This window comes from Bos indicus x Bos taurus, chromosome 11 (genome assembly GCF_003369695.1).
Source record: "Bos indicus x Bos taurus breed Angus x Brahman F1 hybrid chromosome 11, Bos_hybrid_MaternalHap_v2.0, whole genome shotgun sequence".
Taxonomy (NCBI): domain Eukaryota; kingdom Metazoa; phylum Chordata; class Mammalia; order Artiodactyla; family Bovidae; genus Bos; species Bos indicus x Bos taurus.
The window spans coordinates 10,062,646-10,194,888 of record NC_040086.1 but is presented as its reverse complement, the minus strand read 5'-3'; the positions used below and the strand labels follow the sequence as shown (position 1 = coordinate 10,194,888).

General features: G+C 49.5%; 12 protein-coding genes and 1 long non-coding RNA gene across 36 annotated transcripts; 5 read left to right on the top strand and 8 right to left on the bottom strand.

Moving 5' to 3' along the window:
- Positions 1-1,651: 1,651 nt before the first annotated feature.
- Positions 1,652-31,706, bottom strand: DCTN1 (dynactin subunit 1). Of its 15 annotated transcripts, none has more exons than XM_027554837.1 (32): positions 31,419-31,684; positions 18,637-18,882; positions 18,279-18,357; positions 18,047-18,081; positions 17,316-17,336; positions 14,979-14,996; positions 13,586-13,606; positions 12,127-12,318; positions 11,583-11,780; positions 11,233-11,437; positions 11,079-11,157; positions 10,821-10,980; positions 10,607-10,711; positions 10,238-10,429; positions 10,031-10,147; positions 9,633-9,785; positions 8,878-9,038; positions 8,604-8,772; positions 8,275-8,343; positions 7,980-8,042; positions 7,720-7,869; positions 7,396-7,557; positions 7,177-7,308; positions 6,844-6,969; positions 6,473-6,615; positions 6,034-6,200; positions 4,066-4,080; positions 3,740-3,873; positions 3,453-3,645; positions 3,148-3,227; positions 2,531-2,620; positions 1,652-2,131 (listed from the first exon to the last, which is right to left on the bottom strand). In XM_027554837.1, exons 2-32 carry the CDS (start codon positions 18,862-18,864, stop codon positions 1,994-1,996), a joined length of 3,795 nt encoding a protein of 1,264 aa, XP_027410638.1. In that variant the 5' UTR covers positions 18,865-18,882; positions 31,419-31,684; the 3' UTR covers positions 1,652-1,993. The 15 variants fall into 15 exon arrangements, with proteins under 15 accessions (XP_027410638.1, XP_027410633.1, XP_027410640.1 ...); XM_027554832.1 differs by lacking the exon at positions 31,419-31,684 and adding an exon at positions 20,519-20,828; XM_027554839.1 differs by lacking the exon at positions 14,979-14,996 and having other exon boundaries at positions 31,419-31,698.
- A 19,140-nt stretch (positions 31,707-50,846) lies between these two features.
- LOC113901022 (retinol dehydrogenase 12-like) lies at positions 50,847-57,871 on the bottom strand. The gene is made up of 6 exons (XM_027554828.1): positions 57,601-57,871; positions 57,192-57,431; positions 56,606-56,695; positions 52,756-52,944; positions 52,172-52,278; positions 50,847-52,053 (listed from the first exon to the last, which is right to left on the bottom strand). The coding sequence occupies exons 1-6, from the start codon at positions 57,776-57,778 to the stop codon at positions 51,865-51,867; spliced, it is 993 nt and encodes a 330-aa protein (XP_027410629.1). The 5' UTR covers positions 57,779-57,871; the 3' UTR covers positions 50,847-51,864.
- Positions 57,872-58,412: 541 nt separating this feature from the next.
- On the bottom strand, positions 58,413-64,310 carry C11H2orf81 (chromosome 11 C2orf81 homolog). The gene is made up of 4 exons (XM_027554817.1): positions 64,179-64,310; positions 60,234-60,455; positions 59,927-60,148; positions 58,413-59,836 (listed from the first exon to the last, which is right to left on the bottom strand). Exons 1-4 carry the CDS (start codon positions 64,194-64,196, stop codon positions 58,478-58,480), a joined length of 1,821 nt encoding a protein of 606 aa, XP_027410618.1. The 5' UTR covers positions 64,197-64,310; the 3' UTR covers positions 58,413-58,477.
- Positions 64,311-64,366: 56 nt separating this feature from the next.
- WDR54 (WD repeat domain 54) lies at positions 64,367-68,253 on the top strand. Of its 2 annotated transcripts, none has more exons than XM_027554826.1 (10): positions 64,367-64,454; positions 64,775-65,062; positions 65,230-65,292; positions 65,822-65,888; positions 65,977-66,030; positions 66,355-66,482; positions 67,359-67,459; positions 67,559-67,721; positions 67,915-67,989; positions 68,065-68,253. In XM_027554826.1, the coding sequence occupies exons 2-10, from the start codon at positions 64,841-64,843 to the stop codon at positions 68,194-68,196; spliced, it is 1,005 nt and encodes a 334-aa protein (XP_027410627.1). In that variant the 5' UTR covers positions 64,367-64,454; positions 64,775-64,840; the 3' UTR covers positions 68,197-68,253. The 2 variants fall into 2 exon arrangements, with proteins under 2 accessions (XP_027410627.1, XP_027410628.1); XM_027554827.1 differs by having other exon boundaries at positions 64,382-64,454; positions 64,840-65,062.
- Positions 68,254-68,373: 120 nt separating this feature from the next.
- Positions 68,374-99,377, bottom strand: RTKN (rhotekin). 6 transcript variants are annotated; one of them, XM_027554820.1, is made up of 13 exons: positions 82,456-82,475; positions 80,417-80,842; positions 75,114-75,313; positions 73,043-73,104; positions 72,892-72,945; positions 72,676-72,793; positions 72,256-72,465; positions 71,424-71,518; positions 71,124-71,314; positions 70,843-70,971; positions 69,975-70,143; positions 69,653-69,757; positions 68,374-69,074 (listed from the first exon to the last, which is right to left on the bottom strand). In XM_027554820.1, the coding sequence occupies exons 2-13, from the start codon at positions 80,486-80,488 to the stop codon at positions 68,740-68,742; spliced, it is 1,740 nt and encodes a 579-aa protein (XP_027410621.1). In that variant the 5' UTR covers positions 80,489-80,842; positions 82,456-82,475; the 3' UTR covers positions 68,374-68,739. The 6 variants fall into 6 exon arrangements, with proteins under 6 accessions (XP_027410621.1, XP_027410620.1, XP_027410625.1 ...); XM_027554819.1 differs by lacking the exon at positions 82,456-82,475 and adding an exon at positions 81,198-81,380; XM_027554823.1 differs by lacking the exon at positions 82,456-82,475 and adding an exon at positions 81,198-81,402 and having other exon boundaries at positions 68,381-69,074; positions 71,208-71,314.
- On the top strand, positions 82,256-85,170 carry LOC113901024. The gene is made up of 2 exons (XR_003513290.1): positions 82,256-82,338; positions 83,281-85,170. It is a non-coding gene; the product is annotated as an uncharacterized LOC113901024 (long non-coding RNA).
- Positions 96,387-99,158, top strand: INO80B (INO80 complex subunit B). Its single transcript, XM_027554825.1, has 5 exons — positions 96,387-96,498; positions 96,714-96,906; positions 97,128-97,246; positions 97,417-97,586; positions 98,531-99,158. The coding sequence occupies exons 1-5, from the start codon at positions 96,390-96,392 to the stop codon at positions 99,059-99,061; spliced, it is 1,122 nt and encodes a 373-aa protein (XP_027410626.1). The 5' UTR covers positions 96,387-96,389; the 3' UTR covers positions 99,062-99,158.
- A 47-nt stretch (positions 99,378-99,424) lies between the features above and the next one.
- Positions 99,425-102,085, top strand: WBP1 (WW domain binding protein 1). Of its 2 annotated transcripts, XM_027554829.1 has the most exons (5): positions 99,537-99,897; positions 100,226-100,327; positions 100,853-100,955; positions 101,075-101,251; positions 101,420-102,085. In XM_027554829.1, the coding sequence occupies exons 1-5, from the start codon at positions 99,829-99,831 to the stop codon at positions 101,878-101,880; spliced, it is 912 nt and encodes a 303-aa protein (XP_027410630.1). In that variant the 5' UTR covers positions 99,537-99,828; the 3' UTR covers positions 101,881-102,085. The 2 variants fall into 2 exon arrangements, with proteins under 2 accessions (XP_027410632.1, XP_027410630.1); XM_027554831.1 differs by lacking the exon at positions 100,226-100,327 and having other exon boundaries at positions 99,425-99,897.
- A 178-nt stretch (positions 102,086-102,263) lies between these two features.
- On the bottom strand, positions 102,264-106,028 carry MOGS (mannosyl-oligosaccharide glucosidase). The gene is made up of 4 exons (XM_027554815.1): positions 105,522-106,028; positions 105,113-105,339; positions 104,453-104,649; positions 102,264-104,217 (listed from the first exon to the last, which is right to left on the bottom strand). The coding sequence occupies exons 1-4, from the start codon at positions 105,871-105,873 to the stop codon at positions 102,474-102,476; spliced, it is 2,520 nt and encodes an 839-aa protein (XP_027410616.1). The 5' UTR covers positions 105,874-106,028; the 3' UTR covers positions 102,264-102,473.
- A 1,796-nt stretch (positions 106,029-107,824) lies between these two features.
- On the bottom strand, positions 107,825-111,787 carry MRPL53 (mitochondrial ribosomal protein L53). Its single transcript, XM_027554814.1, has 3 exons — positions 110,784-111,787; positions 110,574-110,686; positions 107,825-110,485 (listed from the first exon to the last, which is right to left on the bottom strand). Exons 1-3 carry the CDS (start codon positions 110,873-110,875, stop codon positions 110,352-110,354), a joined length of 339 nt encoding a protein of 112 aa, XP_027410615.1. The 5' UTR covers positions 110,876-111,787; the 3' UTR covers positions 107,825-110,351.
- Positions 111,717-118,539, bottom strand: CCDC142 (coiled-coil domain containing 142). Of its 3 annotated transcripts, none has more exons than XM_027554811.1 (9): positions 117,070-118,539; positions 116,685-116,771; positions 116,457-116,606; positions 116,189-116,319; positions 116,006-116,119; positions 113,035-113,149; positions 112,641-112,818; positions 112,317-112,516; positions 111,717-112,186 (listed from the first exon to the last, which is right to left on the bottom strand). In XM_027554811.1, the coding sequence occupies exons 1-9, from the start codon at positions 118,118-118,120 to the stop codon at positions 111,930-111,932; spliced, it is 2,283 nt and encodes a 760-aa protein (XP_027410612.1). In that variant the 5' UTR covers positions 118,121-118,539; the 3' UTR covers positions 111,717-111,929. The 3 variants fall into 3 exon arrangements, with proteins under 3 accessions (XP_027410612.1, XP_027410613.1, XP_027410614.1); XM_027554812.1 differs by having other exon boundaries at positions 116,006-116,107; XM_027554813.1 differs by lacking the exon at positions 116,685-116,771.
- TTC31 (tetratricopeptide repeat domain 31) lies at positions 118,119-127,298 on the top strand. The gene is given in 12 exon segments (XM_027554376.1): positions 118,119-118,229; positions 118,534-118,701; positions 119,970-120,064; positions 123,319-123,433; positions 123,869-123,931; positions 124,039-124,111; positions 124,219-124,429; positions 124,738-124,790; positions 124,869-124,959; positions 125,361-125,448; positions 125,450-125,500; positions 125,599-127,298. Coding segments are annotated over 12 exon segments (1,467 nt in total). The 3' UTR covers positions 125,947-127,298.
- A 2,568-nt stretch (positions 127,299-129,866) lies between these two features.
- Positions 129,867-131,837, bottom strand: LBX2 (ladybird homeobox 2). The gene is made up of 2 exons (XM_027554388.1): positions 131,528-131,837; positions 129,867-130,462 (listed from the first exon to the last, which is right to left on the bottom strand). The coding sequence occupies exons 1-2, from the start codon at positions 131,730-131,732 to the stop codon at positions 130,077-130,079; spliced, it is 591 nt and encodes a 196-aa protein (XP_027410189.1). The 5' UTR covers positions 131,733-131,837; the 3' UTR covers positions 129,867-130,076.
- Between the last annotated feature and the right edge of the window lie 406 nt (positions 131,838-132,243).

Genomic DNA, 132,243 nt, shown 5'->3' with positions numbered 1-132,243 from the left:
CAGGACACGGAGATGATTTCCATTTTAGACAGGTACACACAGGCGACCGAATGAATGTGTGGCATTCTGAGAGCAGTGACGGTGAGAAACCGCCTCCAAGGAAAAAGGACAGAATGAAAAAGACCTGCCCTCTTCTTGTGCTCCCAGGAGTTGCCTAGTCTTGGCCCTTGGAATCTTAACCACCCAGGGGAAGGCAGGTCAGCCAATTAGGTAGACAGGACAGGAACACAATCCAATCCCAGGGGAAAAGAGTGTGGTCTGCAATTTCCTCAGCACTAGAGCAGCTCAGTGTGAAGAGGTGAGGTAAAAACTCCGTGGTATCAAAACACAAAGCCACCCTTTTCAACCACTTCTAGAAGAATTAAAAAACCCTAAGGTATCCCTTGTATATAAAGAATTATACTCGATGCATCTCGAATGGTACCAGCTATGTGTAATCGTTGACAGTACTGAGGAAAGTCACACAAATCACTTTCTCTTGAACCCAGTTTAAAGAAACTAAGGTACAGAGCAGGCATCAAACACCATATTCCACTGACCTTCCCAGAGGGTGCGCCCCTGGGGACCTGCCCACCTGGAGCACCCCCGTCCCGTCTGATCCTTTCCCACAAGGCAGAGGATGTGACACAGCTGGAGCTGCTCCTGAGCACCAAGGGCGGCTCCATCCATCTGGATCAGAGACCTCCGGCAGCCTGGGCAGGATGTCTCCAAGGAGGGAATAGAGTGGGAGGGAATTCCCTGGCAGTCCAACAGCTAGGGGGCTGTGCTCCCACTACAGGGAGTGCAGGTGTGCAGCACAGCCAAAAAAAAGAGTATCAAGAAACTGAGCTAAACTGGGGCTAGGCTCTAAAACGCCGAGGCACTGCTCACTGGCCTAATGGGCCCCAAATCTGAGCCAGAGCCCATGTGTGCTAAGTCTCTTCAGTCCGACTCTGTAAAACTCTACGGACTGTAGCCTGCCAGGCTCCTCTGTCCATGGGGATTCTCCAGGCAAGAACACTGGAGTGGGGAGCCATGCCCTCCTCCAGGGCATCTTCCTGACACAGGGATCGAACCCATGTCTCTTACATCTCCTGCATTGGCATGTGGGTTCTTTACCACTAGCACCACCTAAGCCAAAGCCCAGAAATGTGCGAACTTTTTCAAAGGAACTCCCCAGGTGATCTTAATTTGTAGTGGGCCTTGGGAGCAGCTTTAGTAATGTCTATCCTTTCTTACCAGTCTATGACTTTGGCCTTCCGTTGCTTAGTAAATATTCCCTCTGAGAGGCCTCAGATCTTACAGGGAGACTGCCAGCGCCTCAGAAAGTTGGCTGGAGTGGCAATCATACCATTAGCCAAGCTCCAAACACTGCTGGCCTGAAGAGCAGTGAAAGATCCAGAGAACAGAGGCAGGGCTTCAGAGATGACAACACTCCCCACCCTCCTAACTCCATTAAATGAACTCAGGAGCCAAGCCCTTGGTTGAGCCCTTTCCCCCTGCTCAGAGAAACTTAACTGCACACAAATTTGAGGGACAGAGCATTCCACTGGTCACGAAAGAGGGAGATCTTCAAATTTGGCACAGCCAGAGCCTTCTCAGCATCCCTTCTCCTCCACTCCTGCTGAGTCAAGTGGCCCGATTCCCACTCCCAACATCACACAGACAACACTGAAGCAGAAGTGGCTTTAATCAAGGAGTGAAGTCCTCAGTTGGAGAGACCTCATTCAACCTTTGGTTGTGGGCTCTCAACCTACCTACCCGCTAGAGCCCCTGAAGCTCCTCAGGAAGAAGGGAGCAAATGAACAGCGAACTCTGGCAGAGGCCAGGGAAGGGAAACAGGGGAACCCAGGTCAAGGGGCCAGGGCAGGGCGCTGAAGGTGGGCGTGGAGCCGAGTGGGGCAGGAACAGCTTACACACGCAGTTCTCCCGGGGGGCTGCCCAGTGGCTAGGCATCAGGAGAAGCAGCTCCAGGAGGGCTGCGGGCAGGAGCGGGCAGTGAGGGAAGGAGCATTTAGGAGATGAGGCGGTCGTGCAGCTGGTGCAGCTGCTCCTGGGTGAGCACCAGCCGGTGTCGCTGCCCGAGGCCAGCCGCGCACGAGAAGGTCACTTTGCCCATGTACACAGTGTCGTCCTGCTGCTCTTCCTTGGCCTGGGAATCGGGAAGGGACAGAGGCCGCCAGGTCAGGGGCTCACTTGAGCTGTGTGCCACTGACAAGGTCCCAGAGTACCGAGACCCTGGGAGACGGGGGCTTTGAGGCTCCTAGACGACAATGACCACACTTTCCAAATCAGAATTGAGGCACACAGCCTGACAAGGGAGTTTTGAGTCTCTCCTGGTGTCAGAATCACAGACGATGTTTAACTGCTAAAATATTGGAATTTCGGAAAGCACTGCAAGCACTGTTAAGTGACTTGCAAGTTAAGACTTGGCCAGATGACTCAAGGTCGTTGGACCTGAGACCCCCAAAAGCCTCTTCAAATTCTGGAGGAGAGGGCAAGGCCTCATCTGAGCCTTCACTGCCCACCCCCCCCCCATGCTCCCTCTTACCCTGAGGAAGGCTGATGAAGGGAAGGTGGCAAAGTCAGTGGGGACCGTGGCTCCAGGGCGCTGAGATACAGTCTCCTTAAGGACCTCATCCTGGCAGATAGGGGGACAGGAGTCATTTAGGGGACCCTCCACAGGTTAGCCCAGTATCTCCCTGGCTTCACAGGAATACTAATACCAAGGACAGGGACCCGGTTCTCTTTTATCACCATACCTTTGCTCTCAACTCCAATCCCATCCCTACCCAACATCCTTACTTTATAGATACTTAACCTTCAGGGTTCATCTCAGATTCTGTAACTTCTGGGAAGCCATTCTCAACCATTCTACTCTGCGGTGATCTCAGCTCTGACAGAGAGCTGCGCTACACTGAAGATGATGCTAGCTCACCCCAATTTGTGGTACGAATCTCTTTTCTATTGAGGGAATCTGTTTGGGAGTGAACTCCCAAGACAGGAACCCCGTCTTCCCTCCCACCTCCTTTGCAACGTGTCACCTAGTTCAGGGCTGGACCCCTAGCAACCCTGGGGGTCCTGGTGGAAATGGCCATGCTAGGGCCTCCAGCACAGAATGCTCTGAAGTGCGCACTCCTGGGTGAGGAAAAGCAGGTCTAAACTAACCTTGAGCTTCTCAATGGTGTCACTTAGGGACTTGAGCTGAGCCACCTGCTCCAGGAGCTGGGCCGACGGGCTCTTGGCAGCTGTGGGGAGAGAAGGCTAGTGAGGCCTGCCAAGGCGCAGGCAGGCAGCTTGACTAGTGACCCTTCATCCAGTCCAGCTTCCTGCCTCAAGCAAACTGAACACTGAGACCAAAGAACAGGGCTAGGAAGAGCCTCTCTGGTGTGGGAAGTGCCTAGGCAGGGACTGCATCCCTGAGGCAAGGGGAGGGGCTGTGGTTTTCATCTCAGGAGTGGGTAGGTCCGTACCAGGGTTGGAGCGAGTGATGTCCACTACATGTGTGCATGCGCTCAACTGATTCAACGTCTCCAGCAGCTGGTTGGTCTTACGATACAGCGCTCCAGCAGCAAGCTCGCTGCCAGGGCCCTCGTGGGGCGGGAGAGAGAGTTTGGCCACGTGCAGAGGGGGCAGGGCTGCTAAGGATGCCTTCATCTGGGCTCCCTGTGAGCGAAGTGGGAAGAAGAGTGGTGGTAAGAAGTGCCGGACAGCCCTACCGTCTATCAGCGGCAAGGTACCCTCTCTGTGACCTCCTCACCTTGAGGGTGCTGTTCTCGTGCTGGAGCTGGGAGATGTGCAGCCTCATGGCAGAGATCTGCTGAAGCAGCAGTGGTGAGTCCTTCACCAGCCCGGGGCCTGGCACAGACCCCGGAGCCTGTCCAGGGGCACCTCCTACGGGGACCACAACAAATGTCATGAGCCCAGGTGGGAAGGGTTGAAGGTGGGTTCCATTCCTACCCGTCCCCCTTCCTTATCCGCTGCTACCTCCAGTCTTGATTGCTCCCAAGGGGGTGGTCTCGCCCTGCTCCCCCAGCCCCAATTCCCACCAACCCTGTTAACCCCCCCAGCAGGTTGGCTCTCTACCTCGCTGTTGCTCTTCTGCGCTCAGGACAGCCCATGGGGGAGCAGGAAAAGAGGAGAGAGGAATTAGATGGTATGGTGGTGAGGGGGACACACCAGAAGAATCCTGGTCACGCAGGAAGACATTTTTCCTCATCACCATACCTTCTCTAACAAAATCCTGTCTTTGCGATCGGGGAAAGAGGAAATACATGTGAAAGAAAGATAGAAAAGGGCAGTCAGGCCACGATACAAGCTGCAACACGTGAGGAAGATGGCAGCGGCAGTGTGCGTTGGAGCAAACACTTGAGGCACGAGGCTGTTCCTGCCTCCCCGCCCTACACTCCATCTCCCAGAAGGGCAGACGGACCGCTCCTGAGACCCTGACACGTCTGCACCCTTAGTCCTCCCCACCGGCAGAACTTAACTGAGCATGAAGACACGTACCCATTTCTTCAGGTTCCCCATTGCGCTAAGACAAAAGTCACCCTTTTTTGGGGCAAAGTTCCAGAAATTAAAAACCGGTCTTTGGGGCTTCCCTGGTGGCTCAGTGACAAAGAATCCACCTGCCAATGCAGGAGACATGGGTTTGATCCCTGGTCCGGGAAGATCCCACATGCTGCAGAGCAGCTAAGCCTGTGAGCCACAACAACTGGTCTGTGCTCTGGAGCCTGCGAAATGCAACTACTGAGCCCATGTGTTGCAACCACTGAAGCCCTTGTGCCCTAGAGCCCAGGCTGCACAACAGAAGCCACTGCAGTGAGAAGCCTGTGCACTGTGACGCAAAGAAGCTCCCACTCACTAGAGAGAGTCTGTGCAGCGACAAAGACCCAGCACAGCTGAAAATTAAGTCAGTAAAATTATTAAAAAAAAAAAAAAAGAACCAGTATTTGTTTAAAGAGCCTATGCTAGGATGCCCTTGGTGGTCCAGTGGTTGAGAATCCGCCTTCCAATGCAGGAAACGCATGTTTAATTCCTTGTCAAAGAACAGAGATCCCGCATGCTGCAAGGCTACTGAACCTACACATCGCAACTAGAGGAGCCTGTCCCTGCACAAGACCCAGTGCAACTGAAAAAAGAAAAAAAAAAAAAAAAAGCCTATGCTAAAACAACACAATATGGTAATTCTGTCCCCTCCCAAGGAACACGGAAGCATCTGACTCACAGGAGTCTAAAGACAAGAAGATACTTGGTCACCTTCCAGAGTCAAGCAGCACCAGTGATGGGGGCTTTGACGAGGACAAGACCCTAGGTGAGGCCAACTGACAAGACAAGCACAGAGGGGAGTTCTAGAGATCCTGCAGGTTTAATTCCACTTCAAGGAGTTTGTCTTCTGGAGGTGAGAAAGGGAAGTAAGAAACTAGAGAGTGAACAAAAAACATACTACATGGTAGATGAGAATCAAGATAGCAGTGGCCACCTCCTTGTCAGGAAACTGGGGAGACGAGGCCTGGAAGCCAGAAAAACTCCAGGTAAGGAGCCCTGACCACACTATGAGAGCAGGCAAAGGTCAGAACATAAGCCCCAAGTGGAACTGGGAGAATTCAGCACTGGAAGAGAGGACCACACTATAGGGTGAAGTGACGTGAACGCTGGAGAAATGCAGTGCCCCCGCAGAGCACCAGGCACCACTGGATCCCACAGCAGATGCCCTGGTCTGCTGCAGGCTGATGACCTCCTGGAATACAGGGTGGGGACAGAAAGGCCAGACGGCAGACCCAGGAGGGAGAGCTACTGGAATTCTGAGTTTCACTGACATCTTGGTGAGGCCCCACTGCCCCACCTTGGCCAAAGGAACTCTGCACACATCTTCAGAAGAACTAAAAACTTGGTGAAAGTTGCTACAGAGTGAAACCGGGCAAGCATGTTCCTGGCTGAACATCCAGCTGTGGGCGGTGGGGCGCGGGGGAGAAAAGTCAAACGGAGACCAAGGACAGGAGTGGGGACATTCAATCTCCTCTGGGCTGGTGCTGCCTGCTCCATGGCACTCACCCCCAGCAATGCCAGAGACCAGGGTGGCAATACCCGAGGGAGGGGGCCCCCGGAGCCCCTCAATCGTGCGCTTGGACTGGCTGTTCAATCGCTGCTTTAACTCTGCCTTCTCTGCCTCCAGCTGGTCGATGTCAGCCTGAAGTGCATCCATGGTCTCCTCAAACTCTCTGTGAAAGAGAACCTGGGCTTGGGCAGTGTCCCCTCCCCAACGGCCCCGCCCCCCTTTCTCTGTCCCGACAGGTTCTGAGGGCAGCCCTGCTGGCCAGGAGCCAGGGGCAGAAGAGGCTCAGATTGGGGTGAGACAGTGGTGCTGTCAGCTGGGAAGGAGATGGCCTCTGTCCCCCTGGGGAGGCTCACTCCCAGAGGGCCTGGGTTAGGAGGCAGGGAGCTGCTCGCAGGAGGGAGCGTGGAGTGAACAGGGGCGGGGGAGGTGCCTGACTTCTCCTTCTTCCGCAGCAGCGTCTGGGTCTCCTCCAGCCGAGTCTGGACTTTCTCAATGCGCTCATCTGCATCCTTGGCAGCACTGTCCAGCTTCTTCTCCAGGAGGCTCAGCCGCACATTGGCCTCACTGAGCTCTTCCCCCTGGACAAGGATGGAGCGTGTCCAGTCTTACACTTCCCATGACCGCCCCTAACCCAAGACCTGGGACAGACCATGAGATAGCAAGCTCCCACAAGAACGCCCACTGATCACAGGTGCCACTGCTTCCCCTCAGTCCTCAACCCCTCTCAGTCACAATCAACACTCACTGCCTCCCTGTGCCCCTGCTATTTCCTGGCCTTTCAGATCCTGAGCCTCCCCTATTCTCACCTTGATCTTCAGTGACTTCTTCAGCTCTTTAATAACTGTCTCTCGATCCTCAAGCTTCAAACCCAGGCCTTCAGCATCCGTGATCTCTGCACGAAGAGCCGCAGCTCGCAGCTCAACTGGGGGAGGCTAAGGGGCAGAGTGAGGGGCAGAGGGCAAGGTTATCAAGGCTCTCCTTTCAGAGGAATCCAGTCAAACAGAAAATCTTCCTCCTTGCCTTTTAAGCAAGAGGAAGGTGCTCCCCAAATTCCTGCCTCCCAGCCCTCCCACAGTGAGCAGCAGCTCCCAAGTCCTGCTCCTCCTGGCTCCTGCAGTTCCCTCCAAGGAACGACCCACCTTGCTAGGGGGCCGCTCGGCATCGTACTCTCCCTCCTGCATGGCTGTGGCCAACTTGTTCATAGTGCTGATGAGGAGGCTGCATGACTGGCGCAGACACTCATAGGGGTTGCTGGAGGGGGTCCCGTAGATCTGCAGGTGTCAACAGCAGTAGTGAAAACCCCACACTGGCCACCTGACTCTCCCATCACCACCTTCTGCCCAGCCAAGCCAGCTCACCTGCTCGCTTGCTTTGAAAGCCAGCTCCTCCAGGGCAGCCACAGGCAGTCCCTCGTTCTCTGCCAGTGGGGCAATGAGCTGGGCAGCAGCTGCTGCCACCTCCTGCAGCACCGCCACCACCCACGTCAAGTGTTTTCTGCAGTCGAGGAGTGTGTCAGATACCTGTGCAATGGGCGAGTCAGGAGCCCACTCTGGGCTCAACGCCACAGCGCCCAGCTACCTCAGAACCATTCCTGTCCCCCGACCAGATCTAGATCGCAACATGCTGCGCCCCTCCTGGTTCTGCTCACAGTTTCCTTCCCGTCCCCCTTCACAGCCCTAAACCTGTGGTCCAAAAGCCAGTGCAGCCGGGATCCCAGGCGCATCCGTCCCTGGCATCCGCCGCCGGATCTTCTTGCAGAACTGGCGGGTATCACTGCACGAAGTTTCCAGGTCCCGTAGCAGGAGGGCAATATCTGAAGCCTCCTGCCCACCCTACTCAGAACAGGAGACAGACGGGAAGCCAAGTCAGAATTAGGGCTGGGGGCAAGAAGGTGGGGACTCTGAAGGAAGAGGAACTCCAACAGATCTGGTTGCGCTCTCACCTGCAAGAAGGCCCGTAGCCGTCCCACCTCCACACTCATGCAGTCCAGGGCACTCTGGGTAAACTGTGAAGACAGAAGCAGGTGGCTGTCAGCCTCCAACGGGGCCCTTCTGCCCCATTAACGTCTCTAAAGAAGTCTCCCTCCTTGGCTGACCCCATCCATCAGTGAGCTCTCTGGCTTCCCTGACCTGGCCTTAGTGACCCTGTTCCTTATGTGACACCCTTTGTGGGTGTGATCTGATGTCTATCATTTCCAATCTCTACAAGGGGCTCAACCATTGGCCCAAACACCTCACCTTAATGTGGTCAGCCAGCTGCATGGTACTGTCCTCAGGTTGTTCAGCAAGGTGGATGCTGTATAGATGCTGAGGAGGGATGGCAAATGAACAGTCTTTAGGCCTTGGAAGAACGAAGCATGCTTCCCAAACTGCAGTTTGAGCCCCAGTGATCAAGGGACTCCAGAGGTATGAAAGAATCCAAAACCCTCAAGGAACTGGATCCTAAGGTGAGTTCATCTAAGAGTTTCACGCCTTCAGCCTGGGACATACAACCCTGGCTACACTGGAAACATCCCCAGAAGAAACCCTCGCTCCTCCTGTGCTAAGCCTCAATTCTCGCCCCAGACCTGGTAGTACTTGATGGCCTTGGTGAGAGGCTCTACGTTGACAGTCTCATCCAGCTGGTCCTTGTGCAGCAGCTCAATGAGGAAGTCCAAGGAGCGTTCGTGGGCACTCATCTCAGGGTAGAGGCTGCCCACCTTCTTATACACGTCCACACTGCACTGAGAGAGGGCACTGGAGACCAGAGAAGGGCCCTGTGAGGCCAGAGTCTACAAGGAAACCTCAGTTCCAGCCAATCTAGGACCCACGGCCCTGCCATGGAGGTCAGGGATCACTTACTGCTCGTAACGATGAAGTGTGGCCTGCAGCAAACTCAGTGAATACACCAGCCCAGCAGCAAAGCTGAGCTGCTCCCCTGCAGCACCGCGAAGTCCTGGCCGCTCTGAACAGCTCTCACTTAGTTCAAACTTTTCCTGGGCCTGCTTCCGGATTAGCTCTGCCTGTGGGAAGAAGCACCAGAGACATGGGGCTCAGAGCAGAGGATGGAGAACACAGACTCAGGAGTACAGAGAGCTGAGCAACTGCGGAGGGCATGAAGACACGGGAGAGAAGGCAGAAACAGCTCTTAGATGGGCAGGGAGTCACACATGGACAAAGGGTGATGTGACTGCTGGTACTGACGGAGATTCGGGTGCGGGCTGACAGGGCAGCAGGACCAGTGGGACCAGCTCCTGCCCACCTTAAAGCTGCTGCTGCTGCCTTTCCAACTAGAGTGTGATCCTGACAGTTATCCCCCACGAACTCCAGTCATCTTCGGGTCTCACCTCAAATGTTACTCCTTCAGTAATAGCCCACTGTCTCCATCAGCTTCCCAGCTGTGCTCTCTCCCAGACACTACCTCCGCTTCACAAGCTGCATCTCCCCTTCATAAAACGCCATCTGTGACATACATCTGTCTGTGATTCTGCGTCCCTGTACTACGTCATAAACCCTGAGAGCAGGACAACGACTGCCACCTCTGCTTGGTGCCCCCAATGCCTGGCTCACAGCAAGCTCAGCAGCCCCCTGCTGGGAATGTGGCTGACAGACCGTACCTTGCAAATGAGTCGAGGCATGAGCAGCAGCACCAGGACGCAGTCATGGTCCCCACCTGGCCGAAGGAAACTGTCAGGCATGAAGGCTGTCAACAGGGACATGTGCCGGTTGGCCTGGGCCACCTCCATCTGCCTCAATTCCATCTCAATTGCCTGTGAGCGAGACAGGGGAGTGGGTTCTCAGCTAGGCTGTGGAGAACCTCCTAACCTCCATCCCACGTTCCAATGTGTCTCCTGCTTCTAGGGCAGGCCCGGCCAGGAGTCTTCCAAACCACCACACAAAGCACTCCCAACTCCAGGAACCCGAAGGTCAGAACCCCGCAGCAGATCAGCCCATGGCCTCACCCAGGCTGGGGTCTCCAACACCCACCCCTCTCCAGCTCACCCACTTTCCTGACCTTAGCATGAGCCTTAGTCTCGGCAAACTTGATCTTGAAGTCAAAAGTCTCTGGAGGTGGCTGCTGCTGCCTCTCCACGGATGCTTCCTGCTGGTTTGTCAGTGCCCGATTCACATCCTGGGAGCAAGGATGGGCAACAAGACACAGCTGAGTCACGGGGGAAGCCCTGGGGCGATTGTGGGCAGAGAGCAGTGGGTGTGCAGGCACCTGCAGGTGGGCAGTCAGCTGGCGGTACTTCTTGATGGTCTGCTGATAGTCTGCGACTGTCTCCTGGGCCGCTTCCACACGCTTCTGGGCATCCCGCACCTGGGCACCTGCCATATCTAGCTGCTCCCGCAGCTCCAGTTCTGTCTCACGTGCATTCTCCTGCAGTTCATCGTTCATTTCATTTATTGCTTCCTGGGAGACAAGGTAGTTGGGGCAAAGAAAAGTCAGAGTCAGGGTAGAAGGCCAGGGTGGGTTCACTCACTACACACCCTACCCAAAGATCAGGGATCACGTCAATCCTTCTCATGGCAAGTCTCTTCCCAAGACCCTCCATCAGGGTTATAAGTCAGCAGTCTGCTCTTCTCTTACCAAGTCCCCCACTGTCTCCTTCAGTTTGCGCACTTTCTCTTCCAGATCCAGGTTCCGGTCTGTCAGTGTCTCTACCATCTCCTCAGCCCCCAGAGCAGCATCTACCTGTGTTAGACAGCGCAAACAAGGAGAAGGATTGAAAGGTGCCAAGACAGAGGAGACATCGGAAGGCGAGCATCGCAGTGCTCTGGGCAAGGGCTTGGGCTGCTCAGACCTGCTCCTTGAGCTCATCAATGGTGCGCTCTGCCTGGCTCAGCTCCTCCTGCAGACGCTCCCGCTGTTGCCTCACAACTTCCAGCTCTTGGTTCTTCTTTTCCATGAGCTTCTGGAGTTTCACGTGCTCCTGCTTCTCTGAGGAAGAAAGATCCCGCATTCTGTGGGAAAATGGCAAGAGAGAAGAAGAAAGACCAGGTATCAAGAGTCACTCACGGATTTGGAGACAGGAGAGTGAGCCTGGCAATGAGGACCCTACCTCACTAGGGCATCCTTCAAGCGGGCATTCTGCTCCTCAAGCTGCTTGAGCTGATAACTGGACGCGGCACCATCTGAGCCTGGGGAAGACCATTCATACTTTCAGTCAGGGGTCTAACCCCATCATTTGGCCCTGGCAGCTCCTGGCCCCTTACCCTTCTCTTCAATCTCAGCTTTGAGGATTTCCAAGTCGGTAGTGAGCTCTTCCACACGCTCCCTCAGCACCTCGGCCTCCTGCTGTAGGGACTCAGCCCGCTCTTCGGCCATCTCCTTGTCCAGAGTGGCCATCTCGATGGCATCAGCAGTGTCAGCCATCTCCTCCATGTAGCGTTCCTTTGCCTCTAGGGCCTCCTTGGCTTCCTGAAGAGAAGTGACGGTTGGGGGTACGATCACAGAGATGCCTCACGTACCCCTTTTCACAGGATAGTCCAGGCTCCAGTTCCAGCTTCCAGCACTTCCTTGGGCCCCTTGCCTCCCCAGACACCCTCTTCATCCCAAGTCCTACCTTCCGAGCCTCCTTGAGGCGCCGCTGCAGGTCTGCCTGCTGCTCCTGCATTTTGCTTTTCCATTCCTGCACCTGCTCCAGCTGGATCTTGTGTTTCTCCAGCTCTTTTAGTTTTGCCTTGTCTTCTGCACGTTTCAGCCGTAGGGTCTCCAGTTTCTCCTCCAGGTCCCGCACCTGGGCCCTCAGCCCCTCCTCTTCCTGCAAAGGAGAGACCCTTCAGTCCGTGCACAGCCTCCCCACTTTTCCCCATCAAGACTGAGCTGGAGAGGAAGGACAGCAATGTGTGCAGAAATCATTCCAGGTCCAGGGCCAAAGCAAGTGGCATACAAATATCTGTGAAGAGCCCAATCCCTATGGGGGAAGTGTGGAAGGGCAGAGAGGAAAGGGTGGCTTAGCCAGTAATGGGATACTTATATGCTGGGACCCCACCCTTCTAATCCAAGGTTCTGGGTCTCCCTCAACCCGGGGAAACTTCTAAGAGCCTGTCAGGGGTCACAGGCCCCTTTGTGTCTTGGTTCTTCTTTGCTCCAACCCCAGATCTTACCTTAGAGGGGGAAGGAAGTGGGAGTGCTGCTCCAGGAGAGGTGAGGGCCGGCGTGGGGATGATGGGCGCTGCCAGCGGAGTCTGAGCTGGGGTGCTGGGCTCACTGCTGCTCAGCTCACCTGCTGATGCTGAGCCAGAGGGGCCCAGGGAACCACTGGCCCCGGCTACCCCAGTGCTGGCCGGGCGGGTGGGCTATTCCGAGAGCGCAGGAGCAGACCAGAAAAAGTGTAGGGGACAGGGGTGGTAAAAGAGTGAGACAGAATACGAGCATGCGGTGAAGGAAGTGACAGAGGAGGAGAAAGGCAAAGAGTATCACAGGACAGTGAGAACAGAGAAACAGTATGGGCAGAGGGAAAGTGCCACAGTCAGAGGCAGTGACAAAGGGCCGGCGGGATTTGGGTCGGGGGGTGGCGGGAGAGGGAGGGATGGAGAAAGACATAAGGTTACAAGACTCCTCCCTTGGCACTGACCCCACATTCCTCCAAGGTCTAGCACCACCCTGATAGGGCAGAAGCCCGCACTCCCTTGACCATTCCTTTTGTGACCCACTTGTAATCATTGTAGCAATTTCTTAATACTCCCAGTGCTACTGTTGCTCTGGGCCTGTACCCACCTCCCCCAGAGGGAACAAGCGCCTCAGTGTCATTCCCAGAGAGAAAGAACAGACTGATCTCTAATTTTCACGTTCCCAGAGAAGGCTGGGCTAAAACTGGGGGTCCTGGGCTCTACACTTTGATAAACCCTCAAGCTCATCCTCCTCCCCCTGGTCTATTTCAGGGGATCCTTCAAGTAAAAGGGCCAGGGTGAAAGTCGTAATCCTTGGCTCTCCTCTGAAACAAGGTCCGTACCGCCAACCCATCTGTCACCTCCCTCCTCCAAGACAGAGGGGCTCTAATCAGGTGACAGTACCGGGTCCCTGTGGAGCTGAGGTGCTAGAGCAGACGGCCTGCCCAGTGCTCCTCCCTGGAGCACCGAGCCCTGAAGGCCTCCCAGTGGGCTGACACCCAGAGACCACACGCTATCCATGGACGCCCCCACCCGAGGGGGCCTTTCACAGACACACCCACCTCCGTAGCCCCTGACATTCCAAGTTCTTTTTCACATTTCCTCTAATTCCCCACCCCTTCCCCAACAACACACACACACACCCCCCACAAAAGCCAGTCAAAAGCAGCTGGAAGATGCCCTTCTTCAAGAAAGTCTGCCTTGGCTAAGCACAACCACTCTCGTTTCTCTTCTACACTCAAGCTACTGGCTCAGACATGCTCCTAAGAGCTGGAAGGCACCTTCCCAGGAGGGGCCGGTCCTTACCCTCAGCACCCTCACTCCCCTGAAGAGAACCCGGGACACACTGTGACCAACTTACACTTGCTCATACAAAAGGCCACATACATGCACATGCCTAAGGTATCTGTGTCCACTCAGCAGTGGCTGGTACAGAGGCCTGTTTTTTCCTCACCTTGGGCCGCCGAGTTGTAGTCTGGACAGGCAACAGGAGCCAGAGGAGGAGTAGTCAGGAAAGAAAGGATGACAGCAGAAAGACAGACAGCAGAAGGGACAGCAATGAGAGCAGAAGCAGCAGACACGAGGCTGCAGTCAGCAGCCCACCCCTCCTCCCTGACCCGGCCCCATGCCCTCCTTCCCGTGAGTCACCTTGATCCTGCTCCAGGAGCTCAGAACTCCTATTTCCCACTGGTTCCTTCTCCCACTTTTATCCTACCCTGGAAATTCTGTCCCCGTCTCCCAGGCTGAGCCACAGGAGACCAAAGCCAGCAGCTAGTAGAGAGGGTCTCCAGAGACCAGAGAGGAGTCCTCTCACAGCCACCTCTCCCACTCCAGCCCAGAGCCCCGCCCATCCACCACTCCCAAGGACTTTCCCAGGTCAGCCCCTTCCTTTGAGTGCTAGATTCCATACAGGACTCCTGAGAAATATCACGTGACAAGAATGATGATACAAGCCTAGAAGTGAGTGAAACCAGCTAGGGGAGATCAGGTCCCCAAGGGAGCACAGTGCGGCCACACGCCCCACCCCCACCCTCTTCCCCAGGACCAGTTCCTGCAGCAGTCCCCATCCCCAGGGCAGAGGGCTCAGGTGTCACGACCATGAATATTGCATTAGCCAGAAGCCCAGAGATCAGCAAAGTGACCCCACCCGACTGCAAGAAAGGAGGTGGGGGTGGGCAGCAGCACAGGGAAACTACTGCCCTACACCAGATCGGAGACCAACCACCCCGCACTATCGCAAAGCGATAAACACGTGATTAACTCCAACTCCCAAACAGTATCCTTGATACCCAGGGTCTCAGAGCTCTGGCAAACACAAGATCTGGCCTGGGCCCTTCTAGGCCTCCCAAGGAGACCAACCCCCACGTCTACTACCCTGGGCTAAGCCTCCATAACTGTGTCACAAACTGTTCTAGAGAAAGCCCCTGACACAGACCCCAGTCGGGGAGGGATGCTAGTATTACAACCAAGTGTCATTCTAGCAAAGGTCGAGTGAGGTAGGCTTGCTAGAGGCACAAAGACATCTGGACCTGCTTCCCTAGATTCTCTCCTAGGAAACACATCCAGAGCCAGTTTGCAGCAAAAGCTGCCTGAAGCTCAAGCTGGTGAGGCCACTGGGTACAAGGCCCAAAACACAGATTCAGAGCCAAGAGCAGGAAGGCTAGGGAGCAAACGCCCAGGGTGTGGGGCATGGCAGTGACACACACTCTCCCTGCCCCCCGCCTTCATCCCCATCCTCGTCCCCCAACCAGACAGAGCAAGTCAGTCAGCCCCCACCCCCACCCCAGCAGCCTGCTGCCACCATCACGCTGGCAGCCTGGCAGCAGGACCAGAGCAAGCAAGAGTACCTTTCGGGCTGTCGGTGCCTGTCTCATCATTGCAGAAAACCAAAGAAAGCCAGGAGAGGAAAGAGAAGGAAGGACAGAGGAGGATGGACACACACAGGAAGGACAGGCCAAGGGAGGGAGGGAAAGAGACCGAACAGAGGGAAAGGCGGCGGAGACAGGAGATTAGTGTATCAAATCCCAACAATGCAGCCGCAGCTCCCCAGCCCGGCAGCTCCCCAGCTGGCCAACGGCTGCAGCTCAGATGCGGAAGCCCCCGCCGGTGCACGGTGGGGATGGCCAGGCTCCGGCAGGCACCCGAGAGGCACTCGGGAGGCCCCCGGCCTAGTTCGCCAGCTTAGGCTGACGGCAGCCTCAGTGGCCGCCGCACCAGCTCCACCTGACGTCATGCACCCACCCTCCTCTGCTCCACGAGGGGTGGAGCCACTGCTCCTCAGTCACCTAGCAACCACCAGCTCTGATGGCTCCTCCTCCTTCTCCTCCTCCTGACTGGACAAAGTCCTCTGCTAAACCCACCCTGCTTCCTTCTCCAAAGAACAGGTCCTGGCTGGCTCCTCCCTCTCCCACATCCCCAAGGATTTGCTCAAAGAAATTGGGCTGGGGGTTCGTCCCATTTCTGTGATGACAGCTCTGGAACCAGGGTATCACTGGACAGGGACATGGGACCTCACTGCTTCATCAGGCCTCTCTCATACTCACACCCCCCTCAGTCTACAACCCCATCAACTCTGCTTCTGTCTCTTATACACACAGATGATATCCTGCTGGTGGCTCATCAGGCGCACACACCCAGTACTCCTGCATCGGCTCTGCGGGGCACACTAAGAAACCCAGAGAACATTCCATCTGGGCAGTAGCAGCTCTAATGACAGCATCTGGCTCCTTTCCCAACTCTCCCTGGGTTGTGGGCAGGTTAGAGCCTGTCTCTAAAGAGCTTCCAGAAAGGACTGGGCACCTTGCAGAGACATCTGGGTCCTCTCTCCCACCCTGCCCCTCAAAGTTCCTTCTTTTGTTCTGGTGCTAGCTCCCTGTTTCCTGTGTTAAGTGATGTGCTGTGAGAGAGCCACTGGAGAGAAAGAACTAGGGAAGGACTTGACAACTTGACTGACACTCTGCACCATAAGCCAAGGGGGCGCTGTACCCTGGCGCAGGCAGCCTAGGCTAGGCTTTGCCACATTTCTCTAGTCAGCCGCCAAAAATACCCAGATCTGGGCATGGCTCACATCCCACCCATGGTCGGATCAGACTGCAGCCAGAACCCCTCCATAGACAGTAGACTGCAGGTCCATGCTCTTCTCTATTTGGGGTCTAATGCAAGATGGGAGCCCCAACCAGGAGCCAATAATCAAGGGAAGAAGCCAAGTTCCTGGAATGGGTCCAGTATCCTTTAGAGAATTATCTTCCTTCTTACACCCCAACTCCCTCCAAAGCCAGGACCCCCAAGCAAGTACCATTATGTCATCTCTTCCAAGGCAAGACTCCAAAGTGAGGACCCACCACCAACCAGAAATCAAAATAGAGAAGTTTTACTCTCTCCTCCCACTGCCCCAGTCTAACAGCTCTCCATGCAGAGTCAGAAGGTCCTGACACAGATGGATAACAAGGAAATCACAGAACTTCATCACACAGCACAGCACATACAGGTCAGACAGGCACATGCAGGTCAGAGACGGCTTGGGCACAGCCCAAAGGCATGAACTGGTGTGGGGAAGTGGTCATGGCAGCAACTTCAGACTGAAAGAGTCTCAGGGGTGGCAGCCCCACTCCAGTGATGGCTGATGGAAGGTGTGGGAGGTAGGCCCCGGGCACACCACCAGAGGAAGGAAGAGGCAGGGAAAAAAGGACAGAGCAGAGCAAAGGTGCGCATTCATGGCCACACCACCCAGAGGCAGGCCCCACTCAGGCTTCCAACTGCTCTTCCTGCGCTCAGTTCCCTGACTCCCACCTACTTAGCTAACCTCACCTCCACACCCTCCGTCTCTCCTGCCACTGACCCTAAGCTCAGGCTAAGTGAGAATGCACTGTAACCCAGTCAATGCTCTTTTCCATGCTGCTGCTATTTACAGTCAAATGCTTAGTCTCTGACTAGAAGTCCCGAGGCGATGGGCAGGGGTGTGAGGAGGAGTGAGGATCGTCCCTAACGCAATCTGGGCCTGGACACTGAGCCTGATATCCTCGCACCCCTCAAAGGAACTCTGAAAGCCAAGGCTGCCATTTCCTCTGGCCATCCCAGCCCCAAGGTCACACATACATGCATGTAGCAGCCCACGGACATGCAGGATAGCTGGGCAGGGGGCTCATGGCCCTCACCCACCCAGGCACAAATAGTAAACACACCACCTTCTTAGGCTTCAGTCCCCGCTGCATGAGGAGGTGGAAAGGGCAGAGTTAGAGAACAGAGTTAAACAACACACTGTGCTAGCCGGTCAGACATCTTGGGTGTAGGTATTAAGACCCACAGGCAAACACCGGTATGGGAGGAGCAGGTCACTGTCAAGGCCCGGGTGAGATGAGCCTCCCTCAAGATCCACTTCCAGGAGGTCCACACCCTGCCCAGAGGAGCTGGAGAGTCGGGAGCCCCTCCTCACACACCCTGTGCAGAGCAGCGGAGGGGAGCTGCGGTGGGCCCTCTACATACAACCTGAAAAGGCGGCAGAGGGCCCAGCTCCTTCCCACTTACTTGTGAACCAGAGAGCACCTTCCTCCTCCAGTTTTTACCTTACCCCTACCCTATATCCATCAGATGTCGGCAGCCGCGGGCACCAACAGGTAGGAAGTTGGCAGCAACACTACTAGGGGCAGCCGGTCCTCCCTTCCCCCAGCCTCAGTTCCAACGGAGCCAGAACTTCCGGGCATGGGTAGCTTTGCCCTGCTAGCGCCTTTACACCTACAGCAGCAACGCATACCCAGGAAGTTTCCTCCTCAGAGAGGATGGAGCCTGGAAAGGCCAACTCAGTTCACTGCCTCGGGCGGAAGCAGCAGGCGAGTAAGACCTAGTGTGGGCCTCCCTCCTCTCTTTTTCTTTTCCCCCTTTCCTCCATTACTCCCCACTCCTATCCCTGACTACTTACCAGTTTGCTGGTCTTTGGATTTGAGTCAGCTCCCTCTAGAATGCAAACAGAAACAAAGCGTGTGTTTGTGTAGAGGGATAGGAGCAGAGAACGTCATGGCAGGGTAAGCAAGACGTAACAACAGAATACGGTGGTGACAGAAAATCTCAGGATCCACTGCGGCCCCTTGTTCTGGGGAGAAGTCCTGGGGACTCCTGCGTGTGAGGAGGCAACTTAAGTGGGTGGTTGTTACCTCTTCTGAGGACCTTTGAGGCAGAGGAATCAGGTGTCTCTGGTGAAGTAGTATCCGCTCCATCTTCAAATACCTGGATCTGAGGCCACAGAATAGACTCAATATAGCTAGATCAAGGCTGGATGTAATATGGGCCCCTCTTCAGGCCCTAAGCAAGCCTAGAGTACAGGGCCGATTCCCTAAGGATAGCTCTCGATCTTCCCTCCCTCGTTACCTCCCACTCTCCCAACCAGAGACTCAGGCTCATGCCCAGGAAAAGAGAACACCAACACACCAGCTGCACATGCAACAGAGCATGTACACACACACACACACACACACACACACACACACACACACAGGAGCAGGAAGTGAGTACCTGGGATTGGCGCACAAAGATGCCGTGTCCTTCATCGCAAGTGAAATACTTCCTGCCTTGGACGGTTCCATCATTCTTGCCTTTTGCTTCATCCAGGATCACACCTACCCATTTGCCAGTAGCAAAGAGTGTGGCTCCAACATAGGCCACGGTGCCACGGTGGCCTTTTCCAATCACCTCCACACGGGAGCCCACTCGCAGGGGCCGGGCACTTGCCTCAGCACTCATTCTGCTGCCACTAGGAGTCTGAAAGACACGTGCAAACATACATAGGTAAAAGCCTCAGGTTAAGGGTGTCATCCTAATACAAAAGAGAGGCCCTGATCAGGATCCTGGCCTAAAAAAGGACCAGAAGTCACTTCCCTGAACCCCATTCTCAAATTAAAGTGCTCCCCACCAACACTTACCAAATTTCTTTTGGAAAAATGTCAGTATTATGTTCTAAAACTTCTTCAAATTCCCCTGGAATCTGCCAGAATTTTTAAGAGTTTATATTTAACTTTAATAAATCAGAATTCATTGATAGATCTGTGAATGTCAGTCCACATGGCTACTTTCTCAGGAGCACTGTCCACTAGGAGGGGAATGAAGCTCAAGCAAGTAACTCAGTTTACAGCGGTTCCCCACAACCCAGTGCCTGACACAGAAGTCGGAGCTGGGAAGACAGGTGAGCCAGTGAGTGTTCCCACAGACTCCTGGCCCCCTCCCTACTTCTGCTTGTCCTCCCTGAGGTTCACTCGGCTCTCTCAGACCTCTCCCTTTCAGTGGCACGCAACTGTGCCTCCTTCACGACCTGGCCTCCCCCCGCCCCACCATGATGCCTCGAGATGCCTCACCAAGTCCATTCAACCATTTAACTCCCTTCTTCCAGGCCTCAGCCCTGGCCAATCAACTCTATCTATAAGCTCTGCAGATCCTTCACTCGTGCTATCTTGCTACAAATAAATAAATATACAAAGACCAGGCCAATCTGGTATCTCAGATTTGTCCTGCAAACTGTCCCCCGACTCTGCCCAGTGGCCCAAATGAATGGACAAGCCAAGGGAATAGACTAAACATTGTCCTTGGGAAGCTCTCAGCTTCTGCATACTCGTGATGACAAGACAACATGAAATTAGGTCCCAAATAGGCCCATGGCTTACAAGAAAATCACACCTAAGCCATTTTTAGCAACAGCAGCTCCATGAACCAGGGGCCTTGCAGCAGAGAATGAGGCATGAAGAAGTGACAGCATGGACCTGAAGACCTCACAGGGCTCCCTTCTGATGCCCCCGCTTGGCTTCATAAGGAAGCTCTGCCAGAGCCAGTCTCTCCCCAACTCTCTTCCCCAAAGAACTCATCCCAGAAGGCGAGGATGCCATTCCCAGGGGCTCTGAGAGGCCAAATCATACCTGGGACAGTTGAGTGACTCTCATGGACCTGACAATAAAGGGAGGTAACAGGCACATCAGGGCCGGCCCCAAAGTCAGAGACTGTCACCACCGTCCTAACCCTAATAAACCTCAGGACCAGGTGGACACAACAGTGGCTACAGAGCCCATCTGAGCCAGAGAGCAAGAAAGTGAGTGACAATCAAGCAGCTCTAAAGAAAGGCGTCATTGAAAGGCCATTCCAACCCACCAACCCATTTGAAATCCCCAGCACAGTGTGCCCCTCAGGAACCTCTGGCCTGAGGTTCAGCTAGAGTCAAAGGTCAGGCCTCACCAGTACCCACAAAGGGCCCAACTCTGGGAAGGGACGCCTATGCGGTCTACCCCCATCAGGGCTGTGAGTGGCCCCGGCCGGGTCCAGCTTTGTCTCCCAGCCCCCACAGCACTGTCCACAGGCACCCAGGCCTTCTCCAGCAGCCCTCCCATGGCCATCCCAGATCAGGGCCACTTACCCGGCTGTACACGTGCCTCTTGCTCTGGGCCATGTTGCTCCCTCGGCCTCCACCCCCTCCCCCAGCTGACCAAAGACAGAGAGAAAAGGCAGAAACCTAGGCAGGAGGGCTAGGGCTCCAGGCCCTCATGGACAAACACAGAAGCCGGCAGGCGTGGCCCTCCCCTGTCCATGGACCTCACTGGGTGGCCTACTGGGGTAGGGGAGGGAACGGAGAAAGGGGCTGAGGAGCAAGTCCCCTCTGCTGCTGGAGGATTCCTGAACCCAGAGACACCGAACCCCGCTTGCCAGCTGATGAGTCTCACTCTGCGCTAGTGCTGCTCTAGACTTGTCAGGAGCCGAGCTAGCCTCTGGGTCCTAGTGCCCCCCTGCTGCACCTGGGCCAGTCCAGACAGACAGAGAAGGAGCGACGCGGGCCCACGCCACAGACTCTCAACACTCACCTGTAGAGGGCACTGTCCTATGCTGGGAGCACAGCCCTGATGACTCTCCTGGTCAGCATCCCCTCACCATCTCTGCCACCCGCCCACCCCCGCGATGTTAGAGGGCAGCGGACCTGCCAGCATCAAGTGACACTTCCAAACAATCAGCCTCCCAGGGCTTCCTCCCAGCCAGAAGAAGGGTCTCTCACCCTCTTTCTGATGCTCTTCCTTCTCCCTCCCCTTTCTAAACTTGGGAGTCAGGTTCAAACCCACGTGATCAGGGTTTAAATTTCCATCTCACCCTGGGCCAGAGCAGCCAGGCCCCATGCCCAATACTTAGCAAAGGAAGAGCAGCAATAGAGACAACTCCACACACACACACACACACACACACACACACACACAGAGCAAAGCAAGCCAAGTACTCCAGCTTCCCCCAAACTGGCAAAGGTTGCCATGCCCCTAAGTAGCCAACAAAATTGTCCTAGGGTCTGACCTATGGCTCCACCAGGTCAGTATAGACATAGATCCCCTGGGCTGAGGGCTACCTGTCTTGTCCACACTGGGCTTCACTGGCTGAACAGGGTCTTCCTCCATTCCACCCTTTCTAAGGAAAACCACATAGCCTAATAGAATGACAGCCAACAACCAGATATAGGGCCCCCAAAACACCTCTCCACATCTCCAATGCTGGTCAGACCCCCTAGGAAACCATTTCTCTCCTCTCCTGCAACATATCCATGCTGCCCCTTCCTTTCCCTATTTACCATTACGCAGGGCCACACAGCTCCTTGCAAACTGGACTTCTGCATGTTCAGAGCACCTTACAGTCTACAGAGCACCTTAAAAAAACAGTCGTTAGTACTATGGTTAAGAGTACCAGTTCTAGACTCAGACTGCTTACATTCAATTCATGGCTTCACTATTTGATAGCTACAAAAACTTGGTCCAGCTGCTTAACATCTTTGAGCCTCAATCTGCTCATTTGTCAACTGTGAGCAAAGAACATCTCAGAGCTGCTGTGAGGACTAGCTGAGACAATCCATGTATAACATTTAGGACAGCGCCTGGTATTCAATGAGTACTCAACAAAAGTTAGCTAATAACAAAAGTTATCATCAAATCTGGACATCAAAATAACCCCACAGAGAGGCAGGCTAGGAACAACGCTGACAAGAAACTGGGGCTTGCAGAACTGAGTAACTTCTCTGAAGTTACACAGAAGACAAGGAGAGGAGCCAAAACTAGAGCCAAAGCCTGAATCAGAACCCTGTGCACTTTTACTCTCTGTTACCACACTTAGTTCTAGGCCTCCAAAAAAACATGTTCTTCCTCCGGACCACATTATCTTCCAAGATTCAAAAGAGCACACGTCTAAGGATATCACAGAGCTCTCCAGCAACACAAGTATATACAGTCATAGCATACTGAAAAGCAGAGACATTACTTTGCCAACAAAGGTCCATCGAGTCAAGGCTATGGTTTTTCCTGTGGTCATGTATGGATGTGAGAGTTGGACTGTGAAGAAAGCTGAGAGCCAAAGAATTGATGCTTTTGAACTGTGGTGTTGGAGAAGACTCTTGAGAGTCCCTTGGACTGCAAGGAGATCCAACCAGTCCATTCTAAAGGAGATCAGCCCTGGGTGTTCTTTGGAAGGAATGATGCTAAAGCTGAAACTCCAGTACTTTGGCCACCTCATGCGAAGAGTTGACTCATTGGAAAAGACTGATGCTGGGAGGGATTGCGTGCAGGAGGAGAAGGGGACGACAGAGGATGAGATGGCTGGATGGCATCACTGACTCAATGGACGTGAGTCTGAGTGAACTCCAGGAGTTGGTGAGGGACAGGGAGGCCTGGCGTGCTGCGATTCATGGGGTCGCAAAGAGTCGGACACGACTGAGCGGCTGAACTGAACTGAATTTCTTGGATGCTGTTTCTTCTATAAAGTAAGACCATCACCTGGCATATCTACATTAATATTCAAATAAGATAAAGCATATAAAAGTACTCTATAAAAAGTGCAGAAGCTGTACAGGTCTTAAAATGTCTAGGCAATACATATTATAAGGAACTACAGAGAGGAGCAAGGTGAGCTAGAAAGAAAAGGGGTACTTGATTATGCCTTATATGAGGTTTTCTTGTGGGGGGGGGGTGTGGAAAGGAAAGGCCTACAAACATAATTTGTGACTACAGTATGAATAGACAAAGAATAATTCTGCTTGAGTGGGGAAAATTAAAGATGCCTAGCTTGGCTGAAGTAAAGAATTCTAAATGAGTTCTCCTATCATACTGTAAGCCTGTTAAAGCAGACTCCACAACTTTTTCTCTTTATGATTCCATCAACTCTTGGCACAGGGTGTCAAACATTTTGAATGAACTAACACTGATGTTGAGATGTATTAGAAGGTAAATATGGATAGATTCAGGGAGTTTAACAACAGGTAGAGATAGATGAATTGGATCCAATAGCAACAGGAAGCCAGACTCTTCCTGAGCAGGAGACTGGCATAGTGAAAACTATTTTAGGAACATCAAACAGGTGGTGGACAGAGGGATGGAGTTGAGGCATAGCAACTTGATACAGACAGGGATGACAGCAAGGACACTACCGGCAATAATGAGCAAGGCTTGGAGGGGGTCTGAACTGGGCTCAAAAGAGAAAAAGAAAGGGAAGAAGAAATGGACCGATTCAGAGACACCACCAAAAAAAAAAAAACAACCCTGAGAAGGACCTACGATAGATCAAACATGGGGAAAGCAGCAGCAGGCCTGTCTGGGCTCTGGAGATGGACAGATCTGGATACAGCTTTGGTTCTCCCATTTCCTCACCGGTATGACTCTAGCTAACATATTTTCAGAGCCCTCGTTACCTTATCTGAAAAAGGGGGGAAATAATACTTATCTCACAGGGATGCTGTGAACATTAACTAAGACAGAAGTAAAGCATTTAGCACAGCGCTTAGCACAGAACACGTGCTCAACAAATTGTAGACGCTGTTTTCGTCATCACTGAGAGGGCACATCAATGACAACTGCACACAGTAGGAACTCAGGTGTTGCACGAATAAGTGGGTGCAGAGATGAGTGCATGGCCAAGTAAAGGGATGAAGAAACCTGGGGTTTCTCAAGCAGGAGCAACGAGAATGATGATAACAGAGTTGGGAAGGGAAACCGAACATGTTAAGAGAGAGGAAATAAGTCACAAGGCCTTCTCAGGGGCAAATTTAACTGTGACCACTAACACATGAATTTCACGATCTCCTTCCAACACGAACCTGTGATGACGACAACACGGATTCCATTATTTCCATTTTACAAGTCTCAAAAGTCAAACAACTCATCTAAGTCTCATAGCCAGTGGGGCACATTTGACTAGCTGGAAATGGCAATCCACTCCAGTATTCTTGCCTGGGAAATCCCACGGACAGAGAAGCCTGGCAGCTACAGTTCATGGGGTCGCAGAGAGTCAGACACGACTGGAGCAGCTAAACAACAACAACAGGTAGGTGATCCTTCAACAGCATCTTTGAGACCCATCCCAAGTCACACAGAACACTTCTAAGTTAGGTGTTACCTCAACCAGAAAACAGATACTCCCTGGATTTCTAATCCATTTTTCTTCCCAATGACATTAAAAATTGCTAAAAAGTCTAGGAAAACGGGAAGAAACAAGTGACACAAATCTAAGTCTGATAAACAGGTTACCAGTGGACTTGGTGAACATTTCAGAAATGACAGGAAAAGAAGTAGATGATTGGGAATTAAGGAGGAACTGGTAAGGAGGAAAAGTGTCTTTGGCACCCAGTCTGCACCATTTCCACCTTGCTTTTTACTGGTATACCAGAATCCTTTGAGCCCCTGACCTCTTCTTGTCTCACCTTACCAAACCTTGATCCTGGGCTAACCCAATCGTTTGCTTTCTCTGATTCCACCTGTGGAGGTCTGAAATTCAGGCAGTCTGACAGCAGGGTCCACACACTTGCATCAGGCACTGGGTATTTTGATTTGGTTGCAAAGAGATAAAATGAAACATAAAGGTAATCAGCAAGATACAGATTTTCTTAAAACTAGGGTGCAGTTGTACATCTCTAAGGGGAGGGATACGTGTGGATATAAGTCCCTCAGGAGTCAGGAAAGGAGATGGGAACAGAAGCTTGGGGACTGGAAGCTCGGAAGGCTGGATTCCTGATATACCCGGAAAGAAGATACACGGAGCCTTTTGTTCCTGCCTTGCAAATCTCACAGACAGGACCTAGACCCTAAACAGACTTTTTTTTTAACCTCTCCAAGCTCTTCATTTATTCCCAGAAATTTCTGTAGCCCACTCCCAAACTGAAAACAGGTCTACTCCCTCCCAGGATATTCCCCTCTAGGAATATCCAGTGACCGCCAGACCACTTCCAAAGGGCCCAGACCTCCAGCAAGGAAAGCTACACAATACGCCTCACTTATCCTCAAGAAAGGTGCTTTTGCAGCAAGGCAACAGGCACTTGAGTCCAGCCCTGTATTTGAGAACCACAACCCTCCCAGAGCTAGTGGGAGTCCTAGTTAACAGACTGCTGCTTCCTCCCCTCGATCAACCAACAAGTCCCTGGCACTAGGACCCTGAGGACGGGGAACTCTGAGCCTGCGCTGTAGAGAGAGAGATGCACCATTTCACAACTTCAGCAAAACCCAAAGCAGCCAGCAAAGCCACAGCCACCTCGGCTATGCTTGGCTCTGCCTTTTGGGCAGCTCACCAGCCACTCCCCAGAAGCAGAGCATTCTGTCCTTTCTCTGTTTAAACCCACGTCATCAACTGATCATAACGGAAATCAATCCCCTCAAGTCACCAAGCAAAGGCGTATCCATGGCAACCTCAAGAGGAAGGACACAGAAATGATGCTCCAGTGGCTGCAGCAGGAAAAGGTAAGTCCATTCTCTTCCATCCATGCCATCTCATCATTCTCCTCTTTCACTCAAGTCAGGTGTGCACCTTACCGACAAATTCTATCACACCAATGGGGAAACATCAAAATTGAGTGTTAATAATGCATGTTATTATGAAAGGTTATAGATCTGCCTAGTTCCATAACTGGCAGAAAAAAATTTTTTCTCTGGTTGAGACAAGATCTCTTTTCTTATTCACCATCTCAAGTGACACAGCGTCAGCCTGCAATACGTAACAAATCATTACAGTCACTTGTCCTTCTAGTCAGGCTGCTGGGAAGTCACATAAGGATTTCAGAATTCCATATGTAGTTGCAAAAAGATAGCAGCAACCCTGACCCCACCACCCTGCCCACCCATCCACTATCATACCCACAGACTGCCCTGGTAAAGCTCCCTCCTTATCAGCCCTAAACTCCAGCCCCTTATGACCAGAAACTGGGACTTGGGAGCAAATTTCTGCCTTTCTCTGATGCCTCAGAGAAGGAATGCCATTTCTGCAGAAACAAGAGATTCATCAAACATAAATACTACTGTTCCATGCCTCAATTTCTTCTTTTGTAAAACACAGGTAATAACAATACTTTTCTAACAGGGCTGAAAAGCACTTATAAGAGTGCCTGGGATGACACATTCAATAAATGCCAGCCATAATTATTACAAAGAAGAGGAAAGAGAGACCTCAGTGCAGGATTCAAGTTCAGAAGTATGCCATGTTCTTGGAGCGATCTTGAGTCTGCTCTCTTTCCCTTTCCTCTCTGGACAGTTGTTTAAGCCTTCCCTTGCCACTCTCAAGTCCGTGTTCCTATCTGAGCCCACACCAGAGCCCCTCCCCCAACAGATAACCTTGCTGAGAAAGGAGACAGACCCTATTTGCAAATTTAGATGTGTCCATCATTGCCTCTTTCTTCCTACATTCTTTCCCTTTCTTCAGTCATTCCTCTTCAAAAGAAATGATGTCTTCTTTTCAGACAACCCTCCACCCTCCTCTGCGATCATCTTTTCCTTTGCGCCTTCAAATGTGACCTCTCATTGGATAGCCCACGCTCAAGACTTCTAGAAAAACCTGACGCTTGTCTCTGCTACTCCTCCACAAGCTGCCACCATCTTCCTTCCTTCCTTGCCAAACTACTCAGAGCACATCCTCCTTATCCTCACTTTCCATCCACTCTTCAATTGACTTGGCTCCTGTCCTTATGACTCCACTAAAGCTGCTCACACTAAAAAAAAAAATGAGTCCTGGTAACCACAATCTCTTAACTGCCCAATCTCCACGTACATTTTCCAAGCTCATCCTACTCGACCTCCCTGTAGCAACAGACGCTGCTGATTTTCTTCCTGCAACTTTTTCCTCTGTAGCTCCCTGGACAACATTCTCTCTTACCTTGCCCACTAAGCCTTGTCATTTCCTCTGTCACCTTCAGCCTTCTGTAAGCATGACTGGGATCATCCATTCCAACAGCATCATCCACCACCCCAAGACACAAACTCTCTTCTGAACTCCAGACCCACATTTCCACCTATCTGTTAAGGGCCACAGACCCCCAAATTCAACATGACCCAAAACACATGGAATCTTCCCCCAGCAAATGTTCCTCTTCTATATTCTCCTTTTTACTGGTACCACCATCCATCCAGAATAGAAAACTGAGTCATCCTGGACAATTCCCTCTCTTGTTCTCAATTAATTAGTCCTTACATCAGGGAATCTCTGTCTCTACAATCTCTGATTCCTCCCCTTCTTCCCATTCACACTAATCCTTAATTCAGCCTGAAGCCAAGCCCAGGTTGTTACAAGATTCTCCTGATGTTCCTTATCCAGATCCTCCCCTTTCAGTCTATTTCCACAATTAGCTTCCCAAAATATAACCACATCACCTCCCTGCCTGAAAACCTCCAGAGACTTCCCTCCCACAAAACTGCAGGCCATTAAAAACCTGGCCTCATTACGAATCTAATCTCATCAATCACCCCTTCTTTGATCCCCAAATCCTCTTAGAAACTTGGATCCACCTATCTTGAAATGAAGAAGTGAAGTGAAGTCATTCAGTCGTGTCCAACTCTTTGCGACCCCGTGGACTGTAGCCCACCAGGCTCTTCCATCCATGGGATTCTCCAGGCAAGAATACTGGAGTGGGTTGCCATTTCTTCCTCCAGGGGATCTTCCCGACCCAGGGATCGAACCCAGGTCTCCCACATTGCAGGCAGATGCTTTAATAACCTCTGAGCCACCAGGGAAGCTTCCTTACAATACTGTCGTCCTTATCCCATCATGAATTCCTCCAGGGCAAAGTTTTTATTCATCTCAATTATCCTAAGCACTGAACAGAGAAGATACTCAATGTTGAACAGAAGCCTGTACCAACATCAGGCTCTAGGGATATAAGTTGGCTCTGATAGGTTTCCCAGAGACACCATGGGGGAAATACAACATACACCCCAGCAAAGGTAGCTCTTTCTTCTCCAGTTAGGAGCCTAAGAAACTAAAACTGCGGGCACAGCTCCAGTTCCTATGGAATTCAGCAGTGGCAATAAATCTCAATTTCATATGCTTCTAAGGTAAAAGGACAAGAGAAAGAAAGACCTCTAGGCTCTAGAGGACGTGTAGATCTGGGAAAATAGCTTCAGTAAGGTTTTAGGAATGACAAGGCTCCAGTCTCTGTTTCCTTGAAACCCTCAGTGGATACGTCAGAGCTTAGGGAGGTCAGACTGGATAACCAATTTGTCAGCCAAGTACAACCAGTACGAGCTGGAACTTCGAAAGAAAAATTATATAAAACCACATCCAGAGACTTCAGGATGGCAAGGACCCTAAGATAGACTTGAATCAGTCAACTGCTCAGCACTTACCTTCTCAGGGGACACTGAATACCCAGTTCTCATTTCCCTTGGCATGGGACAGATAACCAAAGCCCCCACACACCACCTGGTATCTGTAGACAGGCCAAAGCTAGGAATCCTCTACAATGCCTTCTGACCTATAACTCCAAAGAGCTACTAACAATATCAGGTCTGTCAGAGTACAAGCTATGGCAGCTGTCAGTCATGTACTATGATTTTCCCACCCATTTTGACTCTTCCCTAACAACTTCTTTTCCTCTGCACTCTCGTTCAGTCAGGCCCAACTTATCAATTCTTTCTCAGTATTGTCTTTTGCATTCTTCCTTTCTCCTCTGTTACCACTGTCATCACTTTGGTCTGCCATGTAATAGCTTTGAAAATTAAGACAAATCGTTTACCCACTTTGGTGCCTCATCTATAAAACAGGGTCACAGCTACTCTGCCTACCTCACAGGAAAGGCTGTCTGTGAAAAGTTCTGTAAAGTGTTACATAAATAGAAGGCATTACTATTATCATCATCCTAGGCCATCTTTACTGGTATGGGAAGCCTGTCTGGCTCCCTGCCTCTCTCTTTCCTCATTTCCAACCACATTATACACTACGGGAAAACCACTACACACTGTAAAATATTGCTTTGCCCCAAATCTTTCAGTGACATAACATTTCCTACTTGAGTCAAACCATTCTGGATCTGACGTATCTCGGCACCACTATCAAATGCTTAGGATGCTTCCCCTGGTTTTGCAAGCCCCACTCGTCCTTCAAAGTCCTGCTACAACTCCACTACCCTCCACACAGGAGGACAAGATTTAAGAGACAGAAATCTGAAACAATGCCAGGGAAGAATAAAGGACAATTCAGTTTGGGGAAAACATGGTAGAAACACTGTCTTAAACATCTCACACTTTAAGAGGCTGTGCCACACAGCTTGTGGGATCTTAGTTCCCTGAGCAGGAATTGAATCTGACCCTTGGCAGTGAAAGAACTGTCCTAACCACTGGACTGCCAGGGAATTCCCAAGACTCATCTTTTAAAGAGGAATTATATTTTTTATGTCTCTGATTCTAAAAGATAAGCTAGGATCAACAAGATGGAAGTTATAGAGAGGTATTTTAGCAACATGAAAAACTTCCATATTGAGCTATTTCGTGATGAAATGGGATGCCTTACATTCAGTAAATTCCCCATTACTAGAAATGTTCAAGCCCAAACTGGCCACTGGGCAAGAATATTTTAGAAGGAATTCAACTATCACAAGATCTGAAAGAAACAGTTGCGCTCTTCCAGTCCAGTCTCCTATTTTACAGGCCTGGACAGGAGGAGAGATTATTCAAGGCAGCACAGCTTGTTCTGGAGGGCAAGGAATAGAACATGGTCTCTTTCAACCCAGAGACCCACACCCTTGTGCTCAAAGTGTATGTGGTCCACGGACCACCAGCATCACCTAAGAACTTGTTTAAAATGTAGAACCAACCAAAGCATGTACTTTAACAAGACCCCTAGGTGTATGCACCATTCAAGTTCGAAAAGCACTGACCTAAACTCCCCCTTCCAAATCTTGAGTTTCCAATTCTGAAACTCCATTTTCCAAATTGTCTTATATGCTCAAGAGGTAATACCCAAGAAAAACAGTATTTTCCACTCAAATTTGGGAAACTCCATACTATACTTCCAGTGGGAAATTCTTGGTAAAAATACTATTAGCATATTGAAAGCTGAAGTTTCTAAATATGCACGTGCTGCATGCTAAGTTCCTTTAGTTAAGTCAGACTCTTTTGTGACCCCACGGACTACAGACTGCCAGACTCCTCTGTCCATCCGATTCTCCAGGCAAGAATACTGGAGTGGGTTGCCACGCCCTCCTCCACAGGATCTTCCCCACCCAAGGATAGAACCTGTCTCCACCGTTGGCACGGGAGTTCTTTACCACTAGCGCCACCTGGGAAGAGAAAACTTGAACCATGAAGTTTCTAAACATATTTGAGCACAAAAAGCCTTTTGGGAACATTTGTCATTTACTACTATCGTTAACATCCCCGTGCCTTGGGCCTCGGCCGTAGTCTAGGTAAAGGACGTCAACCTTCACCTCATTGTTCCCTGACCCTCAGTGCCTTAAGCATACTGGATTGGCAAGGGGTCAGGATGAGCTTGCTGGTCTCCACACTGTAACAAAAGAGGGTACATTTCTAAATCACCGCCTCTTGAAAAACAGCGGAGCTCCTCATCTGTGTGATTTAGTTTGGGGATGCGCATCATGACTGCTCAAGAGTCACCCTGCCAGTGAAGGCGGACCCCAGGAATGGCAGACAGACACACCAAAAGCATATCGGCCTCCAGCTTTAGTCCTCTTTTTTCTTTTTTCTGTTTGACACAACTTTTCAGCCATGTGCCCCACTGGAAACCTGTAGCTTGGAATAGGTTCAGGAGTGCCTTGCACGTTCCCAGGAAAGGAGGGGAACCCCTGCAGTTCCGGAAGAACTGGGAGACGCAATCACTCTGACCCCGCCAGCCTAAGAGCTCAGACGGGTCAGACCAGGCCAGACCCAGGCGGGTGCCCACCCCCACCGCGGCCCACCCCTGCCGACCCCTGCCCGGCACACCGGGCTCCCGGCCGCGCCCCAGGCGAGCGCCGAGCCCCCAGAACACAGCCAAGAGCCTTGCGAACACGGCGGAGGAGGAGGCAGTTGCCATGGTCGCCGCCTCCGTACCTGTACTGTCAGGGGCTCCGCGCCCGGCTCCGGGCCCCACTGGCGACCGACGCCCAAGCCTTAGCGGGGTCCCACCCCGCCCGCACGGGCTGCCCGCCGTGCCGCCAGACCCCTGTAGGCCCACTCCAGGACCTCTAGTCTCTGAGGCCCAGAGGTGTTCTGGGTCGGGGGGAACACGCTACTCTTCCCCGAAGACCAGCCCGGGTTAAACCCTGCGAGCTGAGCGCAGCCGGGGAGACTTCGATCAGGCACAAAGCCGGACACCTGGAGCGAAATTTGCGCGTGCGTACTGTACGGGAAGCCGATTAGGACCACGGGGGAGAGGCGCGCGGTGGCCAGCGCCCTCTGCCGGCAGAGGGTAGACAACATAGAGAAGGCCTGGACGACTCTTGCTTTGGTCAAAGTTCCCCCAGAAACTCGCTACGCTTTTCCGTGCTAGGCTATTAATTAAAACAGTAGTGGTAAATATAAAATAATGAAAATGTACATAATGAACTCCGGTAGTTTTTAATTTAAAAAACACTTGGGCCGGGGTTGCCGCAGCTGCCGGGCACTTCAGCTTCGCGAAGGCTTGCAGGCATCTGGCGCGCTCGCGCCCAGCGGTCACGGCTCCCCAGACTAGTCCGATCCGACAAGGTGGCGCAGAAGAAAGAGCCCAAGAGGACATCTGCGAGATTGTCATCTAAATCGGCTCCTGCAAAAGTGGGAACGAAGCTGAAGAAGGCGGCAGGAAAGGATAAATCGTCAGACAAAAAAGTCAAACAAAGGGAACAACGGGGAAACAGGCCGAAGAGGCTAACCAAGAGACTAAAAGGAGAGCCCAGCCTTTGATGAAGCAGAAGAAGCCAAGTCTGATTAATATCACACCCTATCCTATCAGTGGTCCGTCTCCCTTCTTGTACAATCCAGACGATTATTTTTATCAACTATTTTGTAAACTCAAGTTTTTTGACAGCTCTAAAAACATTTTTTTAAAAAGAAAGAATCCTCTCTCATTCCACTTTTTAAGTGTAAGTGCTTTTTTTTTTTTTTTTTTTTAAGAGGTGAAATCATTTGCTGGTTATTTTTTGGTTCAACCAGAAAATAGTGGGATATTGAATATGGGGGGGTTTGATTGTCAGGGGGGTCAATAACATTCCATAAATTGAGGTGAGCTTTTATACTCTATAATATAAAGCAGACTAAAATGGCAGTTCGGAGTCAGTTGTGCATTCAATGTCTTGGATACTATTACTTCTCTTCCTGTTTTTGGTACAATTGTATCCTACAACAAACCACTGCTTGATCTTGGCTCTCCTGGTCAGAATTTTGTGCCCTGTAGCATCTTTAGCAGTGGTGGTCCAGTTCTCCTAGTAACATTGTTAATGTGCTGTGAACGATTGAAATTTTGAGTATGTAGTATGACATTAAATTGTGACTGGTGGAACTTCCTATATTGTACTGGATATCCTGTTAAGGAAAATTTGCCTCCAAATGTAAGCTGAAAAGTTCTAGGAAAACTGTTCAGAAAAGAATCAAAACTACATTATTTTTTTAGATTTTTGGTACAAATGTTAAGAATTATATACAAATTGAAATTTCTGTGTACTGATACTCAAAACAACCAATAAAATCTCAGTTATAAAAAAAGAAAACGTTGGAAAGTACAAATTCCCTGACCTAATGAACCCACTTCTAATTATGCCAAAGAAATAAAAAAAAAAATAGAACAAGTGTTCAGACATAGTTGTACAAGGATGTTGGAAGAGTCAGGATCTGATAGAGAATGAGTTCAAATTCTGTTTACCCATTGTCTCAGTCCTTGAGTTGTTTACTTAACGTCTCCCAACCTCTATTTCGTCTTTCGTAAAATGAGAATGTCAAGAATAGAAAGAGCCTGAAGTGTAACTTATTGCAATATTATGTTTGTCTCAGTTAATCTCAGATTGAAAAACAGCCTGAAAAATCCACACAACTGTTGGTGGGGTGGAAGTGGGGGTGGTAAATGGTAGAAAGGATGAATCTCTCCACTACTGCCCCTCTTTTTCCCATTTCATCGGCTAAGTATTTCTGGAGAGGACTCTTGAGAGTCTCTTGGACAGTATGGAGATCAAACCAGTCAATTCAAAAGAAAATCAACCCTGAATATTCATTGGAAGGACTGATGCTAAAGCTGAAGCTCCAATACTTTGGCCACCTGATTCGAAGAGCTGAGTCATTGGAAAAGTCCCTGATGCTGGAAAAGATTGAAGGCAGGAGGAGAAGGGGGTGGTAGAGGATGAGATGGTTGGATGGCATCATCAACTCAGTGGACATGAGTTTCAGCAAACTCCAGGAGATGGTGAAGGACAGGAAGCCTGGTGTGCTGCTGTCCATGGAGTCACAAGGAGTCAGACACGAATGAGCAGCAAGTATTTCTTGTTATTATTCTAGATAGATAATGTACTAGTGTGATTCAAAAATCAGAACAATATTAAAAGTGTGCACTGAGAAACCTCACTGCAACCCCTCTCCCTATCCACTCCTTCCTCCTTGCACACTGTAGTTAACCCTTGGTGTCAGTTTCTCACTCAGCAAATTGCTCAGCAAGTTGCTCGGTTTCTTACTCCTCCCACTTCTTATCCACAAAATAGCATACTATATACACTTGTACCTTACTTCTTCACTTAACAATATATCCTGGAAACCTTTCTAAATCAGTAAATAGAGATCTTCCTCATTCATTTTTTGAGATGCATAGTACTCTGTTGCATGGAAACATAATTTGTTAACCATCCTCTTCTAGTGGGATACCAGTTTTTGCTATTGCAAATGATGCTACAATGAATCACCTTGTACATATGACATTCCATATGTGAGCAGGTTTATCTGTAGGATACATCTGTGCCAAATACTAAGTGTATCTATAATTTTAGTAGAAATGGTCTTTATACCCTGCAGGTAAAGAGAAATGGTATAAAATATAAATTTAAAGGCTTTTAAAGGCTCAGTGTACATGTATTTTTTACTGTGGTAAAACATACATGAAATTTACCATTTTAACTATTTTTAAGTGTACAGTTCAGTGGCACTAAGTACATTTACCTTATTTTGCAACTATCTCCAGTATCCATCTCTAGAATTTTTTCATCTTTCCATATGGAAACTGTATCCATTAGACACTAATTCCCCTTTCTCCCCTCACCCTAGTCTCTGGTAACAAGCATTCTACTTTCTATCTCTATAAATTTGACTTTTCTAAGTACTCCATATAAATAGAATCATACAATATTTTTCCTTTTGTGTCTGGCTTATGTCTTCAAAATTTGTTTATGTTGTAGTATGTGTCATCATTTCTTTCCCTTTTAAGCTGAAAAACATTCATTACATACGTGTGTGTGTGTGTGTGTGTGTATATATATATACACATATATATACACACACCACATTTTGTTTATCCATTCACCTGTAATGGATTTGATGGATTAGGGAGCTGTTTCTAGCTTTTGGCTATTGTAAATAAGCACCTTTAAAAAAAAAAAAAAAGTACATACTTCATTGAAGAAGGAAATGGCAACCCACTCCAGTATTCTTGCCTGGAGAATCCCAGGGACGGGGGAGCCTGGTGGGCTTCCGCCTATGGGGTCGCACAGAGTCAGACACAACTGAAGTGACTTAGCAGCAGCAGCACATACCTCATTTATCCCATCCCCAAGATCCTTACCCAAAGTAACTTGATGCCATGTTTTGTTTTTGGTTGCAGAGTCAGCCTCTGAAATTGCAAGCATTTTAGATGTAAAGAGCAACTTTGTATACACACTGTTCTAAACCTTTTTTTTTTTTTAATTGAAGTATAGTTGATTTACAATGTTATATTTCTGGTGTATGGCAAAGTGATTCAGATATATGTATATATACATATATAGATATCCTTTTTCAAATTCTTTTCTATTGTAGGTTAATATAAGATATTAAATATAGTTCCCTGTGCTGAACCTTGTTTTTATCTCCATGAGACACTACATTTTGGAGGTTTTCCGTATTAATACATCTTGATCTGCTTTGAATTTGTTTTAAAATATATTTTTTTAATTTGAACTGGAGCCATCTCTCTGAGTGCTTTAACAACCTTTAACAGATATGCTGAGTTTTCATGTGAAGATGCCAAGCCTTGGTTAGAAGCGGGGTAGTGATACAAGAAAGACCCAAATCCTTTTCAACATAATGAAAAGGGGTCTGAAGACACAACGTACAAACAGGAGACATATTGTTTCTTTTATATTGAATTAGACTGAGTCGTCTTCAAAGAAAATTAATACTGTCTCTGTCTTACATGTTTTTTTACAGGTGCCAACCTGAGGCCTTGTCTGGTAGGGACCGTGAACAAGACTCCAAAGACCCTAAAACTCCAATTTGTATGACTAGAGCCCATCCTTCCAATCCCTGATATTGAACAGAGAAGAACATCTGCGTTCATTTGGGTAGACTTCTAGGCACTTCAGAAAATGGGGAGGAACCAAGAGGGAAAAAAACTCCCCTTGAAAAAAGTTCAAAGGACTCATTTGAAAAGACCTGACACTGGGAAAGATTGAAGGCAGGAGGAGAAGGAGACGACAGAGGATCAGATGGTTGGATGGCATCACCAACTCAATGGACATGAGTTTGAGTAAACTCTGGAAGTTGGTGCTGGACAGGGAGGCCTGGCGTGCTGTGGTCCATGGGGTCGCAAAGAGTCGGATATGACTGAGCGACTGAACTGAACTAAAAAAGGAATGCTGTTTCCAGGAGGGAGGAAGTGGTTTTTCAGGCTGAGACATGGAGAAGGGATTAGATAAAGGCAGAGAGCAAATCAAAGGTGGCAAAGTCAGGTATGGCGGAGGACACATGCAGAGAAGAGAAGCATCTACATTAGTTATACTGCGGCTGCTGCTGCTAAGTCGTGTCAGTTGTGTCCAACTCTGTGTGACCCCACCAGGCTCCGCCGTCCCTGGGATTCTCCAGGCAAGAACACTGGAGTGGGTTGCCATGTCCTTCTCCAATGCATGAACATGAAAAGTGAAAGTGAAGTCGCTCAGTTGTGTCCAACTCTTTGCGACCCCATGGACTGCAGCCCACCAGGCTCCTCCGTCCATGGGATTTTCCAGGCAAGAGTACTGGAGTGGTGGAGCTGTCCAAAAGAAATAAAATGTAAATTTTAAAATTGTCTTTAATTGATAAATATTCTAATAACTTTTAAAATTTTCTGGCCGCTCTGGGTCTCCGTTGCTGTGCATGTGGGCTTTTTCTCTAGTTGCAGTGAGTGGGAGCTACTCTCTAGTTGCAACGAGCAGTCTTCTCATTGTGGTGGCTTCTCTCGTTGTAGAGTATAGTCTCAAGGGTGCATAGGCTTCAGTAGTTGTAGAACATGGGCTCAGCAGTTGGCAGCTCCCAGGCTCTAGAGCACAGGCTCAATAGCTGTGGCACATGGGCTGAGTTGTTCCGCAGCATGTGGGATCTTCACAGATCAGGGATCCAACCGGTGTCTCCTGCATTGGCACGCAGATTTTTTACCACTGAGCTACCAGGGAAGCCCCACTAATAACTTTTTAACAATTTGGGGAGTGGGGGACTTCCCTGGTGATCCAGTGGTTAAGACTCCATGCTTCCACTACAGGAGATACAGCAATCAGAAAAGAAAAAGAAATAAAAGGAATTCAGATTAGAAAGAAAGAAGTGAATGACATGATACTATACATAGAAAATCCTAAGGTAGCCACCAGAAAACTACTAGAACTCATCCATGAATTTGGTTAAGTTGCAGGATACAAAATTAATATGCAGAAATCTGTTGCATTTCTATACACTAACAATGAAATATCAAAAAGAAATATTAAGGAAACAATCTCATTTACCATTGCATCAAAAAGAATAAAATACTTAAGTATAAACCTACCTAAGGAGGCAAAAGACTTCTACTCAAAATAGTGTAAGATGCTGATGAAAGAAATTGAAGAGGATACAAACAGATGAATTGAAGATACAAATCATGTTCTTGGACTGGAAGAAGCAGTACTGTTAAAATGACCATACTACCGAAGTCAATCTATAGATTCAATGCAATCACTATCAAATTACCAATGGCATTTTTCACAAAACCAGAACAAAAAAAATTTTTTTTAATTTATATAGAAACACAAAAGACCCTGAATAGCCAAAACAATCTTGAGAAAGAATGGAACTGGAGGAATCACACACCCTGACCTCAGACTATACTGCAAAATGACAGTAATCAAAACAGTGTGGTACCGGCACAAAAACAGAAATATAGATCAATGGTGCAGGCCCAGAAATGAGCCCACACACTTACTGTCAATTAATTTACAACAAAGGAGGCAAGAATATAAGATGGAGAAAAGAGAGTCTCTTCAATAAGTGGTGCTGGGGAACCTGGACCACTACATGTAAAAGCATGAAATGAGAACATTCTCTAATAACACATATAAAATAAACTCAAAATGGATTAAAGACATAAATGTAGGGAGTTCCTTGGTAGCCTAGTGATTAGGATTTTGGGCTTTCACGGAACTGAGATCCTGCAAGAGGTGTGACCAAATAGAAAGACCTAGATGCAAGACTGAATACTATAAAACTCCTAGAGGGAAACACAAGCAGAACACTCTTTGGCATAAATTGCAACAGATTTTTTTGGGATACGTCTCCTAGTAATGGGTAATGAAAACAAAAGCAAAAGTAAACAAGTGATACCTAATTAAAAGCTTTTGCACAGCAAAGGAAAACATAAATAAAACAAAAAGACAACCTACAGAATGGGAGACAATATTTGTAACCAACAAGGAATTAATTTCCAAAATATATAAATAGCTTACATAGCTCAATATCAAAAAACAACCCAATTAAAAAATGGGCAGAAGACCTAAATGGACATTTCTCCAAAGAAGATATAACCAACAGGCACATTAAAAGATGCTTGACATCACTAATTATTCAGTTCAGTTCAGTCGCTCAGTCGTGTCTGACTCTTTGCGACCCCATGAATCACAGCACTTCAGGCCTCCCTGTCCATCACCAACTCCTGGAGTTCACTGAGACTCACATCCATCAAGTCAGTGATGCCATCCAGCCATCTCATCCTCTGTCGTCCCCTTCTCCTCCTGCCCCCAATCCCTCCCAGCATCAGAGTCTTTTCCGATAAGTCAACTCTTCGCATGAGGTGGCCAAAGTACTGGAGTTTCAGCTTTAGCATCATTCCTTCCAAAAAAATCCCAGGGCTGATCTACTTCAGAATGGACTGGTTGGATCTCCTTGCAGTCCAAGGAACTCATAAGAGTCCTCTCCAACACCACAGTTCAAAAGCATCAATTCTTTGGTGCTCAGCCTTCTTCACAGTCCAACTCTCACATCCATACATGACCACAGGAAAAACCATAGCCTTGACTCGACGGACCTTTGTTGGCAAAGTAATGTCTCTGCTTTTGAATATGCTATCTAGGTTGGTCATAACTTTCCTTCCAAGGAGTAAGCGTCTTTTAATTTCATGGCTGCAGTCACCATCTGCAGTGATTTTGGAGCCCAAAAATTTATTAGAGAGAACCACTAATTATTAGAGAAATGCAAATCAAGACTGCAGTGAGGTATCACCTCACACTAGTCAGAATGTCCATCATCAAAAAGTCTGCAAATAATAAATGCTGGGGAGAATTTCCTGGTGGTCTAGTGGTTAGGCCTTGTACTTACACTGCAGGGGGCAGTTTCAATCCCTGGTCAAAGAACTAAGATCCTACGAGCCAGGCAGTGTGCTAAATTTTTTTTTAATATATGCTAGGGAAGGTATGGAGAAAAGACAACTCCCCTATACTGTTGGTGGGAATGTAAATTGGTACAACCAACTTATGGAACTATGGAAATTATGGAAAACAATATGGAAATTGTTTAAAAAACTGAAAATACATTTACCATATGATCCAGCAATCTCACTCCTGGACATATATCTGGAAAAAAATGAAAACTCTAATTCAAAAAGATATATGCACCCCAGTGTTCATTGCAGCACTATTTATAATAGGCAAGATAGGGAAGCAACCTAAATGTCTATCAACAATTAATGGATAAAGAATACATATATATACACCATGGAATATTAATCAGCTATAAAAAGGATGAAATACTACCATTTGCAGCAACATGAATGGCCCTAGAGATTATCATACTAAGTGAAGTAGGTCAGAAAGAGAAAAATAAATATCATATGATATCACTTATATGTAGAATTTTTTTAAAAAGATGATATAAATGAACCTATTTACAAAACAAAAGCAAACTTCAAAAACAATTTATGGTTACCAAAAAGGAAAAGTTGAGGAGAAGTATAAATTAAGACTTTGGGATTAATATATGCATATTACTATATATAAAATAGATAATCAACAAAGATCTACTGCACAGGGAAGTGTGCTCAATATTCTGTAATAAACTTTATAGGAAAAGAATCTGAAAAAGAATGGATATATGTATATATATAGCTGTATTATTTTGCTGAAACTAACATTGTAAATCAACTTTGTTCCAATGTAAAATTTAAAATTTTAATTAAATAAATAACAAGGACCTACTGTACATCATAGGAAACTATATTCACTATCTGTAATAACCTATAATTTAAAAGAATTTTAAAAATAATATTAAAATATATGTAACTGAATCACTTTGCAGTACACCTAAATTTTTTAAATCAACTATACTTCTCTTGAAGTTTAAAACAATGAAGGCAAAATAAAGAAATCTTCAAACAAATAAAATTGAAGAAGTTTGTTATCACTAGATCCTGTATTAGTGGTCTATTGCTGCATAATGAATTATTACAAACTCAGTGGCTTAAAGAAACACTTTTTATCTCACATAGTTCTTCAGGCACTCTGTCTATCAGATCTAATCCCTTGAATCTATTTGTCACCTCCACTGCATAATCATGTGTGATCACTGACCTAGAGCCAGACATCCTGGAATGTGAAGTCAAGTGGGCCTTAGAAAGCATCACTACGAACAAAGCTAGTGGAGGTGATGGAATTCCAGTGGAGCTCTTGCAAATCCTGAAAGATGATGCTGAGATAGTGCTATACTCAATATGCCAGCAAATTTGGAAAACTCAGCAGTGGCCACAGGACTGGAAAAGGTCAGTTTTCATTCCAATCCCAAAGAAAGGCAATGCCAAAGAATACTCAAACTACCACACAATTGCACTCATCTCACACGCTAGTAAAGTAATGTTCAAAATTCTCCAAGCCAGGCTTCAGCAATATGTGAACCGTGAACTTCCAGATGTTCAAGCTGGTTTTAGAAAAGGCAGAGGAACCAGAGATCAAATTGCCAACATTCTCTGGATCATGGAAAAAGCAAGAGAGTTCCAGAAAAACATCTATTTCTGCTTTATTGACTATGCCACAGCCTTTGACTGTGTGGATCACAATAAACTGTGGAAAATTCTGAAAGAGATGGGAATACCAGACCACCTGATCTGCCTCTTGAGAAATCTGTATGCAGGTCAGGAAGCAACAGTTAGAACTGGACATGGAACAACAGACTGGTTCCAAATAGGAAAAGGAGTTCGTCAAGGCTGTATATTGTCACCCTGCTTATTTAACTTCTATGCAGAGTACATCATGAGAAATGCTGGACTGGAAGAAACACAAGCTGGAATCAAGATTGCCAGGAGAAATATCAATAACCTCAGATATGCAGGTGACACCACCCTTATGGCAGAAAGTGAAGAGGAACTCAAAAGCCTCTTGATGAAAGTGAAAGTGGAGAGTGAAAAAGTTGGCTTAAAGCTCAACATTCAGAAAACAAAGATCATGGCATCCGGTCCCATCACTTCATGGGAAATAGATGGGGAAACAGTGGAAACAGTGTCAGACTTTATTTCTTTGGGCTCCAAAATCACTGCAGATAGTGACTGCAGCCATGAAATTAAGAGACGCTTACTCTTGGAAGGAAAGTTATGACCAACCTAGATAGCATATTCAAAAGCAGAGACATTACTTTGCCAACAAAGGTCCATCGAGTCAAGGCTATGGTTTTTCCTGTGGTCATGTATGGATGTGAGAGTTGGACTGTGAAGAAGGCTGAGCGCCAAAGAATTGATGCTTTTGAACTGTGGTGTTGGAGAGGACTCTTGAGAGTCCCTTGGACTGCAAGGAGATCCAACCGGTCCATTCTGAAGGAGATCAGCCCTGGGATTTCTTTGGAAGGAATGATTCTGAAGCTGAAACTCCAGTACTTTGGCCACCTCATGTGAAGAGTTGACTCATTGGAAAAGACTCTGATGCTGTGAGGGATTGGGGGCAGGAGGAGAAGGAGATGACAGAGGATGAGATGGCTGGATAGCATCACTGACTTGATGGACGTGAGTCTGAGTGAACTCCAGGAGTTGGTGATGGACAGGGAGGCCTGGCATGCTGCAATTCATGGGGTCGCAAAGAGTCGGACACGACTGAGCGACTGAACTGAACTGAACTGAACTGAACTTCATAATCATAAAAGATTTGATTTAGATCATACCTGAATGACCTAGTGGTTTTCCCTACTTTCTTCAATTTAAGCCTGCATTTTGCAATAAGGAGCTGATGATCTGAGCCACAGTCAACTCCAGGTCTTGTTTTTGCTGCAAAGAGCTTCTCCATTTTCAGCTGCAAAGAATATAATCAATTTAATTTTGGTATTGACCCTCTGGTGATGTCCCTGTGTAGCATCATCTCTCATGTTGTTGGAAGAGGGTGTTTGCTATAACCACTGTGTTCTCTTTGCAAAACTCTGTTAGCATTTGCTCTCCTTCATTTTGTACCTCAAGGCAAACTTGCCTGTTTTCCAGGTATCTTTTGACTTCCTACTTTTGCATTCCATTCCCCTATGATGAAAAGGACATCTTTTTATGGTGTTAGCTCTAGAAGGTCTTCTAGGTCTTCACAGAACTATTCGATTTCAGCTTCTTTGGCATTAGTGGTTGGGGCACAGACTGGATTACTGTGATGTTGAAAGGCTTGCCTTAGAAATGAATTGAGATCATTCTGTCCTTTTTGAGATTGCACAAGTACTGCATTTTGGACTCTTTTGTTGACTATGAGGGCTACTCCATTTCTTCTAAAGGTTTCTTGCCCACAGTAGTAGATATAATGGTCATCTGAATTAAATTCACCCCTTTCTGTCCATTTTAGTTCACTGATTCCTAAAATGAATGTTCAAACTACCATATAATTGCACTCATTTCTCATGCTAGCAAGATAATGCTCAAAATCCTTTAAGCTAGGCTTCAATAGCATGTAAACCAAGAACCTCCAGATCTACAAGCTGGATTTAGAAAAGGCAGAGGAACCAGAAATAAAATTGCCAGCATCTGCTGGACCATAGAAAAAGCAAGGGAAATCCAAAAATACATCTACTTCTGCTTCATTAACTAGGCTAAAGCTTTTGACTGTGTGGATCACAACAAACTAGAAAATTCTTAAAGAGATGGGAATACCAGACCACCTTACCTGTCTCCTGAGAAGACTGTATGCATGTCAAGAAGCAAGAGTTAGAAACAGATATGGAACAATGGACTGGCTCAAAATTGGGAAAGGAAAGTACATCATGGGAAATGCCGGGCTGAATGAATCACAATCTGGAATCAAGATTGCCAGGAGAAATAGCAACAACCTCAGATATGCATATGATACCACCCTAATCGCAGAAACCGAAGAGGAACTAAAAAGCCTCATTTTTTTTTAAGAGCCTCTTGATGAAGATGAAAAAGGAGAGCGGAAAAAGCTGGCTCAACACTCAACATTCAAAAAACAAAGATCATGGCCATCTGGCCCCATTCAGTTCAGTTCAGTTCAGTCACTCAGTCATGTCCGACTCTTTGCGACCCCATGAATCACAGCACTTCAGGCCTCCCTGTCCATCACAAACTCCCGGAGTTCACTCAAACTCATGTGCATCGAGTCAATGATGCCATCCAGCCATCTCATCCTCTGTCGTCCCCTTCTCCTCCTGCCCCCAATCCCTCCCAGCATCAGAGTCTTTTCCAATGAGTCGACTCTTTGCATGAGGTGGCCAAAGTACTGCAGTTTCAGCTTTAGCATCATTCCTTCCAAAGAAATCCCAGGGCTGATCTCCTGAGTTACACTCACCCATTCCAGTCCATTTCAGTTCGCTGATTCCTAGAATGTTGACAATTCACTCTTGCCATCTCTTGTTTGACCACTTCCAATTTGCCTTGATTCATGGACCTGACATTCCAGGTTCCTATGCAATATTGCTCTTTACAGCATTGGACCTTGCTTCTATCACCAGTCACATCCACAGCTGGGTATTCTTTTTGCTTTGGTTCCACCCCTTCATTCTTTCTGGAGTTATTTCTCCACTGATCTCCAGTAGCATATTGGGCACCTACTGACCTGGGGAGTTCCTCTTTCAGTATCCTATCATTTTGCCTTTTCATACTGTTCATGGGGTTCTCAAGGCAAGAATGCTGAAGTGGTTTGCCATTCCCTTCTCCAGTGGACGACATTCTGTCAGACCTCTCCACCATGACCCGCCCGTCTTGGGTTGCCCCACGGGCATGGCTTAGTTTCATGGAGTTAGACAAGGCTGTGGTCCTAGTGTGATTAGATTGACTAGTTTTCTGTGATTACGGTTTCAGTGTGTCTGCCCCTGATGCCCTCTTGCAACACCTTACTCCATGCCAAATAAATGGGGATAAATGGAAACATGGCAGATTCTATTCTCTTGGGCTCCAAAGTGACTGCAGCCATGAAATTAAAAGAAACTTGCTCCCTGGAAGGAAAGCTATGACAAACCTAGACAGCATATTAAAAGCAGAGACATCAGTTTGCCAACATATGTCCATATAGTCAAAGCTATGTTTTTCCAGTAGTCATGTAAGAAAGTGGGAGTTGGACCACAAAAAAGGCTAAGCACCAAAGAATTGATGCTTTTGAAATATGGTACTAGAGAAGACTCTTAAAAGTCCCTTGGGCAATAAAGAGGTCAAACCAGTCAATCCTAAAGGAAATCAACCCTGAAATTCATTGGAAGGACTGATGCTGAAGCTGAAGCTCCAATACTTTGGCTACCTGGTTCAAAAAGCTGACTCATTGGAAAAGACCCTGATGCCGGGAAAGATTGAGGGCAGGAGGAGAAGGGTGTGACGGCAGATGAGATGATTGGATGGCATCACCAACTCGATGGACATAACTTTGAGAAAACTCCAGGAGATAGTGAGGGACAGGGAAGCCTAGTGTGCTGCAGTCCATGGGGTCACAAAGAGTCAGACACAATTCAGGAACTGAACAACATTTTCTCACAGTTTCTAAGAGTCAGGAGTCTGGGTACAGGTTAGCTTGGTCCTCTGCTCAGGACCTCCCCAGGCTGAAATCAAGGTGCCATCCAGGGCTGAAATCTCATCTGGGCCCCAGGTCCTCTTCCAAGGTCACTGATCACTGGCAAAATCCAGCTCCTTGTAACTATAGGACCAAAGCCTCAACTACTAGAGGCCATGTGGTTTTCTCCACAATATGGCAGTTTATTTCTACATGGTTGTATTCTGATCCTGTTCATGATGCCAGTTGTCTTGCTGTTCACACTGTTTGCTGAACCCTGGGTGAGCAAGGCACAAGTTAAAAGGCTGGAAGATGACTCAAGGAGCCATAGGAACTGCAGACACACTTTTTCTTTCCTGACTGGCATGGCAGCCATAACACAGCCTCTCTCCTGGCTGACGCAGCAGCTGTAACAGCAGCCATAACATAACCATAATGTAGCCATGACATAGCCATAACATAACCTCGTATAACATCACCATGATGCCACTCCAATGTCGTTTCAGTACAGCAGCAGCCAGGGCTTCCATGGTGAAGCTCACATAGGTATAACGCACAAAGTAGCCCATGACCCAGTGAGTACCTCATGATGCTCATACGCAGTGCCATAAGTAATCTCAGCTACATAACTGTGCAAAGTCTTTGTTTACAGAACATGGGGCCAGAGAGCATGAGAGGGTGGGGCAAGAGAGTCTTGACTGGAGCCTTGTTGCTGAATCTCTCTGACTGCCAAGACTAAGCCCTTTTAAAGGGCTTATCTACTTAGGCTAGGCTTCCCTGGTGGCTAAGATTGTAAAGAATCTGCCTGCAATGCAATAGACCTGGGTTCAGTCCCTGGGTTGAGAAGATTCCCTAGAGAAGGAAATGGCAACCTACTCCAGTATTCTTGCCTGGAAAAATTCCATGGACAGAGGAGCCTAGCAGCTACAGTCCATGGGGTTGCAAAGAGTCAGACATGACTGAGCAACTAACACACCCAAAATAAGGTCCCCTTTGATTATCTCAAAGTCAACAGGTTACTTGAATCTTTTACTGGCCAACCTATTTAAAAATTTTACCCAGGCCCCTTATATGACACTCCTTTTCTTTCTTGCTTCACTTATGTCCATAGCACTCATTGCTGTTGCTTTTGTTCAGCCACCCAGCCATGTCCAACTCTTTGTGTCCCCATGGACTACAGCACACCAGGCCTCCCTGTCCATCACCAACTCCTGGAGTTTGCCCAAGTTCATGTCCATTGCACTGGTGATGCCATCCAGCCATCGCATTCTCTGTTGCCCTCTTCTCCTTCTGCCCTCAATCTTTCCCAGCATCACGGACTTTTCCAATGAGTTGGCTGTTCACATTAGATGACCAAAATACTGGAGCTTCAGCTTCAGCATCAGTCCTTCCAATGAATATTCAGGGTTGATTTCCCTTAAGATTGACTGGTTTGATCTCCTTGCTATCCAAGGGACTTTTAAGAGTCTTCTCCAGCACCAAAGTTTGAAGGCATCAATACTTTGGTGCTCTGCCCTCTTTACGGTCCAGCTCTCACAACTGTACATGACCACTGGGAAGACCATAGCCTTGACTATACGAACCTTTGTTGACAGAGTAATGTCTCTGCTTTTTAACACACTGTCTAGGTTTATCATAGCTTTTTTGCCAAGAAGCACTCATATCTATGTAATTTTACCACATATTTTTATTATCTCTCTTACTCCACTAGAATATATACTGCTTGAATTCATGAATGTTTATTTATTTTACTTATTACTGCAGGACAATAACATATAGAATAATGCCTGAATCAGTTGACACTCCATTAATTCATTTAATGAATAAATAAATGAATGACACAAACTATGGAAAGCTTTGAGGAACTCAAATGTAGAAAGATATAAGAAAAATACAACAGACATGAATATTGTGCAGTCACACACAGCACATACACAAAGCCAAATGGTTACAGACTTTAATTACATTGGTAAATCCCATGCAATCCCTGATATACAACATAATCACAAGAGTATAATTCCATCATGTTCATGAGATCTGCTCACACCCAGGGAGAAGTGATTACAGAGAATGTGTACATAAGGCAGGGGGGATGCAGATCTTGAGAGCCATCTTAGAATTCTGTCTACCACAAATCCTCATGAAAGGAACTCCTAAAGGATGCATATGCTTCAGGGTAGAAGAAAAATAATCCCAGATAGAGGATCTGAGACACAAGAAAGAAGAATGAACTAAGAAAAAACTAGGCATATGAGTAAATCCATATAAATGTCAACTATTTAAAATACCAAAATACCTGATTTGTGAAATTAATGAGATAACAATATAATTGAATGTTGCTGCTGCTTAGTCGCTTCAGTCATGTCCGACTCTGTGCGACCCCATAGAAGGCAGCCCACCAGTCTCCCCCGTCCCTGGGATTCTCCAGGCAAGAACACTGGAGTGGGTTTTCCTTCTCCAATGCGTGAAAGTAAAGTCACTCAGTTGTGTCCGACTCTTAGCGACCCCATGGACTGCAGCCTACCAGGCTCCTCCATCCATGGATTTTCCAGGCAAGATAGATTATAAAAGCATATGAATCCAAAGAGAATGATTAATGTTAAAGGACATTAAAGACCTCTAAGATCTATGTATTGTTTGAAAGAAGAATAAAGATATAAAGATAATGTTAAATGCAGGGATGGAACTTCCCTAGTGGCCCAGTGGTTAAGAATCAGCCTTCCAATGCAGGGGATGTGGGTTTGATCCCTGGTCAGTGAACCAAGACCTCACATGCCTTAGGGCAATTAAGCCTGTAAGCCAGACCCCAAAGAAGAAGAAAGAAGCACAACTAGAAAGAAGCCCTCACAAGGCAACTAAGACTCCATGCAGCCAAAAAAATTGATTAATTTTAAAAAGAGTTAAGATTTTAGGTTTTTAAAATGCAGGGACTTCCCTGGTAGTCCAGTGATGAAGATTCCATGCTCCAATTGGAGGGGGCATAGGTTTGACCCCTGGTGGGGGAACAAAGATCCTGCATTCAGCGTGGCCAATAAAATAAAATTTTTAGACTAACCACTAAAGAACAGAAATAGATTGTATACAAGAGGGACTTTTAAAAAGGAATAACTGGGAGTTTTCTGGTTGTCCACTGGTTAAGACTCTGTACTTTCACTGGCAGGGGCTGCGGGTTTGATCCCTGGTAGAGGGAGTAAGATCCCTCATGCAACATGGCCCAAAATAAAGGAAAAAGCATTCCACTGCACTCTAAGATGCTTCCAACCAACCTTCTCTCTGGGTCAGACTTGTATCATGGTCTGATGGATCTCTTAGCTTTCTCTCCCCACTTTCCTCTCACAGCCACTTCCCCTAGCATGTTTCCTGCACATTTAATCTTCAATTAATTGGTATCTGCTTTTTATATAAGGGCTTCCCTGGTAGCTCAGTCAGAAAAGAATTTGCCTGCAATGTAGGAAACCTGGGTTCAATCCTTGGGTTTGGAAGAGCCCCTGGATCTTCCCTTTAGTATTCTGAAGGGAATCTTCATATTCTTGCCTGGAGAGTTCCATGGACAGAGAAGCCTGGTGGGCTACAGTCCATGGAGTTGCAAAGAGATTCAATCCCTGGGCTGGGATGATCCTGTGGAGAAGGGAATGGCAACCCACTCCAGTATTCTTGCCTGGAGAATTCCATGGACAGAGTGGCCTGGTGGGCTACAGTCCATGGAGGTCTTAAACAGTCAGACACGACTGAGCAATTAACACTTTCTTACATAACGTCACTATACTAACATGAATTCCAAATTATCCTATAAAATGAATCTATCCATGACAGCAAAGCTAGACAATGGCAGTATAAAGAAAGAAAAGTACAGTACAGGTCAGTCTCATTTATGAATAAATCAGATCAGATCAGTCGCTCAGTCGTGTCTGACTCTTTGCGACCCCATGAATCTCAGCACGCCAGGCCTCCCTGTCCATCACCAACTCCTGGAGTTCACCCAGACTCACGTCCATCGAGTCAGTGATGCCATCCAGCCATCTCATCCTCTGTTGTCCCCTTCTCCTCCTGCCCCCAAACCCTCCCAGCATCAGAGTCTTTTCCAATGAGTCAACTCTTCGCATGAGGTGGCCAAAGTACTGGAGTTTCAGCTTCAGAATCATTCCTTCCAAAGAAATCCCAGGGCTGATCTCCTTCAGAATGGACTGGTTGGATCTCCTTGCAGTCCAAGGGACTCTCAAGAGTCTTCTCCAACACCACAGTTCAAAACCATCAATTCTTCAGCACTCAGCCTTCTTCACAGTCCAACTCTCACATCCATACATGACCACAGGAAAAACCATAGCCTTGACTAGACGAACCTTTGTTGGCAAAGTAATGTCTCTGCTTTTGAACATGCTATCTAGGCTGGTCATAACTTTCCTTCCAAGGAGTAAGCGTCTTTTAATTTCATGGCTGCAGTCACCATCTGCAGTGATTTTGGAGCCCAAAGAAATAAAGTCTGATACTGTTTCCACTGTTTCCCCATCTATTTCCCATGAAGTGGTGGGACTGGATGCCATGATCTTCATTTTCTGAATGTTGAGCTTTAAGCCAACTTTTTCACTCTCCACTTTCACTTTCATCAAGAGGCTTTTGAGTTCCTCTTCACTTTCTGCTATAAGGGTGGTGTCATCTGCATATCTGAGGTTACTGATATTTCTCCCGGCAATCTTGATTCCAGCTTGTGTTTCTTCCAGTCCAGCATTTCTCATGATGTACTCTGCATAGAAGTTAAATAAGCAGGGTGACAATATACAGCCTTGACGAACTCCTTTTCCTATTTGGAACCAGTCTGTTGTTCCATGTCCAGTTCTAACTGTTGCTTCCTGACCAGCATACAAATTTCTCAAGAGGCAGATCAGGTGGTCTGGTATTCCCATCTCTTTCAGAATTTTCCACAGTTTATTGTGATCCACACAGTCAAAGGCTTTGGCATAGTCAATAAAGCAGAAATAGATGTTTTTCTGGAGCTCTCTTGCTTTTTCCATGATCCAGTGGATGTTGGCAATTTGATTTCTGGTTCCTCTGCCTTTTCTAAAACCAGCTTGAACATCTGGAAGTTCACGGTTCACATATTGCTGAAGCCTGGCTTGGAGAATTTTGAGCATTACTTTGCTAGCGTGTGAGATGAGTGCAATTGTGTGGTAGTTTGAGCATTCTTTGGCATTGCCTTTCTTTGGGATTGGAATGAAAACTGACCTTTTCCAGTCCTGTGGCCACTGCTGAGTTTTCCAAATTTGCTGACATATTGAGTGCAGCACTTTCACGGCATCATCTTTCAGGATTTGCAAGAGCTCAACTGGAATTCCATCACCTCCACTAGCTTTGTTCGTAGTGATGCTTTCTAAGGCCCACTTGACTTCACATTCCAGGATGTCTGGCTCTAGGTCAGTGATCACACCATCGTGATTATCTGGGTCGTGAAGATCTTTTTTGTATAGTTCTTCTCTGTATTCTTTCCATCTCTTCTTAATATCTTCTGCTTCTGTTAGGTCCATACCATTTCTGTCCTTTATCGAGCTCATCTTTGCATGAAATGTTCCTTTGGTGTCTCTGATTTTCTTGAAGAGATCCCTAGTCTTTCCCATTCTGTTGTTTTCCTCTATTTCTTTGCATTTATCACTGAAGAAGGCTTTCTTATCTCTTCTTGCTATTCTTTGGAACTCTGCATTCAGATGTTTATATCTTTCCTTTTCTCCTTTGCTTTTCGCTTCTCTTCTTTTCACAGCTATTTGTAAGGCCTCCCCAGACAGCCGTTTTGCTTTTTTGCAAAACTATATGAATAAATAGTTCCAAACAAAAACATGAGTATACTAAATTTAGCCACGTATACCAAATTATATACTAGTGGCTTCCCTAGTGGCCCAGTCAGTAAAGAATCTGCCTACAATACAGGAGACCCAGGTTCAATTCCTGCGTTGGGAAGATCCCCTGGAGAAGGAAATGGCAACCCACTCCAGTAAACTTGCCTGGAGAATTCCATGGACAGAGTATCTTGGCAGGCTACAGTCCACAGGATCACAAAGAGTCAGACATGACTGTGCAACTAACATCCACTTTTTTTCATACAAAATTAGCACTCTGACAAAGTTGGTTTAAATGCAAGTTTGGTTTAATAGCAGAAAATCAGTTAAGGTCTAGGAAAAGAAATAAAATTTATATTAATTGAAAGAGGAGAAATAAATGTTATTATTCCTAGTTGGTATGATTTTCCATGTGCAAAAACCAAAAGAATGTATGGATGACTTATCACAATTAGATAACAGTAAAGTTTCTCAATGATATACGATTAATATACAAATTTTAAAATATCATTTGCAATAGCATAAAAAGTAAGGTATCTGAAATTAAATATAGTAAAGTTTGTATAAGATCTTTATTCAAAAATTTATAAAGATATTAAAAAGATTTAGATAGATAAAAGTACATACTTTTCATGTTTAGAACAACTCATTGTCATAAAAACTTCAATCCTCCCAAGTAGATACATACTTATACAGGCATTGTGTATGTGAAATTTGAAAAGTTTATTTCGAAATTCATTTAGCTTTTGAAAGAAACAGTGGTCTCTCTCTCTCAGAATTCACTATCTTTATTGCAGGACTCAGCACTCAGGAGCAGCTGGCTTGATAGACAGGTGGAAGGGTTACCTGTAGGTTCAGTTACGGTACAGCTGGGAGACAGCACCCTATGGAGTTAGAGTGCTTCCGGCAGGATGCGGCACACACCTTGATCCAGAGGACACTGTGGTGCTGCCTCTCCCAAGGCCAGGAACCAAGGGCAATAGATAGAAGTTTCCCCTCTTATTGGCATGTCTAATACCCACTGAAAGGAGTCTTAGTCCCTGTCCCTACAATGTGGGACTCAGAAGGTCTGGAGATCCCAGTGCCTAAGACATGAATACTTCTATCAGACAACTAGCAATAAAGTAGAAGCTGAAACTGTCCCCTGGCTGATCTGAGGTCTCATGCCCCTGAACCAACAGAAAGAGGAAGTGGTCACTCTACTAGACAAAGAGATTGATCCTTGGAGCAGGCAAACAGAAGGCATAATCAGAGTAAGGGCTGGGAGTCAGAGGGAGGGTGGCTAGTTAAGGCAGGGGCCACAGAAGATCAGTCCATCTTGTCTAGGTTTGTTAGTCGGACTGAAGTATTCCAGAGGCTTTGGGCCACATGAGGATCCTGAGCAGCTTCAGGGGGAAGAGTTATCACACAGGAACTGCTAAAATGTTTTCCAGAAATGCCATCCAGCTCCTTGGCTAAGCTCAGGTAGAGGACTGGGACTGCACCTTGTTTGCTATCCTGTAGAGACATAGAGGAAGTGAAGAGTAAAGCCAGGCAAGCTCTAACTTACCGGGACGCTGAGCAGCAGAGCCCTGACCCACCCTCTTCAGGCACCGCCAGCTTCTCCACTACCCACCTTAAAGAAGAAGCTGAGGAGCCAGAAGAGGAAGCGATAGGACCAGGAGAAGTGCTTCATGATTTTCGTGTACACAACGCCCGGGTCCACAGAGTTCACGGTCACACCTGAGAAGTGTGGTGCGTGGTGAAGTGAGAGGAGGATGGTGGGAAGGAAGGGTTAAGTGTGGTTCTGCAGTGTGCAGTAAGGAGGGATCCTACCACTTCTGTCGGGTAGAGGCGACAAGAGACTTGGGGGTGGTGCCAGAGAAGTCCGTGTTTCACAACTTACATGAATGGCAATGCCCAAGCCAGTAAGGACATAGAAGTATTAGAAAGCATGGGGTGATCTTCAGGGGGAATATGATGGGTGGTGTTGGAGGAGAGGGAAGTTGTGGATGATGAGAAAGTTGGAAAAGAATGAAAAGGAGGTAGGAAGATGGGATTGAGAGAAATACTGGGTGCACCGATGATAAATGATAAGAGATTAACAGCTGGCTTGGGGATATTGGGAGTATTTTAAGGCCAGAATATATTGGAATGAGATGGGAAGGGTTGGGAGGTCGTGATGGGAGTGGAAGGGTAGGGAGTGTCAGAGGCAGTTACCTGTTCCTTGAAGTCTCTGGGCAAGCTTCCCAGTGAACGAGGCCAAAAGCAGTTTGCTGCAATCATAGTTCTGGTTGAAGGTCAAAGGTCTACCCGCCCCTATCAGATGATCCTCATCAATGTACCCATGTGATTGCCGGAAGGAAGATACATTCACCACCCGGGCTGACCCTGCCCGCTGCAGGGCCCCTAGGTGGAGAGAAGAGCACATACCCTTAATCCAAGTCATGGAGTAAACCCCCATGCCCACTCTCCACGAGACTACAGGAGAGCAGGGTCCATCCCAGGCTTTCAGAAGACAGTCAGTGGGCCCCGTGCAGAGTGTAATGTGACTGTGACTATTTTCATTAGCTGCTTTACGAAGGTGGTTCTTCTTGTTTTATTTTAGTGTGGTTTTTTTTTTTTTTTTGGCCTAAAGTAAAAGTGGAGTTTTCCCTTTTCTGCCGCTTGCCAGCTGAAGCTAATTTAATTAATCCTTGTTTATATTTTTATTTTGCTGATGGCTAAGAATGGGGAGGAGAGGCTGGAAATGCTGTGAAAATTGGCTTTCACACATTCATACATTTATTCATTCACTTAAGTCCCTTGGACTGCAAGGAGATCCAGCCAGTCCATTCTGAAGGAGATCAGCCCTGGGATTTCTTTGGAGGGAATGATGCTGAAGCTGAAACTCCAGTACTTTGGCCACCTCATGCGAAGAGCTGACTCATTGGAAAAGACTTTGATGCTGGGAGGGATTGGGGGCAGGAGGAGAAGGGGACGACAGAGGATGAGATGGCTGGATGGCATCACTGACTCGATGGACTTGAGTCTGAGTGAACTCCGGGAGTTTGTGATGGACAGGGAGGCCTGGCGTGCCGCGATTCATGGGGTTGCAAAGAGTTAGACACGACTGAGTGACTGAACTGAACTGAACTGAATTCATCCCACAAATATTCACTGCGCCCCTGAATTATGGCAGACACCATGCTAGGCACTAAAGACATATGGGTGCTAGGCTTAGGGGAAAAGAAATATGTGCAGAGATTCTTGGGAAAGAGTTTTATTAAAAAAATTTTTTTAATTAAAAAAAATTTGGAATTTATCTTCCAAAAGAATGAAAGTAAAATTACTATCAATAGAAGAGGTACAAGCAAATCTTTGGGGAAGAAAAGAGTTTCCTAACTATACAAAAAAAAGTCTGGATTATATAAAGTATAAAAAATTATAGTTATCACATAGAGTTTACTTATTGTTTCAAAATACTAAAGCTATTTTAAGCCCTCATGAAGAATCACAAATGAAAAATTGAGTGGAGGTATTCAGCCATAATTTGCTGAAGAGAAAATTATTCTTAAAGAGGACAGTGAACTCCAGACTTGCAAACATAGTGACATAAAGACCAAAGGGGCTCACAACCTAGTTGGAGACTGATCTTCATGCAACAGCATCTGTACAGGAACAGAGCTGTTTACAGGGGCTCAGGTGGTGGTGGTGGTTTAGTTGCTAAGTCGTGTCCAATTCTTTGCGACCACAGGGACCGCCTGCCAGGCTCCTCTGTCCATGAGATTCTCCAGGCAATCTCCAATCTCCATCTCCAATCCTGGAGTGGGTTGCCATTTCCTTCTCCAGGGGATCTTCCCAACCCAGGTCTCCTGCTGTGTAGGCAGATTCTTTACCACCTGAGCTATGAGGAAAATGGGGACACCGGGTGGGAGGCAGAGGTGTCAGGACAGGATCCACAGCACGAGTGGTATCTGTGCTGAGTGCTGGAAGCTGAATTAAGTTAGCCAAGCTAAAAGGATGGGAAAGGATATTCCAAATAGAGGGAAACACATGTGCAAATTACAGCCAGGATTTAGAAGACAGAGTGTGGCCTAAGAGAGAAAAAATCTTGGCTGAAGATGAGGGCGTGGGTTTGGGAAAGGTCAAGGCGAGGCTCTCAGCCTGCCGGAGGTTTTGTAAGTGGAGATAAACAGCTTAGTTATTGTATAAAGGTTAGAATGCCTCTAAAAATTTGAAGCAAGAAAGTGATGTGATGAAAGGTGATTTCTTAGAAGACATAGAAGGGAGAATAGACTAGACAGAGGAGATAGGAGAGAATGAAACAGAGCAGGACCATATGGTCCTTGCCCCTCTCCCCGCCCCATGTCCTCTGCCCGCCTTTTGTCTATAGAAAACTTTAATCAAAGAATAAGTTTAATCAGAAAAGTGAAAAATGGCTGAAACAAAGGAAAACTGTCTAAAGAGACTAAATAATAGTAATTTAGTCATTAAGCATAGTTAAGGACCTTTAATTCTTTCTCAAGGGTTATAGATAATATGTTGAGCCATATCCTGTGAGTTGTCTTATAGATACCAAAATATCAGGTGGAAAAGTTAACTCCATGGTGACCAGACTGTACCTAGGACTGAAGATTAACTCTACCTAAAACAATGAAGATGATGCTAGTCAGACCACTGATGACCAATTGAAGATGACTCTTAGAGATAAATGCACTGTTTCCACATGTAATGTCCCCCCTACACACACTCTGTCTATCAAAGCTCTCACCCAGTGCTTGTCCGGTGGTGGAGTCGGCCTTTGCACAGATGTCCGCCACCCTCCCTACCACTAGCTGCCAGAATCCGAAATAGAGCAAACTTTCCTTTCCATGAACCTGGCCTGTTTATTGGCTTTTGAGTGGCGAGCAGTCAGACCCCCCCCACACATACTTTTTAGTAACAAGAAGACAGTTCAAGAAATTATTACTGAGCAAGACACAGGGTATTGTAGCACGTTACAATTTTTGGAAAAGGGCAAAACATATATTAATACATTACGTATTAATGTATTAATAGGCCATAGAGCTTGGCCTTGCTCTTTGTTCACTTTCCAGTCAGGACTAATTTAATTGCTCACTAAAGGGTACATGAGACCTGGCAATAGGAGTTGCCTCCCAGGAAGGGAATGGGCAGCTGATTTTCCAGGAGAGGAGGAGAGTTTTTCTTTTCTTTCTTTCTTTTTCTATATACCCTTTTGTACTTTGGACATCTATTCATTACCTGAACAAAAAATTAATTTTCTTTTAAAGAGGCTATTAGAGAGCTTCCTAGATGGCTCAGTGGTAAAGAATCTGCCTGCCAATACAGGAGACACGAGTTCAATCCCTGATCCAGGAGGACCCCACGTGCCGCAGAGCAGCTGGGCCCGTGCACCGTGACCATTGAGCCCCAGCACAGATGAGCTGCAACTCCTGAGCCCACAGGCCGGAACTACTGAAGCCCGGGCATCCTAGAGCCTGTGCTCCACAAAAAGACAGGCCACTGCAACGAGAAGCCTTGCAGGGCAGCTAGAGAAAGCCCATGCAGCAAGGAAGACCCAGCACGGCCAAAAATCAATCAATCAATAAATAAAATTATAAACAGGCTATCAGACAATCCAGGGAAAATGTTAGGGAGAATGCGCCTGCTGCTTAAACCCTCCCTTCCCTAGGAGAACACAGCCTCCTTAAACCTAGTAGCCTAATACCACCCTCAAGAAGCTTTTGTTGAGATGACTGACTCTACCAGTGTGGCTAGAACTCAGACCTGAGATGACTGAGTCTACTGGTCTGGCTAGAACACAGACCTGAGGGAAAGAGAGGTGTGGTGTAGATCTTATATCCTCCTGCTTGTTGTATGGATATCTGGGGGCTAACTGATTCCATTACCAGTCTCCTAATCTTGACTGATGCCAAGTATGAAAAGTTAAAATGTATTGGGTCATTACTCAGCATGCATCTGGGTGCCAAGGGAAAGGAGATGACCATGACAGACAGTAAGCCATGAAAATGCTAGAGGAATGGAAAAGCAGGGGTCACACAGAAGGTAAGTACCCATCCTTCCTTACCTTGGAGCAGATTTGTGAGCAGAAAGGGTCCAGTGTAGTTGGTTGCAAAGGTGAGATCAAGGCCCTCTGGAGTAAGTGTGGTAGGGAACCCTGTGGAAGATGAAAACATAGGTAGTGGGTGATGGAGTGAGAATCCTGAGGGAGACAAAATCTGGGGAGGATATATTGGGTTCAATAGAAATGCCCTGGTGGCTCAGACAGTAAAGAATCCACCTGCAAGGTAGGAGACCTGGGTTGGATCCCTTGGTTGTGAAGATCCCCTGGAGGAGGGCACGGTAACCACTCCAGTATGCCTACAGAATTCCATGGGCAGAGGAGCCTGGAGGGCTACAGTCCATGGGGTCACTAAGAGTTGGACACGACTGAGTGACTAAACCCAGCACAGAAACACCACAGGAGCATGGATGTGTTGAGATGGGGGCAATGATGTTTGAGACTATAATTTTAGGTTTTTCAGGATAGTGTCTGAATTAGAGAGTTTCCATGGGATGTACAGGTTAGGCTTTAAGGATGCCTGTTTTGAGGTCCCTGAGCTAGAAATGAAATTCTGGAAATGTGTTTAGGGGAAGTAAGTCAAGGCACATACCACAGACTGCAGCATTGTTAACCAATAGATGAATCTCAGGACACTCCTGCAGCAGCCGCTGAGCAAAGCTCCGAATGGAGGCCATAGAGCTCAGGTCCACTTCACCAAGTAGGAGGCGGTTGCTCTTAGATGTTGCTTGTATCTCAGCCAGGGCTTGCTGTCCTCGCTCTCGGCTACGGCAGGCCAGGATCACACGGGCCCCGCGGTGGGCCAGCTCCTGGGACACAGCCTTCCCAATGCCTGTGGGAGGGCAGCTTCAGAGTATGCTAGTCTGGGGAGTGACTAGAGGGCAATGGAGCAAGTAGGGTGGGAAACAAGGGTTCTGACAGTGGGAGCTGGTCCTCCTCTCTGCCCTCCCTGTTGGGGCAGTTGGAGGCTGTGGTTGTGGCAGGTCAGAAGGAACACTCACCACTGTTGGCCCCAGTCACCACTGCTGTCTTCCCAGTCAAATCCGTGGAGCAGTGCTGGAGGTCCCAGAGATAAAACTTATGCCAGATCTGCACACTTAGTCTAAGCAGGAGGACCAGAATGAGGAGGGCAGAGCCAGGACCCCATACTGGGCTGCTGAGTACAGACCACAGAGACATGGCAGAGAAGACTGGCCCACCCCCAAGAAGTGCTGCCCACAGAAGTGGGGCGGGGAGGGACTAGTCAGAGCAGAGTAGGACCAGCCAACAGGTTGATGTGGAGCATAAAGCACAAAATTTAAGGAGGCACCACTCACTCTTGGATGTGTTCGAGTATCCCATTTGAACCTGAGAGTGAGTTCCTCCTTAAATTATTTTCACTCGCTATCTGATTGCCTCAATCCAATGCTGGTCAAAGATCAAGGGAGTCAGAGTTTCCCTAAATCCTGCATAGCCTCAAATTTGTATTCACAGAAAACTTGGATATGCACTCTAAGGTGAATTGATAGAGCTCCAGGGACTGAAAATCAAATTCCTCATGTCTTGAATCACTCTGTGCTTAAACAGAGCCACCCCTTCTTCCCCTACTGGAAGGAGACTAAGTTCTCCCAACTGAGGCAGATCCCTCTTGCAACCCTTGCGTGCTCCTTTGTGGAAATGGGGATGGTTCTCCAGAATGCCTCTCCTGGAGAGCCACCTTGACCCTAAAGCAGGGTCTCCTAAGGGTGTAACGTAATTATGTTCTGTGTTCTTATAGACCTCTCCAGTTCAGTGAGAGTGCACACTTGGAAGGAACTGATGGACATCAGGCCAATTCTTAAGGCAACTCGGCTGTTTATTTCTAGCAAGCAGACAGAAGGAAGGTAGAATTCCCAATGCCTAGGGCTTAGAATTGGGCAGGCGCTTGGAGGGGAGTGACCACATTTTGAGGGCTGAGTTCATTAGCTGTGCCACAGTCACCTGGGGCTTCGGGGCACCTGTATGGATGGGAGGAGAGGCGCTGCCTTCTCTGTCGTTCCGTTGAGGCTCAGAGGAGCTAAGCAGCACCTGCGTACTTGGGTTCCACATGTTCACACCAGGAGCCAGCTTCAATGCTCCCGGCAGCAACACGGGCTTCCACGTCACCTGGGACGTGGCCTCCAGAACTTGAGGCACGGGATGACGATATTGGTGAGGATCCTGGCTCTCCCGGTCCCCAAGGTCCAGGCCCTGCGGAGGTACACGGGTACGACCGGCCCAGAGCTCACCCAGCAGTTCGGCCTCCCCCTCCCAGCCGCTGGGCCACTTAGCACCCGGCCATAATTTGGGGCTGGGGCTGCGTGCCATGTCCGGGCGCGCCCGGTGTGTGGCGAGAAAACGGAGCCCGGGACTGGGGAAGGGAAGCTTTGAACCAAAGCCTGGCGATGGTAGGCCTAAGTTTAGAGTAGGGAACTGGAGGCTTAGACCAGGGCCCAAAGTTCGGACAGGAACGCCAGGTGGGAAAGGGAAGAACTCTGACCGGGAGACGCGGCAGCTGGGGCGGGAGGCTTGCGGTCCGGCTGGGGCCTCGGTCTTCTCGCCCCGCTGGCGCCCCCGGTAGGCCTCCAAGGGGCGGCCCTCCGAGTCTGGGACCAGGACCTCCGACAGCGGGCGCACCCAGGGGCGCGGCAGCCGCGCGGGGTCCAGACGCGCCGTCGTCCCCTTACGGCCAATTCTGGACTGAAGTGCGCTGGGCCGCTCTTCAGCCAGCCACGGCGGCTGCGGCTGGAATCCCGCCGAGGGGTTGAGCGTGGTGGGGCCGCCCGCGGAGGGATCGGACACCAACACCCGCGAGGGGATGAGGGGCACCTTTTCCTCCCTGAGTTCCAGCCGGTCTCCAGCCGCGTGCGGCTGGGGCGTGCAATTGTAGAGGTCCTCGAGAGAGAACTGAGAGCTGATGGGCTGTGCCCGCTCGACAGAGGCCTGAGGGCTGGCTACCAAGGACAGCTCCAGAGAAGCGTGGGTACTGCCTGCCGGCACCATCTCCATCGACAGTTGGCTGCTCGAGTTCGAGGATCCGACTGCAAACAGGTCAGTCTGGTCGCTCCTCGACTGATCACCTAGTTTCTCCAAAGGACTCCGGGGCCCTGTCTCCTGAAGCAACTCGGGCGTGGGTGGAGAGTCCGGGGTGACAGTTAGCTCCCAAGATTCCATCGGCTCCTGAGAGCCTGAATCCGTCCACGATCCTCCTAAAGGGATCTGGTCCACGCTGTCTTGGTCCTGGGAAAATGCACAGGGGTGGAGGTCAGGGGTGAGTAATGGATCGGGGGCGGCGGTAAGAGGTGGGCGGCAGCTGGAGGCTGGGCTTACTTCGCCTTGAAACGTCTCCTCCAGCCCCATCGAGGCCCGGGCGTGCAGCACCGGCACGGATCCCTGAGCCCAGGCATCCGTCGTGCAAGCCAAGGGCTCCTCATCCTCGCCCCATGTGGGGTCCTCTGCCACTGCAGATTCTCCCTCGTCCCGAGCCAAAAAGCGCCACTCGGTGATCTGCAGCATGGCCTCCCGTGCCTGACTGATGGTGAATGGAATGCACTGCGGAGGCGAGAAAGGGTCTCAGTCCGGCAGGGAGGGGTCAGGAGAGGGGAGATGTGTCTGAAGGACAAGGATCCAGGCCTACCTGCTGGGTCAGATAGACTTTAAAGGCGGAGTCTATGACTCGGGCCACCAGATCAGCCAAGATGTCGCCCACAACGTCCTCGCCCTCTTCGAGAGCCGTGAACGCTATCCATTCGGCCTCAGTGAGCCGCCCAGGCACGATGTCCACCTGCGGCACCGGAACCGTAGGTGGCCGCACCTTTTCCGCCTTGGATCGGGTCATCCCGCGGTCTCGGACCTGCCTCTGTGGGAAAGGAATAGGGCACTCAGGGCGGGAAACCGAGGAGTGGAGCACCAGTTATGGGTTAGGAGGAAGCTTCCTTAGGTTGTCTAAGACGAAGGAAAGGCCTTTATTTATTTATTTATTTTTAATTTTTTTTAGGAAAGGCCTTTAGAAAGGGACAATTTACTACTAAGAGCCTACTATGTGACAGATGCTTTTCAGGTGACCTAGCCGATTTAATTTTTCAAACAGCTCACTCAGTCCATTTCACAGACAAAGGAACTGAAGCCTGATAGCAGTTCACCTCCACTTGCTTGGGATTACACAGTGAGCCCAGGCTATATATAGCTCTAACTGCACAGTCCTTGTTATTTGTGCTAGTTCAAAGTATTCAAAATTCTTGAGAGTTCAGGAATTTGAAAAATTCAATAAACAGCAGGAATTATTGGTGTGTTTCCCATTTCCTCCCATTCCCCAAATCAACTTAGATCCTCATTTCACAATATACATCTAAATAAATTCCAGATGAATTAAAGCACGCATACAAACAAAACAAAATTAAAACAAAAGATAAAATGTAGGGAAAATAGTTTAAATTGTCATATAATCTCTGGGTGAGAAACAGCTGCCTAAGCATAAAAGTAATGTAAGAAATAATAAAGAAATGGGTAGGTAACTCTATATATGGAGAAGGCAATGGCACCCCACTCCAGTACTCTTGCCTGGAAAATCCCATGGATGGAGGAGCCTGGTGGGCTGCAGTCCATGGGGTCGCTAAGAGTTGGACTCGACTGAGCAACTTCACTTTCACTTTTCACTTTCATGCATTGGAGAAGGAAATGGCAACCCACTCCAGTGTTCTTGCCTGGAGAAACCCAGGGATGGGGGAGCCTGGTGGGCTGCCGTCTATGGGGTCACACAGAGTCGGACATGACTGAAGCGACTTAGCAGCAGCAGCAGCAACTGTATATGTATTTATATACACATGTGTATATACACATATATATATATGTCAAATTTTCCTGTGCTTTTTCTTAAAATTCCTAATTACAAGCTGATAACAGTAGTTATCATTTACTGGCACTTAAACTATATGCAGGTCAGGAAGCAACAGTTAGAACTGGACATGGAACAACAGACTGGTTCCAAATAGGAAAAGGAGTACGTCAAGGCTGTATATTGTCACCCTGCTTATTTAACTTATATGCAGAGTACATCATGAGAAATGCTGGACTGGAAGAAACACAAGCTGGAATCAAGATTGCCGGGAGAAATATCAGTAACCTCAGATATGCAGATGACACCACCCTTATGGCAGAAAGTGATGAGGAACTAAAGAGCCTCTTGATGAAAGTGAAAGAGAGTGAAAAAGTTGGCTTAAAGCTCAACATTCAGAAAACTAAGATCATGGCATCAGGTCCCATCACTTCATGGGAAATAGATGGGGAAACAGTGGAAAAAGGGTCAGACTTTATTTTTTGGAGCTCCAAAATCACTGCAGATGGTGACTGCAGCCATGAAATTATAAAATGCTTACTCTTTGGAAGGAAAGTTATGACCAACCTAGATAGCATATTCAAAAGCAGAGACATTACTTTGCCAACAAAGGTTCGTCTAGTCAAGGCTATGGTTTTTCCTGTGGTCATGTATGGATGTGAGAGTTGGACTGTGAAGAAGGCTGAGCACCAAAGAATTGATGCTTTTGAACTGTGGTGTTGGAGAAGACTCTTGAGAGTCCCTTGGACTGCAAGGAGCTCCAAGCAGTCCATTCTGAAGGAGATCAGCCCTGGGATGTCTTTGGAAGGAATGATGCTAAAGCTGAAACTCCAGTACTTTGGCCACCTCATGCGAAGAGTTGACTCATTGGAAAAGACTCTGATGCTGGGAGGGATTGGGGGCAGGAGGAGAAGGGGACGACAGAGGATGAGATGGCTGAATGGCATCACTAACTCGATGGACGTGAGTCTGGGTGAACTCTGGGAGTTTGTGATGGACAGGGAGGCCTGGCGTGCTGCGATTCATGGGGTTGCAAAGAGTCGGACACGACTGAGCAACTGAACTGAACTGAAAGTATATTAGTCACATACATGGATTCAGTTCCTACATTTTTTAGACTACATACTATTTTTATCCCCATTTTACAGAATTTGCCTAAGATCACAGAGTAAGGAAGTAGTAGAGTCATAATTCATATGCAGGTCTGTCTGACTCCAGAGCTTGGCTTTATCCTGCTTCCTAAACCAAAAATACATGCAACAAATTTTTTAAAAAGATATTCCCAAATACATTAAAAATGCATATAAATTTTTATAACCATAAGATCTCCAAGGATAATAAGAACATAATATTTCACAAAAGTGGAACTATTGATGACTAATAAACATTTGAAAAGATATCCAATCTTCAAAAGTACCAATTCCATTTTATAAATACACAAAGGCATACTCTGAAAATATATTCTCTAAAATATTCCCTGTGATGTCATTTATAATAGCAGAATATTGAAAACATACATCTAACAAGGAAAATAGGTGGCTAATTGTGTGCTACCTATATGATGAAATATTATGTGATGATTAAAGGCAGTCTTTAGGAAGAATTTACAATAGCATAAGAAAATACTTATGATGTAATCTTAAATGAAAGAAACGATATAAAATTACATATCAAGTATGATCTCAGGTGTGTAAACCTATATGTGTTGAAGAAAAGGAAAGCACCGTGTATATGTTTTTTTCCTACACTCTTCTCCAGTTTATAAGTTCTCTACAATGACTTTATATCCTTTTATAATCAAGAAAAACCCACTGAAAAAAAAGTCTAGTCTCCCCAAAACCCATTTTAGGGACATACGAATTTACTAGTAAATTATTGGGAGCCTCTTAATTTCCCCACAACAGTTTCCCTGAAGCTGATTCCTTCTAAAATTTACCCCCAACACAATTTCCCTAACTTTTGTCTCCCCACCGCCAACATTATTGCTTCATACATGGTGTTCCCCAAAATTCATTCTCCCCCAACTCTGGTGTTTCCTAAACCTCACACTGAACTCAAAATCCCTTGTTTCGTTTCCCCTCTCTGCTAGTGAGAACAGTTCTGTTGGCAAGCCCAAGGAACGGTCCACAGCCCCGTTCAGGCTTGGCCAGAGCAGGGGTAGGTAGGGCTGGGAGAGGAGAGTTGATTCCTTAGACAACCACGCCCAGGCTCTCATTACACCCGCGCTAATGGCTACACCTAGAAATGGCCTGACCAGAGGGGTTGGAGATATTACTGCATGAATGCTCTTCAGTCTATTTTAGAGTTTCTTGGCTTTTAAACAATTGACTTTCAAGTGCAGCCTCAGAATTGTTGTTTAATCCATTTATTCCTCCCGAAATTCTCCAAATGAAACCTATCTAGCAACACCCTCTCCCCAGTGCCTGACCAATTCTGGTTTATCCATTTAAATGAGTACCTCAATATAAGAGACTCATTAAATGCATTAACTGTTGTCAAAGTTACTTCTTGTTCTTGGGCTCTTCATCACCCATTTAACCCCCTTCCCTCAGGCTCCAAGTGTGACAATGCTTGTGAGTGCGCGTGGTGCAGGTGTAGGTTTTCCGTCCTAGTGCACAGACATGGCTTCCTCGGTCATCTTGAACGCCCGCGTGAAAGGCGGATGCCGGGTGGCTCAGAGTTGGCCCACCGCTCCGGACACTGGTCTTAACCCCGCTCTGGGCCACCCTCAGCTGAGCTAAAGCTCACCGGGCCTTCGTGCGCCATCGCCTCAACTGTAGCTTCAACCCCCAGGCTCCAGCAGCTTTCCGGTCCAGCCGCAGCTGCTACTGCAGCCTATCGGTCTCCTCGGCAACCGCGCCGCGCTGAGGCTCGCCCCGCCCACAGTTGCCCTGGCAGCCGCGCCGGCCGCGCGTCGCACGTTAGGGTAGTTCACCCCACCCAACGGCTGTGCGTACGTGCGTCGTCTCTATGGTGGCGGCGGATTCGGAGAGACCGAACGCTTCTGGAGTCTCGGAGCTGCTGGTGTGAACTCTGACCTGGTCCGGGGGCTTCGGGGAGCCAGGCTGAGGGAGGAAGAGCCTAGAGGCTACCCTGCTTCATCCTGCCTTGACTCGGGCTTTTGGGGCCACTGGGTCCTGGGCCATCACCATTCCTCCTCTGGGGTTCCCCCCATCACCTCATGACTCAGCCCTAGGGTTCCCCTCGCCAGCTCCGCGTTACCCTTCCCACACACGTGACCACCAACCCCCATCATCATCCCCGAGGCCCTCGTTCATTCACCTCGCGACCCAGTCGCCGGGGGCTTTCCCACTGCCTTCTGTCAGCACCACTCCACCCCCAAGCCCCCTTAGGAATCTCGGCTATCTTCTGCTTTCCGCGCGCCTGGGATCGACCGTCTCTCCCCAAGAATGTTCCGCCGGGAGCGCTCCATCCCGCTTCGAGGCTCGGCGGCCGCCCTGTGCAACAACCTCAGTGTGCTGCAGCTGCCCGCCCGCAACCTCACTCATTTTGGAGTAGTTCATGGACCCAGCGCCCAGCTACTCAGCGCTGCTCCTGAGGGTGTGCCCTTGGCCCAGCGCCAACTCCACGCTAAGGAGGGCGCTGGAGTGAGCCCCCCACTTATCACCCAGGTGAGGCGTGGAGTTGGGAGTGGTGTTGCTGAACCCCGCCCTACCTAGAACCCGGTACTTCCTCTCCAAACCTGAAGGAATAGGCCTTCCCTGACTGTCTGAATTTCCACACTTTCGAGTCCTCATGTCCTCTGCCCTACTTCTTACTCTGATTTATCTCCCTCTAGATCCACTGGTGTGTCCTCCCTTTCCGAGTATTGCTGGTACTCACCTCTCATCGAGGAATACAAGTAAGACGAGGACCTTCCTATCCTCCCCCGCTAGAGTCTTAACTTCTCGCCAAGGCCCCTAGTGTGTGTGCTGTGCTTAGTCGCTCAGTCGTGTCTGACTCTGCGACCCCGTGGTCTGTAGCCGGCCAGGCTCCTCTGTCCATGGGATTCTCCAGGCAAGAATACTGGAGTGGGTTGCCATTTCCTCCTCCAGGGGATCTTCCCAACCCAGCGATCTTACTTCTAAACATTTCCAAGCTGTTTCATGCTTAGCCCCCTCATTTCTCATCTTCATACCTTCCTTGTTTTCCAATTCTTAAGTGCCACCTCCAATATCTGCCCTTCTATTAGTTGTGTGACCTTGGGCAATTTAGTGAACTTCTCAGAGCCTCAGTGTCTTCTGTTAAATAGAGATAAAAGTAGCGCCTCCCTCCCAGGGTAATTTTGAGGATTAAACAGGCTAAGGTTAACATGAGTATGTGGAGTAGTTGGTACAGAGCTCAGCAAAGGTCAGCTGGGTTATGACCCCGTCCTTGCCCTGGTCTTCCAGATGTACGAGTCTGATGGCTCCGTCATGGTCTACTGGCATGCACTGGACGCTGGAGATGCCTCTCTAGGTACCTGCAGGACTGGGTTGGGGGTAGGGAGTGTTTGCTGGGCCTAGGGGGGATAATACTTCTAATCGTTTACCACTCTCATACTCAGTGCAGGCTGCGTTTGCCCGAGGAATTGCTGCCAGTGGCCACTACGTCTGTGTGGGTGAGGGGGCCAAAGGCAGGGCATTGGAGAGTGCTGAGGTATAGGGGTGTGGGCTTTGACCAGGATGCTGCTGAAGGTCTGAGGAAATTGTGGAGTGTTAGAGGGGTGGGAGTGAAGGAGGGTCTGAGAAACTCCAAAAAGGCATGGAGGGGTTCAGAGGGTCAGGATGGTATAGGAAAAGGGCAGTGAATGTTGGGAGTGGGGCTGTTGGAACATTGAGAGGTGGGTTTGTTACTAAGGTTTCTGGGATGGAGGGAGGGCTGAACATGGTGGCTGGAGACCTGGGAGCATCAGGAAGCCATCAGTGGAGCACTGGTTCTGCAGGAACATGGTCGGGCCAGGTACTGGTGTTTGACATCCCCACGAAGGGTCCCAACATTGTACTGAGTGAAGAGCTGGCAAGGCACCAGACACCAATCTCAGACATTGCCACTGAGCCTGCCCAGGGACAGGTGAGTGGATCCCCCCTACCTGTTCCAGTGAATCTGAGGGCCTTCCCCACCTTGGGAAAGCAGGGGACCTGGGTTCAAGCCTCGGCTTTGCCATTAAGCAGCTGAATGACTTTGGGCAAATTAGTGCACTTTGCTAAGTTTCAGCAACCTCAAGTCCAGTGATGAGTCCAGAAATACTTTCTATTTATCTGGTACTTAATAGTTCACTCATACTTTACGATCCTGGTGTGAATGGAGGAGTTGGGACCGATGGTTTCTGACATGTGTGGCTTCCTTCTCTGAGCTTGGGCGAGTCCACCCTATTGAGGCCCACCTCCAGTGCTATCCTCTCCTGGAAGCCTCCCCCTCTTCCAGCCCCCACTCGTCTCCCTTAGCTGAACCCTGAATTGACACTGCCTGCAAAGACAACTCTTACCTCCCTGATTAGATTGTAAACCTCTTGAAAACAGGGTATGTATCTTATAATTCCTATGCTACACTACACCTGGCACAAAGTTGGGCCCATGGGCTCTGTTGGCTGCCTGGGTTGAGGGGCTGTCAAGAGTCCCAGAGTTCAGTCATGACTGTGACTGGCTCAGTGCAAGACCTCCAGAAGGCCCTAACACTGTGGCCTTAGTTTCATCATTCATCCAATGAGGACAATTGTATACCCTGACACACGGGGTGTGTGCTGGGGTTGGGGCAGGGAGTCAGACTCTATAAGGAATATAACGAAAGCATTTAATGCTTCCAAGAGACCCTTCCAGCCAGTGATGGCTCCACATCTTCCCCTTTCCCTGGAAAGACAAAGATGCAAATACTGCCTCCCTTCCCCTCCTGCCCTGTATACAGGACCCAGCAGGGAGAAAAAAGGGCTAATCCTGCCTTTCCCCTCAGGACTGCGTGGCTGACACTGTGACAGCAGATGACTCGGGCTTGCTGTGTGTCTGGAGATCAGGGCCCAAATTCAAATTACTGACCCAGATTCCAGGATTCGGGTAGGTGAGGCAGAAGGGGGCTGAGGCCTTCCTGAGGTAGCTTCAAGGTGGGGAGTGGGCTTAGGTCTGGGAAATCAAAGTGCGATGTCACCCTTGCAGGGTCCCGTGCTCTTCTGTGCAGCTGTGGCAGGGAACCATAGCAGCAGGCTACGGGAACGGGCAAGTGCGTCTATATGAAGCCAGTACAGGAACTGTACACGTCCAGATCGATGCCCACGCCCGGGCCATCTGTGCCCTGGACCTGGCTCCTGAGGTGGGCAAGGTCAGTCTCCAGCTCTGACCTTGCAAAGCCTTGTTTCCTGGTGCTGGGATGTTGAGAGGCACTCCACAGACTTATCTCTGCCTCTCAGGGTAGCCCCCTTCCCAGGCACCTGGACTGAGCTTTACAGCCTATACCAGCCCTCTGTCAGCACATTCTGACTCCCACTGGTCCTCCTTGCCTTTCTTTAAAATAGCTACTCTCTGCGGCTGAAGACACTTTCGTACACATCTGGAAGTTGAGCAGAAGCCCAGAGGATGGCTACATTGAGGTATGTGTCATAAGAGGAATGGAATGAGGGCCCGAGGATGAGGCCACAGGCCTGAACAGCTGTCTTTTCTCCCAGGTGGAACACTGTCATGGTGAGTGTGTGCCTGACACCCAGCTGTGTGGTGCCCGATTCTGTGACCCCTCAGGCAGCTCCTTTGCTGTGACTGGCTATGACGTCGCTGAGATCCTGAGATTCAGCAGCATATGAGAGAAGAGCAGCCCTCTGTTGCCCTGTGGTATTTATAAAGTACTCCCTCTCCACCCAGCCCTTGTCTGATTACTCAATCTCATGGTCACACTTCACACCTAGTGAATAAGCTCCAGGGATAAAAGGCTATGGCGGGTCCTGACCAAGTCAAGAGGCAATCTGTTCTCAACAACCAGGTGAAGGGTGATGTTAAATAACTTTAATGGTCAATGTAAAAGTCACAAGGGAGGTGTGTTCCCTCCCAAGGCTCTTCAGTGCCATTCTCAAAGCTGGTTAATGCAGGGAGGTAGGGCAGGGTTGGTTCCAGTTTTCTCCCAGGAAGGGTTTACGGGGTCCCAGCCAGCCCTGGGAACAAGTCCCTCAGCACCGTGGCAACCACAGCTTAAAGGGGCTTCTGATACCCCTTCTCAGCCTACCCCGACTCCAGCAGAGGAAGGGGAGGCCAAGCTGGTCAGCCTGCTGCAAACAGTGCTGAATCCGAGCCCAGCTGCACACACATCTTCCCCTCTTCTGGCCAGATCCTATTGCCAGCACCTTTCTCTCTCACACTGGTGACTGGAGCCAAGTGTGGGGTGGGCCTTTGCTGCAGAGGCCTCTGGATCGTGGGGATCGCTGCAGGGGGAGAGGGGCGACCAAGCGAGAAGCCCCAGGGGAATGGTCTGAGGGGACAGCATCCAGAGAGAATGTTCGGGGTCTCCCCCAGGGCAAGGAATGGATCCGGGCTGGAGCTGGGGCCACTGAAGCAGGTGAGCAGGGGCCAGGCAAGGCAGGCTGGTCTGTAAACACTGCTAGCCAGGGTGGGGGTGTCTCCAGCCTCGCGCCCTCCCGCTGGGCCAGGATGTCTGTCACTGCTGCGATGTCATCCAGCGGCTCAATAGCTGTGGCATCAGGAAGGGATCGAGGGGAGGGGAGTCAGAGCTTGGGCCCCAGAGCTACTCAGCCCTGAGCATCACCTGTCAGTGTAAGAGGAGGAAAGCAGAGCCCGGATCTCTGCTGAGACTGCATTATCCTGCAGGAGCAGCCCCTCACACGGGCCCCCAGGAGCCACAGGCTCTGATCAGACTGTGGCACATGGGGGCAGTGGGTGGACAGCGAGAGGGGAGTAGGCAGAAGGAGGTGAAGAAACCAAGAAAGAGGAGGAAAATTAAAGCATTGCCGGGCAAGTGAAGGGTCAGAGGAACAGACAGGAATCCACATGCAGAAAGGGAAACAGGAAAGAAAAAATTAGGAAAAAAAAATCCATGAAATGAGTCTGGTTCTACAAGGATTTGTTTGGACTTTGGTGGAGGTGATTTTAAGAAGAGCTGGAGAAGGGAAAGGACTCCTGGGTGGGACTTGGGTCCCCAGAGTTCTGCCTTAGCCCACAGTGTGCTTTCTCTCTGTCTCCACTATCTGGGTTCCCCTGAAGCCCCCAACGCAGCTGCCCATGAGGACCCCACAGTGCATTTTCACTCACCCATTTCATGGTACAGGGACCCCTGCTTGGCCAGCACTTGGGGTGGTTTCCGAGGAGCAGGTGTTTCAATTTTCATTATTTCATCACAGCACTGCTTCCACTGACCTGAGGGGAGAGCATTGATGGGGGTGGGCTGCCTTCTCCCCTGCTACATTCCCTTCCACACATTCTTGAAAACAGGCTCATTTCAAAAAGTATTGTATTATTATAAGAATTATTATAATAATTTAATATTGTATTATATAATTTTTAATTACAAGAATTATCAAATAATTTTACTTTGGTAAAAATAACAAGCCCCAATCCAGACCCCTCCTCTTACTCATGTCAAAGAAAAGCTGCCACAGAGCCTCCATCCAGCTCTGCAGGGCTCCCCGACTCTCTGCCTGAAGAGTGTGCGTTACCTCTTCCTCCCCATACCGGTTACTGATGCTCAGGGTGAAGGGCCAGCTGGCTGCCTGGTCCAGCTCCCCTGCCCGGACTTGAGTCTCCTAGAGGAGAAATCCAAGATCTGCTTCCACCTTCACCTTGGTCACAGAAGTCAGCAGTGACATCAGGCAGGCTTGGTCATCCCTACCCTTAGAAGGAGGAACTTGTGGAGCTTTCACCAAGCCCTCTCACTTGGCTCCTACTGATCAGAGTGGGAAGAAATGGCAAGAAAGGACTGGAATGAGACAAGTCATCCTTAGTCAGGAAAAGGAGCAGATGGAGACAGGAAAGGAGGGATGGAGCAAGGCAGGGAAGGTGAGGAGGCAGGCAGGAACAGGAACACTAAGGCCCCTCAATACTTTTATAAAAGTCGGCAGGAGTGCCAGCAAAAGGGCTAGGAAACAAAGAAGTTCTTGGACTTGGGCTGGGAGAGAAAACCAGGAAAGGGTAAAAGAGACGCAGACTGGAATCTGAAGAAAGATGGGAGGAGGATGAAAAGTCCTAAACTGGCAATCGAACTCTCTGTGACACTTGGCAGGGGCGGAGGCTGGTGAGTAGAAGGGACTCGTTTTCCGTGATGCTGGTGGGGAGAACACGGTCCCTCAGCATCCCTGGCCCTGAAGCAGGGTGTGGTGCTGTTGGGAGCAGGAAGCTAGCTTTAATCTCTCTGAGGTCTCTGTGCCCTCTGTGCCCTCCCAGGGCCTGATGGAGAGGTTCCCGAACCCTGGCACCTGGTGGCTTCACCACCAGAGACTCATCACCTTGTTGATTGCGATAGTAAACAGCGGCTCGTCCCCAGTGTCTGTGTCTTCAGGTTGCCGGTAACAGAAGAGGTTTGTGCCTTTCAGGACTCCGTGTACTTGCACCCAGTCCCGCGGCTCCCCTGCTTGCTGCATAAATGACTCAAGGTTTCCTAGGGGAATCACACCCCCAACACCCTTCTTCCCAGCCCCCCACAGAAAAATGACTCCTTTCTGCCCACCCTCCTACCTTACCCTCCTTTCATCTTACCGTGCCCCTCCTTCCTCCACCCAGATCTTACGTTTTCAATGGTTCTTTGATCCCTACGTGATCTGGCTCTCCTTTGTCTTCTCCCACTTCCCTTCCACTCCTCAGGGTCCCTCACCTGCACCCTGAGGGTACCACTTGCAGTAGGCTGAGTCATGCAGAGGGGCTGAGCCACCAGGCGGCAACACATGCTACCGTAAAGGGGCAGCCAGGCAGGGCTCTCCTCTGGGGGAGAGAGAAGTGCAGGGTGAGGGTGGGAAATGTGAAGGGGAAGGAACCATCTATCAGCCCCTCTTCTCATCATCCAGCGTCCCCCACATAGATACATACTCACCAGGAGTGGCGAGGGTGAGGTCATGTGTGCGGAACCCATCTTGCACAGCTGCTAGGGTGAGCGTGGTATGAGCCAAGAGGTGGTAACGAGGACCACTGCAGGACAGAGAAGTGGGCAGCAGCCAAGTGAGGGGCATGCTGGGTGGCAAGAGCAGTAAGAGCTGAGCAGGTCTGCCCCCCTGTTTAGGCTGCCCCACAGAAAGCTAGCTTGCCTCCCCCACAGGGGATGAAACAGACATATACTGTACTCCCGCTAAGTGCTGGGGCCTGTGCTTTAAATACGTTATCCCACTGTATTCCCACAACAGCCCTGAGGTTGGTGGCATTCTTTAGTTCATAGACGAGGCAGCTTGAGGCTTAAACAGGTTAAGAAGTCTGCCCCAAAATAAAGCTGAGGAGGTAGAACTTGAATCTGAATCTGCATCTGTCTCCAAAATAAGCAATCTGTTCATTACCTGCAAGGTTCTCAAACTGCTCCTCAGAGACCCAGTGAGTCTACTAGATGCCTCCAGGTGCCTGTAGGCAACACCACAGCACCCAGGCTATTCTGCTGTAGCCAGGGGCACTCTGTTATATCTACATAAGGTGTATCTGTTGCTGCAAAAGCAGTGAAGACCCCAGAACCTAGCTCTTCCTGCATTCCTGTTGGTCTTCTCAGTTGGCTGTTTGAAGTACCTGAGGTATGGGCCAGAGTGCCTCCCAGTATGTGACCACTGCTCATTCATATCTGTCTGCATGTCCTGGCAACAGTTGAAAATAGGCTCCGCATGCTCAACACAGCTTAGAGATCACCAGTGGCCAGCTGAGGGCCAGGGAGGAAAATAGGTGCTTACCCCACAGCCGGAGTGGGAAGCAAGATGGGACTGCTGCCTGAGCCCCCAGCAGTCTCCAGCGATGCTCGGACACGCCTCCCTGAGGAGCGGCCCAGGGAGCTGCTGAGTTTGGTAGCAAGCCTCTTGGGGGCTCCAGCCAGGGCCCCCTCCTCTTCCACACAGGCCCCATACAGCTCCAGCCGCAGTTCAAAGTCTGGCCCTGCCTCAGCACTGTAGGAATATGGGAGGAAGCAAGGAGGGGAGGATAGTCTGGGCCAGTCCAGGGAGCGGCACTGGGGTTAGGATGGATGTCCTGCAAGTACAGGACAGCTCCACAGGGAAGGCCCAGCTCCCTCCCTCCTTCTCTTCCTCCCCTCCTCTGCAGCTACATGATTAGAGCCTAGCAGAAAAAGTGGGGAGCCACAGGGATGAGGTACCCACAAGAGCACGTTGTTCTGAAAGGAGATGTCTGTGAGGGTCCTGTCCACCAGGATCATCTCTGTGTCCTGAATGTGTTCCCCTATCTGCAGCAGCAGGAACACAGCCCAGCGGTGCAGGTCTGGGGGCCGAGAGCAAAACCGGTAATGATGTGCCCCCGAGGGGACCTCCAATCTCAGGGCCACTCCCTTAAGTCTGTCCCACATGTGTGGAACTCACCGCCTTTGTTCTTGAAATATTCTGTGTCCTTCCACATGAGTGGAATCCGAAGATCTAAGGGGCAGAGGGATAGGAACAGACATCAAGACAGGACAGGAGATCTTATCACTGGGCAAAGAATGCCAGCAGCTGGGGTAGTTGTGCTTCTTACCAGAAATGCAGATCTGGCCACGGCAGGGGGAGCGCTCAGTGGGTGGCCCACTGTCCGAAGGCCTGTGGGCAAATCACAACATCCTAGCCTGGCCTCTTGACACTATTCCCCCTGGCTCTGGTTCCCAAAGGCTCTAGGACCCCCCCGGCCCAGGGCTCAGCTGCCAGATCCCTGCCAGGCTGACATTGGCAGAGCTGAAGGACTGTTAGGGAGAGTTGTCCTTTGAACCCAGGAGGTTGTTGGGCTTGGGAATACTAGAGGCACTTAGCTCACACACACAGTACAAGCTCAGGCCACCCCCAGCAAGCACCCTTCCTGACCACCTCCCTAGACTCCTGCCAGGAAGAAGTGGGGCTTGAGGAGACAGGTTGCCCACAGAGAGACTCCCTTTCAAGGATTCTCCTCAGGCTTGGAGGAGTGTGCAGGCTTTCTTTTTAACAACAAAGGAGGGTACTTGTCTCCGCCATCTCATCACTTCAATAAAGGAGGGTACTCAGTCAGAAAATCAAGAACCCAAATAGGGGACATTTGTATCCCATTTATCACAAATCTCTCTCCATCTTCCACCCCCCCCCCCAGCTTTGATTTCCCCTCTAACCTTCTGGCTAGATTGGCTAAACCTTCCCAGTGCCCCAAGTTCCCCAGTTCCTCCACTGTGGGAGGGACATCCGGTCTTCCTCCCCTCCCTGCCTAACATTAGAACTCACTGAGCATGTGTCCCTTTCCTAAGGTGGTGGCCAGCTTCTCCATACTAATTTATAATTCGTCATGATGAAACTAGAGACTTGGAACAGCCTTAAACTAAATGATGTGGCACTGATGGCAACGTGTTCAGCTGCCAGGGACTTACGGTGTGCCACAGATCACACTGTATGGGATGTGTGAGGACTTGGGCAAGGCAGAGCTTGTCAACGGCCACCTCTTAAAAGACAGCAGACTCAAAGTAGAAGCTGTCCCTATGCCTGCTTGCTCTTCCTTTAACTTTATGGAGCAGCCGTTGAGGGGTTCCTGCCTTGCCCTGGTGTCTTCATGGGTGAACTCTAGAGGCCTCCTGGCAACCTCCTTGTGTGTGAGCTGGAATGGACACTATGCCTGCGAGGGGCCTGGACCTTCTCCCCACTCAGCCTTGTGGGGTCAAACAGGTTACTTTGCCAGAAGCCAATTTTCCAAGTGACCAATTTACAAAAAAATGGTCAGTTCTCAGAATTGATCAATTTGCCAAATATTTTCTCCCACATTTTAGTTTTACCAGAGTATCACCTCAACCATTTCACTACAGTTTTGTCAGATTGAGTCCTTTTAGTACACAGTCTAATTTATATGAATGGGTAGGCTTTTACTTCGGAGAAGGCAATGGCACCCTACTCCAGTACTCTTGCCTGAAAAATCCCATGGATGGAGGAGCCTGGTAGGCTGCAGTCCATGGGGTCGATAGACTCGGACACGACTGAGTGACTTCACTTTCATTTTTCACTTTCATGCATTGGAGAAGGAAATGGCAACCCACTCCAGTGTTCTCGCCTGGAGAATCCCAGGGATGGGGGAGCCTGGTGGGCTGCCATCTATGGGGTCGCACAGAGTTGGACATGACTGAAGCGACTTAGCAGCAGCAGCAGCAGGCTTTTACTTAAATTATTTTTATTATTATTTCTCCCAATTTCTGCCTCAAATGAGGCAAACCCCAAGTACAATAGCTACTGTCTGTTACAGTAAATGACTAATTGGTCATTTAGCAAATTGACCATTTGGTGAACTGGCTTTGAGAAAATTAGCTTTCCAGAAGCCAGACAAACAGGCTTGTCAGATCACAGGCACGGCTTAGCAAATTAGCACTCCTGCATTACTATCCTCAGACTAGCAGCCTTTCACCAGACACACGGGCTTTACTGGGCCCTAGCAACTCACTAGTGTGCCTCTGGGCAGCACACTGTGGTGATAAACATCAAGGTGTCTTCTAGGTCCCTGGGAAGTCTTCATCAGGAAGTCGTCTTCGAGGTGCTCCATGCTCCATGCTCCATATATATATCCAGAGCACCACTATCCCCATAAAGCCTCGCCTCCCCTTGCTTACCGCCGGCCTGTCTTCTTCAGCACCTGTGCCTCCTTGCGCCGCTGCAGCTCGCCCATGTAGTTGAGGATGCGGCTGTTGCACACCAGCAGGCTCTTGGTGGCCTCCAGAGCCTGCTCTCGCTGGGAGCAGGCCGCCAGCAGCTTGCAGGCCCCTTCCCTCATCCGGATCTCATGGTCTAACTTTCTTTGCAACTCTGTGTCCTAGCCAGAGTGGGGATAAGAAAGAGAAGGAAATATCAACTGGGGACAGGCTGATGCACCTTTCAGTCCCTAAGTGGGCTGTGGTCAACAAGAAACTGATGAACTTAGGTTTCAGGCAACTAAAGGGCAGGGACTGAGTCTCAACTTCAACTGCCCAGGAATAACCAGAGAAGCTTTGTAAAAATACAGATGCCCTTCAGGAGTATAAATTTTTTCAGCCTCTTTGGAGCACAATTTGGAAAAATCTGTAAAAACTACAAATTCACATCCTTTTCTCCAGCTATGCACCATCTAGGATTTTATTCTACAAATATAGTGACACTTGTGGGCAGAGCCATATTCATTGCAGCATCAATTTAAAACACCAAGATTAAAAGTCCTTCAATAGGGCATTGGTTGAATAAGTTATAGTACATCTATACCACAGAATATGGAATATTGCAGACATTAAGGTAGACATGTATGCAAAAATGAAACTATTCAAAATATATGAAGTGAGAAACGATAGTAGAACAGTATTACAGCATGCTTCTATTTGGGCACAATATTTATATATGCATATCCATATCCACAGATACACATAAAACAGTAGTGGTTGTGGGGCTGGGAGCCAGGAATGGAAAGTCAACTTATGATAGTTTATAAATCTACCGTACTATTGGAAATTGTGTTACCTTTTAAAAAAATTAAATCTTCTGATTTTTTAAAAAAAGGTCACCAGGCCCCACCTCAGATTAGCAGAATAAGAATCTCTTAACAGGTGGGGCATGTGCATTTTTGGGAGAATTCCCCAAGTGACCTTGAGGTGCAGCCCAGGCTGAGAACCACTACCTAAAGGGAATGGCCACAGATGGTAGATCCTGGCTTACCCCAAAGACTCAAGTGATGAGAGAGGACATCTAGTTGGTAAGGGGTCAGTGGAGAAGCATACTACCTACAGTGTTCACCCATGCTGTACAGAATGCAGTACACACCCCAGATTTTGGAGCCTGCCACCTGCTGGCCTTCTGAGTATGGGAGGTGAAGACAGACAGGAAGGCAGGTGAAACAGAAGGTCAAGAGCGAGTTGCTGAGCAGGCACTTAGCAAAATGCCCAACATATGGTGTACCTGGAAGGAGGTGGGGGCTGGGAGGAAGTAGTGTGTACTTATTTTAATGATGCTACCTCAGCCCCAGTAACATTCACTCAGTAATAACACTAGAGCATCCCTGTGCTGTCAAAGGCTTCACATTTGAAATCCAGCTGGGAGGTGAGGGATGCAGACATTAATGGCTGCTCTGTAAGTGCCAGGTCATGGCACAAATGCACTCAGGAAACAGGCCCTATTTGTCTCTGGCTGAGGTGATGGGGAAGGCTTCAGAGAGCAACTGGAAGACTAACCCTATTACAGTGTATACAAATCAGAAGCAAGCCAAGTGGAGTCATAGTGTTGGAAGAGGAGGGTGAATGTGACTGCCCAACATCAAAACCTGTCTTCTCCCTCACACCAGCTCTCTTTCACACTCTGTGCCCTTGCTTCTGTCCCTGATGACTCTAGCCTTCAAGTCTCCAAGACTGAACACCCTAAATTACTGCGTGCAGGAATTGCCTTGTCTGACCTACCTGCTGATTCTTCCTTCCCTACTTGGGCTAGGCCAGACTCTCATCACCTCTCACCTCATCTCATCACCCTCACTATCCACGTTTCCCTTCCTGACTCTTTAAATAGGCCAACATGTACAGTGCCGCCTCCACCAGAAAGCCCTCTCAGGCTACACAGCTGTCCCCACCTCCACCATGCCTGCCTGCACCAGGATCCCATCTCTGCTAAGGTTTGTTGCCTGCCCACCCCCATCTCATTCTGCATCCAGCTTCTACCACATATACCTCAAACAAGTGAGGGGGGTAGGGCTGCGCAACAGCCTCAGCCCCCTCCTGACTTGCCTTTTGGTCCCAGCCCCAGCACTCACGGATTCTTCCCTAGCCCTGTCCATTGCACATGCAGCACGATGCAGGCAGTATGGCTGGTCCTCAGGGGAACCTCAAGACCAGGTACCCTGGGGAGCCGCCACGCCTGCAGTGAGCGCCGATGATATCAGCTCCCAGCTGTCGCGAGAGTGAGCTGCAGGCAGCCCCTTGCTCCCTCTGTCCACCTGGCCCCATTAGGCTCCAGCGGCAGCGTTAACCAGAGAGATCTAGTGGCAGAGGGACAGTACCTCCAGGAGCACTGTCCTCACCCTGGAAAGGGCTCCAGGGTCTAGAACTGCCAGAGACCAGGAGACCCCTCCACGTTACAAGTGCTCTCCAAGGTGACTATTGGCCTGGGAGCTTGCCAGAGGGAGGATGGTATATACATTGGAATACATTGGTATAAAGGGCTGCAGAGAAGTCATGGTATCCAGCCTGGATGAGCTGGCTTAGGGGCCCAGACACCCTGTCTGCCACTGCCCCCACAGCCCTCTGGTCTGAATCCACTCTCCCACGGCCCCACAGTGGAGAATGCCCTAAAAACCTCCCATCCTTTGGGCAGACCATTTTGGGAATCCTGACACAGGATCTGGATCCCAGACCTTCACCCCCTCTCCCTACCTCAGGGATAGCTCCATGTCCCCTCCTCCCCACCCATATGCCCTCTTTTCCCAAGCCAGCAGTACTTCCACCAGGCTCTCCTGGGAAAGAGCCCTCAGTTGGATGTCAGCTGGACTGGGTCAGGACCCAAGTGGCTGAAGAAGGATGAGTCATGGCCTGAAACCCCAGCACATACTAGGCCCTCTCTGGACATCCTTTCCAGTTCCTCCCACCCTCTTCTGTCTCTAACTTCCTGCTCTGCTTCTCATTGCCTTATGATCCTTTTAGAAACTCCACCAGGGCTAAATTCAAATCCTGGCTTAGGAACTTAACTAGCTGTGAGAACTTAACCTCTGGGGGTGGGGGTAGGGGTAGGGGGTGGGAGTTGGGTATTCCACCTGCTCCGTAGCACTGTTTAAGGATTAAATGGGAAAATCTAACTTGTACCTGGGCCCAGCACTCCCACCTCCTCCTTACTTGCACCTCAAGTTGCCTTCTCCAGAAAAATCTCCTTGAATTTACACTTTGACAACTACCCATCTTGCTAATCCCTGAAACATCAATGAGTTGGGGGTTGGAGAACTGCTGAGCCTCCCGGAGAAAGAACACAGCACCCTCAACCAACCAATGGCTGAATAAGAGATGATTAAAGTGAAATCTAAGCCCCCTTTTCTGTCCAGAACTTGGGCAGGGCTCCTATGAAGAACAATTACCTGGAGGGGGAGGGATGCAGAATTTGAATACTTAAATACCTAGACCAGCCATGTCCAATAAGATCATTCCATCATCCTACAATGATGGAAATGCTCAATAGCCATGGACCACATGAAATATGGCTAAAGTAATTAAGGAACTGAAAATTATTTTATTTCATTTTAATTAACTAAAATTTAAATGTAAATAGCTACATGTAACTAGTAACATGAACAGTGCAGAGGACGAGGGATGGCAAATAGATTTTATCTCCTGTGCCGACCCAAGACAATAGGTAGTGGAAACCTTGGGCAACTTTCTGCACATCAGAAAAAGATGACCCTCACTAGGCAAAGAACTTAGATAAAGGTGTTTCCTCCTCACCCAGCCTGAAACTAGGCCAGGACTCTCGCCACTATGCAATGCCCTTGTGAAAGACACAATCTGCATAATTTATGCCAAGGTTGTGCTGAGAAAGATTGTGAGGCCACGCGTGGATTTGTTGGTGAAGAGTGCCATGTGTCTATCATTATCTAGGGAGTGGGGACCAGGTTGAGGGTGCAAAAACATGCGATAAATCCCCCTTCTGAGCTAGACTCTTTACTGTCCGGCCTCTGACCTCCCTCAGCAGCAACCCTCTGCCTGGTTCAGGCAGTCACTGCCACAGCTTCCTCTATCTTTCCCATCTCTGTAAATGACTACACTGCCCAGTTGCTTAGCCACACACCTGAGAATCATCCGGGAGCCCTCTCTTTGCCTCAGCCTCACGTCCAATCCATCAGCAAGCCCTGTCAGATCTACCACCATCATTTCAAATCCACCCTTTTCTCCCTGTCTTCACCATGAGCATTTACTCCTCACCATCAGGTTCATTCCCCAAAGGCTGTAATGACCTCCTAGCTGGTGGTCACCCCCACCCCTACCTAGCCTGTTCCTTTCAAACACAACAGCTATCACATTAAAACATTAGGTGAGTTGTCCCACACGCTTAAAACCCTCCACGGGCCAATACCACACAGTAAAATCTAAATGACTTGTCATGGCCTTCAAAGCCCTGCATAATCTGGTCCCCGCCAGTCAGTTTGACCCCAACCAGTATGTTTTAGCCACACTGGCTCTCTTTCTTCCCCAAACATATCATCATCCTCATTTAAGGTCCTTACTCTGCCCTCTGTCTGGAAAGCTCTTCCTCCCATCTTTACATATCTTCATCCTTCTGGCCACAGCTCAAAGAGCTCACAAAGGTCTTCCCTGACTCCTACATCTAATGCTGCCTCTCCTACCTGATGTTTATGATACCCCTGTTTTTATCACAATTTCATTGTGAGATTATTTATGTGTTTGCATGTTTCTAGGTCCCCTAGAGTGGACCTTTCCTGTTTTGTTCACTGAGGTGTCCCAAGATCTAGAAAGCAGCTGGCATATATTAGGTGCTCAGTAAATGTGATTAAGAATAAATAAATGAATAAACAGCTCCTTGCCATCTTCAGGGCCACAGAATCCTTATATCCTGCCCTAGAATCCTCTTCCGCTTCTCTGGTAAGGCCGTCTCCTTCCTGAAGACCACGCTCACAGTGTACTCTCTTCTTCCCACACCTAAAAGGGGCCCTCAGCCCCAGAACACACAGCCACACCAACCCACAGAGCTTCCAGAAATAAGGGTGAAGACCCTGTTGCCAGCACAATACTCTAACTGGCAGAACTGAACCTGGGTCCACAAGTAGCACCCAAAGAAGGGCACACAGAACCACCTCATCCCTCTCCCCACTTGGAGCAGGCCCAGCCGGAAAGGGCAGCGCAGAACCGCAGAACCGGAGCTGGGATGCTGTGGAGGAGGTGCACTCCAGGGGTGGGGGCGTTACCTCCAGGCTGAGCGCCATCTGCCGGATGTAGAGCATATTCAGGTCCTCCAGGATGTGCAATCTGTCCTGCATCTCTGTGCCCCCTGGGCTCCCCTTCCCTTGCTGACCCCTCAGAGGGGTGGCAAGCAAGCCCCACGCTGCCCCAGAATTCCTCTCCCGCTGCTCTCCTCGTCTTGAAAGAGGTAGGCAGTTCTTGGTCAGAGGGCAGAGGCAGCCCCTGTCCCTCTCGTGCTCCAATTAGACCCCTCTGGCTGCTGTGACAAAGTCTCCTTGCCTACCGCTGTTCCAGGGCCCTGATGGAGCCAGGCATGGGAGGAAAGGAAAGCGAGGTGAGGATGAGCAGGGTACCCGGAGAGGAGGCCAGCTGCAGAAGGGGCTCTGGGCACAGAGTGTCCAGTCTTGCTTTGGTGGCAGCTGTTCTCCCAGCTGTGGAAGAAAAAGGCTCTTTCATTCCGACTCTGGCCCCTCCCCAGCCCCCGCCCACAACCCTGGCCTGGTGGACAGAGAATCTGTGTGCTGTAGGGTGTGAGGGGCAGGCACAACTGGAAGGGGGCCGGGAAGGGACACTTCATGCAGGTTCTGTGGACTCGTGGGGATTGTCAGGAGGTTGCTTTCTGAAAGGGTTCGGGCTTAGTTTGAGGAAGAAGAGGGATAGAGGTGGGGACTTGATTGAGTGAGCCTAGGAAGTGGGACAGAGGGGTAATTGCAGCCCAACCCCCAGGGCCACCTCTTCCAACTTGGGACCTTCATCCAGCCCGCCCCACCCTGGGTTCACAATTACCTTGCTTTTCCAGCAGAAGGGAGGAGAGGGAGGGAGAAAGGCAGGGGTGTGCCTGGCTGCGCTGCCCCCGCTCCCCTCTGCGGGCCCCTTCCCTTCCAGACAGGAAACCAGCCCCGATTCCCAGCCAGCTGCAGCTTTGCCACCACCGCCCCCGCTCCACCCCAGGCCCACGGAGTCACACTCCGCTCCGGGGCCCAGCGGCTCCACCCCGGTTCCTCCGCGATGGCCCCCAAAAGGCCGGGCTTATCCCGGGGGCGGCTCCAGCTAACAGGCCCCTCCTCCTGGTCCCTGGGCCTCGCCCCTCACTCCCCCACGCTGGCCCCACGCGGCGTTGCTTATGCGGGACTCGATAGAGGCCCTGTCTCCCAGGCCCACTAGCTTCTGAGTCAGAGAAGGCCTGGGACTGTGGGACAGGGGTGTGAAAGAGCCTTTGTTCTGGGCAGGCTGTGGGGTAAAGTGCAGAAGCCAGGACTGGAATCCGGGAGGAGTGAGGAAGGCCCCCTCACTTAACCCTTTCCAGGACCAGCAGCGAAGGAGAACTGACCTGGGGGACAGCCTCTCCTGTCGCTACTGGCCCTCTCAGTCCTGGCTCGGCCCCCACATCTTTCAGCCTCTCCTGAGCCTCTTTAAGGAATTACAAGTAGGGCTCAGACCTGGGCAAAGTAGTGGGCCAGGGAGGGAACTGTAGAGGCTGTACTCCTCTTAGGCCACAGAAAAGGAGGCTGAAAGCTTGAGTGTGGGAAATAATCCCAAATCGTTAATTGGGAACCCCTCATTTCCGATTCCCCCAGCCACAGAGGAGCAGTTGCGTAGAGTTTCAGCGAAGGAGGCCGAGAAGTCAGGACGGACGACGGAGGCTGTCCCAGACGGTAGAGACGGGCTGTGGGATGCGGCTGGAGGCCAGGGAAGGAGCGGGCACCCAGGCCAGGAGTCTGGTTAGAGCCCGGCTAGTTGCACATCTCCAGGATACCCCGAAGTGCTGCCGTAAGGCGCATCTTAGGAATCGAGCCTAGGGCTCCTTAAACTGAAGTTTTTCCAGGCGGAGGCAAATCATCCCACTGGGCCAGAGAATGTCTGGGGTGACACGGTTGGACTAACGTGCAGACGGTCCGCGCCTGACTTTTCAAGTCAACAACCTCTGGTCTGTACCCGACCCACCGCGTCTCCGCCCCTTGGTGCGCGCGGGCGGGGCGGGAGGCCCGGGCGGCCCGAACTGCGGGAGCCGGGGGAGGGGAAGGCAGGGACGCGGGTCTCTCACCTCCGGCGGGTCGCTTAAGAGGCTGAGTCGGAAGCGGCCGCGTTTGAACTCCATCTCCAGGGCAGAGCCCCTGGCCACGGTGACCCGGCTCCGGTGGTTTCGGGAGAACATGCTGGCGGTCCCGCGGCTTTGCCTCCCTTCTGCACTCCCCGCACCGCCCGGCTCTGCCTTGTCCCTTAGGCTTCTTTCCCTCGTTGCCCTTCAGCTAGTCCGGCTGGGAATCTCCCGCAGCCGGATTCCCAAACTCCTCCTCCGGAGACGACACCTGGGCCGGGCAGGGCGCGGCACTCTCTCCCTCCACCCCCCGTGCCCCCGCCCCCGCCAAAGGCCCGGGCCGCCGGGCCAGTCCCGGGCTCCAAGCAGGCCTACACCTCGGGAGCACTGAGGGGGTTCGCCGCCCCTCGCGGCGGGGGTTGCGGGCGCCACACCTGGGCGAGGGGCGGGCCTAGAGATGCCCCGCCCCAAAGGCTGAGCCCCCTCGGCGAGCCGGACTACCTGCGCGCGGAAAACCCCGAGGCCCAGGGATCACCGCGAGTCACACCGCGAGTCACACCGCGCGGCCCTGGGACTGCGCCCAGTCTCACCCCGGAGCAGCTTCTCAGGGTTTCAACTTCCTACGGCCCCAAAAGTCCCTTCTTCGTCCCCCTCCTCACTTTAAGCTCCCCTCCGTCCCTAGTGGCCACAGTTCACCGAGCAGTGCTTAAGCATGCCTGGTAACTCTGCTCTCTTCGTTCCTAACCGTGGATCCCTGACTGTCAGAGAACTTCTTGAGCTTCAGCTTTCTCACTTGTGCAGTGAGGATACAGTAATTACCGCACTCCTCAGGTCGTTATGAGGATTACATACGACGAGCATGAGTGCCTGGCACGAGACAAGCGCCGCCTAAGCGGAGCTATGAAGAAAAAGGGTAGGATGCAGCGCCTTTGTGCCCTTGGATGGGGCACCAGCGACCTTCAGGTCCCTGGACCCAGACCTTGACTGCCTTAGAGGGTGAGGATATCTGTTACCTAAGATGGGCTCTCTGCTGCTTTGCTGGGTAGCTGAGACAGGGTTAGGATTCTCAGCTTCTGCAGAAAAAGGGGCCCCTCACCACCACCCCCAGCTCTGTGGGACAGAAGGAAATGGCAGAGGATTAATTTGCTGACCACAGATGAGGAATTCCTGGGACTTAGGAATTTACTGGGGAGAACAAGAGAGACAGAGAGAGAGAATGGTTCCTTCAAAGCTAGAGCCAGAGAAATACCAGGCTATAGCTTTAGAGAGCCCAGGTTAGAACTGCTGGGCTATGAAAAATTACTCAACATTCTTTTAGAAAACCTGACTTAAATTTACTTCGGCAAAAGGGGAAATTTATGGCTTAAGGACTGATGATATCCAGGGCTCAGGCTTTAGTCGTGGCTTGATCCAGGTAGTCAGTGCCCACAAGGATCCTGTCTTTCTCCTTCATCTGGATCTACTTTCCTCTCCAAGGGCTTCATTCTCCACAGCATTATAAAATGGTTGTCAAAAATTCTGGGTCTGTGTACTTTCAGGCTTAAATGCAGCAGAAAAGAGAGACTCTGTTTCTTGAAGCTCCTGTGCTTCAAGATTCACTGTGTCTGGGATTCACTATGGGGCATTTCAGATCGTTTATCCTTCTCAAACCGATTTTTATAGGCAGAGGGGTGGCCAAACCTGAACCAATCGCTATGGCCAAATAGGATTCCATGTGTCAGTTGGCCAGGCCTAGGTCACTTCCCAGTCCTGGAAACCAAATGGAACCCAATAAGCTGGGAGAGAGGGGAGGGAGACATAGTTTCAGAAAACCTGTTACAGGTCCTACCACCAGAAAGTGAAAGAATGGATGCTGGACAGAAAAAAACAACAAACATCTTTGTTGTTTACAGAAGTTTACATGGAGAAGGGAGTTCGTCTGTCAGTAGGAAAGGCAGATCAAAAGATTTTGAAAAATCTGTGGCCTCTGAGATAAATCTCAAAGGAAGACTGAAGGGGAAAGGAAGGCATTGTTTCTGAATTTCTTCAAATGTCTATCATCACTCTTCCAAACTGTAAGCTCCCTAAGGAGAGACAGTCTGTCTTATCCACTGCTTTATGCCCAGTGCCTGGCACATATGGAGTTCTCAATAAATCATTGGTTGAAGTAAATGAACAAATGAGACGCCCAAAGGAAACATACAGATTTGAGAGTGCTTGACTGGGATGAGCCACGCTGTGGGACTAAAATGGTTCGTTTCAAATGTTTAACTTTTGGCAGCAGAATGCTTTTTTCCCCAAATGAAATGTCACCTGAAATACATGAAATATGATCACAGCTGCTGTAATAGAAGCGGGGCTGGAGCCCCAAATCGTGTCCTCTCCAGAGGCCCCCTCAGCTGCATGCAGGGATGCACACACCTGTGGAACACAGGCTACGCAGAAGGTTTTGAAAACCCCTAACAAGAGCAGGAGGAATGGAAAGCATTTGGAAAGAAAACAGAGCTCAAATCCTGCCTGAGAATGTGTACTTGATGTGACTTCAGATTTTGGGAAAGGAGTGACACAACCAGTTATATTTTAGGGATCATAATCTGACGTGCATTTGCATAGATCTGCTGGACGAGGTTGTGTCTGGGGTTTGGGAAGCCAGCTGACACTGTCCTCAACTGAAGGTGGAGAGACAAGGGCCAAAATTTCTGAGGAGGTATTATTTTTTAATTAAATTCTTTTTTGAAAGTACTCATTCAGTTTTTGAAACATTTCTTTTTCTACCACTTAAAAAATAATAAAAGTAAAAAATACATGAACAAACCACACTTTTCCCATAATCACAGAAAAACACTGAGACAGTTTGGTGCCATAGAATGCTGAAGCCTCATACTAGCTCATAAGAGAAAATTGCTGAATTTTCTGGAATTGTGCATTCCAGCTGTTAAATACAACTTTGTTGTCGCTCTGTCACGTCTAACTCTTTGCGACCCCATGGACTGGGCTTCCCAGGCAGCACTAGTTATAAAGAACCCTCCTACCAATGCAGGAGACGTAAGAGACGCCGGTTCAATGCCTGGGTCAGGAAGATCCCCTGGAGAAGGGAATGGTAACCCACTCCAGTATTCTTGCCTGGAGAAGCCCATGGACAGAGGAGCCTGGCAGCCCACAGTCCATGGGGTCACAAAGAGTCGGACACGACTGAAGCTACTTAGCACACACGCACATGGACTGCAGCACGCCAGGCTTCCCTGTCCTTCACCGTCTCCCAGAGTTTGCCCAGACTCATGTCCAATGAGTCGATAATGCCATCCAACCATCTCATCATCTGTTGCCGCCTTCTCTTCCTGCCCTCAATCTTTCCCAGTATCAGGGGCTTTTCCAATGAGTTGGCTCTTCACATCACATGGCCAAAGTATTGGAGCTTCAACTTCAGCATCAGTCCTTCCAATGAATATTCAGGGTTGATTTCCTTTAGGATTGACTGGTTTGGTCTCCTTGCAGTTCAAGGGACTCTCAAGAGTCTTTCCCAGCACCAAAATTTGAAAACATCAGTTATTCCACACTCAGCCCTTTTTATGGTCCAGCTTTCACATCCATACATGACTACTGGGAAAACCATAGCTTTGACTAATACAGACCTTTGTCAGCAAAGTGATGTCTCTGCTTTTTAATGTGCTATCGAGCTTTGTCACAGATTTTCTTCCAAGGAGCAAGCCTCTTTTAATGTTGTTGCTTCAGTCACCATCTGCAATGATTTTTGGAGCCCAGGAAAATAAAATCTATCCACTTTCCCCCCATCTATTTGCCATGAAGCAATGGGACCAGATGCCATGATCTTCATGTTTTGAATGCTGAGTTTTAAGCCAGTTTTTTCACTCTCCTCGTTCACCTTCATCAAGAGGCTCTTTAATTCCTCTTCACTTTCTGCCATTAGCCTGGTATCATCTGCATATCTGAGGTTCTTGATATTTTCCCCCACAATCTTGATTCCAGCTTGTGAGTCATCCAGGCTGATACTTCAAATGATGTACTCTACATGTAAGTTAAATAAGCAGGGTAACAACATACAGCCTTGAAATAATTAGGAACCTAATGGGGAAGCCTTTCCCAATTAGGAACCAGTTTGTTTTTCCATGTCTGGTTCTAACTGTTGCTTCTTGTCCTACATACAGGTTTCTCAGGAGACAGGTAAGGTGGTCTGGTATTCCCAGCTCTTTAAGAATTTTCCATAGTTTGTTGTGATCCACACAGTCAAAAGTTTAACATAGTCAGTGAAGGAGAAGTAGATTTTTTTTTTTTAATTCCCTTGCTTTTTCTACAATCCAACAGATGTTGACAATTTGATCTCTGGTTACTCTGCTTTTCTAAATCCAGCTTGTACATCTGCAAGTTCTTGGTTCATGTACTGTTGAAACCTAGCTTGAAGGATTTTGAGCATAATCTTCCTAGCATGTGAAATGAGCACAATTGTATGGTAATTTGAACATTCTTTGGCATTACCTTTCTTTGGGATTGGAATGAAAACTGACCTTTTTCAGTCCTATGCCCACTGCTGAGTTTTCCAAATTTGCTGGCATATTGAGTGCAGCTCTTTAAAAGTATCATCTTTTAGGATTTGAAATAGCTCAACTGGAATTCCATCACGTCCACTAAATTTGTTCGTAGTAATGCTTCCTAAGGCCCACTTGACGTCACACTCCAGTATATGTGGCTCTAGTTGAGTAACATCATGGTTATCTGAGCCATTAAGACCTTTTTTTGTACAGTTCTGTGTATTCTTTCCACCTCTTCGTAATCTCTTCTGCTTCTGTTAGGTCCTAGCTGTCTCTGTTCTTTATTGTGCCCATCTTTGCATGAAATGTTCCCTTGATATCTCCGATTTTCCTGTAGAGATCTCTAGTCTTTCCCATTTTATTGTTTCCCTCTATTTCTTTGTATTCTTTACTTAAGTCTTTCTTATCTCTCCTTGCTATTCTCTGGAACTCTGCATTCAGATGGGTATATCTTTCTTTCTCTATCTCCTTTGCCTTTTGCTTCTCTTCTTTCCTCAGCTATTTGTAAGGCCTCCTCATACAACCATTTTGCCGTCTTGCATTTCTTTTTCTTGGGGATGGTTTTGGTCACCATATCCTATACGATGTTACAAAACTCCATCCATAGTTCTTCAGACACTCTACCAGATCTAATCCCTTGAATCTATTTGTCACTTCTCCTGCATAATAATAAGGGATTTGATTTAGATCATACATCACTGACCTGGCTTCCCTGGTGGCTCAGAGATTAAAGCGTCCGCCTGCAATGTGGGAGACCTGGGTTCGATCCCTGGGTTGGGAAATCCCCTGGAGAAGGAAATGGCAACCCACTCCAGTATTCTTGCCTGGAGAATCCCATGGACAGAGGAGCCTGGTGGGCTACAGTCCACAGGGTCGCAGAGTCGGACACGACTGAACAGCTTCACTCACTCACTCACTGACCTAGTGGCTTTCCCTACTTTGTTCGATTTAAGCTTAAATTTTGCAGTAAGGAGCTGATGATCTGAGCCACAGTCAGCTCCAGGTCTTGTTTTTGCTGACTGTATCAAGCTTCTCCATCTTTGGCTGCAAAGAATACAATCGATTTGATTTCAGTATTTACCATCTGGTGATGTCCATGTGTAGGGTCGTCTCTTGTATTGTTGGAAAAAAAGTGTTTGCTATGACCAGTGCATTCTCTTGCCAAAACTCTGTTAGTCTTTGCCCTGCTTCATTTTGTACTCCAAGGCCAAACTTGCCTGTTACTCCAGGTATCTCTTGACTTACTGTTTTGCATTCTAGTCCCCTATGATGAAAAGGACTTTTTTTTTTTTTTTTGGTGTTAGTTCTAGATCTTGTAGGTCTTCATAGAACCATTCAACTTCAGCTTCTTTAGCATTAGTGCCTGGGGCATAGACTTGGATTACTGTGAGGTTGAATGGTTAGCCTTGGAAATGAACAGAGATCGTTCTGTCGTTTTTAAGACTGCACCCAGTTTCATCCACCTCATTAGAACTGATTCAAATGTATTCTTTTTAATGGCCGAGTAATACTCCATTGTGTATATGTACCACAGCTTTCTTATCCAGAATACATTTGAATCAGTTCTAATGAGGTGGATGAAACTGGAGCCTATTATACAGACTGAAATAAACCAGAAAGAAAAACACTAATAACGCATATATATGGAATTTAGAAAGATGGTAACGACAACCCTGTATGCGAGACAGCAAAAGAGACACAGATGTATAGAACAGTCTTTTGGACTCTGTGGGAGAGGGAGGGGGGGATGATTTAGGAGAATGGCATTAAAACATGTATAATTTCATATAAGAAATGAATCACCAGTCCAGGTTCTATGCAGGATACAGGAAGCTTGGGGCTGGTGCACTGGGATGACCCAGAGGGATGGTATGGGGAGGGAGGTGGGAGGGGGGTTCAGGATGGGGAACACGTGTATACCCGTGGTGGATGCATGTTGATGTATGGCAAAACCAATACAATATTGTAAAGTAAAAAAAAAAAAAAAAGACTGCACCCAAGTACTGCATTCTGGACTCTTTTGTTGACTATGGGGGCTACTCCATTTCTTCTAAAGGATTCTTGCCCACAGTAGTAGATATAATGGTCATCTGAATTAAACTCACCCATTCTCATCCATTTTAGTTAGTTCACTGCTTCCTAAGATGTCAGTGTTCACTCTTGCATCTCCTGCTTGACCACATCCAATTTACCTTGATTCATGGACCTAACATTTTGGGTTCCTATGCAATATTGTTGTTTATAGCAATGGACTTTACTTTCACCACCACACGCATCCACAATTGAGTGACATTTCCACTTTAGGCCAGCCTCTTGATTTTTATGGAACTATTTCTCCACTCTTCCCCAGTAGCATATTGGACACCTACCCACCTGGGGGGGGCTCACCTTCCAGTGTCGTATCTTTTTGCCTTTTCATTGTGTTCATGTGGTTCTCACGACAAGAATACTGAAGTGGTTTGCCATTCCTTTTTCCAGTGGACCACATTTTTTCAGGCCCTGACTAGCAGGGATATGCCCTTCAGCCACTCCATGTAGCTGGAGGACATGTCCAGCGCCCTGGTTGACCCACTGCTGGTCCTCACTGAGCATGTAAACCTTTGCCAGGGGCCAGGGCAAAGGTCCTACTGGAGTTTCCAGGAAGGGGGTCCAAGGAAGGCTGGAGCCAAGGTTGGAGGATGCCCAGGAGCATAGAGCTCCCCAGCCTCACTGCTGCTGCTAGGTGCCCTGGGGCTGATCTGCCACCTGCATGGCCCGCCGCCAGCTGATCTCTGGCCCCTGCCTTTCCTCTCTGGCTCCTTGTAGTTATTGTCCAAGCCTGTCGAGACCAGCCTAACTGAGTGGGGCACGTAGTGCTTCATGACTTCACACCCCACCGTGCTAGGAACTCAGGGGCTCCAGTCACTACCCTGCTCTGCCTCCATGGGAATCTCTACGAACCCACTGCCCATGACACTACCACCTCTTTAGGGCACCACTGCCTCTTCAATCTACTGCTGCCATGTTATCCAGCTGCCATCTGGAACCAACTGGGCTCAGCATAACCTCAGCCATATATTCCCAATGCCTGGCCTCCCAAGGGTTCCCACCCCTTATCCAGGGAGAGTACAAGATAAGATCCAAATATTTTGTAGTGCTGGGAAGTAAAAAGTGCTCAGGGAATGATGAAGATATGGGAGAAGAATATAGAAACCATCTTAAATAAATGTCCACTGACCAAATCTGGGACAAATTTAAGCATCAAAATAAATAATAATAGTAACGGATTTACAACTCATTGACTGAAATGAGAATCCATACTGATATAATAAACACTAATGTAACCGAATGTAAGGAGAAGAGAAAACTGCACTTCACTACAGAACACCAACTAACAAATGTAGATGGAATAACGGAAGTAGAATGCCTCTTGGCAATTATTACAGTAGAATTGATTCGTACAGTATTCATCAATGGATATTACACTGCGTGGGTGGAAGTTTGATGGGGGATAGCATATCAGAGTAGTTGCAGAGTATTTCCCCAGAAAACACTCAGTGAAGTGTTGAAAATGGTGAGTTTGGGAATTCCCTGGCATCCCAGTGGTTAGGATTTGGCACTTTCACTGCTGGAGCCCAAGTTTAATCCCTGGTCAGGGACCTAAGATCCTGAAAGCCACACGGCATGGCCAAATTTAAAATAAATTTAAAATAAATAATGAAAAAAAAAAAAAAGAAAATGGTGACTTTACAGTGGAAAAAACTGACAGACACCACCTTGAACAGGTGATTAAGGTTAGCATCATCAGTGGAATAAGCTGATGTCCTGTACTTCCTGATGTGATACACTGAGAAGAACACAGTGAAATATTTTTTGAGTAGCACTCCTGCCAAAAACTTAAGTCTTGACTTGAGGAAACACCAGATGGTCCAGGTTGAGGGACATACTACAGAATCAAAGGCTTGCACTGTTTAAAACTGTCAAGGTCACGAAAGATAAGGAAGGAGTGAGGAAATGGTCTAGCAGATTAAAGCAGATCAAAGACATATGACAAGGAATTGTAATGTAGGACTGTGGATTTGAATTCCAACCTAGAAAGGAAAAGGAGACATTGGGCAGTAGGTGAAATTTGAATGGGATCCATGGATAGGATGGTAGTATTGTATCAGTGTTAATTTCCTGATTGGGAGGGTTGCAAAAAGGTTATAGAATCATGTACTTATATTTGAGGAAAATACACAATGAAATATTTAGAGGTGAAATGGCATCATGTCTGCAACTTGCTCTCAGAATGATCAGAAGAGGAGTAATGATAATGGAGAGGAAGGGGAAGAAATGGTAAATGTTAATGATGGTAGAATTTGATTTAAGAAGCTAAGCGAGTTCTTTGTAGTCTTCTTGCAACTTTTCTGTAACTTTTGAAATCATGTCCCCCAAAAATATCTAAAAAATTAAAGCTAAGAACTTTTTCAGAAGGACAAAGTTCTTCCTTTCAGCCTACAAACCTGCTCAAATCTCTCCGACACTAAACAAAGCAAAACTAAAAACAAAACAAAATAATGAAGCCCATAGCTGCTTACTGTCACCACTTCCTCCCTGCTGGGCATCAGGATGTTGAGGAAACACCACTGGGCCTAGTGTCAGGAAGTCTCTGTTTGATGCTGGTTCTGCCGCTTCTTAACTATGTGACTCTGGCCACATCATTTAACCCTTCTAAGCCTCAGTTTCCTCATGAGGGAACAATAGCATCTCCCTGATAGAGCTGCCATGGGCTCAAGGAAGGGAAGGAATACGAAAGCAGGTTATAAACTCTAATATGTTTGACAAATACTAACTACACTTTAACTCCTGGTGATACAGGACTATTGTCTTCACGTGTTGCTACAATGCATCCTCTTCTTGGAGCTCAACCTAGGCTCTGCAAAACTGTACAGAGCTCATCATAGTCTTTGTCTGCTGACAATCTCTGATCTTGGGTGCCTTTATTGCCCCTTTGACCTCTTCTCAGCCCTGCCTTCCCCCTCTGCCAGTCTGTTCAAGACTGATGCCCACTTGGGTTTGTTCCTGGTCCTTTCCTCTTCATCTGCTCATTCTGGAAGGTCTCATCTATTCCCATCTCTTAGCATTTCCAGTGCTGATGACACCCCAGCTCACACCTTCTGTGAAGAGAAGAAGACTTCTCTTCTCAGTATTCCATCTCCATGTGGGCATTCTCACATGCCCTTTCTTTTATTTGTATTAATTTTTGTTAAGAGTATGGTTGCTTTACAATGTTGTGTTAGTTTCTGCTGTGCAGCAAAGTCAATCAGCTCTACCTATACACATATCCATTCTTTTTTAGGTTTCCTTCCCATTGAGGTCACCACAGAGCACTGAGTATAATTCCCTGTGCTATACAGTAGGTTTTCATTAGTTATCTATTTTCTACATAGTAGTGTATATATGTCAATCCCAATCTCCCAATTCATCCTCCTTCTCCGCTTGGTAACTGTAAGTTTGTTCTCTACATCCATGACTATTTCTGCTTTGCAAGTAGTTCATCTGTACCATTTTTCTAGATTCCACATGTAAGAAATATTATACAATATTTGTTTTTCTTTTTGAATTGACTCTCCAGGTCCATCCACATCTATGCAAGTGGCAGTGTTTTGTTCCTTTTTATATCTTGAATAATATTCCATTGAATATATGTACCACATCTTCCTTCTCCATTCCTCTGTTGACGGATATTTAGTTTGCTTCCAAGTCCTGGCTATTGTAAATAGTGCTGCAATGAACATCAGGGAGCATGCATCCATTAGAATTCTGGTTTTCTCTGGACATATGCCTAGGAGTGGAGTTGCTGAGTCATATACAGTAGCTCTATTTTAGGTTTTTAAGTAATTTCCATACTGTTCTCCATAGTGGTTGTACCAGTTTACATTCCTACCAACAGTGTAGGAGGGTTCCCTTTTCTCCACACCCTCTCCAGCAATTATTGTTTGTAGATTTTTTGATGATGGTCATTCTGACGGGTGTGAGGTGATACCTCATTATAGTTTTGACTTTTCACATGCACTTTAAGTTCACCTTAGGTGACACTAAATGGTTTTCTTTTTACTTCTCTTCTTATGTTCTCTTCTGTATTAAAAATATTATTTCTCTCTAATACTTGGGCTAGAAATGTAGAAGTCACTTATTATTGTGGTTGTATGCTTATTGAATATCTACTATGTCAAGATACTATCCTACATATTTTGCATTCTCGATTTGCTTTATTCCTTGAAAGAGCCCTTCTGACGTAGGAAATAGATGGGCTTCAGGCTAGATATTTACAACTGGCCTCCTGTTTGCATTTCACGGGGCACAAATAAGTGGGCTTCGGGTTGGATACTTAAAACTGTTAGCGTTTTCTGAGATAAGAGATAGATGGGCTCCAGTTAAGCATTTACAATCAACCTCCTGTTTGGTCTCCGAAATGGAAGTAACAACAGAAACAGGATAAATAGCCAGTGTTTGTCTCTTGTAAACATCTTAAGGTAATAGTCATGGCAATAATCAAGGTAATAGTCATGCAAGGACAAAGAGGGGCAAAATCCTGTTTGAGTCAAGGATTAAGGGATCTCTGCTCCCCCCATTTTGGGGACAAGGAAGACACCACACATAGGCAGAAAGGCTCCTTGTGGGTCAAAAGCCAAGGTATAACTCCAGGCCATAATGAGCCTTGCTCCTTTCAGAAGCCTTCACTTTGAGAGCCATCTTGGCTGAGGGGTGCGTGAGCACCCAGGAAAGGGTCCCAGGGTAGCTCAGGTGTGGAAAAAGAAACCAGATAATTGGCCAAAAGAAGACAAAGGCCCAGCAGAACTGACCTATATAAATGACTTAACCTCTTTACTGCGCTCCTCCTCCTCTCTAGGGAGGATGTCCACACCCTTTCTCTCTGTTTTGCTTCTAGCTCATCTAAACACATTGTTTCTCTGTTTTCTCTCCCACTTGTTGTTGTTGTACTATGTCTCTAATAATAAATTTTGTACCTGCATTTACAGTTTCTGCCTCTGTGATAAATGCATTTTTTCACTGGGGGCAAAGATCCAGGGAAAAATAGCTTTTAGCTTCTGGCCCTTGCTGCTCCAGTGGCTAGGATTCCCGGTTCTCATCCAAGCTACCCAAGTTCAGTTCCTGGGCAGGAAATTAAGAATGTACTTCATGCCACCACTCACTGCTACCTCACTATCACTATGAACTAGATCCTGCTGCTGCTGCTAAGTCACTTCAGTCGTGCCCAACTCTGTGCGACCCCATAGACGGCAGCCCACCAGGCTCCCCCGTCCCTGGGATTCTCCAGGCAAGAACACTGGAGTGGGTTGCCATTTCCTTCTCCAGTGCATGAAAGTGAAAAGTGAAAGTGAAGTCGCTCAGTTGTGTCTGACTCTTCGAGACCCCATGGACTGCAGCCCATCAGGCTCCTCTGTCCATGGGATTTTCCAAGCAAGAGTACTGGAGTGGGGTGTCGTTGCCTTCTCCGAACTAGATCCTACTTCATTCCATTTTACAAAGCTGGAATACGAGGTTCAGAGAACTTAAATAACTGTGAACCCAAGGTTACATAGCCAATAAACTGGAATTTGATAATAGGCTTGTCTGACTCCAAAGTTCATTCTCAATCACTATACTATATTGATTTCTTCCTGAATTCTCATATACAATTGTTTATCAGTTCCTTTAAATTTCATTAATGAAATATTTCTTGAGTCAGTTCTTCCCTTACTTTGTTCACTATTGCTACTCTGTTCAGACATGTATCCCATGTATATATCTATACACTACATGTATAGTGCTTTTTATGTGATATATATTGGCTGTAAGAAAATTCATTACACAAAATACTAAGGAATATTTTAAAAGAAAAAAAAAAAAGTAAGAAAACTCACTACAGATCTAGATAGTGAAAGTTCCCCAACTCTAAGTTTCAAAGATAATCACCATTAACCATTTAGTATACATTCCTTAGTTTTTTCTAGGAATGTAGTAGCATATTATGCCTTTTAAAAATGGAATAACAGGTGCTTCATTAGGGCAGTAGGTAGCGCCTCAGTCTCATAAAATGGAATCACCTCATCTTGAAATTTGCTTTTCTTATTCCGTATGTCAGCACATATAGATCTACCTTGTTCCTTTTTTTAAAATTAGTAAAACACACGTTTTATGCGTGCGCGCACTTGCGTGCTCAGTCCTGTCGGATTCTTTGTGACTTCATGGACTCCAGCCCATCAGGCTCCTCTGTCGGTGGAATTTTCCAGGCAAGAATACTGGAGTGGGTTGCCATTTCCTCCTCCAGGGGATCGTCCCAACCCAGGGATGGAACCCAAGTCTCCTGCGTCTCCTGCACTGGCTGGTGAATTCTTTACCACTGAGACATGGGTTATCTTACACACGTTTTATACAAAGTTCAATAGGCACAAAAGGGTATATTAGGAAGAATAAGTCTCCCTTCACCCTTGTTCTCCCAACCATCCATTGGACTGCTGTCACCAGTTTTTTGGGTAACTTTCTGGGGCCCCATTTCTTTTAATAGCACCACAGCTTCCCACTGCTGCTGCTGCTGCTGCTAAGTCGCTTCCGGCGTGTCCAACTCTGTGCGACCCCATAGATGGCAGCCCACCAGTCCCTGGGATTCTCCAGGCAAGAACAATGGAGTGGGTTGCCATTTCCTTCTCCAATGCATGAAAGTGAAAAAATAAAGTGAAGTCGCTCAGTCGTGTCCGACTCCTAGCGACCCCATGGACTGCAGCCCACCAGGCCCCTCGGTCCATGGGATTTTCCAGGCAAGAGTACTGGAGTGGGGTGCCATTGACAGCTTCCCACTATGGTGTACCAAATCCCTGTACCAATTTTGGTTTTTCTTTAGATTGTTTCCAATACTATTACCCACTAGGATCTAAATCCCACGTCTATCTTATCAATTACCGATCAACTCTTAGCTTGTACCATAATTCATCTACCCACTTCTCTACTGATAAAGAATTGAGGCTTAAATACCATCTGCCCACCTTGTAGGGCACTTGTGCTGTTAAGCCCTCCTTCATTTTGCTGGCAAATTGTTTCGTGCTCCTCCACCAAACTGTAAGCTCCTCAAAGGCAGAGAGGAGTATTCATATTTATCTTTGTATTATCATTGCCTAGCCCCGAATTTGGTCCGGAACATACAGATACGTTCATCACCCTTGCGTCTAATAATAATTCAATCTCTGGCGCTGAGCTCTGATCTCGATTGTGGGGCTGCGGGGCGAGCGGAAAACCCTCCCGGCCTCAAAGAGTCGGAACTATTGTTGGAAGGACCCTTGTTTCTCCTGGAGCATTTTAGTCGCAAAGCGTGCCCCGCACAAGCATGGTTCCTACGCCCCGGAAGTACCCGTTTATTTGCTGGGATAAGTTCTTCCGCGGGGCGGAAAAGGTATGTCTGAATGTGTTTCGACTATTTACAGCCCCCTTTCCTCGCAGGGCCCCATGAGTAAGCTGTGGCGGCGCGGGAGCACCTCTGGGGCTATGGAGGCCCCTGAGCCTGGTAAGCGTGGATCCATAAGGCAAGTCTGGCCTTCGCATAAAAGCAGTCTCTTTCGTGCTCCTTCGAGCTTCCCCCGGGTACTTCGCCACAGGTGGGAAGCAAAAAGGTGGGGCTGTTTTGGTAATACCAGAATACCGCGGCAACAATAGGACCCTTCGGGGTACTGGGCTTTTCTTGCCCCTCCCATACATCTTTGACAGGCTCTCCTTCTGCAGGGGAAGCCCTGGAGTTGAGTCTAGCGGGTGCCCACGGCCACGGAGTGCACAAGAAAAAGCACAAGAAACACAAGAAGAAACACAAGAAAAAACACTACCAGGAAGAGGAGGCTGGGCCAACGCAGCAGTCTCCTGCCAAGCCCCAGCTCAAACTCAAAATCAAGTTGGGCGGGCAGGTCTTGGGCACCAAGAGGTGAGGCCAAGAGAACCAAGGTTTTACTTGGGGGACTTTAGAAGCAGGCAGAGACAGAAGGTAGGAGAAACTGGCTGCAGTTTTCAGAAAACAGAGAATGGATGCTGTGACTTCAGGGCCCAGGTTAATGTAGCAAGAACCCAAGAGGGCGTAGGGAAGACTAGATGTACTGAGCAGGAGGAGACGATTGCTCACCTTACAGAGTGGTTGCTTCTCTGCAGTGTTCCTACCTTCACTGTGATCCCTGAAGGTCCTCGCTCACCCTCTCCCCTTATGGTTGTGGACAATGAAGAGGAACCTGTGGAAGGAGTCCCCCTTGAGCAGTACCGTGCCTGGCTGGGTGAGAAGGATCTAGAGGTGGGGAAACTGGGTTTCTCATTATACCTGGTTAAGGGAAGAGGGTTCGTTCTGAGGAAGGTGAAAATTTTGTGTGTCCCAGTATTAACTTGGCCAAATTAAGTTTCCCAATCTGAACAATTCTACTTTTAGCTCTCCAACTTTACTTTTCAGATGAAGACAGTAATCTGTCCCCCTCCCCACTGCGGGACCTGTCCGGGGGGTTAGGAGGTCAGGAGGAAGAGGAAGAACAGAGGTGGCTGGATGCCTTGGAGAAGGGGGAGCTGGATGACAATGGAGATCTCAAAAAGGAGATCAATGAACGGCTGCTCACCGCTCGGCAGGTGAGTAGGTTCATTCTTTATTCGTTTGCCAAATTGATACTGAGAGCTTTCCACGTCTGGAGAACTTTGCAAGGCAGCAGGGATATCAGCAGTGGAGAAAAGACAGACAAGGTTTCTGTTCTCATGGAGCTAGTATTCTTGTGTAGTAAATAATTTTGAAAAACTGGAATGTTTATAACAAAAATAGGGTGATGAAATAGAAAGCAGAAAACAAACAACATTAGATAGGGTAGTTTGGAAAGACCTCTCTAAAAATATAATGTTTCCAATACCAGAGAAGCTTTCCAGGCAGAGAGACCAGCAGGGGCAAAGACCCTGAGAGTGGAACATGCCTAATTATGGCCAAGGAGAAGAATAAATGTGACTGTGACAACAAGGTGGTATGCAGAGAAGTGATATGTTTGGTTTATATTTCAGTAGATTACTTTGGTTTCTTAGTGGTGGTAAACGATAGAAGCAAGACCAGTTAAGAAGCTATTGAAGTAGTCAGGTAAGAGATGGTGGTGGCTTGAACCAAGGTGAAATGAGTTGGAGAAACCAGATGGATTCTGGATATATTTAGGAAACAGACACTTGTTGGGGAAGGAAGGAATCAAGGATAACCCTGAGTTTTTGACTTGAGCAATTATCCAGTTGATGCTATCCATTGGGATTCAAAGACTGAAAACAACAAAAAAGCCTCCAGAGAACTAGGACCGAGTTTTGGGACTCAGGGCAGGAAGGTAACGTTACTAAAGCATTTGTCCTTGAGGATCAAGGATCTAAAGCTGAAAGTCTGGAGACCTGAGAGGAGGCAGTATGAAAGGCTCCTAGAGACTGTGCCCATTTGACTCTTTTCTCAAGGCCTGCTCTTCAAGACCCTGCTTTCCGTGTCCCCATTTCCCCCCTCCCTCGTTCCGGCAGAACTCCCTTCTTGATTTGCTGACATCTCCATATCTCCCTAGCGAGCTCTGCTGCAGAAGGCTCGAAGTCAGCCTTCCCCGATGCTGTCACTACCTGTGGCTGGGGGCTGCCCGGCCCCCGCTCTCACCGAAGAAATGCTGCTGAAGCGTGAGGAGCGGGCACGGAAGAGGCGGCTGCAGGCAGCTCGGCGGGCCGAGGAGCACAAGAACCAGACTATCGAGCGCCTCACCAAGACTGCGGCGCCCAGTGGGCGGGGAGGCCGAGGGGCCTCCCGGGGCGAGCGGCGGGGAGGGCGGGCGGTGGCCCCAGCCCCCATGGTGCGCTACAGCAGCGGGGCACAGGGTTCCACCCTCTCCTTCCCGCCTGGCATCCCTGCCCCCGCGCCTGTGTCTCAGCGGCCATCCCCATCTGGCCCACCTCCTCGATGCTCTGTCCCCGGCTGTCCCCATCCGCGCCGCTATGCCTGCTCGCGCACGGGCCAGGCACTCTGCAGCCTTCAGTGCTATCGCATCAATTTGCAGATGCGGCTAGGTGGGCCTGAGGGCCCCGGATCCCCACTTCTGGCTACTTAAGCCCCCCACCCCCACCCCCCACAATCTGGACTCTGTGCCTTCTCCTCTGCCCCTTGTTTTCAGTGTCCTCCCCACCTTATTAAATTTCATCCAGTGCCTTGACTTGTACAGAATTGGGGGAATGGAGTACGGGTAGGCCAATTCCCCAAACACACAGCTTGCCCTCTTCCCCCACGCCCGCTGCTTGCATTGGTGCCGGGAATCGTTCACCAGGCCCCAGAATGGTAGCCGGTCAGCGCCCACCCAGACTCCAGCAGACTCCTTGGACTCCGCGGCTCCTAATGGGATTACCTGGCGTGGTCAAGTGTTTGGCGTCATCCAGAAAATAGGGCTCAAGCCAGTCAGCGGGAACTTTGCTGTCCCAGGCGGCCGTTCATTGGTTGATAACGCAAACCCTGTTCTGTTTTCCATATTGGCTGTTGTCGCTGTCAGTCACAGCCATGGGTCGAACCTTCCCCACTCTTTGTCTGTCAAGCTCCTGTTGTCTGGGAGAGTGGCGGAGGTGCTGCTGTAGATTGGTTACAGGGAGAAGCCTGTGATCTTTCCTATTGGCCCATCTGTCCGAGAGTGATGCGGATTGGTGGGACGGAACAACCTGGGTGCTAGTTGGCAGAGCTCTCGCTGGATGGAAGGTCCGGTCGCAGAGTGATGGTGGCGGCAGCGAAGATGGGCCGGGCAGGGACCATGGCGGTGGAGTTAGAGGTGGCAGGGGCGGGGCAGCTGGCGGTAGAGGAGACTGTGGTCTTCAGGGAGCTGTAGGTGGAGGAATGGCTCGGGCTACCGGCGGGAACGGCAGCGAGGAGGCCTGGGGGGCACTTCGGGTGCGGCAACAGCAGGTATCCCAACAGCTCCAAAAGCCTATCACGACAGCCATTTATTTCTCCTTCCCCATTCCTTGCCTCCGCCTTTTGGCGGGTGGCGGAGGAACTCTCAGAGCCAAAGGTACTGTGAAATTCCTAGATACGGCCTTTCTACTCTGTGTAAACTTTGTAATGTAAGTGCTGTTGACTTTTGCCTGCAGCTTCGTAGATCCCATCCCTTAGCTGCAGTGGAAGCTTGCAGTGGCTCTCCAGTGACCAGAGGCATAGTGAGGCCCCAGGGAGGTTCCTTCTGTCTTGCAACAGTTATTTGTGATGTTTTTCTATGTGCCTATTGTCATAACAGAGTCTGGCAGCGTCTTCTCTTGAGGGAGCAATTTGGAGAAGAGATGGAACCCAGAATCACGCCCTGGATGCCATCCTTTATCATCCACAGCAATCCCATCTGGTTGGGAACCCTGCTCTGGGTCTCTCATTGTTCCTCCTCTACCCTAGGAAGCCTGAGACCCAGGGGTGGAAAGATCCAGCTTAGGAGTGGGGATTGGCAGACCACAGGAAATGACAATGAAAACAGCTTAGGAAATTACCTAAACCCCTTACCCATCGTCTGAGACTTTGAGATAGCCCAGTCTTCGGACTTCTGCCAAAACACTCCTTTAACATTAAACACCCTAGGGAGCCAGGCTTGAATATGAGAGGTCTCCTATATGCAGAGCTGCAATCTGCCTCTTTGTATGCCCACACCTTGCCTCTTAGTCTCTAGACTGATTCTTGCTATTCCAAATCCTCTTCCATGTTGGCAGCCCTTCAGATATTTGAACACTCCTTTCAACATCACTTTTTCCTCTCCCCATAGATTTCTGAGCTAAACTTGGCTCACAGGATGGGATTGTGTATGTGTATGCAGGGGGTGGGGGTGGACAGTGCCTTGGGCTGGAATCTCCCTTTGTTTTAAGTGCTTCCTTGCTCCCAGCTTCGAGAGCTGTGCCCAGGAGTGAACAACCAGCCCTACCTCTGTGAGAGTGGTCACTGCTGTGGGGAGACTGGCTGCTGCACGTACTACTATGAGCTCTGGTGTGAGTCTTCAAGGGGGCTCTTCTTTTGTTCTTCTGCCCACCCGCCTTTGGACTTCAGCCTTCAAGGACCCTTCTCTGCACAGGAGGTATCTAAGTCTCTTCCTCCTCGCCTCCTGCAGGGTTCTGGCTGCTCTGGACTGTCCTCATTCTCTTTAGCTGCTGTTGCGCCTTCCGCCATCGACGAGCTAAACTCCGGCTGCAGCAGCAGCAGCGGCAGCGTGAGATCAACTTGTTGGCCTACCATGGGGCATGCCATGGGGCTGGCCCTGTCCCTGCTGGCTCACTGCTTGACCTTCGTGAGTGACTTGAGGCTCTGGCCTCTCAGTGGTCCCTCCCAAACCAGGACCCTGGTTCATTCCACACTCCCTTTTCAGAGATTTCAAAGCACACTTTTCCCTCATAGGAAAGACGCCACCACCCCACCCCTGGTTGCCTTCTATCAACCATACCATTCTTTCCTGCAGGCCTCCTCAGCGCCTTCAAACCCCCAGCCTATGAGGATGTGGTTCACCGCCCAGGCACACCACCGCCTCCTTACACTGCAGCCACTGGCTGCCCCTCGACTGCTTCCAGCCAGTGCACCTGCTGCTCCTCCGCTTCCAGCTGTCCTGCCCGCCACGAGGGAACAAACGTGGAAGACGTTTCCTCCCACCAGAGTGCCCCTCCTCATCAGGAGGGTGAGCTTGGGGCAGGAGTGAGCCCTGCCCCCACACCCCCCTCCTGCCGCTATCGCCGCCTGACTGGTGACTCAGGTATTGAGCTCTGCCCTTGTCCTGACTCCAGCGAGGGTGAGCCAGTCAAGGAGGCTAGGGTTAGTGCCACCTCACAAGAGGTGGAGGACCAGTCCCCTTGTGCACGGCCCCTAAATCCTGCCCCCCAAGTCTCTCCTGTGGGGCTGGCTTCCAGTGAAGGGGACATCCCATGAGCAATTTTGGGAGGCGGGGGGTGGGTTACTTGCCCACCAGAAACAGCCCGGCTCCCACCTCCCTGGGTTCTTGGCTTCTCCCTGCCCTCCTAGAATCTGAAAAGGCTGGAGTCCTGAGAAGGGCAGTGTTTGGGGGACTGTGCAAGCTCTGTCCCTCAAGACATACACAGGAGCCTTTGATCTCATTAAAGAGATGTGAACCAGCTGCTTGTGGATTTGGGTGGACTAGTGCTCGACTGACTGCATTGCACTTGACCTGACTAGGTTTGGAAGGGACAGTCAGTGGCCACTTTTTCCACCTTCTCTGAAGGAGAGCAGGCAGCCCTAAGGCCTGGACTGAGTTAAGACCTCTTGGTGAGGGAAAGCTGGTAAAAGCAATAGAGTCTGGCATGGTTTTCCCATTTATTTAGAAAAATAAGACTCTGAACTCACATTCACCCCAGGGCTATGTGGGATGTCACTTAGGAGACACCTGAGATGAGTTGAGGAGGGTTTGAAGCACTGGTATCTAATAGCTAGGGGCAGAAGTGAGAGACCTGTCCCTCTAGTCCAGAGTGGAATAAGGGGGCTGGCTTCCCCTCCCACGCGCCCCTTCAGTAGTCTTCAGCCATGGCCAGTAGGACAAGGCTGGTCCAGCCCTGGAAAGGGCGGCAGCCCATGCCTCGCCCATCCTGGTCACTGTACTGCTCCCACAGGAAGCCTGTGGCCTGGTACTGCCGTCTCACATTGCCCACCAGATTGGCACGGAGCTCTCCGTGGAGCCTGGCAGCACGAGCCTGGTGGGGACCCTCCAGGTGCCCATAGTAGTGCAGAGCCCCCAGTGCCAGGTAGTTCACATTGAGCCACACAGCACCTCGCCAGTAGGGAGGATCATGCTCTGAATTGCGCTGGCTGTAAAAGGGGCTGGATGCTGCAAGAGAGCGCAAACCAAAGGGGCTCCAGAGTTGACGCTGATCAGCTAGAACATCCAGCATGGGTCCAAGGCGAGGTGAATTGGGGTCCAGCAGCCGCAGCAGAAAGGGGAAAAGACTGACGTAGCCCAAGGCATCCACATACTGTAAGTGAGGGTGGGGCCGGCCCACCACCCGCATCAGCCCCTGAGGGGGCCGAGGCTTCAGCTGCACTGCTTTTGTATGGTTCCCAAAGTCTGCAAAGACTCCTAGCTCTGGGGCCCAATGCAGCTCATCCAGGCTCTCCTCTGCTCCCAGGGAGGCAGCCAGTGGGCCCAGCTCTGCAGCTGCCTCAGCCTCTCCCAACTGCTCTGCTAGCCGCATCAGCACACGGGAACCTAGGGCCACCCAGCACCGCAGATCCAGGTGCCGCTCACTGGCTGAGGGGTGTGAAGCCCGGGGATAGTCATCCAGCCCCGAAGGCAGCGTCTTGGGGTTTAGTAGGGTTGGCAAGGCTGGGTCCCGGCCGCGCCAGCGGTAAGATAGTGGCACTGGCCCGGCCTGGCTGTGATGAAGCCAGGAGAACCAGGCACGCAGGCGAGGGAAGGCCCTGCGGAGGAAGGCCAAGTCGGCAGGGTCACCACCATCTAGCATGTGGGCTACGGGCAAAAGCAGGGTTGGGGGGTTGGCATGGGCTGTCCTTTGCACCAGGAACTCTGAGGGCACCCGGGCTCTGGCCTCATCCCCCAGCACCTGCTCCCGCCCAATCCAGCCATTGGCATTAAGCAGCCCCAGCCAGTGGCCTATGGCTTCCCGGGTGAGCCGGGGATCCCACCGTTGGATCACCAGCTGGTGAAAGCCCTCATCCCAAAGGAAGCCTCTTGGGAAGAATGACCGAGAGGGCACTGCTGTGAAAAGAGGGACAGATGGAAAGAGGACTGGGTCCACCTTCTGCTCAGACCCCTCAACCTCCATGTCTGGCAACACCAGACCCTGACCATAGAAGTAGCCAATCCCACCAAGAAGGCCACTGAGGGCACCCTGACCCAAAGCCTGCTCCTCAGGACTCAGGCCCTTCTCCTTTAGCCGGAAAGTCTTCTCAAAGCGCTCTCTAAAGGCTTCAGCATGGCTTTCGAGGGCGTGGGTCAGCAGGCTGCCTGCCAGCTGCTCTAGGGCTTGGCTGCCTCCTGTCCGGGCGCTGCCTGATTCAAACACCAGCTCCACAGAACAGGGGACTTTCAGTGTCACCTGTTGTATCAAAAATTGCCCTTGTCCCTGTCCTTGCCCACTTGGGCCTCTGTCGTCCCACTTCAGAGATCCTGGCAAGCCGAGGTAGCGTTCAGGGGAAGCCCCTGGGGGCCGATGCTGAAACCAGTTATTTAGGCGACTCTTCACCATCTCTGTCAGCAAGGGAAGTCCTGGATTGGAGGACCAGAAGACATTGTAGCTTGAAAGGAAGAAGATAAACAGGAAATATTATGCAGGAGGAAGCGGTGAGGATTATAAAAAACGAGGTTGATGAGGAGTCAGGATGGGAGGGTCTTGGCAATGCAGGGGACACGGAGCCTAGTGAGAAGGGAGATGCCTGGTGAAAAGAGGGTAGGGTTGAGGAGATGGAAATCAGACTAAGTCAGCATCCATACCACCCCTCCCACCGTCCCACACTCTCTTCCCCCAGTTACCTGCCATACTTGGGGGTGGTATCTCCTGGACTGGTTGGTGCCAGAAGTGTAAAGCGGAAGTCACCAAGTTCACTGGTGTGCCCACTGATGAACTTCAACTGCCCCTTAGCCCCAACCTCTGGCACAAGGACTTCTTTGCCATCTGTTACCACATAGAAGAACAGGGACACCAAAGGGAGGGCAGAAGTACCTGAGGCCTGGGTGACCAATGAGGAGAGAAAAACAGCATTAGGTTAGCAGGCATTCCCCCAAGAATCAGCCTTAGGGAAAGGGACAGCAGGTGAAAACAACACACATCTAGCAGTGTCAAGGGTCACTGAGAGGAAGCACCAGTGGGATGGGATAAAGAGCTATGCTCAGCTCTGGGAAATAATAGTACTTCTGTGCCATGTACTGTGCAAAGAACTCTACATATTACTGGTATTTCCTTTAATCCTTAACAATTCTGTGAATTAGGTGCTATTTTTATTTACAGTTTACAGACGAGAAAACCAAGGCTCAGAAGATAGTAAAAAGAGATGGTCATACAGGCAAGTGTTTAAGGCAAGCAGCAAACTCAGAGCCCCTTCTGTTTACCCCCACTTTATCCTGCATTTGCAGGCAGCAAAGAAAGGGTGGAGGAAGTCTGGACTGGGGGAGGGGTGTCCTGAGGGCCCTGACCTGAGGCTCTACAGTCACTCTCCAGCTCCAGTCCCCTCCGTGCTGACCCCCAGGCCTCTTGACGAACTCAGTGGTGAGCCTTAAGGCCCCATCCTGGATGTGTTGCCGCCCGAAGGAGACACCGTCGTGGAACTCCCAGCCATAGGGACCCACGCCGTCCCCCTGCTCACACGTGTGCCTGAGCTTAGGGGTCCCTGGGGTGGTGCCTTGCTGCGCCCACATCAGTCCTGGGGGTAGAATGGCCACGTAAGTCAAAGAGAGAGCTCTTGTCCCTCTGGGTCGCCGATTACTTCAGGGTCATCCCTCTTCCTAACTCTCCTGATCCACTCCTCACCACCCTTAATCTGGCGCGAAGCTGGGGCACCCAGATTAAATGCCCGCCTGCCTGCCCGCCCCGGGTCCAGGTTACCGGTGAGGAGAGGCTGCGGGCTTCGGGTCTTCATGCCGAAGTAGACGTGAGGGCGGTAGGTGCCCCAGAAGAGGTCCGGAGCCACTGTAGGGCTGGAAGAGTCGGGAGGCAGCGCCGGCGGCGCGGAGTGCAGCATGACAGCCCGCCGCGAACGGTACCACGCCAGAAGCCAGCGGCCGGACAGGCCCAGGGCCAGAGACAGGACCACTAAGGCCAGAGCCGCGCCCCCAGCCGCGCCCCGGGCCCTGCCGCCCCGGCCATCCCGCCGTACGGGGCCTCCCCGAGCCGCCCTCTCTGCCGTCCGCGGTCCGTCCGCCGGCGCTCCGCGGCGCCGCCGGTCACCCCGAGCCATCCTTGCATAGAAATCTTCGTCGCGGGGACCCGGGAAGATGGCAACAGAACCCGGTCCTGCTTTGCCTCCTAGCCTTGCGCGGCGCCGGGGGCGACCACCGATGTGTCAGCCGCACCTGCCTGCCGGTGCCTACAGCTCGGCTTCCGCCTCCTCCCGGAAGTCCCGCCCCGCCACGTCAGGTTAAGCTCCACGACCGGGAAAGGTTGTCGCCCTTGTGGCATAACGTTGATCTCGGGGGTGGGCCTTCTCACAGAGTTCACAGGCTAGTAGGAGAAACTAGTCTCACATTTGTCTTTTTTTCCCTTTTATGTATAAGAGCCTGAGACGCCATCCTGTTTTACTTTTAACCTCTCCCAACAGCGCCCCAATCTGGTGGCTGAAAACCGTGGCCTAGAAAGTTCAGTAAGCTGGCCTTGGCCACAGAGCTAAGTGGCTAGCTTGGAACCTAGGTGTATCTGAATCAGACTGCACCATATTGTCCACATACCTATGCCTTCCTAGTGAAATGGAGTGGATACAAGAGCATCTTTTCCAGCAGTGTCTTTAAGCCTCCCTCTGACTTTAGCTGTGGCATCTCCAGTCTAAGGTTCCTAATTTAGATGAACCCTAAAAGGACCATAATGGTGCTGTGCATACTTTTTTTTTAGCCTTTTCTACAACCCAGGAAGCAAAGGTGCTTAGAGGAAAGATTGCTTATGTCCAGGTCAGGGAAGGCTGTAGCAGAGGTGGCATCTGCACCTGATGTTGACATAGAGTCAAGGTTACATTTTTTTAAAAAAAGATTTATTTTTGGTTATAGTGGGTCTTGCTTGCTGCACACGGGTTTTCTCTAGTTGTGGTGAGTAGGGGCTACTCTTGATTGTGATGTATGGGTTCTCACTGCTCTGGCTTCTCTCATTGTGCAGCTGGGGCTCTAAAGTGCAGGCTCAGTAGTTGTGGCGCAAGGGCTTAGCTGGCTGGGGCATGTGAGATCTTCCCAGACCAAGGATTGAATCCGAGTCCCTTGCATTTCAAGGTGGATCCTTAACCACTGGACCATGAGGGAAGCCCTACTCTTTTTTTTTGTAAGAGGGCTTTAGAAAAAAAAAAAATTATTTGGTTGTACCAGGTCCTAGTTGCAGCATGCAAACTCTAAGTCGCTGCATGTAGTATCTAGTTCTTTGACCAGGGATCGAACCCAGGCCCCCTGCCTCAAGAGCAGGGAGTCAACCACTGGACCACTAAGTAAGTCCCAACGTTACATTTGATGATGGTTCAGAAATGCAACTTAGATTCACAGTTCTCACCAACAGCTCAGCATAAAAGGTGTTTTCATAAAGTACAAATTTCTATCATCCTCTAAAAAAACCCTGACTTCCCTGGTGGCTCAGACAGTAAAGTGTCTGCCTACAGTGCAGGAGACCCGGGTTCAAGCCGTGGGTCAGGAAGATCTGGAGAAGGGAATGGCAACTCACTCCAGTATTCTTGCCCCCTACCCCCAAAAAAGCGGCTCAAAAGAAATATTTTAGAGAAGGAAAAGGCAACCCACTCCAGTACTCTTGCCTAGAAAATTCCATGGATGGAGGAGCCTAGTGGGCTACAATCCATGGGGTCACAAAGAGTCGGACAGACTGAGCGACTTCATGATCAAAAAAACCCGAATCCACATTTATGTTATTCTAGCTATTATCACACCTCCCATCCAAATTTTAATTATATAAAACTCACACTTTATGTTGCATGCTCACATATTTTACTATAATCTGACTTCTGGCCCTACCCTCCAATGGTAGACTTTTTACTCATTTAACAATCACCTTCTGACCAAAGCAAATGGTCAATCCTTTCTTGCTACCATTGCACTTGGTCCACTTCTATATTTTAGCACTTAGTACACACCTGAATTTCACCATTCATCCTTGCATCTCAGTAATAATAATCAGTTCAAGTCACAAGGTTAATGCTAAATATGTGTAAATTCAACACGTTTATTGCACACTGCTTATCAGGCACTAAGCAAAATGTTGGGGACACAGAGAAAACAGTCCCAACCTCAAGTTCACAATCTAGAAGCATAGGGCCAGCGTTCAATCCATGTTTACAGCAATGTTTGGACCATCTGTATTTTACAGATCAGAGTGGTTAATCTAGTTAAAGATAAGAGGTTAACCATGGGGTGGAGAACTCAAATCTAGGTAGGTAGTATCATCACTATATGGCATAAGGCCTCTTACATGCTTATGTTATGCTCACTCAATATTCGAGAAAGTTTACAGACATCTATTTACTTATTTGTATGTGGGGATCTTAGTTCCCAGACCAGGGATTGAACCAGTGCCCTCTGTAGTGGAAGCATAGCGTCTTAATCACTGGACTATTAGGGAAGTCCCAGATATCAATTCACTTAATCCTCTCAACAGTCCTATGAAGTGAAGTCGCTCAGTCATGTCTGACTCTTTGCGACCCCATGAACTGTAGCCTGCCAGGCTCCTCCCTCCATGGAATTCTCCAGGTAAGAGTACTGGAGTGGGTTGCCATTTCCTTCTCCAGGGGATCTTCCTGACCCAGGGATGGAACCTGGGTCTCCCAGATCCCAGGCAGACGCTTTAACCTCTGAGCCACCAGGGAAGCCCCAACATACCTTCTATGAGGTAGGTACTATTATCCCCATTTTACAAATGAGGAAATAGGCACTGAGACTAAGTAATGTGTCCAAAGTTACATAGCTACTTAAGGGAAAAGCTTAGGATTTCAATCCCAGGCATTCTGGTTTTTACTACACTTGATTGTCTCCTGATAGTTTTTCTTTAAAGGGAGAGGGGAGAAAACCAGTCCTTTGAAAATATCACTGTTTTAAGCGGAGAAGTACTATAGTAATGTGGTAGGAGAATATATTTGGCAAAGTACATAGCAGCCAGTGTCCAGAGATTCTTGAATGCCTGGCTGAACATTCTTAAGTTTTTCTCTAAACCAGTGGCTATCAAGCATTTTTTCTTACAACCTATGGTAAGAAATAATTCTATACTGCAACCAAGTACATGCAAATAAAAACACATCCACACACTTTATATAACTATATTCATGATTATATGCTTAAAACTTAGGTTTCTTAAAGAATACTTCCCAGTCCATGTGCCATGCACTCTGATACTTTTTATTCTATTTTACTGTTTTTTTTTTAAAGGCTGATTTAATCCCCCTAAATTAACTTCATGATCCACAGTGTAACCTAGTATGAAAACACTTTAGGCACTGTTCTCTGAAACAAGTAGTGAAAGTTAGTCACTCAGTCGTGTCTGACTCTTTGTAACCCCATGGACTGACTGTATGTAGCCCACCAGGCTCTTCTGTCCATGGAATTCTCCAGGCAAGAATACTGGAGTGGGTTGCCATTTCCTTTTCCAGAAACAAGAAGTAGTAAGACATAAAACCAATGCTTTGGAAAGATAAAATTAAGGAATGAAAATGGTTAGAAAAAAAGGAGACCAGGTGAGAGAATACAGCAATAATACAAGAGCAGGAATGGGAATGGAGAGAACATTTCAGGAGATTTTAAGACAAAATATTCTGAACTTACTGACTGGATATGCAGGGAAAGGGAGAGGGCAGAACCAGATATAAAGCTGTGGTTTTCAGCTCAAGAGGCTGAGCAGATGAAGTGCCTTTTAAAGGAATAAGGAAGTCAGAAGAGGCAAGTACAGTTGACTCTAAAACAATGGGGGTGGGGAAGGGAGTTAGGGGCTCCACTCCTTCAGCGTTGATAAGGCGGGGATAACTTTACAGTCACCATCCATGATTCCACAACTGCAGATTCAAACAACCACAGATCATGTAGTATTTATTTTAAAAATAGGCACATACGAGTACCCCTGCAGTTCAAACCTGCCGTTGTTCAAAGATCATTATAGACAGTATGCAAGATTATCAGTTTTATTTTGGACAAAGTGTTGCCGGAATTAGGCGAAAATTGGTAGTAGGTACCCTGACTATATAGCACAGAATTTAAGATTAGAGCCCAACAGAAATATAGGATTTAACCCAAGAGGATACTTCAAGTCATGACAGAAGACAAGATGCCCCAAAAATAAAAGAAAGGAGAGTAGTACACCTTTATGGTTAAGACAAGGGACCCGAGAGGAAGAGAAGTTCCACAAGGAGTTAATTAAGAGTGGCAAATGCGACTGAAATGAAAAGATGAGGACTGAGAAAACAGCATTTCTAATAGAGTAAGAGGTACCTTGAGTAGTGGAAGGAGAAGCCAAATTCAAAAGGGTTAAGCAGTGAGTGATGGTAAGACACTGAAATAAATTCAAATTTGTCCGCACCCCTCGTCGTTCCTCGTCCCAGAAACACTGGTTAGGTTTGTAGTCACAGGCCTCTCTTCTTTTTTTTGGCGTTCTGTGGCCCTCCAGATAGTGATATAAGTAATTAAGTTCTTCTTAAATAAGTGTCCTTAGCAGTCTTGGGTTAAAATCTGTTGACTGGTCTCTTTTGTGCTGTCAGCGCCCAGTACTGGCGCTAGGCTTGTCCCCGCTCGCCGCCGCGCCCCTGGCCTGGATGTGGGAGGCGAAAGCACTGAGCATTTCCTGGGCGGTCAGGTGAGCGCCGCGCATAATCAAGCGATGCCCATCTCCTGGAGGGGGAAAAACGAGTCAGGCACCAGGACTGCGGGGCCAGGGCCGAGGGCGCGCGACTCCCGCCCGACTCCCAACGAAACCCACCGAACAGCACGTCCACGCAAGGCTCGGAGCCGTCGTGCCTCACGTCCGCAATCACTGAGCAGTTGAGGTTCGTGGAGCGAACTTTCTCGCTGCTCACCGCCTGGAGGAAGGTCCTACGGTGAGAAAACGGCGTGAGCGCCGGGCAAAAGGGACTAGATCCCCAGCGGGAGGGAGGCGTGTCCCTTCGCCCCGCACCACTGCCCCTCATACCTCGTCGATTCCACGTTCTTCTCGAAGGGGCAGAACTGAACCCGAACCTGCTTGACCGAGCGGAGCCCGAGCCGAGCCAAGGCCGCCGCCATGGTGACATCCGCCCCGGAAGGACTCTTGGCTGGCGGAAGTGTCTCTGGTGCGAGAGTCTGTGAGCCGCGGCGCACTTCCGCAGTCACGGACCTCCGCTCGGTGCGGATTCTCCTCCGGTGTTAGCGGTGCTGGTGCCCAAGCCGCCGCCCTGGGCTCCCCAACCAAGAGGCGGAACGCCAGGAAGGAGAGAGACGGTTTCGGCACAGGGTATGGAGGGCCCAAAGTACGCTCTCAATAAACACTACGTGACATCAACAGCCCTCTTGTACCACGGTGAAGACAGTAAATAAAGCGAAAGCCATTTGCTCCTGGCTCGGATGACACGCCTTCTGCAGCCTCTCCCTCTCTGCACCCTGCTGTGCTAGATCTAGGTTAACACTGTCTTAAGTGCTGGTCCCTACCACCGCAGGGATTATAAACCTACCAGAGGGTAACCCCACTCAGGTAACTTCAGATTAAATCTGTGGACTCTGGAGTAGCTAACGCTTACACGTGAAGGTTCTACAGCCCACTATTCTTAAATGACTAAAAATAGTAATGAGGGGAGTACAGGGTACTGTAACATAGGCCGTGGGGACTGATTTGGGTGTAGAAATTCCACCTCTGGTTCCTGAGGAATTACTTTGTAGTAGTGTCCCAACCTGTCTTGTGTTTAGCCTGGCTCCTGGGATTGAAGAGGAAGTGACATCTAGGCTCCCTGCTTTCTATTGCTTTTCCCGTTTCTCCTGGGATCCAACACTAAAGTCTTACTCCCAGGATTTAGCTGCTAGCGTCTAGCCCTGAGATGTCCTTACTGATGGGGAACTGTGCCTGAGCCTCCCAAGGATGCTGACTTCCAGGTTTCAAGCTGTGATTATGCCCTTTACTCTGGATTCCAGGCAATTGGAGTAGTTATCTTGGATTGGCTTTTCAAGTCCAGGCTCTCTGTAGCTTGTGGTTCTCAGATATGCTTTCTTCCAAGCTCCCAATTAAGCTTTTAAAATATGCATTTCTAAATGTCTGGGCTTCTTCAGACAGAGATGGGGAGCTCTGACTAGCTTCTGATGAGGGTCCTTAGGATTCAGAACTGGTCCCCAGGCAGGAAAGAAAAGATAAGTGCCAGCGAGGATGCTGGTGCTGCCTCAGAGCAAGCCAGGCCTGCTGGTTTCCTACCAAGTAAGCATCAGGGCTAGGTCCTCCTCCCCACAGTGTGCTTAGCAGCTGAGCTGTCTGGGTTGGAAATACTCCAGGCCGAAGAGGGGGCTCCAAGCTCTCCAGGCTGTTGAGGCTGCTGCTGGGCAATTCCATGGTCTGAACCTCATTACATGCACCTGGTAAAGCAGGAGAGGAAGGCAGGTGGCTAGCGAGGGGGACACTAAAGCCAGATTGAGGGTAGGAATGGGTTACGAATAATGAGCTGGGGCGAAGAGAGCCTGGAGCTGGGGAGGGAGAGTGACTCACAGCAACGGGGAAGCCTCCTGTGGACTTGAGTCTTGGGCAGGGGCTGCTGCAACAGACACAACAGGGCCCCATCCAGCCGCTGGAAGATGCTGAGCATGAACAGAGTCTGGCGAAGTTCTGGGGACAGGCCCCACTGCTCCTCCTCCAGCAAGTCCCTGACCACTCCAAAGTCTTGTCTGAGCTGCAGCGCCCCCTGCAGGCTGAAGGCCAAGATACAGTGTGGCCACCTGACCCTCCTGCCTCTCCAAACTGCTCTTCCCCACCATTCCCCTCCCTTTTTTCAGCTCTGTTCATCGCCCTGCCACTTCCTTCTTTTCTTCTCACCTGAACCGGATCCCATGAGAGAGGATGTGGTCAAGCCAGGCACCCAGGATGGCGGTCAGCGCCTGGCTCAGGGCAGGGGCCTGGGCTTGGGGTGGCAGTCCGTGCAGTCCTTGCAACACAGGCTCCAGTACCCTGCGGACCACCAACCCAGCATACTCACTAGGAATGCTGGGAAGTTCTGGAGTGAGAGAAGAGAAAGGACAGGATATGAGGTTAGGGAGATCCCTCCAGCCCCTAATGGAGCATTTGGGGGAAGAGGGTAGGATTTCAGGGTGTGGGGACAAAGAAGGTGAGGACAATGATGGAGGCAGAGAGGTGGAGCCCCTGAAGGACACAGAGGGGCTTGGATACTGTTACCCTGGGAAGCCTGGGAGGGAATGCCATGATGAGTTACCAGAACACAGACGATGCCTCCAGTACCGACCCCGTGGCATGTGGAGTTCAAAGTCCTGTGTGGCTTGTTTATGACATTCTTGAAAAAAGAGACTCAGTGACTCTTCAGGCAGGAGCTATGGGAATAAGGAAAAAGTAAAAGGGCTTGCTTATTCGTGAGGGATTTGTCAAGTCGTACGCTCTTCTAAATCTGAGGTGTTTATTAACCTGGCATCCATAAAGCCCCAGAACAGAATTGTACGCATAATTGTATGGGCTTGGGCATTTTCCGAGGAGAGATGCTATAGCCTTTACTGAGTTTTCCAAAGGCCTGGACTGAGAAAAGATTATGGACAATTGCCCTAAGATTACCCTGCTCTCCTCAGCTTGGTTTAGAAAATGGATATCCTCCAGGTTAATTTTATTCCATAGGAACATTAATAGGAAAAAAAAAGATGGAGACACCCTCACTACCACCAATGTTCAAAAACAAATGCTACAGAAAGGGGTCTGCATGATCTGCAGACAGGCAGCAGCTGAGAGAGAAAAGTGAATTGTATGATCTTATGTCATCTATGAAAGGAAGGCAAGGACTGCTTGTAGATCAGGAGCAATCAATATAACTTTCTGAGATTTAGGAACCTTTGGAATGTCCTCACACTGAATATTCTTTATAGCCACTTTCATTTCTCCAAAGCATTATAACCCACAAACCAAGAAAAAGTCCATGTGCTGGTTTGGTTTCTCTGGTTTGATAGGTTTTGTTTTTGGATGGGGGAGAAGACAGCAAAAAGAGAGAGGTGTCTACAGCCCATCTTGGAGAAGAACCCCAAGAATTGGGGTGTGTTGTGGCAGGTCTAAAGAAAAGGTGACTGTATGCCTGAAGCCTGAAGAGAGGATGGGACTGGGTTGGGGGGTGGGGGTGGGCAGACTTGGTTGGGGAGGGCCCCTGTGGCTCCTGATACATATTCTGACAACAGCCTATCTAAATCCAAACTCTTCTTCTCTTAGCCCAAACACCAGAACCCCTTTCTCCCTTATATATGATAAAGAAGTTACCCTTTTGCCAACTGACATTTGTTAGGAAATTCTGGACTCAACACTCAGGAAATACAAGGTCACACTCTGAGACAGTTTTTTCTATGAGACATTACAGTCCAGCTGAGGAGAAAATTCACATCTGATTCTTCTTTTTCGTCCCAGTGATGTATGTAGTTGAAAGTGCAGAACAGACCCAGCAGTGGAGCAAGGCACGAAACTAGACGGCGTTGCATTCACATGGTGAGCATGCTGTCCCTGCGCCTTTTGCTCTGTTCTCACTGCAACTACCAAGAGTTGGACCTTTCTCGTATTATGTCTCCCCACTTCCCTTCTATCTTGACTGCTATAGCTAGATCAAACTCTTATCACTTACAACTTACAATGGCTCCCTATCACTTAAGAGATAAAGTCTAAAATCTGTGGGCTGCCCTCCACATCTTGATGACAACTTACTCCTCCACAATCCTCCGCCCCTACTCTTGACATGTGCATGCTAGGGCAAGTATATGCCCATGTACATGCACACACACACAAAGGGAGCTTTTGCTTTGGTCAGGCCATTTCCCCACTACTCCCCCAAGGAACTGTGAACTCCCCACCTCCAGTAACCCCTGCTGCTCCTCTGAGGCTACCCATCTACCAGCTTGAGCCACAGGCCCTGTATGGAGCTTCTGTTACCACATGCTCACCAAAGCCTTCCCTCCCCAGAGCTCCCACAATCATCACTGCCCAACCCTACTCATGAAGAGTCTTCTGGGACATGTTGAATTGAGAGAGGACATGGGAGTAAATTGATGTAGAAATGCCCAACAGGCAGATGCAGATGGTGGGTTAGGGCTAAAGTATGAGGGTTCACAGCACCTTGGTGCAGAGAGAGGAGCAGGGGGCCAGGGACTAAACACAACCATGCCCCTATATTCAGGGCAAAGAGACATCTGGGTAGGAACAGAAAACAAAAAGCAGAGAGACATCATCCACAATAGGAACAGATAGAGTGTAAGATGGAGAAAGATTAAAATACAAGAGTTTAATTCATAAATTTAGAGGGAAATAATCAAATATTAGAAGAAACAGCCAAAAATGTATGAAAATCACCACTGTAGAACAAGGATTAGAAGTCGAGGTGGAAGCAAAGTGCTATTTTTTCATTACAAGCCTTCTAGAATAATATTTTGAGTTTTAATAAAAATACAAGTTGTACTTTTACCAAAAAAAAAAAAAGAAACATTCTATCAAAAACTAGTAAATAAAGTCAATCATTTATCTTGCTTATTCTCTACAAAATATACCTCAAAGTAACCAAATAATTTTTGAGGCAAGTTTCACTTGGGACTTCCCAGGTGGTCTAGTGGTTGAATCCACTTTCCAATGCAGGGGACCCCGGTTCAGTTCCTGGTCAGGGAACTTAAGAGCCCACATGCAGGGGGCACCTGAGCCCCCACACTCTGGCGCCCATGCACAATGAAAGATCTCACATACTTCAACGAGGATTGCACATGCCACAACTAAGACTCAGCCAAATAAGTAAATTAAAAAATTTAAAGTTTTACTTTGTAAGAGTAATCTGATTACTAATGAAGAAAGGATGACAGAATTAGAATGTCACCACCTTGCACCCTCTAATGAAATAATGGATATAGACAGTGATCATCAGTGGCTGTTAAAGTCACAACAGGAGAGCCTGACATAGGAGTTGGGGGTTGGGATATACAAACAAAAGAAATTGACCATGAGTTGATTGTTATTAAGGCCTCAGTGGTAGGAATATGGAGGTCCATTATATTCTTCTACTTCTGTATTCTAAAAAAAATTTCCATAATGAGAGGACAAAAAGTGGATTTAGTGGCAGTCCACACAAGAAGATACATTCGTTCAGTGGCAATTCCAAGGCACTTGAGTTGTTCTACCACCATCACAACCACCCCAACCCCCAAGCTGGTGCCTCTCCTTACCTGGATCTGCACAGTCAGCTTCCGGATCTCCAGGCCCAGCTGCTGCTCCACATCCAGAGCCAAGCTTTCCTCTGAGGCCAGGTGAGACAAAGCTTCTGCCTCCTGCAGTAGAGGCTTTGATAGAAACAGAGTCAGCTCTGAGCCCACCGCAGGATGCTCCCCACGTGTTCCCTAGCTACTCACAGGTAAGTCCTTCTGGATCAGGAGCAGGAAGGAACCTGGGGCCCACGCTGCCAGATGCTGCTGAGTTCTGCTCCAAAACCAGAGCAAGGTAGTCTGCAGGGTACAGAGCCCCAGGGCAAGGGGTGCAGGACCTGAGGAGAGGAGGGACAGAATATCTGAAGGGATATGGAGCACCTTTGGGAAGAGGCAGGTTTCAGAACAGAATAAGGAATAAAGGGGGTATCCTCAGTGTTCTCCTATTCCCCCCATCCCCAGCACCTTGTCTCACCTGGTGGCCCGCAGAGGAGGAGTCCTGACCTGGGCTCCCGGAGGGCATCCAAGAGAGGAGGGAAGAGCTGTTGTAAAAGTTTGGTGGTACAGGAGGATGAGGGAAGGCTGCTCTGATTTCCACTAGCAGATCCCAGGACCTGGCAGAAGCCTGAAGATGAGGGGTATGGTTTGATAAGGAAGGGGCAATCTGGGGCTTGTGTCACTGCCATTACCCCTTCCTCCTCACCTTGATCCCAGCTCCAAATAAGAGATTGATGAGTTAGGTTGCGACACAAAGAAGCCAGCTCCTTCTCACACTCCTGAGGCAGTGATGCTAGTGGAAGAAATGACTCTGGAGCCTGAAAACAAGGTCTCTCTTTTCCACAGCCACTGCCCCCACTCAATGATGGGGGAAGAGGGGAAGTTTCTCCCAAGACTCAAGGCTGGCATGGAAAGCAAGACCTTGCCTTGAAAGCTAAGAAGCTTACAACCTGAACCCCCAGGGCTTGGGTGGGGTGGGGGATGTTCCTTCTAAAGGGCCTGCTTTTGTAGTCTTGTGGCAGGTGAGTGAGGTGTATACGGAAGTAAAAGACTCCAGCCTTCCCAAACACCCACCCAGGCCCATCACTCACCCTGACCCAGTGCCTGACTCAGTTGCTGTGCCGCTGCCCTGGAGTCCCTCCAGGGTCCTAGACTTAAGTCCAGGCTCTGAGCACAGGCTGCCCACAGCAGGGTCCAGTACTGGCTCCACAAAGCTCCGGCCCCTCCAAGCCCCAGTTCACTGCTGGCTGAACCTGTCACGCCCCCCAACAGGCCCAGTAGCCCTGGCAACAGCTCCCGCTCCTCTTGGCACCGTCTGAGGAGCTGGTCCCTCAAGCCAGATCCCCTGAGCGCCTCATCCAGCCAATCTGCCACCTGGCAACCCCGCTCCCCCGTCAGGAGGCGGAGCACACGGCCGGGGGGATACGGGCGCGCTGATGCTGGGACTTGGCTGAAGACTTTCCCCTGCAGCTGGTGGTACGCCGGAAGTGCCAGCAGCAGATCGGCGAGTTGGGACGACAGGGCTGGGGTGGCGGGCGCCCGGCCCAGAGCCCGAAGCCGCATCTCGACAGTAGCATCCAAGCGCTGGGCTGCTAGTCCGACGGGGCGTGCCAGGAGTAGCGGGTGGGGCATCTCCAGAAGCCTGCTTCGCAGGATCGCCCCTCCGGAAAGGTGCTGTAGCAGGTCGCGGCACAGCTGAAGCAAGAGGCCGTGGCTGGGAGATGGAGCGCCGGGACTCAGGATCCTCAGGAAGCGCACGGCCGCCTGTAGGTGGAGGGCGCAATCCCGCGCTTGGAGGAGCTGCTCCCGCTCGCGCTGCAGCCGCAGCAACACAGCCCTGAGACGCCGTAGCGCCGGAGGAATCAGGCCGCCAGCGGCCAGCTCCCGCCCCCAGTCTACAGCGCCAGCTTCACTGTGCTCTCCTGCGTCCGCCGGCGCCACCCACCACGGCTGCTCTTTCGGAGCCCCGTCAGGCCGAGGGTCCTGGCAGAGGATGCTCCGGGCGACCGGCAGCCCGGGCCAGCCACGAACGTCCCGCTTTTTCTGCCACTGCTCCTCCTCGGCGCCCCCGGGCTGCGCCCGTAACGGCGGCACGGCAGCCAGCGGAGGCAGAAGGCCACCACAGCGAGACGCTTGGGCCATGGGACACCGTGTCCGGAACCAGCCTAACGATTCCCACCACCCCGCACTGCCCAACGCCCGCCACAGCGGCGGCTCCGCCCTATCCCCGGAGCCTTCAGCTCTTGCCAGGGTGCCGCCGGGACCGTCATGGACTCTCTGACGCTCCGTAAGCACATGCTTCCGCCCTCGACAAAGATGGCTGCATCCTCCGTCTCACTTCTCCCTTGGCCGGTATCAAATACCCTACTGTCTTTCATTCTCGCGTCACTGTTGACGGGGATGGCGCCGATTCCGAAGACTGTGGGCTAGTCAAGTTAGGTAAACAGGTGAGACAAGACCAGAGGGGGTCCAGGAGGGCTCCGCTTGGATCTGTTTTCAGTGGGATTTTGTGCTTCGCTAGGCGAGCAGAGGGCTCCGACGCGCTACCGCTTTAGTTTCCTGTAGGCTTTCCTCTGCGGCCTGGCTGCCCGCTGGGGGTCGCTGCTGTCTCCAAACACTGCAGGGTATTCGGTGCTGAGGGCTGCGGCGCCGCCGAGGTAAAAAGGACTCCATGGGAATTCCCTGGCTGTCCTGTGGTGCTCTCCCGGGTCTTTGGAGAGGAGTGACTGTGGGGCTTTGGAGAAGGCAATGGCAAGCCACTCCAATACTCTTGCCTGGAAAATCCCATGGATGGAGGAGCCTGGTAGGCTGCAGTCCATGGGGTCGCTACGAGTCGGACGCGACTGAGCGACTTCACTTTCACTTTTCACTTTCACGCAAGGGAGAAGGAAATGGCAACCCACTCCAGTGTTCTTGCCTGGAGAATCCCAGGGACGGGGGAGCCTGGTGGGCTGCCGTCTAGGGGGTCGCTCTGAGTCGGACACGACTGATGCGACTTAGCAGCAGCAGCAGCAGAAGACTGTGGGGCTTACTGTCAAGCAGCGCGATGCAAGTGGAGGGAGGGTGGGGAGCCAGGGACAACTCGGCAGTAATAAGTGGGCAGGATTGGGCAGAGGAGGGTTGAGGATTGGGGAATGTTGAGGATTGGGGAATGGGTAGTTGAGGATTGGGGATGGCTCAGTGATAAAGAACCCACCTGCCAACACTGGAGACGTGGATTCAGTCCCTGGATGGGGAAGATCCCCCGGAGAAGGAAATGGCAGTCCGCTCCAGTATTCTTGTCTGGGAAATCCCATGGCTAGAGGAGCCTGGTGGGCTACAGTCCATGAGGTGACAAAGGAGTCAGACACTACTTCGTGACTAAACAACAAACAACAAGGAGTTGCTTGGGGAAAGATATTATGAACAGAGGGAACAAAGGCGCTAAAGCAAAGAAACCTTAAAAAGAACTTAAGTGAAGTGAGACCTTAGCTATGGGTTTGAGAGAAGAGGCGAGAAGGAGGACAGTAAGTGGCTTGAAAAAATGGCACATGGGTCTGGATGTCCTGAAGTAGGTGGGAGGGCTATTGAGGGAGGGACAGGATCAGATTTGGGAGCACTGAGAAGCTATACTTCCAACTGCTTCCTGGTTATCTCAAAAAAGCAACAAATCCAGAAGTTAATTCATCATCTTTGCAGATTCATTGCATTTCCTCTAATCTTGATTAACCACACAAACTTCCTTCCAGTTGCTTTATTCAGAAATCTGAGAACCAGTCTCCATATTCCTCTCTTTTCCTTTACCTCATTTGTGTTCAGTCACAAAATCTACTTCTGAAGTGTCTTTTGGATCAAACCCATTATTTCCAGTCCTGCTTCTGCAGCCACTGCCCTAGTTCAAGAATTCATTATTTCTGACTTGAACAGTTGTAAAGACCTGCCGACTAAACATTTCACGCCTAGACTCATCTCTTTCCCCAGTACTCTTTCATTTGAGCATTTTACTCCCTAGATCAGATCCACTCGCATCACTAACAAGACAAAATCCAAACTCACTAGATCACACAGGGTTCTTCAGGCCCAGTTCCTGGCTGAATCTCAATTACAGTAGCCGCCTCACCCATCTGGGCACATTCAGTGTACACTTGTTGAGCACCAACTATGTACTGCACACTGTTTTAGGCACTGGGAAGAAAGCATTAAGCCAAACAGACAAAAATCCCTCTATTCATTGAATCAGGAGTGTCCAGTGGGGGCAGCCAGTTAACAAATAAACAATATGTCAAATATGAGAAGTGTAAAGAAAGATAAAGCAAGAAGGAGGTTAGGGAGCACTGAGGAGAAGTGAGAGGTTTCACTTTTTAAATGGAGTGGTCAGAGAAGTCCTCCCTGGAAGATTTAAATAGGGATCTGAAGGGGGTGAGGGACTGAGCCATTCACTGGGGAAAGAGCATTTAAGGCAAAGGAAATCACACATACAAAAGCTCTGAAATGGGAGCACACTTGGCGCATTGTAGAAACTTCAAAGGAGACTGCTGCAGTTGGAAGAAGATGAAAGGGTAGGAGGTGATTTCCTGAAGAGATTGGGTGGCCAGATCATGTGTGGCCAGGTCATGAATTAAGAGAGTAGCATAGACTGTGTTTTGGGGAGAAATAGAAGGTCAAGGCAGGCCTTTTTCTGTTTGGTTTTAAAGATGGTGTACACTTACTAAACTACTGCACAATTGCACTCGTCTCACACGCTAGTAAAGTAATGCTCAAAATTCTCCAAGCCAGGCTTCAGCAACACATGAACCGGGAACTTCCAGATGTTCAAGCTGGTTTTAGAAAAGGCAGAGGAACCAGAGATCAAATTGCCAACATGCGCTGGATCATCGAAAAAGCAAGAGAGTTCCAGAAAAACATCTATTTCTGCTTTATTGACTATGCCAAAGCCTTTGACTGTGTAGATCACAATAAACTGTGGAAAATTCTGAAAGAGATGGGAATACCAGACCACCTGACCTGCCTCTTGAGAAACCTATATGCAGGTCAGGAAGCAACAGTTAGAACTGGACATGGAACAACAGACTGGTTCCAAATAGGAAAAGGAGTACGTCAAGGCTGTATATTGTCACCCTGCTTATTTAACTTATATGCAGAGTACATCATGAGAAATGCTGGGCTGGAAGAAACACAAGCTGGAATCAGGATTGCCGGGAGAAATATCAATAACCTCAGATATGCAGATGACACCACCCTTATGGCAGAAAGTGAAGAGGAACTCAAAAGCCTCTTGATGAAAGTGAAAGAGGAGAGTGAAAAAGTTGGCTTAAAGCTCAACGTTCAGAAAACGAAGATCATGGCATCTGGTCCCATCACTTCATGGGAAATAGATGGGGAAACAGTGGAAACAGTGTCAGACTTTATTTTGGGGGGCTCCAAAATCACTACAAATGGTGACTGCAGCCATGAAATTAAAAGACGCTTATTCCTTGGAAGAAAAGTTATGACCAACCTAGATAGCATATTCAAAAGCAGAAACATTACTTTGCTAACAAAGGTCTGTCTAGTCAAGGCTATGGTTTTTCCTGTGGTCATGTATGGATGTGAGAGTTGGACTGTGAAGAAAGCTGAGTGCCAAAGAATTGATGCTTTTGAACTGTGGTGTTGGAGAAGACTCTTGAGAGTCCCTTGGACTGCAAGGAGATCCAACAAGTCCATTCTAAAGGATATCAATCCTGGGTGTTCTTTGGAAGGACTGATGCTAAAGCTGAAACTCCAATACTTTGGCCACCTCATGCGAAGAGTTGACTCATTGGAAAAGACTCTGATGCTGGGAGGGATTGGGGGCAGGAGGAGAAGGAGATGACAGAGGATGAGACGGCTGGATGGCATCATCAACTCGATGGACATGAGTTTGAGTGAACTCTGGGAGTTGGTGATGGACAGGGAAGCCTGGTGTGCTGCGATTCATGGGGTCGCAAAGAGTCGGGCACAACTGAGCGACTGAACTGAACTGAACTGAACAGAACACTTACTAAGGAAACAATCCTCATTAGAACCACAGAATGTCCAGGGCAAGCCTTGAAGGGACTTGCCTTATTTTGTGAATGAGTAAGCTGAGGTCCAGAGAAGTTAAATGACTTGTCCAAAATCAAACAGCCGGGCAGTGGCAGAGACAGAACTAAGGTGCAAGCAGCTCTGCTCCAGCACAGTGTTCTCTCCAGCTCTGTGCTGCCTGGCCAGTTAAGAGCAATAAAAACCAATGAATAACAAGCTTTTAAGTTATATACCACAGGCTATGTTAGTGCTGCTTTTTTGAGTGAGGGCAGAGAGAACTGGAGGGGCTTCCCTGGTGGCTCAAGTGGTAAAGAATCTGCCTGCAATGTGGGAGACTCAGGTTTGAACCCTGGGTTGGGAAGATCCCCTGGAGGAGGAAATGGCAACCCACTCCAGTATTCTTGCCTAGAGAATTCCACAGACAGAGGAGCCTGGGGGGCTATGGTCCATGGGGTTGCACAGAGTCAGACACGACTGAGTGACTTAGCACACACACACAAACTGGAGTTGAAAGAGTCTGGAAAGGCTTTAGGCAGAAATGGGATGTGAACTTGAACTTCATCTTGAAGGTAAGGCAAAGTGTGGTGAGAAAGAAGCTCAGAGCCAGAAAGGATTCTAGGACAGCTAGGGGAAGACCCCCAAGGCTGGAAGGAGCCTGGTAGCAGAGGGAGGGCAGCAGCTAAGTAAGGGAAGACTGGAAGAGAAGACTGGAAAGCTTAGCCGGGGGGCTTTTTGTAAGGGTCCAAGTCCCAGGCTAGACTCAATCTTGCCTGTGGCCCTGGCATTGGAGGATTACTGGAAAATTTTGAGACAGGGCGTAATTGCTGAGAACTTGGTTTGGGGAAGAAACACATAAAGTGCAGGGAAGGGGCCAACCAGGAACTGTGGCACTCATTTAGGCACTGAGCTAGCCCCAGGGTGGATTATATGGGGATGTTCATATTCAAGGATATGACAAGGGACACAGCTGGAAGAGCAGGTAAGAGGGCTCCATCTCAGGGGCCTCATTGTGGCTGAGTAGGGACAGGATGCTGAAGAGGGCTGGACTGAATGCTACCTTCAGCCCTTGGGAAAGCAGGAGAATTAGTGAAGGGAGGCGATAACACCATGAAAGCCAGCAGCGTGTTTTGAGATGCTGAGCAGGGAGAGGTTGGCCTGTCAAATTCTCCAGGCTGGGTAGCTAGTTTGTGGTTGCCGTGGTGGAGAGGTTAACCCAGCCAAGCTCCTTGCCCTGTCTCAGAGTTCCCCACAATACCAGCCTCCCTTCCCCTTCCCATCCCAGGACATAGTGGGTTTTCTTTGATGGAGAAATGATCAAGAAATGATGGCTTGTGGAGAAGGATCCTCCAGGAAGCCAAGCAACCTGCTAAGGAGCTGATGCCTGAGGAGGAGCGTGTGAAAGAGAAAGCAGAGAAGAAAAGACTCTGGAAGAAGGTAGCTGGAGGGCAAAGAAGTGGGAGCCCTGAGGGATTTGGGGGCGGGAGTAGGAAAGAACTGAGGATGGCTGGGGAGCCATTAGGGCTCAGGGACGGGAGGGTCTCCTGGAGGCCATTTGGTGCAGTGGTTGTAGAGTCACACTCTGCTGCCTGGGCTGGAATCTGCCTGCTTTCTAGGAGCCCTCTGCCTGGTGACTGTCTAATCTGCTTTTTCACATGTAAAATGAGGATGACAACAAAACCTACCTCAGAGAGCTTCAAGATTAAGTGACATAGTGTATGCAAAACTTTTAGCCCAGTAACATGGCATATAGTATATATTGTCCACATGAAGAGCTGGTCTCAAGTTACAAATTTTGTTTGTGGATGTGTGTGGATGTTTAAGTATAGTGCTCAAAATACGTCCTCCTCTTCTTTGTCATTGTTACCACAGCGTCAAAAGGATCAGAAGCGAAGAGAGTACTTGGAGAAGGATGGCAGGGAGTCCAACACGAATGTCTGCAGGCAGATCCCAAGAGCACCAAGTGCCAGGAGGTGGGACTGGAAAAGCAGGCAGCTCAAGCTGATCCCAACTCTAGCTATTCACCTTCCCTTCAGGCTGAGGCCGTTACAGATGGCGATGGGAGACCCCCGTCCAGCTCTGGGAACTCAGCTCAGGGACAGTGTAGTGAGGAAGAAGAAAGAGCCTCCCTCCTTCCCTTCATGGTCTCTGCCTGCCCTCTCCTCCCACTACTCTAGGACATACGTCATCCCTGCCCTTCCTTAACTTTCCTTTCTGCTCACAAGACTCACTGGATCTATCTGTTAATAGTACTTTTGTGTCTCTGGCTTTCAGCAAGGTTGGAGATTGACCCCTCAATGCCCACAGAGAAAAGGGACTAAGTCATTAGCCCCAAGGCAGAAGCCTGGGTCTCCAAGAAAAGATGAACCGGGAGGAAGGAAGTACTCCAAAAGAAGAGAGCCCTAGGCAGAGTCATAAGGCAGAGGTGAGGAGGTGGGCGGAAGAACCTCAGCTAGAACCAGGGGAAGGGATGCCAGAGGGCTTTGGGAAGAGAGGTGATCTACTAAGGGTTGAGGGCAGTGACTAGTAGAAGGAGTTCTCTGGCCCCAAGGTTGAGACACCAGGGATCAAGATCCATCACTGTCCCCCTGACCCAGGGTAGTTTCCTCTACAGGAAAGTAGGGCTGATTCGATCTTGCAGAACTGTCATGAGGACTCCATGCGTTGCATGATGCAAAGTGTTTGGACAAAGGAGAAGGATTTGGGGAGGCTGAGGCCTTGACTTTGCTTCCCATCCCTAGGTTATCTCCAGGACTGCTGGCAGCTGCCTTACAATAGAGCCAGGAGCTGGCAAGTGAGATTCTTTCTCCTTCCTCACCTATCCCTCCCTAGGATAGCCCCATCTGAACTTCCCACTCTCCCTTCTCCCCAGAGTTGGGTACCAGCTTTGCTCAAAATGGTTTCTACCACAAGGCCATGGTCCTTTTCACCTGAGTCTTGAAGCTCAACCCCCAGGACCACTAGTAGGTGGGGGGTGGGGGTGGCCTTTGTGCTGAGCTATCAGGGCAAGGCGGGGTGCCAAGGACCCAGACTTTGGCCCACTTTATTTTTTATCAGGTTATTTGGAAATTGCTCATTCTGCAGTGAATGGCTGGGTCAGCCGGTGTGAGCCCTGACTGATGTAGCCCCTGGGGCCTCTTCCGCCTGGGCAAGGCCTTGATGGTACTGCAGGTAATGGGTCTGAGGTTGGAAGCAGAAGAGGAGTTTGGGTGGGATGGGGTGGGGATCAGGTGTACATTGACATTTTCTAGTTAAGCTATTACCAAAATGTGCTAGTGGTACTAGGAGCTGGAGCCAGTTTGAGAAAAGGGAAGTTTTAACATTCCTTGACTTCGCTGACACCTCAACCTTCTGCTTTCTAATTCCTCTGGGACCAAAGCATTTTGAAGAGGCAGCGGTGTGTTCTGGAGACTCTGAGAGGCGGGTCCCAGCCTGACGCAGTCTGGGAGCTAACATTCCTGCCTCCTGCAAGTCACCCTGGTAAGGGGATCAGGCCCGCTCTTATGCTGAGAGGGCAACAGAGAGAACTGGCCGAGATTGCAATCACAAGTGGTGCTGCTTTCTGCCTCAGACAGGTAAGGGGTACAGGATGCATAGGATAAGGGGGGCATGGGCAGCCCTGCTGGAAGGTGTCCAGTGGCCCCTCTCTCCTTCCTCAGCAGTACCAGCGAAGAGGAATCTCTGGGCTGCCTCCGTCAACTGAATTTCTCCATCCATTTTTCCATGTTGAGCTGGGGCCTTTAAGCCTCTTCTCCTGCAGTTGCCCTGGAAGTACTGCCCCAAGGGCCTCTGGCCTTCTATCTCCACCCTTGCATCATCCCCAACCTGAGCCAGTCTGGTCCTTCCCCCAGACTCAGAGCAGAAGACCCGGTCCTCTCCACCTCCAGGACTCCTCAGAGGGCTGGGGCATCCTGGAACTTGGGCCCCAGCATCTACCTCACACCAGATGAAGGAGAACCTGTCCCTGATAAGGCAGGGCCGTGTGTGCATCCCACGGGGATAAAGGACACGGTGTAGGAGCAGTTCATTGCACGTTGTGAGACCTGTACTCTAAAACCATGGATGGGAACAGGCTGGCAGTCATACCTCTTGACACAGAGATAGTCATACCTCTTGACACAGAGTGGATGCAGGGCTCCTTTCTCTGCATCCACTGAAATAGCCTTTCTTTGGTTCTTAAGCAGATGGCTTCTGGGAGCAGTAAGGAAAAATAAAATCCCCCAAGGCTCAAGAAGAGATCTAGACAAAAATTCAGATTCTCAGACTATAACAGACCTGTCTGTAGGGGCATCTGAAGCTTGCTCTTGGTCTTGGGGAACTCACCAGCCAGAGCTCTGTGCTCAGGAATGGGGTCACAGTGATGAATAAGGCCTAAGTCTTGATCTGCAGCTTGATGGAAGCCCACTTCTTCCTAATCCCAGTTCTTACCCTGTCCTCTCCAGCCTCAGTTCTCATACCTTGCTTCCTGTCCACACTTCTACGCATATTCTGACCTCTCCTTTGTCCAGTGGTTCTGATGCTCACCTCCTTCCACTGCTAGAAGATTCACCAAGGGTATGCATTTGGGAAGCCCCTTACCAGCCCCTTGCTGGAGCTGGCAGAATCCGTACATCTCCATATGCCCCACCTGCTGGCTCTCACGCTGATGGAGCCTCAGCAGATACACGGGCTTCTGCCCCTTTGGTTTTCCTCTTTCTCCACTCCAGCGCTGGGCATTGTAACCAGCGTTTCCCCCGTGTGAATTTACTTCGTTTTTCTACCCAGGATCACTGCCCCTAAAAAAACTAAAATTCTCTAATTTCTCTATAAGAAACACGACCTCCTTCTAGTTTTTCCTCTAAGATCTTGACAGCTCCTCCTGGCTGGTTCCTCCCTGGCTCTGCTTGGGACTCTCAGTTCATTAAAATGTGGATCTGCAGGCGTCCCAGAATGCTTTTCTTTGGAGAACGGTTTATCAGGATAAATGACTCTTGCTGCCCTATGGGTCTTACTCAACACCATTTGTACCTAGAGATAGGCGGCTCTGAGACACCTCCTTTGTTTAAGGCCTTCCCAGATTCTTTTGTTTACAGTTGCAGGCCTCTTAAATACTGTATGGTGGAATGCAGGCTGTCATTACAAGTTGTGTCGCCTTGGGCAGATTTCTTAACACCTGTGCGTCAGTTTCCTCTTCTGTACAATGTGGGCAATCCCTACCTCACAGGGCTGCTATGAGGGCTGAAAGAGAAAGTGTGAGAAAATACCTACCAAAAGTCTGGAACATAGTGAGTGTTCAATAAACTGGTTTTTATCTGAAATTGTCCTACACATTCATGATTCCGACGCCAGAAAGAGAGGGCTGTAACTGAACTGCCACTTATCTCACAAAGTGCCGGAGTTTGTGGGACTGAGGTTCGCAAAGCACGTCCCCTGTGCCAGTAGCATCAGTGTCGCCTGGCAACTTTTCACAAATGCAAATTCTCAGGCCCACCCTAGGCCTTCTGAATCAGAAACTAAGAGTAGGGCGCAACAGTTTATGTTTCAGTAAGCCCTCCAGGTGATTCTGAGGCATCCTGATATTTGAGAAGGTCTGTTCTTGGACCTGGGCTTCCCTGGTGGTTCCGAGGTAAAGAATCTGCCTGAAATGCGGGAGACATTTGATCCCTGGGTTGGGAAGATCCCCTGGAGGAGGGCATGGCAACCTACTCAAGTACCCTTGCCTAGAGAATCCCATGGACAGAGGAGCCTGGTGCGCTACAGCCCATAGGATCACACAGAGTCAGACATGATTGAAGTGACTCAGCAGCAGCAGCAGCAGCAGCAGCTCTAGGACCTAGGAGAGGAGACACCCATCCAAGAGGCTATTTTGGTGTTACAGGTTTGAGTTTTGTTTATTCAAGGCTTGATTATAAGAGGTGGCAGCCCTGGGCTTCTAAATTCTATTTAGGAAGGCTTAAGTAGAGGAGGGTTCTAGCCTCTCAAAAGCAATGTCCCCTCCCCAGTGCCTCTTAGACTGTCCTAGGCTTGAATCTTCCCCAAGAGCCATAGGACTCCTAACACCTTGCCTCCACTTTATCCCACACTCACACTGCTAACTGGTAGGGTTCTGACCCAGAGCCATAGGACTCCTGACACCTTGCCTCCACTTTATCCCACACTCACACTGCTAACTGGTAGGGTTCTGACCCAGTGCCTTAAACAAAGCAGAATGACCGAACATCGTGGTTTTCCTGAGACAGGGATTTCCAAAGGTGTGGAACTTTCTGTGCTAAAACTGGGAAAGTCCTAGGCAAACACGAATGAGTTGGTCATTCCAATTTAAAGTTTCCAGAAAGGCAGACTTTAGAAGAGCATGAAGGGAATACAGAAGGGATCCTGAACAGGAACCAGGGGAGGTATGTGTGTGTTGTATATGTGTACTGAAGAGGCAACACAGGTGCAAAGAATACTTTTTGTACATGATAGATGACAGGTTCTTAGCTCTATACTAGTTAGTAGTCATTATCTGTTCCAGTCAATGATGGGGAAGCAGGAAGGCACCTAACCAAGAACCAGGATGGCCAGCTCAGGGAAGACCTGCACTCCCTCCCCATCACATGTGGGAGGATGATTAATCAGCAGCCTTAGAAATTATCTCAGGAAAGCCTGCTGGAGGAGGTGGGCTGGGCTCTCTACCCGGCAAGCAGCTACCCCAAGCTCTGCCTCAGAGTGTAGGATCAGTCCTCCCCACCGTCCCGGGGCCACCACCACCATCCTGGTGGGGACATTTTCCCACCAGCGCAAGGTGGGGTGGAGGTCCCAGAAGCAGGGGTACGTCACCTCTCCCAGCGCTTATCACTTTGCCTGGGTCTCAGTGTAGGACTCTCCTGGGGAAAAAGACAAAAGTCCGGACCCTATTAACAAATGGCCTCAGGGTGGGGAAGGAGGAGAGGCAGGTGGGACGCTGTCACTCTGGCACCAGTCTGTTAGGTGCAAGGTCTGCCAGGCGGCGGCGGATCAAACCCCGAGTGGCGTTCTGGAACTAAGGCGACCTCTGAAGAGAAGTGACGTGAAAGTCGCTTAGTTGTGTCCAGCTCTTTGAGACCTCATGAACTATACAGTCCATGGAATTCTCCAGGCCAGAATACTGGAGTAGGGATAGCTTTTCCCTTCCTTGGGGAATCTTCCCAACCCAGGAATAAAATCGGGGTCTCTCGCATTGCAGGCGGATTCTTTACCAGTTGAGCCACCAGGGAAGCCCAAGAATACTGGAGTTGGTAGCCTATCCCTTCGCCAGCGGATCTTCCCGACCCAGGAATCGAACCTGTGTCTCCTGCATTGCAGGCGGGTTCTTTACCAGCTGAGCTACCAGGGAAGCCCCAAGGCGGGGGCTAGAGGAGGGGTTGGCAACTATCAGAGTCCAGTGCCCTTCCCCTCACCCAGCGTCCCTGGAGCAGAAAGCTGACAAGCACCAGATCTGAAGGCTGGCTGGATGCCTGGGTCTACATCCTGATTTAGGGGTTCTTCTTTTGTAAAACGGACATAACCGTATCACCTACCTTATAGGGTTGCTATGAGAGTTAAAGGAAACATCGGATTTACAGCGCTCGGCACAGTGCAAAGCATGGAATCTTCGCAATAATCAGGAGGTTTTGCTCTGGGCGCCAGGATTGAGGAGTGCTGCGAGAAGGCAATGGCACCCCACTCCAGTACTCTTGCCTGGAAAATCCCATGGACGGAGGAGCCTGGTAGGCTGCAGTCCATGGGGTCACTAAGAGTCGGATACGACTGAGCGTCTTCACTTTCACTTTTCACTTTCATGCATTGAAGAAGGAAATGGCAACCCACTCCAGTGTTCTTGCCTGAAGAATCCTAAGGACGGGGGAGCCTGGTGGGCTGCTGTCTATGGGGTCGCAAAGTCGGACACGACTGAAGCGACTTAGCAGCAGCAGCAGCAGCAGCAGCAAAGTCTGGACTTGATTCTCAACAATCGGGGAAGGTGGGCGTCTGGACTGTGAGCCGGAAGGGGCGCGGATCGACACCCTCCCTCCTACCCCGGAACCCGGACAGGGCGCGGGGGCGCGGAGGTCAGCGCCGCAGAGCCCTCGAGGCAGCTTTGCCTTCAATCGTCCACCTGTATCTCCTCGTCAGAAAGGTGGAGCTCAGAGTCAGGCCGGGCGGGGCCAGGGCCGAGGCCAGGGGCGCCGTCCGGCAGCGCGAGGCGGCACTGGGCTTCTGGGGACAGCGAGCGCAGCGAGGCCAGGTCGGCGCGCATCTCCTCCACGTCGCGCTTGAGCTTGGCGCGCCGGTTCTGGAACCACGTGACGACCTGCGCGTTGGCCAAGCCGAGCTGAGACGCCAGCCCGTCGCGCTCGGACGGCGCCAGGTACTTCTGAAAGACGAAGCGCCGCTCCAGCTCCAGCACCTGCTGCGCGGTGAACGCCGTGCGTGACTTCCGTCGTCTGCGGCCAGCCTGGCCAGAGCCCAGCGCGCCTTGGGCCGCGCGGCCTGCGGGGACAGGGTGGGGGTCAGCCAGGATCCTAGCCTGGGGGAGTCAGACTTCGGTCCTCGAGGAGAAGCGGGCGTGGGGTCAAGTCAGAGAGGGGGGAGGTTTGGTGCGGAGCCAGAAGGCGAACCCGAGCCAGAGCCGCGGACCCTTCCCGAACTTTTCGAGGGGCGACGGTGGTGTTTCAGCCCGGGGGGTGGGGCGCAAAGTGGAGCCGGCCTCAGGGTACCCTTGGGAGGCAGAAGGATGAGGGCATCTCGCGGGGTCGGGGGACTGGGAGGAAGGCGGGACAAGCCAGAGGAGAACGGGCGCACCGTCTGGAGTACAGGGCGGGGACTCTGAGGCCTTCCGGAGCCCCTGCTGGAGCGGACTTGCAGATCAGGCCGGCACCAGTGGCGGGGGCCGACCATGGTCAGAGTAGGGGCAGCCAGCTGGCAGAACCCTAGCCAGCCAGGGTTCTGTAACAGAACCCTGATCATGCCCTGTTTTAAACTCGTGGGTGTCGGGCATTCTGGGCTTATTCGTTTTGGATGACACAAGCACACTCTCTTCGGGCCCAAAAGGGGGAGAGTGGGGTACAAAGGGCGAGGAAAAACAGAGTCCAGAGTCCCGCGGCCCTTGCGGCTCTAGGGCCCCTCTGCTCCTTCAGCCCTCTCGAGAAGAGAGCAGCTTGGAGCGGAGCTTGGTCACCCGGCGAGGCCCGAGCCTCACCTCCCAGCATTTTCTTTGCGGTCCTAACCCTAGCTCACTTATTTACAGCCTTTTGTCTCCTCTCCGGCCTTTCTCTGTCGCGATTGCTCCGCCTACAGCGAACGGACCCAAGGGTCGCTCAGTTCTCGACAGTCTGGTCCTTTCCCCCGGCGCTGACGGCCTCCAGGAGCGGCAGCGGAGCCTGAGAACTAACGGCGGGGAGGGGAGGAGAGGAAGAGGCAAACCCCGGCACATGGGCCGCGGGCAGGGTGCAGGTTAGGGTAGCGGCCAGGGTGAACGAAGGTTCGAGACCAGGAACCTGGAAGAGGAATGGGGAGAAGGCCAAGTCACAGTGTGCGACCTCGCCAGAATTATACCTTCAGAGGGCTGCGGTGTGTGCCCGTCAAGTCCGCGGAAAGTTTTACTAGTCAGCTCCTCCAGCGCGCACAGCGGCGACGTGGGACCCTGGTTCGACTCTGGAGGCCGTGACACAGAGGGCCTTCGGGGAATCATGCACGAGCCTAGGATGTCTGCGATGCTGAAGGATGTTAGGGATGTCCGGGGCTCGGATCCCGAGCTCATGGCCAGCGGGGCTGTGGCGGGCCAGCCGCCTGCCGCGCTCGGCTCCGCAGCTGCCTGGGCCCCAGCGCGGCTCCCGATCTGGGCCCCCCGCCTCGGACCCGCCCCCCGCGCTGGGCCCGAGCCTGTGTGCCCCTCCTCCTGCGCCCCCACCCCCCACCCCAGGTCCGCGGTGGGTCTGGAGCTGGTAGACGTCCCGGCAGCGGTATTTCTACAGGGTGGGGAGGTGCGGAGAGAAACCGGCGGAACTACCCGCCAGGCCGGGCCGCAGGGCTACTCTGCGCTGCCAGACGCGGCCCAGTGCACACTCGGGCTGGGCCCGTCCTGGGCGGCCCCTAGATTCTGTGTACCACAGACTCCCCGCCTAGCCGCAGCTCTGGCTCATAAAGTCGTCGGCAATAAAATTGCCTTCCCTGGCCCCAACGGCTGGGGATTTGCGAAATTTCAAGAAGGAAGAGCAGAGCTGACAGTGGTAGGGTCCCCAGCCTCACCTAGTAAGAACCTCTATCTCCTG

What these genes read in the sequence shown, in the direction of transcription:
- C11H2orf81 (XM_027554817.1), bottom strand. An exon ending in AAGTCTATCTGACCCAGCAG is followed by an intron (nt 60,149 to 60,233) that starts GTAGGCCTGGAT and finishes TCGCCTCCGCAG; the next exon opens with TGCATTCCATTCACCATCAG. An exon ending in AGGAGACGTTTCAAGGCGAA is followed by an intron (nt 59,837 to 59,926) that starts GTAAGCCCAGCC and finishes GCATTTTCCCAG; the next exon opens with GACCAAGACAGCGTGGACCA.
- MRPL53 (XM_027554814.1), bottom strand. Translation starts at nt 110,875, where the DNA reads ATGGCGGCGGCCTTGGCTCGGCTCGGGCTCCGCTCGGTCAAGCAGGTT. An exon ending in AAGAACGTGGAATCGACGAG is followed by an intron (nt 110,687 to 110,783) that starts GTATGAGGGGCA and finishes TTCTCACCGTAG; the next exon opens with GACCTTCCTCCAGGCGGTGA. An exon ending in TTGCGTGGACGTGCTGTTCG is followed by an intron (nt 110,486 to 110,573) that starts GTGGGTTTCGTT and finishes TTCCCCCTCCAG; the next exon opens with GAGATGGGCATCGCTTGATT.
- CCDC142 (XM_027554811.1), bottom strand. Translation starts at nt 118,120, where the DNA reads ATGGCCCAAGCGTCTCGCTGTGGTGGCCTTCTGCCTCCGCTGGCTGCC. An exon ending in GAGTCAGGCACTGGGTCAGG is followed by an intron (nt 116,772 to 117,069) that starts GTGAGTGATGGG and finishes TTCTTCCACTAG; the next exon opens with CATCACTGCCTCAGGAGTGT. An exon ending in CCTCCTCTGCGGGCCACCAG is followed by an intron (nt 116,320 to 116,456) that starts GTGAGACAAGGT and finishes TCCTCTCCTCAG; the next exon opens with GTCCTGCACCCCTTGCCCTG.
- WBP1 (XM_027554829.1), top strand. Translation starts at nt 99,829, where the DNA reads ATGGCTCGGGCTACCGGCGGGAACGGCAGCGAGGAGGCCTGGGGGGCA. An exon ending in ATCCACAGCAATCCCATCTG is followed by an intron (nt 100,328 to 100,852) that starts GTTGGGAACCCT and finishes CCTTGCTCCCAG; the next exon opens with CTTCGAGAGCTGTGCCCAGG. An exon ending in GTACTACTATGAGCTCTGGT is followed by an intron (nt 100,956 to 101,074) that starts GTGAGTCTTCAA and finishes CGCCTCCTGCAG; the next exon opens with GGTTCTGGCTGCTCTGGACT.
- LBX2 (XM_027554388.1), bottom strand. Translation starts at nt 131,732, where the DNA reads ATGAGCTCGGGATCCGAGCCCCGGACATCCCTAACATCCTTCAGCATC. An exon ending in CACACCGCAGCCCTCTGAAG is followed by an intron (nt 130,463 to 131,527) that starts GTATAATTCTGG and finishes CTGTCCCCGCAG; the next exon opens with GCCGCGCGGCCCAAGGCGCG.
- DCTN1 (XM_027554832.1), bottom strand. Translation starts at nt 20,551, where the DNA reads ATGGCCCAGAGCAAGAGGCACGTGTACAGCCGG. An exon ending in TCTTTGTGCGCCAATCCCAG is followed by an intron (nt 18,358 to 18,636) that starts GTACTCACTTCC and finishes CTGTGGCCTCAG; the next exon opens with ATCCAGGTATTTGAAGATGG. An exon ending in TTGAAGGATGCCCTAGTGAG is followed by an intron (nt 10,981 to 11,078) that starts GTAGGGTCCTCA and finishes ATTTTCCCACAG; the next exon opens with AATGCGGGATCTTTCTTCCT.
- INO80B (XM_027554825.1), top strand. Translation starts at nt 96,390, where the DNA reads ATGTCTGAATGTGTTTCGACTATTTACAGCCCCCTTTCCTCGCAGGGC. An exon ending in TATGGAGGCCCCTGAGCCTG is followed by an intron (nt 96,499 to 96,713) that starts GTAAGCGTGGAT and finishes CTCCTTCTGCAG; the next exon opens with GGGAAGCCCTGGAGTTGAGT. An exon ending in GCAGTACCGTGCCTGGCTGG is followed by an intron (nt 97,247 to 97,416) that starts GTGAGAAGGATC and finishes TTTACTTTTCAG; the next exon opens with ATGAAGACAGTAATCTGTCC.
- MOGS (XM_027554815.1), bottom strand. Translation starts at nt 105,873, where the DNA reads ATGGCTCGGGGTGACCGGCGGCGCCGCGGAGCGCCGGCGGACGGACCG. An exon ending in GAGTGACTGTAGAGCCTCAG is followed by an intron (nt 104,650 to 105,112) that starts GTCAGGGCCCTC and finishes TTGGTCACCCAG; the next exon opens with GCCTCAGGTACTTCTGCCCT. An exon ending in ACCACCCCCAAGTATGGCAG is followed by an intron (nt 104,218 to 104,452) that starts GTAACTGGGGGA and finishes CTTCCTTTCAAG; the next exon opens with CTACAATGTCTTCTGGTCCT.
- LOC113901022 (XM_027554828.1), bottom strand. Translation starts at nt 57,778, where the DNA reads ATGTCTCTGTGGTCTGTACTCAGCAGCCCAGTATGGGGTCCTGGCTCT. An exon ending in TAACAATGCTGCAGTCTGTG is followed by an intron (nt 56,696 to 57,191) that starts GTATGTGCCTTG and finishes CATCTTCCACAG; the next exon opens with GGTTCCCTACCACACTTACT. An exon ending in TCCTCAGCTTCTTCTTTAAG is followed by an intron (nt 52,054 to 52,171) that starts GTGGGTAGTGGA and finishes ATGTCTCTACAG; the next exon opens with GATAGCAAACAAGGTGCAGT.
- RTKN (XM_027554818.1), bottom strand. Translation starts at nt 82,566, where the DNA reads ATGTTCTCCCGAAACCACCGGAGCCGGGTCACCGTGGCCAGGGGCTCT. An exon ending in CTTCCCACTCCGGCTGTGGG is followed by an intron (nt 71,519 to 72,255) that starts GTAAGCACCTAT and finishes TCTGTCCTGCAG; the next exon opens with TGGTCCTCGTTACCACCTCT. An exon ending in GCAGCTTTTCTTTGACATGA is followed by an intron (nt 69,758 to 69,974) that starts GTAAGAGGAGGG and finishes CTCTCCCCTCAG; the next exon opens with GTCAGTGGAAGCAGTGCTGT.
- WDR54 (XM_027554826.1), top strand. Translation starts at nt 64,841, where the DNA reads ATGTTCCGCCGGGAGCGCTCCATCCCGCTTCGAGGCTCGGCGGCCGCC. An exon ending in GCCCCCCACTTATCACCCAG is followed by an intron (nt 65,063 to 65,229) that starts GTGAGGCGTGGA and finishes ATCTCCCTCTAG; the next exon opens with ATCCACTGGTGTGTCCTCCC. An exon ending in TGGCTCCTGAGGTGGGCAAG is followed by an intron (nt 67,722 to 67,914) that starts GTCAGTCTCCAG and finishes TCTTTAAAATAG; the next exon opens with CTACTCTCTGCGGCTGAAGA.